The following is a 144179-nucleotide window of genomic DNA, read 5'->3' as shown; positions in this document are numbered from 1 at the left end:
AGCTACACCACCTCCCTTACCTTCCTGTCTGTCCTTCCGAATAGTCTGGTACCCTTGGATATTTAAGTCCCAGTCGTGACCATCCTGTAACCTTGTCTCCGTAATGGCTACCAAATCATATTCATTCGCAATGATTTGTGCCGTTAACTTATCAACCTTGTTACGAATGCTACGAGCATTCAGGTAAAGTGCCTTTATGCCAGCTTTCTTACCCTCATGATTTCCAACATCTCTAATAATATCTCCTGAGTTATCCTTCCTTTTTGCTTCTTTCATAGTCTGCCTTGAACTTAAACCCTCCTGCACACATGCTAACCTGCTGCTTACCTTTTTATTTACCATCATACTCCCTGTCGTTTTTCCTTTCCCTTCCCTCCAACTCACTAGTTTGAAGTCCTAGTGACCACCCTATTTATCCTGTTCGCTAGAACACGGGTTCCAGATCGGTTCAGGTGGAGACCGTCCCATCAGTACAGATCCCTCCGTTTCAAAACTGATGCCAATGCCCCATGAAATGGAACCCCTCTTTCCCACACCACTCCCTTAGCCACGTGTTTACTTCCCTAATTTTCTTATCCCTAAGCCAATTTGCACGTGGCTCGGGCAGTAATCCGGAGATTATGACCCTCGAGGACCTGTTCCTTAATTTTGTTCCTAGTGCTTGATAATCCCCAAACAGGTCCTCCATCCTAGCCTTGCCTATGTTGTTAGTCCCAACGTGGACCACAACAACTGGATCCTCCCCCTCCCGCTCCAATATCCTTTCAAGCCGGTCAGAGATGTCCTGCACCCTGGCACCCGGCAGGCAACACACCATGCGGGACTCCTTGCAAAGGATACTATCTAAGCCCCTAATGATAGAATCCCCTATAACTACCACTTGTCTTTTTGCTCCCCCCTCTTGAATGGCCTTCTGCACCATGGTGCCGTGGTGAGCTGGCTCATCCTCCCTGCAGCCCTTTTCCTCATCCACACAGGGAGCAAGTATCTCGTACCTGTTGGATAAGGTCAAAAGCTGAGGCTCCTCCACTCCTGAACTCAGGATCCCCCTACCTGCCTCACTTGCAGTCACACCCTGTTGTCCCTGATCACTAACTGAATTTGAATTACTTAATCTACCAGGTGTGACTGCCTCCTGAAACAAAGCATCCAGGTAACTCTCCCCCTCCCGGATGTGCCGCAGTCTTTGAAGCTCAGATTCCAGATCTTCAACTCTGAGCCGGAGGTCTTCCAGCAACCAACACTTGCTGCAGATGTGGTCGCTGCCATTCACAATGGGATCAGCCAGCTCCCACATCATACAGCTACAGACGCTGCCCAAATATATTCCCAGCAGCCCCCTGGTCCTCGCTGTCACCTCTCTGTCTGCTGCTGAAAAATGAAGGCCGCTGACGCTCGAGGTAAGCCCTTTAAGAGGGAAAACTTACCTTCCCGGCAGCCCCCTGGTCCTCGCTGTCGCCTCCCCCTCTGCTGCTCCAGTTATACTAGACTTGAAACATTAACTCTGTTTCTCTCTCCACAGATTCTGCCACATCTGCTGTGTGTCTTCAGCACTTTCTGCCTTTATAGTAGATTTCCAGCATCTGCAATATTTTGCTCGAATGGTCAAAATCCCTAGTCTAGTATGTAAGGCACTTTGAAAAGCCTCCAAAAAATTCCTCAGATGCTGGTTGTCAGGTAAATCCCAACTTTGGTTTTAAAGGCTCAAGGATCATGTGAAGAAGAACAAAAAGTCTGCAATGTTGCACAATTTGAAGGTGTTTCCGGAGATTAAGTTAGATCAGGGGACCTTATGATGAGCTTGATTCCAGGCAAAATATATGTGTGAAAGGAAGTGTTTTCAAAATGTCATATTTTCAACTTAAGTGAATAATGAATTATGCCTTCGGAAATTACCATTGGTTGAACTAATGTAGTGAATTCACCTACCAGGGATAATTCAAATTAATCACTAGGTGAACAAATGGTTAATTTCTTTATCAATTAATCAGCACACTGGATAACTCGTAACTTATTCTCAAATGGAGCCAAGTCATTTTCAAAATGCTCCTGAACCAGCAGATGGGATCGTGTTTAAACCTGGAGGGCATCCCCAGCAATGTAGATCATTCTCAGCGTTATGTGCAAGTTCAGTCTGGGCTATGAGTTCATGTTTTAGTGTGAGGTCTTAACTTTCTTGTGCCACTAATTAAAGGAAGTTTACAGAGTCATAAACCACAGAAAAACAGGAATTGCTTATCTGGCTAGGAACATTTTCTGTTAGCCATTCCTGAAAACAGCAATAGTATGGAGGAGAATTGTGACACATAGCATCTCGTTTGATCTCATATATTACTCGTTGTTTGAAAGTCACATTTTTTTTGACATGTACAGACAGTGTTATGGTGGGTTACTTGAGGGATGATTTCAAGTTTGCTGTTGGCAACTGATTTGCCATTAACAGTAAAGGATGGGGAAGTGATGTTTCTGATGATGTTTGCTCAAACATAGATCCAATTAAGGGAGATATTCTCAGAGTACACTCCCTGGTCAGAGCAGGTCAGCATAGACTTACATCCAGTAACCAAAACACCATCCACAATGGAAATACCAGGTCCCCTCATTGAACTGAGCAGGTCAGATTCTGAGATAGTAGGAACTGTCGATGCTGGAGAATCTGAGATAACAAGGTGTAGAGCTGGATGAAAACAGCAGGCCAAGCAGCATCAGCGGAGCAGGAAGGCTGGCGTTTCAGGTCTGGACCCTTCTTTAATTCAGATTCTGGGATGGTGAGAGTGAGGACTCCTTTGTTTTGCTTTGTACAACACTGGGCTGTACTGGTTCAAAATCACAAAATTCCTACAGTGCAGAAAGACGCCATTTGGCCCATTGAGTCTGCACTAACCCTCCAAAGGGTGAGGCAGATTCTTTGGGCTTTCTTCTCCGAAGAAAGGTCACGGGACACCAAACGCCAACTTTGTTTACTCTCCATAAATATTGACAAACCTACTTATTTCTCCAGCAGTTTCTGTTTTTGATTCAGACCTCCAGCATCCATTAGACCGAAGAGGAACAGGAATAGGCCATTCGGCCTCTCAAGCCTGATCAGTCATTCAATAAGATCATGGCTGATCTGACATTCCTCACAGCCACTTCCCACCTTTTTCCTGTAACCTTTGATTCTCCTACCAACCAACATTCTAACAAAAGAGAATCTAACTATCACCCCATGACATTTAACCATCACTGATTTCACTCGTTATCATGCTATGGGTTACTATTGACCAGAAACTGGATCAGCAATATAAGTGCTGTGTTCACATGAACTGGTCAAAGTCCACGAATTCTGCAATGAGTAACATACTTTATGTCTCCCCAAAGTCAGTCCCTCATCTACAAGCAAAAAGTCAGGAATGAAATGGGCTACTTTGTACTCTCTGCTTGAGTTCAACTCCAAGATCATTCACCAAGCTTGACATAAACAGAACAAAAGCAGCCCATTGGATTGACATCCCTCCCTTCTGTCTCCCTGCAAAAGTTCCCATTGTCCTACATTTTAGCTTAAACCATCCGATACATTACATGAGAACATAAGACATACTTTACTTGAGGCTGAACCAGTGTTTTCTAAAGGTTTGCAATTTTGTTGTTTTTGTTTCTCTATGCCACTATTTACAAAATTCCTTGTACGTTTGTAACTGCCTGACTTATTTTTAATGATTATATTTATCCTGCAGAATGGAAACATAAAAAAAAAGCCGAAGTAAATGTTGAAAAGTTGGTTCCACTTGTAGGGGAGTCTTAAACCATGGGACAAAGATACAGAATAAGGAAATTGAAAGAAAGAAATTTTATTGCTGTGAGGGTAGTAAATGTTTGAATTCTCTCCCATGGAGAGTTGTGGAGGCTAGATCACTGAAAATACTTAAAAAAAAGTAGGTAGATTTTTGAAATACTGGTGAGAATAATATAGTATAACAATATGAGGAACTGGCATGAATGAGGAGTTGAAACCTGGGGCAGATCAGCTAAGATCTTACTGAATAACAAGCTTGCTAGCAAGTTAGAAAGACTCCCAGTTACTCAACAAAACTCCTACCAAAATGTCAGGTCAATAATTCTTCATCAGAACAGAATCTAATGCTCATGATCATTAGTTCTGATTCTTTCCGCAATGTTGCCTGATTTTGTGGAATTTTCCAGCATTTTTTTGTGTTTATAGTATCTGCAGCATTTTCCTTATTCCTGCTTAAGGTAAGTGGGGTACTTTATTATTAAAGGTATTGGTACAGAGCTGAACACTGTAGAAGGGGAAGTGAACAACTTATTTCTGATGTCAGTGCACAAAACAATGTTACTTATGCAGCAGAAACACCTTCAGTAATCTTCTGCAGTTGTAATATTTTTCTGGTAATTATCAGTGGCAACTTCCTTTTGGTGGTTCATAGCTGGTATTTTAAAGAATGAAAGAGACTATTGATTTCAACTCTTTTGAAGTAGTTTCTCTGGATCAAGGATGGTTTGCTTCCACTCTGATTCAATGGATTCTGAGATGGCTGATTATTTCAATTTGACTCTGTCAAATATGATTCATTAAGGGTTAGGTAGATGGGTTTTTTGGAATGTTTTGCAATCCTTCCAATGTTTTGGCTTCACGTGCAGTTTGTTGATTAAGTCTCTCAATGTGATTGGTGCCTTTCTAAAAGAGCATTTTCCGTTTTGGTCAGTCACAAGCCTTGTGTCTATTGTGGCTCTATTGTGATTAACCAAAATGTTATCAGCTGGCATGAAGGCTTCTTGGAAAATGAACAGGACAAAACCATTCAGCACTTTATGTCTGTTCTATCATTCAATAAGTCATGGCTGGTCAGACACAAACATTTGAATGAGTCTAAAGCTATTTTAGTTGATGGGAGAGAGAATTTTCAGTGGTATATGGTAAACCATTTCCGTCAAAACACACAGTGGAACATTCAGAATAGCATAGAATGTATATAAATAAATGTGTTCAACATTCAATTTTCCATCTGGGGCTAAAATATCTATATTATATTAGATTTACAAATCTATACCTATTAAAGATGAATGAATGGAATTGTGGGATCTGATATTTCACACCTGGATGCAGTGTATCAGCTCAGCTGGGCACACTTTTGCCTCTAGATTCATGTACCAATTCAAGCATCTGATGCCTCAGTGCAATGAATGTTGCTCTGTTAGAGTTCTAGTCTTTTGCATGAGAATGAGGAAACACTTACTCCTTTTTAGACTATAAATTGGAATGGAAATCAGACATTGCTATATAGCTAAGATAACGAGAGAATTTTGCAACTTGAAAAATCAAGTGGTGAATATTTTTAGCTGTAGGAGACAATGTTGCTTTTGGAGCAGTAGGATTGTTACATTATTGGGCCAGTGTGCCTTCAGGAGATTTTGAGTTCAGGACAAAGGCTTTGCTGACAGCCCTTGGATTAGTCAAGCTGCAGTTGAGTACAGACAGAGACATCCAAGTCTGGCAAATTGAAAACATCCCTCTTCCTTTATCTGAGTGAAAAGATAACAAAACCAGGAAATGTAAAAGAAAGAATTCTATTGTGAGAAATGTCCTGGCTCCAACTGATAATTATCAAATCGAAGAATGGTGATCACTCTCCAGGCCACAGCACATTATCATTCCTAAAATCAAAGGAATTGTGAGATATAACTCTTCACATTGTTCTCTAGACTTTTGATATTCAGAATCCTGATTCTTCTGCCATCATGTTTCCATAATATTTGTGTCAAACCATCTGCTTTTGGCTATCTTATGTAGAGATGAATATGTGTGCATTTGGTGTTTTAATTGGTGCAGTTTAAGACTCATAGTGGTAGATTAGAAATTTTATGGTCTAATTTGTTGAGGAATAAGCTGGTTTACAATAAATAGTTTTATTTTCATGTTAATGGTGTGAACTGCTTTTGTCATGAATAGTAGTAAATCCAGCAAAGTGACCATTTTAGCTTTTTAAATTGGCTATTTACACTGTGGTGACACCTGTAGACTAGGAGGGATTGATTATTGACGCATACTTCTCAGTTAATTCATAAAATAAGATGTTAAATTGAGATTCTATATAGCTGGTTCCATGGGTATAAAAGTTCTGCTCACTATTTTGAAGAAGAGCGGGGAATATATCCATGGTGACCTGACAAATGCTTGTTCTTCAATCATCATTACAAACAAAGCATATTATTTGAAACAAAAACAAAAATTGCTGGAAAAGTTCAGCGGGTCTGGCAGCATCTGTGAAGAGAAATCAGAGTTAACGTTTTGGGTCCAGTGACCTTCCTCAGAATGGATTATTTGGTCATTTCATCTAGCTGTTTCATTTATAAAATGTTAGCGAAATACAGATCTAGTTAATGATGCATTTAAACTGAAACAGAACTTTACAATTTAGTTCCATCACCTTATCAGAAACTTAATTTTATGATATTGCAGTTATGCAGGTGGAGATCTGATAGCCCACATAGGGAAAGTGTCTACAGTCATATTGTTAGTCTGCAGTAATATTGAAACAAAACCGAAGTTGCAGGAAAAGCTCAGCAGGTCTGGCAGCAAATGTGAAGAAAAAATCAGAGTTAACATTTCAGGTCTGGTGACCCTTCCTCAGAACTGATTGTGGCTGGGAAAACGTCAGTTTATATGCAGAAAATAGGGAATTGGGTGGGGTAGGGAGTAAACAGTAGGATAGAGCCCAAAGTGAGAGAAGAACAGTTGGACAGACAAAGGAGTTGATAACGTTCAGGCTGGGAGGGTGAATAGTTGTTAATGGGCACTGTTAGTGACTAACATCAGGTTGTGTGGAATGGCAGGCTATGTGGTAACAAGGCCTGGTGTGTGAGATAGGGGACTAGGACATGGGAGAGTTTAGGCCCTAAAATTATTGAACTCAATATTGAGTCCTGAGGGGTGCAGGGTCTCCAAGTGGAAAATGAGGTGTTGTTCTTCCAGCTTGCGTTCAGCTTCAATGGAATACTGCAGCAAGCCAGAGACAGAGATGTTGACCAGGGAACAGTGTTTAAGTGGCAGGCAGCAGGTAGCTCAGGGTCTTTTTTGCGAGCAGAACATAGATGTTCTGTGAAGCGGTCACCCAGTCAATGCTTCGTTTCCCCAATGCAGAGGAGACCACATTGTGAGCAGCGAATTCAGTAGACTAGATTCTGGGAAGTGCAGGTGAAGTGTTGCTTCAGCTGGAAGGTATATTTGGGACCTTGGATAGTGGGGAGGGAGGAGGTAAGTGGGGAGGGAGGAGGTAAGTGGGCAGGTGTTGCACCTTCGCTGGTTACAGGGGAAGGTGCCATTGGGCTGTGGGGGGGTTGCTGGGGTTGAATGAATTATGGACCAGGGTGTCCTGGAGGGAACAGTCCCTGTGGAATGAGGACAAGGGAGGGGAGGGGAATATGTGTCTGGTGGTGGCATCTCGCTGGAGGTGACGGAAATGGCGTCTGATAATCTTCTGGTTGTGGATGCTGGTGGGATGGAAGATAAGGACAAGGGGAACCCTATCGCTGTTGTGGGAGGGAAGAGAAGGTGTGAGGGTGGAAGTGCGGGAAATGGGTTGGACCTGGTTGAGGGCCCTGTCGACAATGGTGCTGGGGAATCCTCGGTTGAGGAAGCGGATTGACATTTCGGAGGCTCCCTCGTTGAAGTTGGCCTCATCTGAATATATACGACAGAGACGGAGGAACTGAGAGAATGGGATGGAATCTTTACAGGAAGCAGGGTGTGAGGATGTATAGTCCAGGTAACTGTGGGAGTCAGTAGGTTTATAGTGGATATTAGTGGCCGGTTCCCCAGAAATGGAAACAGAGATGTCGAAGAAGGGAAGAGAGGAGTCAAACTTAGACCAGGTGAAAGTGAGAGCAGGGTGGAAATTGGAAGCAAAATCGATGAGCTTTTCCAATTCTGGACGAGAACTGCATTCGCAGTTCTTTTGGTTTTTACTTATGCAATAATATTGAAATTGTGCCAGTGATACAGGTTCAGATATGCATTGATCTCAATGTGACAAAGTAAAGGGTTAGCTCACAATCTGACCCCAAGTGCACTAAAAACAAATATTTGAAAATCACAGCTGAAAGGCATCTCTAACAGCCTACCAAGAAGCAAGGGGAGAAGCCACACTTTTGAATTACAGTGAGAAATTTGGGCTGTTCTCAATGTTATGAGAAAACTGATGCTCCTACCTGATAAATTTGAGAATGAACCACCTGATAGTGAGGGGCCTAAACAAACATCAAAGTTTTTACTGAGAGTCCAATGAGTGTACAAAGGGTCCAATAAGTGTAACTTCATTATGTAGCTGTACACAACCTGGTCTGAGTCTTTGCAGGTTCAATGTAGTCTTATTCATTGGCTTTGGAAGATGTTGGGGCGAGAGGAAGGCATGTAAGAGAAAGAAGAGAATTATATTGAGTAATTTAACTGATACAGTTCAAGCAGGTTTTGTTTTGTAAAGAAGTTTATAGGTTAAAAAATAATAACTGCATTCATGAGAAGAATAGTAATTCATAATCTTGCCAATCTCAGGGAAGCTGCCTTCACCATCTTCAAGAAAGGAGACAAAGTGGACTGTGCGAAATATTGAAAACTTTCCCTACTTTCCATCATTGGGAAGATCATCATCCAAATCGTTGCTAGACACCTTCTCTCACTCTCTGAGGAAATCTTTCTGGAAAGGTAGTGTGGCTTCTGACCAAACTGTGGAACTATGGACATGCGTCAACTCCAAGAGAAACAAGGAACAACACCAACCACTCTACATGACTTTATTGATCTGACCAAGGCTTTTGACTCAGTCAGTTGGGAAGTGCAATGGAAGACTCTGTCAAAGCCAGCAGTCCAATGAAATTCATCAATATCCTCCTCCTTCCTGACAAGACATCAGTGATGACCTTTAGTGATGGTAATATGACACAATCCTGTGAGGTCGATACAGAAGTCAAACAGGGACGTGTCCTTACCCTCACCATTTTTCCATCTTCATTAACACCATTCTTCACATTGTCAAGAACAAGGTTGCTAGTGATGTGGACATTGTCTGTAGGATAGACAGAAAGCTTTTCAACATAAATTAGTTGAAATCCAAGAAGAACATGACACCAACATTGCCTATGGAACTTTAGTACGCAGAGAACAACGTCATCGCTGCTCTCTTGGAACAGAATCTCCAATCCTCACTTAATATCTTTGTGGAATCACACTGAAGAAATGATGTAAGCCTCAAACTCAAAAAGTGTCAAGTCCTTTGTCAAACCATCCCAGGACAAGTCCTGGTTTATTCCTTCATTAAAAACAACAGAGAAATTGTTCTAAATATTGACCATTTTCCTTATCGGGGTATTACCTCTCATCTAAGGCTGACATCAATGAAGAGATTCAACTTCACACACAGTCCACAAGCACCATCTTTGGACACCTAAGAATGAGAGCCATCGATGGCAGTGACATCTAATTCTGATACAAAGCTCCCTACAGATAAGACGGTCATCCTTTCACTTCTTTAACATGGCTCCAAAACTCAGACTAACAATAGTCACCAACTCAATATCATTCAGAACTACCATCAACATTGTTTGGGTTGGATCCTCCACATTAGTTGCGAGGACAGAGGAACTAACATCAGCATCTTTGAAGCAGGTAAAAGCACCAGTATCAAGGCCATGGTCATCTGAAACCAACTCCAGTGGGCCGACAATGTGCTTAGGATGCTTGATGTCTGACTGTCAAGGCAAATCTTCTTTTCCCAGCTGAAGAAAGGTGCCTGAACAAGAGAAGGACAAAGGGAGTGTTTCGAAGACTCCCTGTAGGTTTTCCTCAAGAAATTCAAGATAGATGTCATTATATGGGACACCCTTGTTCAGAAGAAACCAACTTAGAAGATGCTCCTACATCAAGGAACACAGTTCTTTGAGAACGCCTGTTGGCAAGAGGAGGTAAAACCAGAGAAAGGAATCCCAATGATCTCAAGGCCAAGGACGAATTCCACCTCTTGGAAACACCTGCCGAGTTTACTGGAGGAGATGTGAATCCAGGATCGGGCTCATCAGTCACACAAGGACCCACAGAACACATGACCATTGACTCACAATTTCTAAGGTGATAATCATATTGTTGTTGTCAAAGACAATAAATTTGCATCGCTATAACACATGTTTCTAAATCTTGTCTCTCTCTCTCTCTCTGTCTTACACATGCATGCACGCACACACTAGGCGCTGACCTACTGGTATTATCACTGGACTGTTAATCTAGAGACTCAAATAATGTTCTGGGGACGTGGGTTCGAATCCTGCCATAGCAGATGGTGGAATTTGAATTCAATAAGTATCTGGAATTAAGGGTCAAATGATGACCATGAATCCATTGTTGCTTGTTGAAAAAACCCAACTGGTTCACTAATGTCCTTTAGGGAAGGAAACTGCCATCCTTACCTGATCTGGCCTACATGTGATTCCAGACCCATAGCAATGTGGTTGACTCTTAATTGCCCAGAGGGCAGTTAGGGATGGGCAATAAATATTGCCTAGCCAGCGACGCTCTCGTCATGTGAATGCATTAAAAAAATTTTTAAAAATACACACACAATTCAAATTGGAGCAATAAAAGTGGAATTGAAGTCATTCCCAGCAACATTTACAGCCAGCACAACTCCTCTGCAGCACAATAAAATGTAGTTCCCTTTAACCCAGACCTTTCATGTTCTCCAAATGGATTTGTCACCATATCAGTTTTAACAGAACCCACAAAGAGAAAGTCCCACATAACTTCAGTCCTTGCAGCAACTAAAATCCACGGCATTTTGCAGCTTTTGTCAGTTTCAGGCTGAAATAGAAATAGGCAGATTATCTCTTAAACACACAAAAGCCAACATTCTTCCTGCTTCATGTCTGGAGCTGAAAACAGTTTCAGAACATTTGGAAACACTGAAAGATGCAGCTCCTGCTGAAGCTGCTTTTCACTTTGCAAACAGCAGTTCCAGGTGAGATGCTCTGCTCAGAACACTGGTCCATTCACTTGGTACTGACATTGTATGTATTCAATTCCCTCCTTTTATAATATTTCAGCTTTTCTACATAGTGTGGAACTACAGGGAGAGCAAGTGAGATATCACCATGTCTTTTGGACAATTCGATTGAGATCACTGTTCAAAGGCCCACATCACGGTGTTTGGATTAAGCCTCCTGTGGAAAAGTTACATTCCAGCACAGACGATACTTTATATATTGATTGTAAGCTCTAATAACGCTGACAGGATTCAGAATATTTACAATTTTGTTTTAGATCTTCGATAAAAGTGATTCTCTTTTTGCACATGGCTCAAATTGACACCAACAACTTCAGAGAACTGGAAACAAGGATCTCCCAGTAGAGTCTGATTGTGAAGTCCTGATCAGTATGGTTTCATATTAACACAAAAATTCAGAATGGCAGGAGAAACATACTATTGCAGAAAACCAAGAAACAAATTATTGCAAAATTTAGAATTAAATCTGAGAAAAGACTGTTGTATTTAATTGTGCTTTGTACATTAAATCCAACAGGAAAAATATTTCAAGTTTAGCCTTTTCTGAATTGTGTTTTCAAAGTTTCCAATTTCTTTTGGAAGAACTGAACCCAGCTGAAAATGGTGAACTGTATTCTGTCAGGTCACCCATTCATTGGAGAGGTGACTTAACAGTGTCTGCTCAGTGTCTTGAGAGGAGAGTCAGTCTCAATAAACTGTGCATGGATTTATAATGGAACAGACACTGACTGAGTGTGTATATCCTGGTACAAGGAATCACCATGGATGATTTATACCTCCTGTGAAATGAAGAAGCTGACCTGTATTCCTGATGTTACTCTGGGTGGTTTCAGACACTGCGTCACATCACTGGAGATAGAAAATGTTTCCTTTCATCATTCTAATTATAATTATATCTGTGTGGCAAGACTACTGAGTGTCTGCCCTCTATTGGAGAGAAGAGGGCAAGGAACAAGGATACAGATTTCTGGTAAAGCATTTATATTTCAACTAATATGTAGAAAGACATTGATGTTTTAAAGAGTGATGGTACTGAGGAGCATTCATTATGGATACAGCAACATTTGCACCAACAACAAAACCAAACATTGCTGCAAAAGCTCAGCAGGTTGTGCAGCATATGTGGAGAGAAATTAGAGTTAACGTTTCGAATTGGGTGACCCTTCTTCAGAATTTCACTTGCCACAAATTGTTTATGGAGAAATTCATCATTAGCAAGCACACTCAATATCAAACTAGTCTATTTAAAGCATTGCTACCTAGAAAAACATAAAAGCTAATTTAGTATTTGTGTTTATCTCTGAACCTGGTTTGGGATAACTTGTCACTGTAGAGTCAATGGGAAGATATTGGCCATCATGAAATTAATTTTGCATATCATCCATAGCAAAAGGTATTAGCTAGGCTGATATTGGTTCAATTATAACTCCTTTCATTTTTATAAATTATAATAGTTATATACTTGCTTTTCTTATCTACTTGCTAACAACACTTTTCAAAACTTTATCTTTGAATCTCATGTGGTTCCATTTAAACCTCAATATATATAAAGTTATTCCATTATTTCACTATATAGCTAATTATCTGAAATCATCCCTGCAATACATTTTAAAAAGACAGCAAATATGGGAAATAAATAGCAGCTTAGGCAACATCTTTGGGAGAAAATAGTAATGTTTTGGTTCCAACCCTTTACCCAAAATAAAGTCATACAATCAACAAACCATAACAAAATTAGCAAATGTTGTGGTAAATTGTAAGGAATTATCAATCAGTGATTTAAGAAAACAAATATGACAAATTTTCATGTAAAGAGTGCAACTTTAGTCTGAAAGGATCATCTGGAGTATTACAACAAGTTTACAGAGTTGTATACTCCTGTTCTTGATACAGAAAGATCGATTCAGTAAGGAATAATAAAAAAAGAAGTGCAGAAATTTATTCAGTGACATATGCAGGTGAAAATCTCAGAACTCAGGATAGGTTTGTTGATTGCATTCATTGTTGTTCAAGAATTTCGATAATTGCTTGGAACAATTATGTCTTTTGAGGGATTGTACCTTCTCATGTACTGTTTGCATTATATGTCATTTTCTGTTGGTTGTTCATTGACACTCTAAGCGAAAATGTTATCTTATTGGTTGCATTGTCCACATCAGTAACACATAAAAGCAACTTAACAGTGATATTCTAACTTACAACAAATTCCCTTCAGCCAAAAACCCGCTGACTAATACTGGCTCCCAATGCCTTGAATTCACACAGAATATTCTTTATTTCAAATTCTTCAAAGTCCATTAACACTGTGGGATCTTTCGATTTTAAACACTTATTTATCCAGTTTTGATTGCCTCACCACTGGAGGTTGAGTTTTCAATTATCTGGATCTAAGGCCCGGAAATTCCTTCCTAATTCTCTCCACCTCTTCATCCTCCTCTTCTAAAACACATTTAAAGCAGGTCACTGTGATACAGTTATTGATGACCTGTCCTCATTCCTATGTGTCTCAGTGTCAAATGTTGATTCAATGTTGTGGCATGTGAGATACATTGGGAGAAGAACAAAGTCTCACGCACCACTGTCTGAACATTTGTCTGGATTCAGAACTCTGAAGTCAGGCACATTTTTGTATACTTACCTCTGTTGCTTCGGTTCGTGATACCTGACATAATTATTGAGCTACAAACCAGTAAGAGATTAGGATAGCTTCTAAAGACTTTATAACAACTTAAAAATAAAAAAGAAACTGCAGCCACAAGGTTGCCATTGTGGAAGAACACTCCCTGCACAGGACAACTTGTTGCAACAGCTGTGGTCATCTTTCACTTGCGGGCCTGGGACATAATGTATGTTAAAATGAGAGTTTCTAATTCTAGTAAATGTCCCAGAGTTGAGTGTCAAGTCACTTTTCTTTGCAGTTTACACAGATGATTTTCATTCAGATACAGGAAACAATTTTGTAATTGACTGAGCAAGGAGTTATGCAAGAACAAAAAAACCTTAAAGACTCCATTTATGAGCAGGCACTTTGGTTAGCAAATTCTTTATTCAACATCCTTGGAAAACGCTTCTCCAGAACGATTCTGTGATTCTTGTCAAAGCTAATTTGTTGTTTTTTGAGCATGGGTGAATTCATAAAACCCATCCTAACAAAGAATAAATGGAAGAAACAGGGTAAAACTGGAAAAGAGGCATAAGAAGATTTTATGTCATTCTTTTCTACATTGCGCAGCTCCCGAGCTGAAGTTATGATGGACAAGCAAGAGAATCTCATGGACGTCCACCCCATTCTTCTCGAATAGACAGATGGTTCTATTTTCTGGTTCATGCCTAAGTCAGCAACAGAGATATCGAAACTTAAATTATAAGTGTGGTTAGTCCGTCCTGCTCACACTGCCTCTGAATCATCTCAGTGATTCCTCTGTGCACATGAACAAACTGCAGGTAGATGGAGTTAAAATACAGATCAACTGTGATCTAATTGAATGTTAAAATTCATTCAAGATGACGAATGAGGAATTGTTTTTTCAACTCAATGTTGTGCCAACACCAGAATAAATCTTACGTTCTTAGAGAAGTGCTAAAAAAGTGAGTCTACCCATAATAATCATAAAATTAACAAAGGCTGCAAACTACACCCTGAGACCTCAGAGAAGCAGTTGTTGAGCACTAGCTTCCTGTCCATAATTTGCAATAATTTCAAATTAATACGACTAGCAGGGAACCATGGTGATTACTACAACTCACAAAGATAGGCTACCTGTCACTACTTTATTTTCAATTTACTCACAAAGCTTGAGCAAAACTCCAGAAGTTGTGCCTCAATTTGGAAATGTTTCATTTACAGAGTCAAAACTGTGTTTTTCAGGACAAGTGAAGGTAATTTTATTCTCTGTCAAATCATTTGGACTGGCACAATACACAATCCTCCCCATTGTACTGTAGTAGTATGAGCACTGAAGATAAATCACACACATACAAAAACAGATGTGTTGTTGGACTTTCGGGAAGCAAATCTGTATTAGTAGAGAAGTGGTGTTGTGGAAATTGATGGGATTCAAAGCCTATACATCCCTACAGCCTGATAATCTCCATCCCAGAATGCTTAAAAAGTTAGCCCTAGAAATAGTGAATGCATTGGTGGTCATCTTCAAAGTTACTTTAGATACTGGAACAGTTCCTACTGATTAGGGTGTAGTTAATGCTACTCCACTATTTAATAAGGGATATAGAATCAGACCCAGTCTGTATGGACTTAAAAAGGGAAATTATGCTTGACAAATCTACTGGAATTCCTTGAGGTTGTGCTGATAGTGTTGATTGAGGGAAACCAGTGGGTGTAGTTTTTTTTTGGACTTTCATAAGCTTTCGACAAAGTCCCACATAAGAGATTAATGCATAGAAATAAAGTGCATGGGATTAGAGGTAGTGAATTGAGATGAACATAAACATTTTTAGCAGACAGGAAACAAAGTCTAGGAATAAATGGATCTTTTTCTGAATGGCAGACAGTGATTGGTGGATACCGCAGGGATCCCAGCAAATCACAATATATGTTACTGATTTAGATGACGGAACGAAATGTAATGTCTCAAAATTTCCAAATGACACAAAACTGGGTGGAAAAGTGAGCTGTGACGAAGATGCAGAGATGTTGCAGTGTGACTTGGACAGGGTGAATGAGTGGACAAATGCATGGCAGACGCAGTATAATATGGATGTAAGTGAAGTTATCTAGCTTGGTAGCAAAAAAAGGAAGGCAGATTATTATTTGAATGGCTGTACATTGAGAGAGGGGATCATGTAATGAGACTTGGGTATCCTTATGCATTACCTTTTGAAATTAAGTGCACAGGTGCAGCAGGTAGTAAAGAAGGTAAACCTATGTTGGCATTCATAGCATGAGGATTCACGTACAGGAAAAAGGAAGCCTTGCTAAAAATATAACAGGGCATTGTCCAGGCTGCACCTAAAATAATGTGTGCAGTTTTGTTACCTGACGAAGGATGTTCTTGCAATAGACGGAGGACAGCAAAGTGATGCCTGGGATGACAAGACTGACGTATGTAGATAGATTGAGTTGGCTAGGATTGTACTCACTGGAATTTAGAAGAATGAGGAGGATCTCATAGATACCTATAAAACTCTAACAGGCCAAGACAGGTTAGATGCAGTAATGATGTTCCTATTGTTTGGGGCAGTCCAGAACCAGGGGTTGTTGTTTAAAGATAAGACATAAACCTCTAAGCGCTGAGATGAGGAGAAATATCTTCACTGATGGACTAGTGAGCCTGTAGAATTCATTGCTACAGCAAGTGGTTGAGACCAAAGCACTGTTTTCAAGATGAAAGCTGTAGTAATTGGAACCAGGTTGACCTCATTAACCAAGAGATCTTTGATTGGTGTTGTTAACTTCAGCCAACCAAGAAAGCCCTGGCTGACCAATGTAACCAGGAGATTAGAATCTCCTCTGTTCAAGTGACAGACTCCGAACTGGCTGGCCACAGCCAGTGTACTGTGTACAAGTAAATAAAGGGTGACTTGGTGATGGGATACTGGTCTCTGTGCAATTATTTCAGAGGTTGAAATAGCTTTTGTGGATAAAGGGATATGGGGGAGGGTAGCAGACCTTAGCAATCAGCCACAATCACATTGAATGGGGATGCAGGCTTGACGGGTCACATGGCTTACCGCTGCTCCTACCTTCATTGTTTCTATGGAAAAAGAAGTGTAGGAACAGACAAACAATGAAATTATAAACTTGGCAATTAAGAATCATCCTGTGAATAAATAAATGAAAATAGTTGGAGAAGGAAGGGAAATTTTAAGGTGGCGGATGTTGTGTTGATCAAATGGGCTGCTTTGTCCTGGATTGTGTCAAGTTTCTGTAAAGAAGACAAAAGGATTTATCATGGCAGGAAAGAGAGAAGGGAGACTGCTGAAAAGCCAGGAGGAACTTGTCATTTCATAAACAAGGCTACCTGTTTGTTTGGTGACTGGCATCATGTAAAAATGTTTCATTGATGTATTGTTATAAAATGAAAGGTGAGTAAATGTACCATGACTAGCCTTAACCAGTTTGCCGTAAATCTTTTTAACTCAGGCATATTACACATTGAGATATACAAAGAGGACAAGAGTCAGAGAGAAGGGCCAATGCAACTTTATGGAACACATTATCAAGGAAAAACGATATTTATCAGTGTCTACTATTGTGTTAAACTATATCACTGTTTTTGCAGGACTCTTCAGTACAAGTCTTCAATCTCTAAGTAACAGTCTCAAAACTACACTCAGGATTTTTGAAAAAATTCTCAACAGTTTGAAAATTGCAGAATCTGGCTAGGTTTAAATTTGGTTTCAATGTTTGAGTTTTTATCTGTGCTCATAAACAAAATCAATATTTCTGTAACAATCCTGACTGTCATGGGTCACCTGATCACAGTATTTCAGTTGTTATAGATAGATAAAGGAGAATTACATTCCCTGCATTGTGGAGTTCTAGTTGTCTGTTAAGTCATATATAATTCATCTTAGTCTGGTTGGTTATTGCAAAAAAATTCTTAAAAGTGCAATTTTCACTGGCAACTCTTTCCATCAATAAAGTGGAAATACGTTTTTTTTCATAAAATTATTAATCAGTATGAGGATTGGAGCAAGTTCATTGCTGTTTGTGTTTCCCTTGACAGACCATCAATGGCACTTTCCACCACTTTACTAATGCCTAAGAGAGGATTGATGGTGCATTAATTGACCATTGTAGATTTGTCTTGATTTTTGTCAGCAGGACATGCTTGGTAACAAGTGCAGAAAAGTTCCTTCAAATTTTGAGAAAGCTATTCATTCATATGTAAATTAATGTACAGTATGATCATCACAGCTGTGTAATTAAATTATATACTTTGTAAAGAAGGCGAAGTTATCTTCTTAAAATGGGCTCACCGTTTCACAAGTTGTCTCCTAAAATCCCATGATTACTCTTGTTGATTCACTGTGGCCAGGCAAAGCAGACAGAATGAGAGATGGCAAGAACTGCAGATGCTGGAGTCAGAGACAACACAGTGCGGAGCTGCAGGAACACAGCAGGCCAGGCAGCATCAAAAGAGTGAGAAAGTTGTCGTTTCAGGTTGGGAACCTTCTTCAGAAATGAGTGAAGAAGGGTCCCGACCTGAAACATCAACTTTAATGCTCCTCTGATGCTGCCTGGCCTGCTGTGTTCCTCCAGCTCCATACAAAGCAGACAGACTGATGTCTTGTGTCAGAATTATTTAGATCAATGAATACTACCAAATAGTGGGAATTGTAAGCTTCTCAGAATAGCACTCTGGAAGGACAACACAAGAAATTCTAGTTTAATTAACCAGTTTCTGTTTCTAATGGAACAATAGTTTGTTCAAAATTCACAAAGCTGCCATTTTGCTTTGGTTGCCATAAAACAGGCTGCAAAATTCCCTTATCACAGAACTTTGAGAAGAATTCTGAGAGATCCTATCAGAGACAGATTACACAACAATGAGATAAAGCAAGGGAAAGAAGTTAAAGAGACAACAAGGTGCAAAGCTGGATGAACACAGCAGGCTAAGCAGCATCATAGGAGCAGAAAGGCTGACGTTTCGGGCCGAGACCCTTCATCAGAAATGGGGGAGGGAAAGGGGGTTCTGAAATAAATAGGGAGAGAAGGGGAGGTGGATAGAAGATGGATAGAGGAGAGGATAGGTGGAGAGGAAACAAACAGGTCGAAGAGGCGGGGATGGAGCCAGTAAAGGTGAGTGTAGGTGGGGAGTAAGGGAGGGGATAGGTCAGTCCAGGGAGGACGGACAGGTCAAGGGGATGGGATGAGATTAGTAGGTAGGAGATGGGGGTATGGCTTGAGGTGGGAGGAGGGGATAGGTGGGAGGAAGAACAGGTTAGGGAGGCGGGGACGAGCTGGACTGGTTTTGGGATGCGGTAGGGGGAGGGGAGATTTTGAAGCTTGTGAAATCCACATTGATACCATTGGGCTGCAGGATTCCCAAGCGGAATATGAGTTGCTGTTCCTGCAACCTTCGGGTGGCATCGTTGTGGCACTGCAGGAGGCCCAGGATGGACATGTCGTCTGAGGAATGGGAGGGGGAGTTGAAACGGTTCGCGACTGGGAGGTGCAATTGTTTATTGCGAACCGAGCGTAGGTGTTCTGCAAAGAGGTCCCCGAGCCTCCGTTTGGTTTCCCCGATGTAGAGGAGGCCACAACGGGTACAGCGGATGCAGTATACCACATTGGCAGATGTGCAGGTGAACATCTGCTTGATGTGGAAAGTCTTCTTGTGGCCTGGGATGAGGGTGAGGGAGGAGGTATGGGGGCAGGTGTAGCACTTCCTGCGGTTGCAGGGAAAAGCGCCGGGTGTGGTGGGGCTGGAGGGGAGTGTGGAGCAGACAAGGGAGTCCCGGAGAGAGTGGTCCCTCCGGAAAGCAGATAATGATGGGGAGGGAAAGATGTCTTTGGTGGTGGGGTCGGATTGCAGATGGCGGAAGTGTCGGAGGATGATGCGTTGGATCCGGAGGTTGGTGGGGTGGTACATGAGGATGAGGGGGATTCTTTTTTGGTTCTTACTGCATGGACGGGGTGTGAGGGATGAGTTGCGGGAAATGTGGGAGACACGGTTGAGGGCGTTCTCGACCACTGAGGGGAGGAAGTTACGGTCCTTGAAAAACGAGGACAACTGAGATGTACGGGAGTGGAATGCCTCATCCTGGGAGCAGATGCGGCGGAGGCGAAGGAATTGGGAATAGGGGATGGCATTTTTGCAGGAAGGTGGGTGGGAGGAGGTGTATTCCAGGTAGCTGTGGGAGTCGGTGGGCTTGAAATGGATATGGGTTTCTTGGTGGTTGCCCAAGATGGAGACAGAGAGGTCCAGGAAGGAGAGAGAGGTATTAGAGATGGTCCAGGTGAACTTAAGGTTGGGGTGGAAGGTGTTGGTGAAGTGGATGAACTGTTCAAGCTCCTCGTGGGAGCCTTCGACCTGTTTGTTTCCTCTCCACCTATCCTCTCCTCTATCCATCTTCTATCCGCCTCCCCCTCTCTCCCTATTTATTTCAGAACTCCCTTCCCCTCCCCCATTTCTGATGAAGGGTCTAGGCCCGAAACGTCAGCCTTTCTGCTCCTATGATGCTGCTTAGCCTGCTGTGTTCATCCAGCTCTGCACCTTGTTGTCTCGGATTCTCCAGCATCTGCAGCTCCTACTATCTCTGAAAGAAGTTAAAGGTCTGAATCAATACAGTGCAGTGGCATGACAAAACGAAACAAAGGAGACCTCACTACTTCCTTCCCAGAATCTGTTCCACTCAGTTATCCCTCTGGAAAAAATCTCCAACTTTTTCAGAGCAGCTGCCGATTTCTGACATCGTTTTCAACCTAAGAATTGTCAAGCAAGTAACAGCATGAAAGCATTACCAGACTTATCATCTTTCACTTTCATGTTTAGAAACACTTTCATGTTACATCTAACTACTTTTCATCTTTGTATCTGTATTTTATACAACAACAATCACCTTCTGGTGATTTAATGAATTTTCAGCAACAGTTGTGTCATAAATTAACATTTGATCATGGTTAAGACTAAAGCTATGATGCAATTTATTCTTGAATTGAGCAACTTGAAAAATTAAAGGCGGCTGAAGGAGTTGTACAAACGCACAATTCATGGACCAGTCTGAGGTGCTGTGGCATGAAACTGAGTACACTTTCAGAATACTAGCACTAAAAATCTCTGGTATTTTGCCATTGTGTTCAATGGTTTGTATATTTTAAAAGTTCACCATTACATTAATGATGATTTCCCGCTTTATCAGGATCCTTGAAATTTCCAATGTGGATGGTGGATTGATTGTTGGACAAAAGTCTGTCCTGACCTGCTCTGTCCAAGGGTTGCAGTCTGAGAACATCTGTGTTACCTGTAATGGAACAAACATGACCACAAATATCACTGTCCCAACTTTGAAAGGAACGGTTAATGGTAAACCTGTTGTTACCAATGAATTTGAAATCATCCCCCAAGTGACAGAACACAAAACTGACTGTTTGTGTCAGATAAATCATGTGACTTTCAAACAACCAGTAACAAAAGAGATCAGACTACAAGTTATGTGTGAGTATTAACCCCAATTCTATTGTTATTTTCAATTGCAATTCCTCTTTGGTTTGTAGTTAATGTTTGTGGAAGCTCCATTTGAAAGAGCAGCACTTTCACCTCCTCACAAGAAAATTGGGATTTTGAACTTCACACCAAGAAATGAATTCTAATCCAGACTGAACTTAAATACAAAGATCAAACTCGATGTTGTGTGAGCATTCTCCTCAACAGTATTGCTATTTTCAGAAATGGATAACATCAATAGTTAAGAAAAATGCTCTCCCCGTAATCCAGACTAAAATTGCTAACAATATTGAGAATGTCTACATTGCTGGAGTTGCCCTCTCTGTTAAAACATAGTCACTCCTGCTGGTTGAAATGCATTTTTCAAGTGATTTTGCTCCATTTGAGTAGAAGCAATTAGTTATCCAGTTTCTGAAGAAGGGTCTCGGCCCAAAACGTCAGCCTTCCTGCTCCTCTGATGCTGCTTGGCCTGCTGTGTTCATCCAGCTCTACACCTTGTTATCTCAGTTATCCAGTCTGCTGACTAACTTTTATCAAAGCAGCAAAAATCATTGATAAAGAAATCAATCACTTCTTCACCAGTGGTTTGTTTAGGTATCTCTGGAATTTACTACACCAGTGCATCCAATGTAATTTTAAAAGCATCATTCAGTTTTCTTTTAAGCTGAAGATATGACATTTTGTAGACATTCTCTTTTGTATATAGATTCCATTTGGAATTAAACCCTATTATGTTGTTTCCTGGTCTAACTCAATCTCTGGAAGAACCTCCACATTGTGCAACATTGCAAAAACCTTTTCATCCTAACATAAACTTTAAGCTTTTTACGTCAAAGTTTGTCCCTACCTTACAATTAGTATTTGAGTAACTTCTTCCAGGCTTTTCAAACTTACTCATATGCAAGATTAGGCACTTTGACCATTTAGTCAAGTTTTGTGTATAAGCAATTGTATTGATGTATAGAATATCATCCTGCAGTAATCTGCCAATACTATATTCATATAAATGTAGTTAATTTTAATTGTTTATTTTCTGTGCAATTAATTTTGTTTACAATCATTCTAACCATACTCATAGTCCCAACTCTATCACCCAAAATCTTTTATTCTGTTTTACTTTTAGATGGTCCCCAGTTTCTCACAATAATGTATTGGTTAAACAGCAGTGCCGTTTACCATCCAGGGACCAGTAGCTCTATCACTGTCCACACAAATTCATTCCTGGAATTGAGATGCTCTGCATATAGTGACCCTGTCGCCTCTGTGATCTGGCTGAAGGACGGGGAAAACTGCACTGAGATGATACAAATAGCAGCTGGATTAAACAGCTTAAAATGAAGTAAAATTAATTTCCAATCTGAAGACGCAGGTGTCTATTGGTGTCTGGCAAACAATAGTTATGATTGGAGAAATGCAAGTGTTTGTTTGATAGCTGTTCAAAAAGGTAAGTCCATGTGTTCCCATGAATGTGTAAAGCTCTCAAAAACTGTAACAGCAGAATTAATTGTGAGCAGGTTTCAGTGAAATGTCTGTTAGATTTTCTAGAATATTTATGAGGAAAAGGAGTCTCTTCTTAAGCAATGAGGGGAAGAAAATGATTGACTGTTTAAAACTTGATGTTTAACATCTTCAACATTAATTGACCATCTGAAGGAAAAAGAACCCACACTTAATTGTCAATGTCATGCACAAGATAGATTGAATGTCTTTTTTTAATTGTTAACCTGGTAAACAGAGTGCAATTATGATGTCAATTACAAAAGAGCGTCTCTTTCAAAAAGTAACTTGATATTTAATGTGCAGTTGGAGCAACCTCATGAAGACGGTGGGAGGTGAAGGATGAGTTTCAACTTTTCTAAAGATAACAAGGGAATAGGGTCTCCAGTCTGTGGATATTTGCAGTTGATATGGAATGTTATGTATGATCGATTCGGTTGGCCAACTTGCACATTAATAATATTGTGTCTTGTTCAAATGCTGTTATTTTTTCAGTTCACGTTGAGTCATTGTCTCCAGAAATTTAAAAGGACCAAGGGAAGAAAATTAAATGTTCCAATCCTCTTAAAAGTTATGAAATGGGTCATGTTGGTTGTATTTTTGCCTACTATGAAATAACTTTGAAAGAATCTTTACCATTCTGATCCGACCAAAGGTACTTATTTTAAAAATGCCACATCGAAATTTCGCAAGTTTCTTTCAGGTGACACATGGTTGTGAATTTTTATTGGGTGATCCATGGTTGTTGCTGCATTCATTTTGATTCTAAACACACTGAGCTGCTTTGTTAATTGCTGAATAACAGGAGATGAGTGAAGCTTCAATCTCCAAGAAGCATTAAATTATGAATGTTTTCATTGAAATCTATAATGGTAAAAGAATATAACTTCAACCTTGGAAGACAAATTGCTTTATTGAGCTTGAGTTCTTTCTTGTTCTTACGCAGATTTTTATTAAATTATATCATTAAAGACATGTGTGTGTAGTTATGTACAATTAGATAGGGGAATAGTGACTATTTAGTTCTTCTGTTTTTATGAAACTGCTCCACAATAAATATTACAACAGCAGAAAAAGGAGGACTACATGAATATTTGAAATTAGACTGTACAACTTCTTTATCTAAAACTTAATAGGATTCAGATTCATCCATTATATTTGGAAAAAGATGTGGAAGCAATTCCAGTCAAAGGAGAAAAAAATGAAATAATGTAAGAAGCGACAATATTTTTGAATGACATAATTGTATCATTAATTAAAATTTGCGATTGAGATTTGCGTAATTTTTCAACCCGGGAAATCATCACAATCTGCTACCATTTAAAAATAGTGGAGGCTCTGGTCGGTATGTTTCCCAGGCTGGGAAATGTTCATCAAAAAGCACAAAATGTTGTAAAATGAGTCAGAATCAAAACTGCCTTTTGCTTTCATGCCATTTTTCTGTCTTTGAATTCCCATACACAGATAGTTTAGACTTTAAATGCCTGTTAGCTACTCGAAGTGCTTTGAATGCTGCAAGACAGTTACACAAATTAATTATATTGCACGATATCAGAATTGGACTCTTTCTCAAATGCAGAACAGACAGGAGAAATGTTTAGAGTTTATGGTTTACCAGATTAACATTGTCTTTAATTTTCGAACCAACAGTTTGAAAAAAGTCAGCAATTGAAGTGATTTGGATTATTTAATTATAGCGTGGTTACGAAAAGTATGTTTGAACAAAAAAGAGTGCAGCTGTTATATTTACTGATAAAGATCCTGAAGGTATCAGCAACATCGACAAGAAGTGCCTAAATTACCAAAGGAATTGAAACAAGTTATCATTGTCAAGGAGATTCCAATACCATTGTCTGAACAAGGAATTGGATGCTTCATTGGATACTTGTAACTTCACGTGTATTTGATTGGCACAATAGAAACTTATCAATTTAATATCCTGCTCAACTTGTGGGTGACAAGGTGAATAAAAATCATTGCCTACTTGATTTACTGCACAAGTGAAGTAGTTTGATCAGTCACTAGCAGGTAATTTGAGCAGGGAGTTTGACTGCTCTCTGAGTGATTGTGTGTATAATTTGTTGAAAAGTGTTTTTGATGAATGGTGTATTGCTAATGAGTATATTGATAATGGATGTATTGTTAATAGTTGTATTGAAACGCATATGTTAGAAACATAGGAACGTAGGAATAGGAGCAGGCCATTCAACCCCTCATGCTTGTTCCACCATTCTGTGAGATCATGGCTGGTCTGTGGCATGTGCCTGCCCTTGGCCCATATCCCTTAATACCTTTGCTGAACAAAAAAATTATCTACCTCAAATTTAAAATGACCAAATGAACAGGTATCCACTGCCATTTGCAGAAGTGAGTTCGAAACATCTACCACCATTTGTGTCTAGTGCTTCTTAGCATCTTTCCTGAAAAGCCTTGGTCCAATTCTCAGACTATTCCCCCGAGTGCCTAAATCCTCAACAATAGAAATGGTTCATATTTATCTACTCTATCTTCTCCTCTTAATATCTTGAAGAGTTGAAAGACTATTGTAATGAATTGATTGTATTGTTCACACCAAGTAAAGATGATGGTGTTTAATTTGAACTTTGAGTGTTCCCCCATTACTCCTATTAATTCTCAGATCTGAATATTAGAGTGACATATCAAGAGTGAAAGGATATGTTTTACAATCTAATTGTATTGTCAGACTATGACAAAAACTTGGGTGCAAAACTCCCACGAACTAAACATCAACATAAATTTTTTTTGTTAATAATACTTGTGCATGATGTTCTCAAGTTCAAAGAATTGAGGTAGCCATGTTCAATATCTTTCACATCTCTGTCGACATTCATTGTAGCATTTATGGTAAGATTCCTGTTATACAAAACATAGCTCAGTATATGGCACATAGCCTCTCTTAACCAGATGAGATGGGACAATTTTGTTCCCCTCTTTTGAATCCCCTTATTCAATTGTAACAAAATGTTTTTATTTATTTTTAGAATGTTGCTCTCAGGCTGTAACTTAAACATTATTCCCTGGAAAATGAAAAAAGCCAATCACCAGTATTTTCTTGAGTAAAATGAAGAGGAATTTTTTGAACTACTAACACCAAGAAAAAATGTGAAAAAATTTCAATATCAAACATGCACTCACAGACCTAAAGGTAATAATTTGAAAAAACAGACCGCCTGCTAGAGACAGGTCGGAATACAAGTTATTTGGGTTAAAAGTCCTAAGAAATTCAGAATTCTTACTCACTAAAGAGGATAGGTTTAAGGTGAGAGGGGAAAGATTTAAAAGGGATCTGAGGGACAACTTTTTCATGCAGAGGGTGGAATTTGTCTGCAACTAACTGCCAGAGGAGGTTGTGTCGGAGGGTACAATTACAACATTTAAAAGGCATCTGGATGGGTACACGAATAGGAAAGGTTTAGAGGGATATAGGCCAAATGCTGGCAAGTGGGACTAGATTAATTTGGGATATCTGGTCAGCATGGACAAGTTGGACTGAAGGGTCTATATCTGTGTTTACAATATATGACTCTATGACTCACACATACTCGTGTTTACTCATTAAGGCAATGTAGATGTTTACACAACAAAATCCAAAGAGAAACTGGAGATAAGATCATAAGAACATAAGAACTAGGAGCAGGAGTAAGCCATCTGGCCCCTCGAGCCTGCCCCGCCATTTAATAAGATCATGGCTGATCTTTTTGAGACTCAGCTCCACTTACCCACCCACTCACCATATCCCTTAATTCCTTCACTGTTCAAAAATTTATCTAGCCTTGCCTTAAAAACATTCAGCGAGGTAGCTTCAACGACTTCACTGGGCAGGGAATTCCACAGATTCACAACCCTTTGGGTGAAGAAGTTCCTCCTGACCTCAGTCCTACATCTGCTTCCCTTTATTTTGAGGCGATGCCCTCTAGTCCTAGTTTCACCTGCTAGCGGAAACAACCTCCCTGCCTCCACCTTATCTATTCCCTTCATAATCTTATATGTTTCTATAAGATCTCCCCTCATTCTTCTGAATTCCAACGAGTATAATCCCAGTCTACTCAGTCTCTCCTCATAATCCAACCCTCTCAACTCTGGAATCAACCGAGTGAATCTCCTCTGCACCCCCTCCAGTGCTAGTATATCTCTTCTCAGGTAAGGAGACCAAAACTGCGCACAGTACTCCAGGTGTGGCCTCACCAGGACCCTATACAGCTGCAGCATAGCCTCCCTGTTTTCAAACTCCATCCTTCTCGCAATGGCAGACAAAATTCCATTTGCCTTTTTAATTAGATGAACAGTTCATAAAACTAAACTGGATGATAGATCCTGCACAGATTGACCTGTGATAGTGAACGTAAGTGGGAAGTTGTGGCAATATGTACGTATCATTTCAATTGTGTTACGGTAAGCTAATCAACCTCTGATGCTGGATAAAACAAACCTCCTGACCATTCAGGCTCTGAGAATATAATCTGCATATAAGAGTCAGGATGGATTAGACCTATCTCTCCCCTGTGCTAAGTCCTGTCCTTAAGAGTTGTTGTTATGTCTTTTACGTTGAAATTCTCATTGAAACAGGCATTTGCGTGGAATTGTTTTGACAGTATTTGGTAGTTTGCATCAAAGCATTAACAGAATTCAGGTAGACATGACCTTAAAGGGAAAGTGATGGAATGAAGTGTGAGGTGGGGCAAAAATCCCCATCAGTTTATGGACATACCCTGGATTAAAACCGTCTGAAGACAGAAGTTTGTGGAAATTACATTGGTTTCAAATTCACTGAACTTTTGGACTCAAGAAATCATCAGCTGCAATTTAACCAGGAAAAGGCTGGTTGGGACAGATTGGGTAATATACAGCCCAGGGGCAGATGTCTGGAGCAGGGTTTAACATGTAGAAACTAAAGGAAGACCCCCATTCATGCCCCAGTTTAAAACAATGGAAGTCAGACTGCAGGAAACAAGCAACTTCAACAACTTCAGACCCTTTGGAGCCTACAGAGGTACAAAACCATTCAATTTCCAACCAGTGCTCCAGCACAGAAATACCGAACCTTACACACATTTCAAAACTTAACAAATACCCATCCTAGGGAAATACTGGACATTCCAAACCATCGAAACCATTCACCTTTATCGAAAGGCCATTCACACCTACTCCAATGATCAGGAAGCTCATTCAGCCCTGAGAGGAGAAACAATAGCTTGGCAGCTGAAACCAGATTTGTTGGAAGATAAGGGGGTTGCAGATAGGTACAACTGGGGGCCCCAATCCCAGCAGGGTGGACTGTGAACAGTGGGCACTGCGATACGAGCAATGCACCCCAATTCCAACCAGATGTGTGCTCTGAGGTGGGCTCCACAAGGGGAGTTCGAGAGTCGGAGCAGGAAGCAAGCCCCGCTTGCGAAGGAGTTCTTGAGCCAACCCCGTGAGGAAGGGAAAGGGGATCAGTCAGACTTGCCGACCCAGAGAAAAGTCCCCAGCAAAGACTCTGCGAACACCCCTGACACTGAGAACAGCCCTCGCAACCACTGAACACCATCAACTCACCACCAACCACCACTCGACGTCTAGAGGTGACCGAAAGTATCCAGAGACACAAGACACCAACCCTGGGCCAACACCAGCAACATCCACCACCATCCAAGGCAACAAGCCACTCACAAGGACCACCAAGAAAGGAAAGAAAATCCAAGGTACACATCAGTCATGTCCAATGCATCGAACTGCATCAGCGGACACTACTAGACTGACTGTTACTGGCATTTGTGGCCCTTCGTAGACTCCCAGCTACAGCAAGAGATTACGAACAAGAGTCAGTCAAAATTGCATTTTCACTCCAGGGATGAGCGTAAAGTCATTGAGACTGTCTAACCCAGCTTGGCTAGTCTTAGATAGAGGAAGGTGGGGTTCAGGAGCTAACGTGGCAAGGAACCTCTCGGGAGGGAAGACTTGAAGAGTTTTATATGTTTTAATGGATCACCAATCATTCTTCCAAACATCATACAATATTGATCCATTCTAATCAAAAAATGAATGGCCCACTTTGTGGTAAGGAGGTCAGAACTGCTTGCAAAACCTTCATAAAGGATTCATGAAAGCACAAGACAAATGCTGCATTTTTTTTCTTATTTTATGCTTAAATATCTTTGGATATATTCTATTATTCAATGTGCTATTCTAAAGGCAGATTGTATTTGAAAATTAATTTTCTGTGATACATGTACAAAACTGCTAAATTCTACTGAATACATATTTATTACCTCCATATTTTATAAAATATATTGCTTTTCTATTCTTTCTACCGTGGTGGTTAATTTCATGTCTTGTGTTATATTCTACCTGCCATTTTCTTGTCCAAACATTCATAGTCTAATTTACCTACAAGTTAGAAGATAATCTCATTGGAATATATAAAATTATTCACTGGTTGACACTGACCGGCTTTTTCGCCTGGCTGAAAAGTGTAGAACAGAGAATCAAACTCTTTGTAGTCTCTTTGCCTCCTCCTCAGATCTTAAACCCCCAGCTTTGTGTTGCTAGCAAACCTGGACAGATTACAAACAGTACACAAACTAAGTCAATGATATGCATGGCAAATAGAGGTACTTCACCAGTTTCATGCTACTGACTCCTAACAATGACCCATTCATTCCTACTTTATTTTTCTATCCATTAGCCAAATGACCAATTATGATAATGACAAGCTGAAGAACCCTGATCTAACTTTGGAGTTCTGTAAAATTGCACACAATGCCTATTATTGGTGTTACAGCCAGGTGAAGAGAGTGAATTTCCTCCCTTTCTTTAACTTGGTCTCATTCAGTCACAAAAATTCATTCTAATGCTTTCTAACATGCAGCTATTTCACTTCAATTGAAACAGAATTAACTTGATCAGAAGTAAAGGAGCTGATTTTAAAGTTTTCTTGTGCATAAGAAAGAAGAATTTTGTTACATGCTAACCCCTCCAAAAATAGTCAAAATGTGGCAATAAATAGAGTTGATGAAACTTGTTGTGAATTGTTTTTGGCCTGAATAGAATCAGTCACACAATTTGTTCACCTTGGTGGTTTATATTGGGTGTTTACACTTCTGTGATGGATTGGGGAACAATGGGGCTTGGTTATCGATGCTGTCTTCCCTGTTAACTCACAAGATAAGTGGTTAGACCAAAGCCCTATCTAGCGGTTTCTACCGGTGTATAAAATTCTATGGCATTTTATTGAAGAATAGCAGGGGATATATCCCTAATGTCATTACCAATATTTGTCTTGAAATCATCACAAATTAAACAGATTATCTTGTCATTGACACCTTGCTGTTTCATTAATAAAATGTTGGTGGAATACAGATGTTAGTTACAGATGTAGGTGCCAACTCCACTGAAACAGAACATTACAAGTGAGTCCCGTCACCCTGTCAGAAATCCAACAGAGTGATGTTGCAGTTATGCACAAGGTGGCGCTCTCGATACCAGCACAGGGAAAGTGCCCACAGTGGCATTGTAAGGTGCAGTGATACTGAATTATGCCAGTGATACAGTTTCAGATGTGCATTGACATCAACATGACAGTGTAAATTAATGGTCAACTCATAATCTTACCCCTGAATACACGAAAGGTATCTGTTAGAAAATCTGAGCTAAAATCCACCTCCAATGTTTTGAGTTTGCACAAAAGCCTCAACAACTTCTCTTTTAGCTCCTCTCATTTTCTTCAGGTAAGAGGGGTGGCCATGGGTACCCGCATGGGCCCTAGTTATGCCTGTCTCTTCATGGGGTACGTGGAATATTCCTTGTTCCAGGCCTATTCCGGCCCCCACCACAACTCTTTCTCCATTACATCGATAATATCATCGGTGCTGCATTTGCCTCTCATCTGGAATTGAAAAACTTCATTAATCTCGCCTCCAATTTCCACCCTGCCGTCACTTTCACCTGGTCTATCTCTGACTCCTCGCTTCCCTTCCTTAACATCTCTGTTTCAATTTCTGGGGATAGACTGGCCACTAATATCTACTACAAACCTACTGACTCCCACAGCTACCTGGACTATACATTCTCACACCCCACTTCCTGTAAAGACTCCATCCCATTCTCTCAGTTCCTCCCTCTACGTCGTATATGTTCAGATAAGGCCAACTTCGACAAGGGAGCCTCCAAAATGTCCACCTTCTTCCTCAACCGAGGATTCCCCAGCTCTGTTGTTGACAGGGCCCTCAACCAAGTCCAACCCATCTCCTGCACTTCTGCCCTCACCCCTTCTCTTCCCTCCCACAAAATCAATAGGGTTCCCCTTGTCCTTACCTACCATCCCACCAGCATCCACATCCAGAAACTCATCAGACGGCATTTCTGTCACCTCCAGCGAGGTGCCACTACCAGACAGATATTCCTCTCCCCTCCCTTGTCTGCCATCCGCAGGGACCATTCCCTCTGAGAGACCCCGGTCCACATTTCCTTCACAACCAACACCTCCCCACAGCCCTACGGCACCTTCCCCTGTAACCAGCGAAGGTGCAACACCTGCCCATTTACCTCCTCCTTCCCCAGTATCCAAGGGCCCAAACATACCTTCCAGGTAAAGCAACACTTCACCTGCAATTCCCAGAATCTAGTCTACTGCATTCGCTGCTCACAATGTGGTCTCCTGTACATTGGGAAAATGAAGCATAGATTGGGTGACAGCTTTGCAGAACATCTACATTCTGCTCGCAAAAGAGAGGGACTCTCTTTCACTTCCCACGTAACTTCCTTCCTTACAGTAGCTCAAACCCATGGCACTTCGCAGTTTCTGCCGGTTTCGGGCTGAAATATAAATTATTCCCCCGGCGGAGCATCTGTACTGATGTCTCAAACGCTCCGAGAACAACACTCTTCCTGCTTCAGGTCTGGAACTGAAATAGTTTTTAGAACATTCAGAAACACTGAAAGATGCAGCTCCTGTTGAAGCTGCTTTTCATTTTGCAAACAGCAGTTCAAGGTAAGATGCTCTGCTCAGAACACTGGTACATTCATTCATGCTGGCGTTGTAGGCATTCGATTACCCCTTTTAAGGTTTTTCAGCTTTTCTATATGGTATGGAACTGCAGAGAAAGCAAGTGAGACACAATCATGTCATTTGGACAAATCGAATGAGATCACTGTTCAAAGGCCCACATCACGGTAGTTGGGTTAAGCCTCCTGTGTAAAAGTTACATTCCAGTTCAGACGCTACTTTGTATATTGATTGTGAACCCTAACACTGACAGGATTCAGCATATTTAAAGGTTTTTTTAGATAAATAAAAGTGGGTCTGTCTTTGCACATGGTTCAACTTGATAGCAGCCACTTCAGAGAACTGGAAATAAAAATCTCCAATAGATTCTGATGGTGACATCATGATCAGATGATTTCATAAAAAGAAACAAATTCAGAGCAGGGGAAACAATGTATTTTAGTCCAGAACACCAGGACACAACCTATTGCAGACTTTAAAGTAAATCGGAGAGAAGACAATTATATTTAAATTATAACAAAGTGTGGAGCTGGAGGAACACAGCAGGCCAGGCAGCACCATTTCTGAAGAAGGGTCCCGACCCGTCAACTTTCTTGCTCCTCTGATGCTGCCTGGCCTGTGTGTGCTCCTCCAGCTCCACATTGTTTTGTCTCTGACTCCAGCATCTGCAGTTCTTGCTATCTATATATTCAAATTATTTTTTTTTTCACACATGATCCAATAGGAAGGATTTTTCAACTTTAGCATTGTTTGAAATGAGATTTCAAAGTTTCCTATTTCTTTTGAAAGAATGTGAATGTGAATCCAGCTGAAAATGATGACTTTTATTCTGCCAGGTGACCCATTCATTTGTGAGGTGAGTCAACCACATCTGGTCAGTGATTTCAGAGGAGTGTCAAATTTATGATTTATAATGGAACTGATGCTGACTGGGTCCATGTTAATTGGAAGAGAGATCCACCATCAGGGAATATTATCTCCTATGAGATGAAGAAGCTGACCTGTGTTTCTGATGTTACTTTGGGTGGTTTCAAACATTGTGTACCTCACTGGAAATAGAAAATTTTTTGATCATTCTACTGTGTGGTGAAACTAACAAGTGTCTACCCGCCATTAGACAGAAGAGGACAAGGAACAATGATACAGATTTATGGTAAAGTATTTACATTTCAAGTAATAAGTAGAAAGATGTTGATGTATTAAAGAGTAATAGTACTGAGTTTGCATTCATTCTGGAATTAGTAACATTTGCACCAAATCTTTTATGGAGCAATTCATTTTTAGCAAGCACATTTTCATATAAAACCAGTTTATTTCAAGCATTGCTAATGAGAAGAATATAAACTAATTCTGTGGTTGTGTTAATCTCTGAATAAGGTTTGTGATAACTTGCCACTGTTGAGTCAATAGAGAAGTAAAGGACATGACAGAAATTAATTTTATGTATCATCAACATTCATAGCAAAAGGTGTTCACTAGTCTTATATTGCTTCAAACATAATTCCCATCATATTTTCAAAATGAATACAGATACAGTTATCTACTTACAAAGCTTTTCAAAACATTACCTCCGAAAGTCGCAAAGTTGCATTCAAAATTGTACACATGTAATGTTGTTCCACTATTTCACAATACAACCAATTATATGAAATCGACAATACAATAAGATTTTAAAAAGACAGCAAATGTTGGAAATGAACAGCAGCTTAGTCAGCATCAATGAGAGAATAGAGTAATATTTGATTCAATCCTTCAGCAAATAAAGTTATACAAACAACAAACCGTAATGAAATTAGAAACTATTGTGCTAAGTTCTGAAAGTAAATGTGACAAATTCTCATGTAAAGAGTACAGCATCAGGCTGAAAAGATCATTGGGAGAATCACAACCTGTTTACAGTGTTGCATACTCCTGTTCCTGATACAAGAGGGTTGATTCACTAAGGAATAATAAAACAGCGCAGAAATGTGTTTTATTATGTCACATATGCAGATGAAAATCTCAGACCTCAGAAAAACAATGAATTTACGGATATTTTTGTTGATTTAGTTATTCATGAATCTCTATAACTTTGGGATAATTATTTTGTTCCAAGTTTCATATCTTCAAGTGTACTATTTGCATTACATTTGTTTTCTGTTGATTATTCATTGACATTGTTGTGGGTAAATCACTACAAGTTACCTTTAATTGGGCCACTTATCAAATAAGCTCACCCTCAGTCAAGTACTGAAAAATGATTTAAACTTTATTGCATGTAGCAATCAAAACAAGACCCCTCAAGTCAGCAAGTTAAGCCTCACAACCTAACTTGGCTATTGCCTGTTTAATGGTGGAAATTGGTCAGATTTCTCCAACAGTGTCTGTCTCTGGAAGTGTTTGATCCTTATGCAGTGCTGTTCTTCCAAGTTCTGCTAAAGGGGGATTCTGGTATTTGATTCTCAGGCAGATTCTTGTCCGTCAGTCCATGTGTGATATCATTGATGATGTTTTGAAAGTCCTTTCATCTAAATTACTGCAAGTCTTTGTGCCTTGTTACATTTGGCATTGGCAGCTTTTCTGTGATTAACTCCTTGAATTCTTCTGCAAGGCAATCCTTGTCCTTTGTGGCAATAGACCATCCAGTTTATCAAGCAGGTGTCAAAGTAATTTTGTTCATGTAGTTTCAACTCCCATGCACAGCTGATTACTCTCAATTCCTGTACAATTTTCTCCTTGTCCTTAATAGCTTATTCCAGACACAGCTTTTCTGATGAAGGGTCTAGGCCCGAAACGTCAGCCTCTCTGCTCCTATGATGCTGCTTGGCCTGCTGTGTTCATCCAGCCCTGCACCTTGTTGTCACAGTTATTGCTGCTGTGTTCCATGTGTCACTGTTTTTTGTTGGGTCATTCAATCCATGAACATTTATTAAAGTTCTGAGGTTTACAATATCACAACACTCCGAGCAAAACTGTTGTCCATTGGTTACATTGTCCACATCAAATACACATACAGCATGACTTTTCAGTGCATATCCCAATTCACACCAAATTCCTTCGAGCCATAAACCTGCTGATCAATATTGCTTCCCAGTTCATCAATGCCTTGAAATCAAAAAGCATATTCTGTATTTCTAGTTCTTCAAAGAACTGACACATTACTCTCAATTTTCTCTAGGCCATCAACACTCAAAATCTCTGGGTTGTTTCAATTTTAAGTACTTATTTATCCCTTGTTGATTTGCCTCAACATTGCAGGTTGTGTTTCAATTGCCTAGGATCTTAATTCTGGAAATTTCTTCCTCATCCTCTCCAGCTCTTCATTCTCCTCTTCAAAAACACACTTAAGACAGGCTTGTTTGTTGCTGATATTGATAATTTGTCCTCAGAACTATGTGCCTTAGTGTCAAATGTTGATTCAATGTTGTGGTGTTTGAGGTACCTTGGGAGAACAGCAAAATCTCACATACCACCGTCTGAAAATTTATTTGGATTCAGGACTTTGATGACAGGTACATTTCTTTTTACTTTTCCTCTGTTGTGTCAGTTCTTGATACCTGACATAATTATTGAACCACAGACCAATGAGAGATTAGGATAGCTTCTAAAGATTTTATATCAACTTAAAGATAAAAAGAGACTGTGGTTAATAGGCAGCCATTGTGGAAGAGGAGACCCTAAATAGGACTATTTGCAATAGTTATGGTCATTTTCCACTTGCGGGCCTGGGACATAATGTACTTTAAAATGAGAGTTTCTAATTCTAGTCAGTATCCCAAGGGTGAGTGCCAAGTCACATTTTCATTGCAGCTTACACAGATGATTTTCATTTTGATAAAGGAAACAATTTTCAAATGTACTAAGCAAGGAGGTATGCAAGAACAAAAAACTACAAAGACTCCATTTATGAGCAGGCACTTTGGTTAGCAAATTCTTTATTCAACATCCTTGGAAAATGCATCTCTGAAACAATTCTTTGATTCTTCTCAAAGCTAGTTTGTTGTTTTTTGACCATGGGTGAATTCCTAAAACCCATCCTAACAGAAATTTAATGGAAGAAACAGGGTGAAACTGGAAAAGAGGCATATGAAGATTTTATATCATTCTTTCCTCAATTGCACAGCTCCTGAGCTGAAGTTATGATGGACAAACAAGAGAATTCCCATGGAAATCCACCCCATTCTTCTCGAATAGACAGATGGTTCTATTTTCTGGTTCATGCACAAGTCAGCAACAGAGATATCGAAATTTAAATTACAAGTGTGGTTAGTCCATCCTGCTCACACTGTCTCTGAATCACCACAGTGATTCCTCTGTGCACATGAACAAACTGCGAGTAGACAGAGTTACGATACAGATCAGCTGTGATCCAATTGAATGTTAGAATTAACTCAAGGGGCTGAATAAGGAACTGCTGTTTCACACTCAATATTATGCAACACCAGGATAAATCCTACACCTCAGAGAAGTGCAAAAAAGTGAGTTTACCAATTGGAAGCATTCTTACCACACCTGGAACAATGACGGGAATAGGCTGCCAGGAAAAAATAACCATAAAATTTACAACGGCTGCAAACTACACTCTGAAGACCCAGAGAAGCAAATCCTAAGGGCAAGGTTCCTGTCCATAATTTCCAATCAGGTCAAGTTAAACATGCAGTGACACAATTGGCAGGAAACTGTGGCGGTTACTGCAATTCAAAGATAGCCTACTTGTAGCTGCTTTATTTTCAATTTATTCACAAAGCTCGAGGAAAACTCCAGCAGTTGTGTTTCAGTTTGGATAGATTTGATTTATAGAGTCAAAACTGCTTTTCAGGAATAAGTGAAACTAACTCTGTTCTCCGTCAAATCACTTGGTTTGACATAACCTATTCACCTCCACCCCCAACCCCCCCACTACTGCATTAATGTAATCATGGAAAATAGACCGAGCACTTACAAAAACAGATGTAATCCGAGACTTTGGGGAAGCAAATCTGTATTCGTGGAGAAGTAGTGCTGTGGAAATTAATGGAATTGAAGGTCAATACATCCCTAGATCCAGATAATCTCCATCCCAGAATACGTAAAAAGTTAGCCCTAGAGATAGCGAATGCATTGGTCGTCATCTTCGAAGATTCTATGGACTCTGGATCAATTCCCACAGATTGGAGTGTAGTTAATGTAACCCATCTATTTAAAAAGGAAGGCAGAGAGAAAGCAGGGAATTACAGACCAGTGGGTCTGATGTCAATAGTGGGAAAGATGCTAGAGACCATTATTGAGCATTTTATAGCAGAGCACTTAGAACGCACTGGCAGAATCGGATGCAGCCGGCATGGATTTATAAAAGATAAATTATGCTTGACAAATGTACTGGAATTTTTTGAATGTGCTATTAGCAATGAGATGGCGGGGGTGGGGTTGCTAGTGGGTGTAGCTTTTTTGTACTTTCACAAGGCTTTTAACAAGGTTCCACATCAGAGAGAAATGTGTAAAAACAAAATGCATGGGATTGGGAGCAGTGTATTGAAATGAACATAAAACTAGTTAGTTGACAGGAAACAAAATCTAGGAATAAAAGAGATAGTAGGAACTGCCAACGCTGGAGAATCTGAGATAACAAGGTGTAGAGCTGGATGAACACAGCAGGCCAAGCAGCATCAGAGGAGCAGGAAAGCTGAGGTTTTGGGTGTGGACCCATCTTCAGAAATGGGGAGGGGAAGGGGATTCTGAAATAAATAGGGAGAGAGGGGGAGGCGGATGGAAGATGGATAAAGGAGCAGATAGGTGAAGAGGAGACGGACAGGTCACGGAGGCGGGGATGGAGCCAGTAAAGATGAGTGTAGGTGGGAAGTTAAGATGGGGATTTGTCAGTCCAGGGAAGATGGACAGGTCAAGGAGGCGGGGATGAGGCTGGTAGGTAGGAGGTGGGGGTGAGGGTTGAGGTGGGAGGAGTGGATAGGTGGGAGAAAGAACAGACAGGTTAGGGAGGTGGGGACGAGCTGGGCTGGTTTTGGGATGCGGTCGGGGTGGCATTCCACTTCCGGACATCCCAGATGCCTTGTTTTTCAAGGACCGCAACTTCCCCTCCACAGTGGTCGAAAACGCCCTCGACCGAGTCTCTCACGTTTCCCGTACCTCATCCCTCACACCCCCTCCCCGCAATAACAACCAAAACAGAATCCCTCTTGTCCTCAAGTATCACCCCACCAACCTCCGGATCCAACGCATCATCCTCCGACACTTCCACCATCTGCAATCTGACCCCACTACCAAAGGCACTTTTCCCTCCCCACCCTTATCTGCCTTCCAGAGGGACCACTCTCTCCATGACTCCCTTGTCCGCTCCACACTCCCCTCCAGCCCCACCTCACCCGGCTCGTTTCCCTGCAACCGCAGGAAGTGCTACACCTGGCCCTACACCTCCCCCCTCACTCCCATTCCAGGCCCCAAGAAAACCTTCCACATCAAACAGATGTTCACCTGCACATCTGCTAACGTGGTGTACTGTATCCGTTGTTCCCGGTGTGGCCTCCTCTACATCGGGGAAACCAAGCGGAGGCTTGGAGACCACTTTGTGGAACACCTATGCTCGGTTCGTGACAAACAACTGCACTTCCCAGTCGCGAACCACTTCAACTCCTCTTCCCACTCCTTGGGTGACATGTCCATCTTAGGCCTCCTCTTGTGCCACAACGATGCCACCCAAAGGTTGCAGGAACAGCACCTCATATTTCGCTTGGGAACCCTGCAGCCCAATGGTATCAATGTGGACTTCACAAGCTTCAAAATCTCTCCACCCCCGACCGCATCCCAAAACCAACCCAGCTCGTCCCCACCTCCCTAACCTGTCCGTCCTTTCTCCCACCTATCCACTCCTCCCACCTCAACCCTCACCCCCACCTCCTACCTACCAGCCTCATCCCCGCCTCCTTGATCTGTCTGTCTTCCCTGGACTGACTAACCCCCACCCTAACTCCCCACCTACACTCACCTTTACTGGCTCCATCCCTGCCCCCTTGACCTGTCCGTCTCCTCTCCACCTGTCTGCTCCTTTATAGACCTTCCATCCGCCTCCCCCTCTCTCCCTATTTATTTCAGAATCCACTTCTCCTCCCCCATTTCTGAAGAAGGGTCCAGACCCAAAACGTCAGTCTTCCTGCTCCTCTGATGCTGCTTGGCCTGCTGTGTTCATCCAGCTCTACACCTTGTTATCTAGGATTTAAAAAGTCTTCTTTCTGAATGGCAGGCAGCGACTAGTGAGTTATTTTAGGGATTGGTACTGGGATCCCATCTATTCACAATACATGTTAATGATTTAGATAAGGGAACTAAATGTCATGTTTCAAAATTTGCAGATGACACAAAACAAGGTGGAAGAGTGAGCTGGGAGGAGGAAGCAGAGATGTTGCACTGTGATTTGGACAGGTTGAATGAGTGGTTAAAAGCATCGCCAAAGCTGTATAATGTGGATAGATGTGAGGTTATCCAGTTTGGTAGCAAAAACAACGGAAGGCAGATTATTAGTGGTATGTCTGTAAATTTAGAGAGGGGAATGTTCAATGAGACCTGGGTGTCCTCATGCACCAGCTGCTGAAAGTAAGCTCACAGGTGCAGCAGGCAGTAATGAAGGCAAACTGTACGATGGCCCTCATAGCGAGAGGATTCAAGTATAGGAACAAGGATCCCTCGCTGTAATTATACAATATTGCCACATCTGCAATATTGTGTGCAGTTCTTTTTTACCTGAGGAAAGATGTTCTTGAGACAGATTGGAGGCAGCCTCAGATGACAGGGCTGACATATTAAGATAGATTGAGTCGGTTAGGATTGCATTCCCTGGAAATTAGAAGAATGAGGTGGATCTCATAGAAACCTATAAAACTCTGACAGGATGAGACAGGTTAGATGCAGTCATAATGTTCCTGTTGTTTGGGGGTGTCCAGAGCCAGGAGTCCTTGTAAATGATAAGGGATAGATCGTTCAGGACTCAGATGAGGAGAAATGTCTTCATCCAGAGAGTAGTGGGCCTGTGGAATTCACTACCACAGAAAGTGGTTCAGGCCAAAACACTGTGATTTCAAGAAGTTGGTTGATATACCTCTTGTGGTTAAAGGGATATGGGGGAGGGTGGGATTAGGGTATTGACCTTAGAGATCAACCACAATCACATTGAAATGCATCACAGGCTTGAGGGCTCAAATGTCCTAACCCTACTCCTATCTTCTATGTTTCTGTGTCAATAAAGTTGTGGTAACAAAAAAAAATGACATCATAAACCTGGGCAATTAGGAATCAACAATAAATGTTGGCCCAGATAGCAATGCCCACATTCTGTGAATGAATAAATGAAAATAGTTGGAGAAGGAAAAGAACTTTTACGGTGGTGAATCGTGTATGATCAAGCAGTCTGCTTTGTCCCAGATTGTGTCAAACTTATTCAAAGGAAACAAAAGGACTTTTCATGGCAGGACGAGGAGAAGGGAGACTGCTCAAAAGCCAGGAGGAGCTAGTCATTTCATAATCAGGGCTACCTGTCTGTTTGGTGAGTGATGTCATGTAAACATTTTTCATTGATGTATTGTTGTAAAGTGAAATGTGGGTAAATGTACCTTGACTAACCTTGACAACAAGGTGCAGGGCTGGATGAACACAGCAGGCCAAGCAGTATCATAGGAGCAGAAAGGCTGACGTTTCGGGCCTAGACCCTTCATTAATCTTGGCCAGTTTGTAGTAACCTTTTTAACATTTGAGTTTTTATCCATGCTCGTGAACATTTTCAATATTTCTGTAACAATCTTGGCAGTCATGGGTTACCTGACCACAATATTTCTGTTGTTATGGGCAGATGATGAGGAATTACATTTCCTGTAATGTGGAGTTTTAGTTGTCTGTTAAGTTGTTTGGTTGTTGTCATTAAAAAAAAAGTCTGAAAAGTGAAATCTTCAATGGCAATTCTTTCCATTAATAATGAGGAAATTCATCTATTTTTCAAAAACTTATTAATTTCTGCCATGATTGACCAGAATTGCACTCAGTATTCCAATAGTGGCCTAACCAATGTCCTGTATCGGTGTAACATGACCTCCCAACTCCTGTATTCATGCACTGACCAATAAAGGCAAGCATACCAAATGCCTTCTTCACTATCCTGTCTTCCTGCAATTCCACTTTCAAGGAAACATGAACCTGCACTCCAACAACACTCCCCATGATCTTACCATTAAGTGTATAAGTCCTGCCCTGATTTGCCTTTCCAAAATGCAGCACCTCATGTTTATCTAAATTAAACTCCACCTGCCACTCCTTGGCCTGTTGGACCATCTGATCAAGATCCTGTTGGTACTTTGAGGTAACCTTCTTTGCTGTCCACTGCACTTCCAATTTTGGTGTCATCTGCAACTTACTATCCATAACTCCGATATTCACATCCAAATCATTTATATAAGTGATGAAAAGCAGTGGGCCCAGCAGTGATCCTTGTGGCACACCACTGGTCACAGGCCTCCAGCCTGAAATGCAACCCTCCACAGCCACCCTCTGTCTTCTACCTTCGAGCCAGTTCTGTATCCAAATAGCTAGCTCTCCCTGTATTCCATGTGATCTAACCTTGCTAACCAGTTTACCATGAGGAACCTTGTTGAGCACCTTACTGAACTCCATATAAATGAGATTAAAATTCATCTATTATCGTTGGAAAATATACGGATGCAATTCCAATCAAAACTCAATAAAATGAAATATTGAAAGATGCTATGATATTTTTAACTGAATTAGTTGTATTGTTAATTACAATTTGCAATTGAGATTTGCCCAATTTTTCAACCTGGGGAATCAACCCAATCTGTTATCATTTCAAGGCAGTGGAGGCACTGGTCAGTATGTTTCCCAAACTAGGGAATGTTCATCGAAAAGCACAACATGTCGTAAAATGAGTCAGACTCAAAACTACGTTTTGCTTTCATGCCATTTTCTATCTGAAAAAGCTTCCCATACAAAGACAGCTTCAACACAAATGCCTATTTAGCTACCGTAAGTGCTTTGAATGCTGCAAGACAATCGCACAAATTAGAGATATTGGACAATTTGAGAATCTGGCTCTTTCAAATGCAGAGCAGCCAGGAAGTGTTAGAATTAATGCTTTATAAGATTAATCTTGCCTTTAATTCTCCAACCAACAGTTTGGAAGAAGTCAGCATCTGAAGTGATTTGATGTATTTAATTGTAGCATGGCTATAAAAAGTGTGTTGCTGTTACATTTACTGATCAAGTTCCTGAAGGCATCTGCAATATCGACAAGAAGTGACTAAATTACCAAAGGAATTAAAACAAGTGATCCTTGCCAAGGAGTCTCCAACACCATAGTCTGAACAGGGAATTGGATGCCTCACTGGACAAATATAACTTAAAATGATTTGAATAGCACAATAGAACATTGTCAATGTAATATCCTGCTCAACTTGTGAACAGTTTTACTGTAATTCTCAGACTTTGCTGCCTACTTCTCAAATCCTCAACCAGTGCAAATGGTTTACATTTATCTGTCCTATCTTTTCCACTTCACATCCTGAAGACTTGAAAGTAAGGAGTTGATTGTATTGTTCACACCAAGTAAAGATGATGGTGTTTAATTTGAAGCTGAGTGTTGCCCCATTATTCCTATTAATTCTCATATCTGAATATTAGAGTGGCATATCTAGAGTAAAAGGTTATGTTTTACAATCTAATTCTATTGCTAGAAAATTAGAAAAATTTTGATACAAAATTCCCGTGAGCTAAACATCAACATTTTTTTTCTTGTTATTAATACTTTTGAATGATATGCAAAGTTCAAAGAATTAAGGGAGCACTGTTCAATATCTTTCACATTTCTGTCAATATCCATTGTAGCATTTATGGTCAGATTCCTGTTGGAAAAAATGTCACACAGTATATGGCACATAGCCTCTCCTGACCAGATGCGGTTTGGCAATTTGGCATCTCTCTTTTGAATCCCCTTATTCAACTGCAACAAAATGTTTTTATTTATTTTTAGAAGGTTGCTCTCAGACTCCAATTTAAACATTATTCACTGGAAAATGAAAGAGCCAATCGCGAATATTTTCTTGAATGAAAGAAAGACAAATTTTATGACCTAACTCCAAGAAACAATGTAATAAAGTGCAACAACAAACAAATACTCACAGGCATAAAAGTAATACGATTTAAAGACAAAGTGTCTCTGGAGACAGGGAGGAATAAAAGTAGCATAGTTTAAAAGTCCTGAGGTATTCAAAAATTCTTAGTCACTAAAAGGATGTAGATTTAAGGTGAGAAGTGAAGATTTAAAAGGACCTTATGGGCAACCTTCTCATGCAGAGGCTGATGTATGTCTGCAACTAGCTGCCAGAGGAAGTGGTGTAGGCAGGTACAATGACATAATTTAAAAGGCATCTGGATGGTTAGGAAAGGTTGAGAGGGATATGGGCTAAATGCAGGCAAATGGGATTAGATTAATTTGGGATATCTGGTCAGCATGGACAAGTCAGACTGAGGGTCTGTTTCTGTGCTGTATGTCTCTATGACTCTATAACTCACACACATATTCACAATATTTACTCATTAAGACAATGTGAATATTTATAGCACAAAATTGAAACAGAAACTACAGATGAACAGTTCATAAAACTGGACTGGGTGACAGCACTGCACAGACTGACCTGTAATAGTGAATGTGAGTGAGAAGTTGCGGCAACACCCACACATCATTTTAATTAACATGCTTCAATTGTTTCTGGGTAAGCTCTGATTGATGGTAAAACAAACCTCCTGGCCATTCAGGTTCTAAGACTATAATCTGCAGACATTAGTCAGCATGAATTATATCTATCTCTCCGCTATGCTAAATCCTGTTGTTAAGAGTCGTGGTTCTATCTTGTGCAAGCATTTGTGTGGAGTTGTTTTGACAGTGGTTTACATCAAAGCATAAGCAGAACTCAAGTACACATAACCTTAAAAGGAAAGTGTTGGAATGACAGTGAAGGGGCGTCTCAATGCCTTCAACAATTATTGTCCTCTCTGAAGATTTCATGTTTGGACTTTCCATCACACTACCAATTGAAATCTTTCAATGGACATTGATGACGAGTTGAAGGCCTCATCAAAGTGTTGTTGTTATTAACCCAGCAGCAGACACACTGTTGACTTACAATCTGCTCTGCACTGGCAGCTTGTTATCTCTTGTGGTGAGGCTGGGAGTGGGACAGCACGTCAGTTCAATACTATGACTAAAATTATCAATTCCCAATTGAGTGACTTACCAATGGAAGGTGGCAGGGTGGTAGGCTGAGTCCTTGCCAACCAACACTGTTCTCCCCTTTGGTGCCTACATGCAACAACCCCCCTGGCATTAACCACCTGTCACCTTGGTTGCTCTTCATGTCTCACTCACCTTTGCCTGCAGTAACCATGGCTTCCATAGTGGTGTGGCTGAGCAAAAGAACTTATGATTCTGATTGGCTGGTAGCTTTCAGTGGGTGTCATCTCCACCATGGGCTTCTGGTTCCTGTTAATGGCCTGGTGCTGACCTTATCATCACTCACCAGCCCGCGAACAATACCCCCCCAGTGCCTCACCAAGATCCCACCAACATTTCAGCTCATGACTTTTTGTCAAAACAGAATCTGATGAAAGGTCATAGATCTTAAAAATTAGCTGTTTATCTCCATGAAGATTGCAGGATGTGCAAAGTTGTTATCATTGCTTTTGTTCTTATAAATAATTTACAGCATTCATACGTGATCTCATGGTTAAGAGTGGCCCTATGGCTTACAGAGTTGAAGGCTAACATGCATGGTGGGAAATTATGACACCTTCACATAAACACCATATCAACATGCTGTGAAAGGATTGTGACCAGATTGCTGAACAAGGCAAAAGGCTAACACTAAAGGTCATTTAACCTCTATGGTTACAAAAAAGGATGAAATAAGAGTAACAAGAGGAACCACGGGCACAGATGTCTCCAGTGTACATGACTCTTGGACAATTGAGGGCAGATCCAAGTGTGTCTTGTATAGGGGTGTACATTCTGGAGGACAGGGAGAAGGCATATCCAAGACTGCAAATCGAGACATCTGCTGCAAGAACTTAAGTGACAACTTGAAACTAACCATTGCCAAGGTGAGACCCTGACTTTGGAATACAGAGCAAAATAGATTTGTTAGGGTGAACCTGACCCTGCATGAATAGTATCTAGATTCTGGTCAAAGAGTTCGATAAAGTGTTGATTATGTACTTTATACTAACTACAGAGTTATTAATGAAGAGAAGTTGTATTAGATTCCAATTTGGCTCTTGGTCCTTCGTCTGTTACAAAATTCAAGTGGAAAATGGGTTAACAAATAGTATCAGAGATAATAGGAACTGCAGATGCTGGACAATCCGAGACAACAAAGTGCAGGGTTGGATGAACACAACAGGCCAAGCAGCATCATAGCGGGCTTGGCCTGCTGTGTTCATCCAGCCCTGCACCTTGTTGTAACAAATAGTATTTTGTTTTTGTATTCCTACTACAGGAGGACCTGGCTACTTCATTATTGGAGGGTTTGTGTTTGGAGCTGAATGCTGTAGAATGGAAATTGAACAACCCACATCCTGACTTTATTGTAAAAAAGATTATTGCGGCAGCAGCTAAAGATATTTTTCCTGATCTTGCTGATAATTTTCTGCAGTGGTCTTTTGTACCAATAATATGTCTCTGACAATAACAGAGGCAGATTTGGGTGTTAACTTTAATTGGTATTTTGAAGAAGAATGGAGATGAGGATGACTTTCTCCCACTCTGGTTCAGCAGGTTCTGAGATGGCTGACCAATCTGTCTTGTTTGGAGACTTTGCACTCCCTCTGATGTCTTGGTTTCACTTCTGTATTTTTCCAATTGTGTCTCCCTATGTGGTCGGCACCTTTCTGAAATAGCATTTTCCATTTTGGTCAGTCATAAGTCTTGTGCCTTCTGCCTTAATTGTGACCAACCAAAATGATATTAGCTGGTAGAAAGGCTGCTGTAGAGGCTAACGTAATCAGAGTGTAAGAAGGAGCCAAGAGTTCATTTTGCCGTTAGTGACTGGAAAACTGTGTAGAGAGAAGGTGATGGAGAACACATACATAAGTATGAATTAGGGGCAAGAGTCAGCTATTCAGCACCCCGCTCTGCTATTCAATAGATTGTGGCTGATCAGACACAAACATCTGAACTCATGGGATTCAATAAGTCGAAAGCTACTTGAAGCTGTCCCCTTAGTTGTATTGACAGACACCTTTCAGTGGTCTGTGGTAAATCATTTCCATCAAAAGCACTCACTGGAACAATCAGATTCCCTCACAATACATAAATTAAAAATTCAATTTTCGGCCTTGAGGCTGTTTTATCTACAAATTTGCAAACCTTAACCTATTAAGAATGTGTGAATGGAAGTGTAGGATCTGATAGTTGACTCCTGCCTAAAGGTCCAAAATCAATTGTAAATCACACAATAAGACATATGGCCCTGAAATACATGAGCTTGAAATTAGTTGGTTCTCTCTGTCATGTAGCTCTGTTCCAGTGTTGAGTTTGATGGTGTTAGTCTGGTACTCTGACCTGGTGCTGGTTTCCACCTGCAGTTAAAAAAGAGAGTGTTAAAAACAGAATTTTCTAATGGACTCAATATTTTAACAAATTTATTATCTCTCATAATGAAACAGTGATTTCATTTAAATACTGTTTATTTGCCCTGAATGTAAAAGTTTAAAGCATATGTTTTGGCAATTTGATGACATAAGGCTTATGATTATAATGTGAAGGAATAAAATAAATCTAATCCAGCATTTTCTCCAGATCAACCATGTTCACTGATTCTATGTTTCAGCTCAATCAGTATTTCAAGCAATTGTTGAACCAAACACCTAAACAACCTACTTTGGAGTGAAACAATGCAAGTAAAAAAGTTTATGCTGAATAATACATAGGGAAAAGACATAGTCAAGAGTTGTGGAACTTGAAGAATCAACACAGAAGTTGTTTAATCCCTTCTTATTCAGCCACAAATATTCATTTTAGTGCTTTCTAACATGCAGTTATATCTCTTAAATTGAAACAGAATTAACCTGACCAGAAGTGAAGGAACCAATTTTAAAGTTTTCTCGCGCAAAAGAAAGAAGAATTTTATTAAATGCTGATGTGGTGAAACTTGATGTGAATTGCTTTTGTCCTGAATAGCAAGCAGTCATGTAATTTGTTTACCTTGGTGGTTTAAATTGGGTGTTTACAATCTTGCGATTGGTTGGGGAACAATGGGCTTAATTATTGATGTTCTCCTCCCTGTTAAGTCATAACATAAGTTATTAGACCAAAATGCCATCCAGCGGTTTCCATTGATGTAAAAGATTCAATTATATTTTATTGAGGAATAGCTGGGGATATATATATCCCTTTGTCATGATCAATGCTTGTTTTTAAATCATGAGAAACTAAACAGATTATCTTGTCATTAGCATCTTGCTGTTACATTTATAAAATCTTGGTGGAATACAAATGTTAGTTACCGAAATAGATGCCAACACCACTGAATCAGAATATTAGGTGTGAGCCCCATCACTCTATCAGAAATCTTAACAGTGTGATGTTGCAGTTATGCACAAGGTGGAGCTCTCGTTAACAAAATGGGGAAAGTGCCCACAGTCACTTTGTAAGATGCAGTAATTTGAATTTTTGCCAGCGATACAGTTTCAGATGTGTATGGACGTTAACATGACAGTGTAAGTAAAGGGTCAACTCAAAATCGGACCCCTGAGTGCACCAAAGGCATGTGTTTGAAAATCCAAGCTAGAAGCCACCTCCAATGCTTTGAGTTCACACAAAAGCATGTCTTTGTGAAATTTGTTTTAGGATCAGGAGAAAACCCACACTTTAAGATTCAACATAGACCCATGGAGAGTGAGGGTTCTAAACAAGCATGAGAGTAATTTTTACTACAAGCTCAAGGGATGCATAAAGGCTGGTACAACTCAGTTCTGGAGCTGAATCTTAGACGATGGGGAAGTGATGGACTTGGGATTTAGTTGCTAGACTCTTAATTTCAAGACCCAGTTAATGATCTGTGGACCCTGGTTCAAATCCTGTCCAGGGAAGATGGTGGAATTTGAATTCAATAAAAAATCTGGAGTTAGGCATTTAATGATGCCTATGAAACTGTTGTTGCATGTCACAGAAACCATTTGTCTTCCTATTGTTCTTAAGGGAAGGAAACTCTGTGGGTCTGGCCTACATGTGACTCTAGACCCACAGCACTATGGTTGACCTTTAACTGCTCTCTGACTTGCAATAAAGCTGACCCAGCCAGTGACACACAAATCTAATGAATGAAATAAAATCTAATGAGTGTTTGAGTCTGGGATGATAGTGGGAGATGTGTTTTTGTAACTTAAACAATAAAATGTTATTATTAAAACATTATTCTGCATAGTTTACAGAATCACAGAATTATTACAGAGTGGAAGAAAGCCATTCAGCGCATTGTGCCTGCACCAGCTTGATTATCTAATGCCAATTCACTGCCTTTTCCCCATATTCTGGTATGCCCTAACCATCAAAAATGACATCCAATGACGTTTTGAATGTCTCAATTGTTCCAGGCAGTACATTCCATACCCTAACTGCTTACTGGGGGGGAAAAAAAGGTTTTCTCACATCACCTTTGCTTCCTGTACACATCACTTTAAATCTATGCACTCTCGTACTCGTAACTTGTATGAGTGGAAATAGCTTCACCATTATCTACTCTATGCAGCCTGCTAATGATTTTGAAAACCTCAATCAGATCTCCCCTCAGCCTGCTTCTCTCCAGGGAAAACAGCCCCAACATCTTCAATCTATCCTCATCGCTGATATTCCTCATTCCTGGAACGATTCTTACAAATTGCTTCTGCACTGTCTCTCTCACACATTCGCATGTTGCCTATGAAGTGGTGTGCGCAACCATACACAATACTCCAGCTGACATCGAAAAAGTGCCTTGTACAAGTTCAACATCACAGCCCTTGCTTATGTACTTTTATGCTTGTTTGAATATAGCCCAGAATACTGGATTGTTTATTTACTGTTCTTTCCATCTGGTCAGCTACCTTCAATGATCTGTGCCCACGTCGCCTCAGATCCTCTGCTCCTGCACTCCCTTTCGAACTGTACCCCCTACTTTGTATTGTCTCGCAATGTTCTTCCAAACCAAAGTTCCAAACCTTACACTTTTCTGCATTGAAGCTCATCTGTCACCTATCGGTCCACTCCACAAACTTATCGATGCAATTTTGGAGCTCCATACTCTCTTCCTCACAGTTTATAATTCTTCCAAATGCAGCGTTACCTGCAAACTGGGATATTCTCCCCTCCTCACCAAGCTCCAGAACATTGATACATATCAGGAAAAACAAGGATCCCCCCCAATACCAACCCCTGTGGAACTGCATTATAAATCTTTCTTTAACCCGAAAACTAGTCATTAACTATGATTATTTTCTGATTTAATTGATGACGTTCAAGCAAGTGAGGGATTTAGTTTGCACAGGCGTGTAGTTAGAAAATAATACCGATAACAAATGGATGAAGAGAGATGTGAATCAATATAAACCACAGTTTTAAATCTTGTCACGTACCCACACTGTTCTAATTGGGGTGTGAAAAGAGGAATTGAAGTCATTCCCAGCAACATTCAGAGCTGGGATCAACTCCTATGCAGCAGGAAGACAAAAGCAGGATTCAGTTCCTACTCCCATTTTCAGCTTTTAATTTTCTCCAAAATATTTCTCGGACGTCGCCGCGTCAGAATTGACAGAACCCAAGTAGAGAGGAAAAACAAACTCTCTTCGCTTCCCACGTAACTTCCTTCCTTACAGTAGCTCAAACCCATGGCACTTCGCAGTTTCTGCCGGTTTCGGGCTGAAATATAAATTATTCCCCCGGCAGAGCGTCTGTACTGATGTCTCAAACGCTCCGAGAACAACACTCTTCCTGCTTCAGGTCTGGAACTGAAATAGTTTTTAGAACATTCGGAAACACTGAAAGATGCAGCTCCTGTTGAAGCTGCTTTTCATTTTGCAAACAGCAGTTCAAGGTAAGATGCTCTGCTCAGAACACTGGTACATTCATTCATGCTGGCGTTGTAGGCATTCGATTACCCCTTTAAAGGTTTTTCAGCTTTTCTATATGGTATGGAACTGCAGAGAAAGCAAGTGAGACACAATCATGTCATTTGGACAATTCGATTGAGATCACTGTTCAAAGGCCCACATCACGGTAGTTGGGTTAAGCCTCCTGTGTAAAAGTTACATTCCAGTTCAGACGATACTTTGTATATTGATTGTGAACCCTAACGCTGATGGGATTCAGAATATTTAAAGGATTTTTTTTAGATTTCAATTACAAGTGGGTCTGTCTTTGCACATGGTTCAACCTGATAGCAGCCACTTTCAGAGAACTGGAAATAAAGATCTCCAATGGATTTTGATGGTAACATCCTATTCATACGGTTTAATAAAAAGAAACAAATTCAAAACACGAAAAAAAATTACTGCAGAAAACCTGGAAACAAACTGTTGCATAGCTTAGAATTAAATCCGAGAGGTATTTTTAATGATGTCTTTGACATGTGATCCAACACAAAGGGCATTTCAAATTCACTGTTGTTTAAATTAAGTTTTCAAAGTTTCCTATTTTTTTAGAAAGAAATTTTAACTGAAGGCCGCTGAAAATGAATTTCTTTATTCCATCAGGTGTTCCGTCCATTGGTGAGGTGACTCAGCCACGTCTGATCACTGCCTTGAGAGGAGAGTTAGTGTCAATTAACTGTACATTTATAATTTACAATGGAATTGATGCTGACTGGGTCCATGCTAATTGGAAGAGGGATCCACCATCGGGGAATATTACCGCCTATGAGATGAAAAAACTGACCTGTGTTCCTAATGTTCCTCTGGGTGGTCTCAAACTTTGTGCCATACCGCTGAAGATTGAAAATGCTTCTTTTCATCATTCTGCTTATAAATATATCTGTGTGGTGAAAGTACCGAATATCTACCCTCCATTAGAGAGAAAAGGACAAGGAACACAGATACAAATTTACGGTAAAGTATTTACATTTTAAGTAATAAGTAGAAAGACATTTGATTGTACTGGGTGAAAGCACTGAGTCTGTATTCATGATGGGTACAGTAACATTAACACCAAACCATTTCTGAAATAATTCATTGTTGGAAAGCACATTCAATATCAGACCAGATTATTCAAACAAACTATTGCTAGCTAGAAGAATGCGGGAAGCAATTCATTGTGTGTCTGTAATATTGTTTCCTGAACCAGGTTTACGATAACTTGCCACTGTGGAACCAATGGGGAGATATAGGCCATCACTTAAATGAATTTTGCATATCTGCCACTTTCATTGTCTATTCTATTCATACCACAAGACATCAGCTCCTTTAATTTTATAGAATTTATTTAAGTATTATACCTGTTTATCTTACATACATGCTCATGTAACTTTTGAAGACTTTATCTGTTGCTTTGCAATTCAATTTAAAATTGAATACACCTAAAGTTGATCCAATATTTCAATATATGACCAATTATATGGAATCAATAATGCAACTTTTTATACAGCCAGAAAATGTTGAAAATGAATAGCTGGTTCTTCGATTTCTGTAAGAAGAGCTAGATTAATGTTTTGTTTCAAACCCTTCATCGAAACCAAATTATATATCAACCGACTACAATTAAATTGGACAAAGTTGTGATAAAGTATAAGGAAATATCAGACAGGGATTTCAGAAAGTAAATGTGAGAATTTCTATGTAAAGAATGCAGCTTCAAGCTAAAAGAGTCACTGCAGGAATCACACCCTGTTTTCAGTACTTAATGGTATTGTGTAAGACTGATCCAGACATAGGACAACGATCTACTAATGAATAATAATAATAAAGCATGCAGCACTCTGTCTCGTCGTGTCACATATGAGATGAGAAACCCGGTTTGCAGAGAAACAATACATTTGCAGTATAGCTTTGTTGATTCTATTCACAATTATTTAGGAATCTCAAAACTTATTTGGGATTATTATTTTCTTCTGAGTTTCACATCTTGCCGTGCACTATTTGTGTTATTTGTCACTTTTCTGTTAGTTGTTAATTGACACTCCAGAAAAAAAGATTTTGCTAATTACATTGTCCACATCTGTTGCACAAAAAAAAATCTCGTATTCCATTAATCTACCAACTATGTGCTCATTGACCAACAGTGCTTCCCAATTCATCAATGTCAAGAATCCTAAACGTTCATTCCTTTTTTCAAATCCTTCATTGACCTGAGTCCTCTCTATCTCTGTGATTTTCTCTATCCCAACAACACTCAGAGATTCTTTCAATTCACTCATTCATCCTGAGTTGCTTTGTCTCACCATTGGCAGCTGTGTTTTCAATTGCCTAAGATCTACATTTTGGAAATTCCTCCCCAAACCTCTCATTTCTCCATTTCTTCTCTATTACAACTCTTTTAATACAATCCCCTTTGCTGAAGCTAACGATCACCTATTCATATAGCTCTGTGCCTCAGTGTCAAATATGTCCATCGTTATTCTGTGAGAAACGTGGGAGGCTTTGCTTCAATGAAGATGCTTTATTCGTGCAATTGGAAAAAATGTAAAAACACCAATTAAAATCAATCAGTGAAAATTGCTAGAAAGGAACCTGCAATATTTGACTCATAATTGTGCAATGTGTACAAAAAAGAACACAAACTCATACACCACTGACTGAATTTTAAGTCAGGACTCCAATGTCACATACGTTTTTGTGTCCTGACCCTCTGTTGCATCGGTGCCTGATACGCGACATGTTTTTTGATCTGCGGACCAATTAGTGGCTAAGATATCTTCTGAAGGCATAGCAACAATTTAAAAATAGAAAGAAATTCCAGCTAACAGACTGTCATTGTGGAGTGAGAACTGCAAAGAGGGGCAGTGGGTGTTTAAAATGAGATGGAAGTGTGGCTCCTTGATCGGCATCAGGATGCTGCCTGAGCTAGTATTCAGTCACAACAGTGACCCAACTACCAACATGGAAATTGTTCGGATTCCTTGCTGTGATTAACACCAAGTCAACGAAACATACTTCCAAAATTGCCGATTGCATATTTCTGTCACTTTTTGTTACATTACTTCAAGGAAATTGTTCTTGATAGAGCAGTTAAGGAGTTTAATTGATTATCTGCAGGCAAGTAGCAGTCATTCCACTGAAACAGCATGTTTTAAAATACTTTTGATGAAACAGAACATGCCAACAAACGAGTATACTTACTATCAAGAGAAACTTTGAGCTTATCAATCTTTGGTTGCACTGCCTTTATGTTTAACGTTTTGGCTCAATTTGTTTCTGAAATTGATCTTGCCATATTTTAACTGTCAGTTACACACTAGTCAATAAATTCTCTCCAGAGGTAACATACAAGATACCAAACAATTCTACTGATAAGTAGTAAACATATTAAATGTATTGGTTAACAAAAATCTTATGAATAGGAAGTGAATGCTACTTAATTTGCAGTCATTTAATCAAAGTTGAATTCTACTAAAGGACAGGATTTTTCAAAACTAAGTGACCTTGACAGGGCCTTACATATAGCATGTAATACAAAGGAAAATTGCAAATTACACATGACTTCTGTCCAATGATATTGAGTGGAAGCCTGCAGCTGTGTTCATGAAGATTTCCAATAAGCTTCGGTTGTCTTCAGCTCTAACTTCTCCAAGTGGCCTTGAACATTCCTGTATGTGTGCCTGTTGTTGATGTCACTAGAGTAGAACTACAGTATATAGCCCCAGGGGAATTGGGCTCAAAATAAAGTGCTCCCAGACAAACATGAAGTAATGTAACAAAAGGTGACAGAAATATACAATCAGCAAATTTGGAAGTAGGTTACATTGACTAGGTGTTAATCACAGCAAGGAATCCGAAAATATAATGATCAACACACACTCATTTAGAACCAGCTTCTGCTGCAATTAATACACCATCAACTTGTCTTACTGTTGCATTACAGTTACCTTGTAAGTAAAGTAGAGGATAGGAGTGTGGTACATGAGTCATTCTAATTAGACAATTTCAATCGAAAAGTTGCAGCAAAAGATCCTGACACAACAGCAAGCTAAAATGACATTAGTGTAATTCGCTAACTTACATTTTGATTTTTGATTCCTTTAATCTAGATGAAAACTTACTTAACTACAGATGTGACACAATTTTACCAAAATGACAAATTGTATTTCTTTTCTTCTCTCTCTCAGAACTGTCTGAAATTTCCATTATGAATGGTAGTTTGGTTGCTGGACAAAAGTCTGTCCTGACCTGCTCTGTCCAGGGATTGTACTCTGAGAACATCTCCTTTATCTGGACCTGTAATGGAACAAACATGATGACAAACATCACTGTATCAACCTTGGAAGGAATTGTTAATGGTAAAACTGTTGTCACCAGCCAATTTCAGATCATCCCTCGAGTGACAGATCATGGAACTGTCTGTATGTGTCAGATAAATCATGTCATTTTCAAACAGCCAGTAACAAAAAAGATCAAACTAGATGTTATGTGTGAGTATGATCTTTAGCACTTTACCCATTGCATAAAATGTAATGATAAAGATATTTACTTTAAATTTGGTCTTTTTCTTATTGTCTCCTCAGTAGTCTCTGCTTACAACCAGGGAGTGTCTGTGCCATGTTCCTGTTTGTGAACTGCCCCTGTGTCCTTTTGTATCTGTCCCTTGATACTGTTTTGCCTTGTACTGAAGTCTTTCTGCCTGAATATACTTTCCATCACCTGACCCATCCAAAATGCCCAATTGACAGCATTGGGCTTATCACCAACTCTCAGTTATGTCTGTCCACTCACATTTTTGGCATATTTTGCCCTTTATCTTGTTCTATCCCTCTTAACTGTCCTGTAAAAGCTCTATGCTCTACCACCTTTAAAGCCTCCACTTATTTCATAGAAACATAGAAAACGGGAACAAGAGTAGACCATGAGTTCGCTCTGTCATTCAAGAATCCCTTCAATAGCTTTTTGCACTGAGCAGCTTCTCATCTTTGATGATTTTGCTCTTTATCTCAGTAACCCATTCTTGACCTTTCTTCTCTAAGTTCACTGCCCGCTTGTTGACTGTTGGCCTCTCAATCTCTATATACTCTGCAATCCATATTCACAGTTGCCAGTCCAACTTTCCCAACTTATGCAACCTCCCAATTTCCTTATTCCAATCACAAACAATGTAATCTCATATTACTTGGTTGTATCCCACACTATGTACATGCTTCTTCCAAGCTCATAACCCAGTCCTTCTGTGCCCACTTATGGAGAAAACATTCACTTTAGTCATTGTAATGGCAGTTCCAAACTCCGCATTGTCCAACCTTTTTTCCTTACATTTCTTATCTACTTATGTAGCCAAAAATCTGATCAGTCATTCCTTCAACTATGCCTTTGATGGTTCTCTTCTTAGTACTCTTTCCCACTTTAGTGGTTTCCCCACCACAGTGAGCACCTTCACGTTTTAAATCCAAAAGGCACAGGTATAAACATTTATGATGCATAATTCATTCAGCTATGCATTGTCAAATCTGATGTCATCACCATTTCTCAAAAATCTAAACATGTCTTCAATTTCCCTTTCTTCTCCAAAGCCTTCCCATAACCATGTCCATCTTTCATATTGCTCTTTATTTGAACTTTTTCAATTGGGTTCCAATGCCACAGCATAGAAATAAGCCAAAGCAAAGTCATTTGTAATTATGACTCAGGTGTACTCCTGCACTTTAACCTTCTCAACCTTTGTGCAGCATGTGACAGCAGTCAACCACACTAGGCTCCTCAAATATCTTTCCTCTATTAGCCAAATAAGTGTAATTGCCCTCATTTACGCTCACTCATATCTGTGCGACACCATTACCTCTGGTATCCTTATGGATCTCTCTTTGACCTTCTCCCACCTCTCACCTACATTGCTGAGATTATCCTGTGAAACAATGCTAATTTCATATGCATGCTAACAATATCCAACTTTGCATTGCCATCGCTCACCTGACTCCTCCATGTCTGTTTTTTGGTAGACGACATATTTGAGCTTGAGTTCTGGAAGACCTACAATGACCTCTAATTAAACATTTGAAAGACTGATGCCATTGCATTTGGCTCCCAACAAAAGCTTCATTGCCCGCTAAATTCCATCCATCTTCCCTGATCATTGCCTCAGGGTGAAACAGACATTTTGCATCATTTTATTCCAGTTTATGCTGAGATCAGCTTCCAGTCTTGTATCTTTTTCATCAGAATAACCTCTTACTGACAAGCTGGCAATATTGTCCGTCTTCGCTATATGTATCCTAACCACACCAAGTTCCACTCTCTTTGATGTCACTGTGTACTGACTTGCATTGGTTTCTAGTCCGCCAATCTCTTGATTTTAAAATTCTCATCCTTGCATTCTGCTGACTCCATAGCCTTGTTCCAGCCCATCTTTGCAATCTCCTACAGCTCTACAACCCTCTAATGTTGACCTCTCCAATCCATAATTGATTCAAAATATGCTAGATCATGGAATGATGCAATGTAGAAGAGGCCCTCTGGCCCATAAAGTCTGCACTAACAAAAAAAATCTATATTTAATCTAAACTAGTCCCACTTTCCAACACTAGATCCATAGCCTTGAATCTTTGAAATTTCAAATGCTCATCCAAGTACTTTTTCAAAGTCCTTTACAAGATTACCCACCTCGACTGCTGTCCCAGGCAGTGCATTCCAGGCTCCCACCACCTTCTGGTGAAAACAAAAATTCTTCAAAACCACTTTAAACTCCTATGTACAGCTTTGAAAGTGTGCCCCCTTGTTACTGAAATTCTAACTGAGGAGAACAGCTGCTTTCTATCTACCCTGTCAATTCTCCTCAGAATCTCATACACCTTATAAATCATGTAGATGTTAAAATACGAAATTCCCTCCATATATATCCCCATCTGTCTCTCTCTCTCCCCCCACTCTCTCTCTTTTAAGACAATCCTGACAGCCTTCTTCTTTGAACAAGATTGTAGCTACTGTTCCTTATACTTTCTTCCTTAGCTCAGTGTTAATGTTTGTCTGACTGGACGTCTGTGAAGCAATTTGAAACGTTTTTCTTTTATAAATGTGTTATGTGTTACGTAGATGTAATTCATAGATGTTATGTATATTAATTGGCCAGCATGTATCTGTGTGTGTGAGAGTTATTGTTTATACAAAAAACTGTTGGCATTTTCTTTATGTGTAGATGGGCCACGAGATCCAACAATAACATACAAGTTGAAAAACAATGACAGTTACCATCTCGGGACCAATAGCATCACTGTCCCCAAAAGTTCATTTGTGGAACTGAGATGCTCTGTGGATAGTAATCCAGTTGCCACGGTAACATGGTTGAAGAATTGGACAAACCACACTTCAACTGGATCAAGCAGTTCAACGTTAACGATGACACACTTCCAATCTCAAGATGCAGGAGTCTACTGGTGTGTAGCAAATAACAGCTATGGCTGGACAAATGGTAGTGTTTCGTTGGTGGCTTTTCAGGGAGGTAAGGATCGATGTACTAATGCATGTGTAAAGCTCTTGATGCTTGTTACAGAAGAATTATTTTAGGAAATAGGAACACAGATTAATTATATTTAGCATCTTCTTTATTTGTTTCAGAATTTGTAAAATTGAAATATTCAACTACTTAAAGCTATAGTAAATAAGCCTATTTCTGATGTTTAATCACTTACAAATTAAGCTGTCCTTCTGCTTTTCTGCAGTGCTTTGTAATGTAGTGCAAAGAAAATAGAAAACTAATGTAGTGCAGTTTTATCTATTAACTGCAGTGTATGTTAGGCACAAAAGTTGTAATGATTTCTGAAGAAAATGATAATATTTTTGTCAAGCAAAAATTTGAAGTTTGCAATCACATAACATTTGCAGAAATATTTCCAAGCATTTCAAATATTATACATTCTATTTACATTTTGCATCTGTTGCCATTCATCATTACTTCAAGATTAATTATTATTTCTTTCACAGATCATTGGTTGCTTTACATTGTATCTTCACTCGTTGGTGTTATTGGATTTATCAGTGTGGTAGCAATATACTTTTGTCTGATCTGGAAGAGACAATTGAAAGGTAAACTTAAAGTAAGTCTTTGGTTATAGGTGTTAACCTTTACATTGAGATCAATAGCGAGCTGTAAAACAATGTGGTTTTCACTAGCCAGTGTGACAATAGTCCTTCATCGTCATGTGTTTGTAAGTGTTCTTACTCCTGAGCTTATTTTGCATGTTCCATTCTTTCACTGCCTTATGTATTCTTTTCAAATCAGGCTAAGCTCTGTGGATCTTTTTACAAACATTTCAGCCAAACGTACATTTGTGGTTCGGGAGAGCCCCAGCTCTGAATCTAACCTTTAAATTGGCTGCCATGCATTTCTGATTTTTGCTTTGGGGACAGGGGCTGGATTGGGAATTAGGCTGCGTGACCCAGGAAGAGTTTAAGAGTTTGCAAGTTCTTGAGTTGGACTGTGCAGAAAGCCTGCACCAGCACTCTACTGTTGTCAACATTTAAAAATTGTGTTTAAAACGTAAAATATCCCTTATGCTTACCACTGCCCACTCCCATCATCCCACACACTCTATACCCCACCCATGCCATCTATTGCAACCTAATGCCTTTTACCAATATTCGATGTCCTCTCTTCCCGTATACCAAGTTCATGTTTACTTCCACCCACCACTTTTTCCCTCTTTTACAATCATATCAACTCATTAAGCATCCTCAGTACCCATGCCCAAAAGAAAAAATATAACACTATTACTTAAAGTTCCATGTCAAAGACTGCACTGTAGTTACAAAAGCACTCACATTAATAAAAACATATTTTAACACTCCTTGACAGGTTAATGCTCATCGAACTCTTAGTGACTTCTTGAAACTTGTTGACATTCCTGGGACTTTTTGACAGATTGACTCTTTTTGACAGGTTGGCACTTCTAAATGCCTGCTGACAGTTCTAGACATTTCTTGACATCTCTTAGCAATTCCGAGTCTTTACGAACCTTTTATGCACACCGTCCTACCCTGTTGATAGTTCCAAAGCACAACTGACAACTCCCCCCATGACCAAAGGATCCCTGACTCCACACCTAAAGTGTCGACAGTCCATAACCATAAGGTGTATTTCAATTCTCCAAAGGGGGATCTTGGCTATCTAAAGGAAATGCACTGAGAACAGACCTACTCTTACATGGTCAGTCTCTATACTTTGGGTCCGACATTTCGCTGACGCTAAAAGCCTATTTCAGTGTAGGCAGCTGGTTATTTAAATGCCCAGCTGCTTCCAGAATCTGCATAAGCGTGATGACTGAACTGAGCCCATTATGCCACCTGGAGAGATGGAAAGTATCAGATTTGGGTTCAGCACTTGTGATGTCAGGCTACTTCTATCATTTTCACCACATCAGAAATGCTCGCCAGTGTGCCGAAAACCTAGTCCTCTGAATTTCATCGCTTGTGTTATGGCTTTTGAAACCTGAGTGATCATTTGCTAAACCAGAAAATTAGGTAATAAATAAAACCAGAAATACCACATGATTTTTTGCAAATACTACATAAGCAACATTTTCTATTACTTACCAATTGTTTTGCAGTTATGGTTGGACTCTGGTGCAAGAGGTGAATCTGACCATACTCCAATTTCCTTTTATTTCAGTAACTTTCAAAATTGATTCATGGGATAAGAGCGTTGCTGGCTGGGTCAGCATTTATTACCTTGCCCTAGCTGCCCTTGAGAAAATGATAGCAACTGCCTTCTTGTACCACTGCAGTTCATTCGATGTAGGTAGATCCACAATGCCGTTTTGGAGGGAGTTCCAGGATTTTGACCCAGCAACACAGCAATATATTTCTAAGTGAATTGGATTGAATTGAATTAGCTTTATCGTCACATGTGTTCAAATGAGTACAGTGAAAAGTTTACAGTCGTTGCATTACAGCACAAGCCCAGGGACAAAGTTACCTAGTACAAATACTTAAGATCAAATTCTTAGGAAACAAAACAAAACAAACAAAAAGAAATCCAGCATTATAAGTCATAGGAATAAAGTAGAAAAATAAAGAAGTAAGGATTGTGAGTGGCTTGAAGGGGAATCTGCAGGTGCTGGTTGTTTTCCCCTGTATTTGCTGCCCTTGTATTTCTATATGGTAGTGGCCTTGAGTCTAGAAGATGGTGAATTCTGCTATTCATATTGAGGTAGATGGTACACAGTGCTGCTACTGAGCATCATGGTGAAGGAGGTGGATGTTTCTATGTGGTACTGATCAAGAGGGCTGCTTTGTCCTGGATCACATCAAGCTTCTTGTGTGAGAGAGCTGCACTCATTCCAGGCAAGTACCCCATCATACTCCTGACTTGTGCTTTGTAAATAGTGTACAGGCTTTAGGGAGTCAGGAGGTGATTTACTCGCTGCAGGATTCCTAGCCTCTGACCTGCTCTTGTATCCGCAGTACTTACGTGGTTAATCCAGTTCAGTTCCAGAACAATGGTAACCACCAGGATGTTGATATTTTATATTCTCTAATATTCAACCAGAAGTGTTACTACATGGAAACTGAACATGAAAGAAACATAGGGACACAACGGCTCACATGTCAGTATGCAGAGGGAATCTGCAAAAGTTGCATTAAAGGCTTTGACAATATTGTAAAGACATCGATCAAGACAATTGTGTAGGATGACTGGAAGGTGAAAAAAATCCATGCCCTTTGTGAATGTGAAATTAAAGCTGTAATTAATATTACACATATTTCAGTTGTTGATAAATAACTAGAAGCAAAACATGGGATCAAATTACACGCAGGAGTTAACCAGGGCCCGTTGACACAGATTTCTAAAGGATGGTCAAATAAAAACAAAATATTTCATATGCTGGAATATTGAGATAAACAACATCTGAACAGGTCTAGCAGCATCTGCAGAGAGAAAAACAGAGTTAATGTTTCGATTTCAAAGACTTTTCTTTGGAATCTTAAGAAGTGTCTTCGGATGTGAAACATTAACTCTTTCTCCACAAATGCTTCCAGACTTGCTGAGTATCAAAGCAATTTCTGCTCTTATACCTAAAGGACAGTGCATTGCAGTGCAATTAAAGTTGAAATTACTGTCGTGCAGCTGGAATCTTTTATTGTTGTACATCAGAAATTATTTAACTTCACATTTTGTGTGATTATTCTTTTTTATTTGTTATCAATTTTCCTGTCTTGTTCAAGACCCCAATACACTGTCCTACATACACTTCCTGTTCTCAGTATTGATAGTGTATCAAAATCAGAACTTACCACTTCAAAACCTCAGAAGTGTGGAATGTCTTACCTCCCTCTGCACTTCTTTTCTCCTACAATTTACAGACTTTTGTAACCAAAGTGTGATGTCATCTGACCACCATTTCTTGATATTTCTCATTCTCTTTTCAGACCTTTGCAAAATTTAAGTCATGACTTTCTGAAAATAAAATATGTCCAAAATGACACTGTTGCACCTATGAAACCTCAACTTAATTGGTAGTTAAACAGTTAGCACATTTGTACAGTATTCCTTCATGAACCACTTTAATGAGCACATTAACCTTTTGTACATCAAATGGTATAATGCCAACATGAAAGCAGAAGACAGAAATGTCAGACTAATGCATTGAGCATTGGTCTGCAAACATCAGTATCTCGACTAAGTGATTGACAGATGGAAAGCATTGCCACTAATAGGGGGACAAAAGACTATGTTAATTATGTGATAAAAAGGTTATTAAATATATTCTATTATGTTTTTGGAATTTGGATTTTAAAATGGAGGCAAGTTGATTGTCTTTCTTATAAAGGTCAGAAAGTCGAATTGGAGCTGTGATATAAATACATCAGTTCCAAGAAAGAACGTGATTGCATTGGAGTTATAATCCCTATAGTTGTTAATGGATAATTTCTTACATTGCTGGATTTATAACTTGTAAAGTAAGAACATTAAGACAATTAGTTTAGTTTTGTCTTCAGAACTGAAGGTTGCAAGTTTAGTTCAGAAGAACTTAGAATTCAGTTTAGAAGAGAACAGTTTTTTTTTCCTAGAAGGAGAACAGCTTTTCAGTTCATTTGAAGAAAACCAGTTACCTCAGCAGAAGTGGTTCTTAGTCTATGGAACTTTGAAGTTGTGGAAGTTGGATAGAGATCTGCTACGTGTTAGAAATGAAATAGTGAGAAGTTTATGTGAGGAGATTTGGAAAGGAATCATTAAAAGAAAGGACTTACCAGTTCAAGAGAAAGAAATTAAAAAGAATCAGCTGTTTAAAATGTAAAATGTTAAGGAAAGAGTGATATTTATCTGGTATTAAGGCTCTGTTACAAATGTCATTGTAAACAGGTTGAAACTTTGTTGTTTGTGTTATGATCTTTCTCTCAGAGAGTCATAGAGATGTACAGCATGGAAACAGACCCTTCAATCCAACTCATCCATGCTGACCAGGTGTTCTAAATTAATCTAGTCTCACTTGCCAGCATTTGGCCCATATCCTTCCAAACCCTTACTATTCATATATCCATTCAGATGCCTTTTACACGTTGCAATTGTACCATGTCCTCGATTGCTCATTCTACACATGCACCACCCCCTGCATGAAAAAAACTGTCCCTTCAGTCCCTTTTAAATCTTTCCCCCTCTCATCTTAAATCTATACCCTCTAGTTTTGGACTCCCACAGCCTTGGGAAAAGACCTTGGCTATTCACCATATCCATGCCCCTCATAATTTCATAAACTTCTATAAGGTCACCCCTCAGTCTTTGATGCTCCAGGGAAAATGGAGGCAGTCTATTCTGCCTCTCCCTATAGCTCAAACCCTCCAACCCTAGCAACATCCTTGTCAATCTTTTCTGAACCCTTTCAAGTTTCACAACATCTTTCCTATGAGAGGGATACCAGAATTGAATGCAGTATTCCAAAAGTGGCCTAACCAATGTCCTGTAACACCTGCAACCTGACCTCTCAACTCCTATACTCTGTGCACTGACCAGTGAAAGCAAGCATACCAAACATCTTCTTCACTACCCTGTCTGCCTGTGACTCCACTTTCAAGGAACTATGAACCTGCATCCCAAGGTCTCTTTGTTCAGCAACACTCCCCAGAACCTTACCATTAAGTGCCATGATTTGCCTTACCAAAATGTAGCATTTCACATTTATCTAAATAAAACTCCATCTGCCACTCGTTGGCTCATTTGCCCATCTCTTCAAGGTCCTGTTGTACTTCTTCACTATCCACTACACCACCAATTTTAGTGCCATCTCAAACTTACTTATCATTCCTCCTAAATTCACATCCAAATCATTTATATAAATGACAGTAGGCAGTATACCCAGCACTAATCCTTGCTACACACTGCTGGTCACAGGCTTCTAGTCCAAAAAGCAACATTTCACCGCCGCCCTTTGTCTCCTACCTTCGAGCCAATTTTGCATCTAAGAAGCTAGTTCTCCTTGTATTTCATGTTTTCTAACCTTGCTAACCAGTCTACGATATGGAACCTTGTCGAACGCCTTTCTAAAGTCTATATAGACAACATCCACCACTCTGCCTTCATCATTCTTCTTCTTTACTTCTTCAAAAGACTCAATCAGGTTAATGAATTCCCATGCACAAAGCCATGTTGCCTATCCCTAATCGGTCCTTGCCTTTCCAAATACATGGGCAAATCAATGGCAGATGCAGTATGATTTGGATAAATGTGAGGTTATTCACTTTGGAAGCAAAAATAAGAAGGAAGATTACTACCTGAATGGCTGTAAATTTGGAGAGGGAGTGTGCAGCGAGACCTGGGAGTCCTTGTGCACCAGTCACTGAAAGTCAGGCAGGTGCAGCAGGTGGTAAAGAAGGCAAATGGTATGTTGGCTTTCATCGCGAGAAGTTTCGAGTACAGGAGCAGGGATGTGTTGTTGCAGCTATACAGGGCCTTGGTGAGGCTACATCTAGAGTATTGTGTGCAGTTTTGGTCTCCTTCATTGAGGAAGGATGCTCTTGCTCTAAAGGGAGTGCAGCGAAGGTTTACCAGGCTGATTCCGAAGATGGCGGGTCTGACGTATGAGGAGAGATTGACTAGGTTAGGACTGTTTTCGCTGGAATTCAGATGAATGAGTGGGGATCACAGATACTTATAAATTCTAACAGGGCTAGACAGGGTAGATGCAGACAGGATGTTCCCGATGGTGGGTGTGTCTAGAACCAGGGGTCACAGTCTGAGGATTCGAGATAGACCATTCAGAAGAGAGATGAGGAGATATTTCTTCATGCAATGAGTGGTGAGCCTGTGGGCTTCATTACCACAGGAAGTAATTGATGCCAAAACATTTAATGCATTCAAGAGGCAGCTAGATATAGTACTTGGGGCAAATGGGATCAAAGGTTATGGGGAGAAAGCAGATTAGGTTATTGAGTTGGACATTCAGCCATGATCATGATGAATGGCAGAGCAGGCTCGAAGAGCCTAATGGCCTCCTCCTACTCCTATCTTCTATGTTTCTATGTAAATCCTGTCCCTCAGAGTTCCCTCCAACAACTTACCCACCACTGACATCAGGCTCATCAGTCTATGGTTTCCTGGCTTTTCCTTACCACCTTTCTTCAATAATAGCACCACTTTAGCCAACCTCCAATCTTCCAGCACCACACCTGTGGCTATCAAGATCCAAATTTCTCAGCATGAGTCCCAGTAATGACTTTCTTAGCTGCCCGCAAAGTTCTCGGGGAAAACCTGATCAGGTCCTGGGGATTTATTCACCTCTATGCATTTTCAGATGTTCAGCACCTCCTCTTCTGTAATATGGACACTTTTCAAGATATCACTATTTATTTCCCCAAGTTCTCTAGCTTCCGTATCCTTCTACACTGTAAACACTGAGTCTTCGATATATATATGCATAACTTTTATTTTCCTCATTTTGTTTTGCTTAGTAAAGTTATGTTCTGTTGTTAAAGTATGTCAGCAACCTTGTCTGTATATGTTTTAGTGTATAATCAACATGTTCACAAACTACAAAAATCAAATAAATGAGCTGCAGACCCAGGTTTTATTCTGGAGTCTGATTTGTCAAATATTAAGATCAGCTGAGATTAGAACAATACGAATAAAATTATTTCAACTTGACAAAAAAGCCCCTGCATTCATTTCTATCCTTTTTACTAGCTTTACATAACTAAATGTCAGCTTAATGTATATTCAACAGAATGTTAAAACGATATTATTCACTGGTGAACGTATTAAATGATTTGTGACTCACATTTACTGAAATTATCTAAGTGTTGGTCAGAGTTAGAGAAAATATTGAAACATTTGTTGCTTAAAATCTTTGGATGTGACTCAAATTGAAACACCAATGAAAATTATGTGGCATTAACTATTACTGGTAGATGTTATGTACTGGTACTTTTCATATGGCTGCATCTAGCTCCTCTAGAATTACATGCGTTCAGTACTTTAATAGTTAACTGAGGATTGGAGTAGCTACTGAGGGATATGGAGCATTGCAGGCAGAAATATGATTTTTCTAACAAAGCCAAGAATATTTAATGGCACAGGCCAGTAGGTTGTTGTAGATATCACAGAGCTGAAAATATCTAATAGCTTAGAACTGGGTGTTTCTGATAAGCATAGAGTTTGAAATGACTTAGGGAATATGTTGTGCGTTGTTGTGAATGTCAGAGAGCTGGCATTCTCTAAAGACACAGATTTTACTGTCTAATAGTGCAGGTAAGAGATACTGTGTGAATCTAAATTCCATTTTATAGGTATTCTATTTCCCATTATGCAATAGTGCATGCATGCCACAGCTTTAATATCTGCACACCTAAAGTATGTTGCTGTTGAACATATGGATCCCACCAAAGCTCATTCAACTCCAGTCCTCCTTGCATCCTTGAATATCAGATTTGAATTCTAGAGGTTTTATGAGTGCAGCTGTCCTTGACATTGAGACACCATTTGTTTGTCTGTGGTAACAAGGGAGCCCCTGTCAAAGTGAAGTCAATGGGATTGACTGCAATGCTACCTGACACAAAGCAAGCTGGTTGTGATTGGAGGCCAGGCATCTTAACCTCAGGACATCACCACATAGTCTCTCAGGCCAGAATCCTAAATTCAACAATCTTCAGATGCTTCATAAGTGACCTTGCCTCCAACATAAGGTCAGATATAAACTGTTCACTCATGGTGAAAGATTTTCATTCAGAATTCTTCAGGTAATAAGTACATTCTTTATTTCATGCCTACATGGATCAAGGCATGGACAACATTCAACTTTGTGCTGAAAAGAGGCAAACAACATTCATGCCACAAGTGCCAAATAATAACCATCTTCATAAAGAAACAGTTTAATGGCATTACCTTGACAATCAAGCTCTTGACTGAGTCTCCCCACCAACAATATTCTGGGAAGTCACTATACTGATCTGAAGCACAATTAGACCCTCATAAACTCCATCTCTTCTAGAAGAAGATACTTCTTACTGAGTGACCCAGAGATAGTGGGCTGCTTGATCAAGACTCTGCCAACCTCAAATGTATATGTCCTCTATTGCCAACATGTGATGGTTGCATCCTACAACTCGCAGCTTGCACTACAGGTCAAACCATATTCCAAACCTGCATTTTTTAGTTCGCAAATATCAAATGTGGTGATCTATCTATAAGCTAATAAATTAGGATAAAACTCATAATTAATTGTTATTGATTGCCTTTTATGTTCCGTAAGCAATTAATGTGAAAAGTGCCATTAGACTACTCTTAATATTAAATACTTTGAAATGGTATTATGTTTCTCTTGATAATGTGGTCGTTTCGTGAAACAGGAAAAAAAAATCCTTTCTGATCTATTATCTCAACTCCAAAATGGATTTCTGAAATTTTGAAATACGGAATACTGAAACAGATCTCTCCCTAAAAAATATTCATTGATTGCCCGCCTCCTGGTTATGATTTCTCTGTTGTTATTTCTTCTTGAATGAGATACTGTACCCCCACCAAACCAGTGCTATAATCAAGGGGCTTCTAGCTGCCCTAATTTCCTATTAATGTGTTTTTGAGTGCTCCTTCCATCAGCTTCCAGGTCTGTTGTGTTGTCCATTTAAACCTCTCATTTTATTGGTGTCAACAGCAGGGTTTGAATCACCTATTTATCTTATAGACACTTTTTAAAATGTAAGTTTTTTCTTTAAGAGTATGAGTTAGATTAAAAAGACTATTGACCAGTTGTGACAAACCAAGGTTATTGCATCTCTCAACCATATACTAAAAGCTGGAATGAATAACTGGCACTGGGCAATGCTACACTACAAACCAAGATGAATTTCTATTCGGTGATACTAAAACCCATAAAAAATGCATTATAAAATGTAAATGGGAATTAGAGCTCCAAACATAACAATCTAGTGTTAACACAGTGTGGAACTGGAGGAGCACAGCAGGCCAGGCAGCATCAGAGGAGCAGGAAAGTAGACGTTTCAGGTCGGGGCACTTCTTCACAAAACAAAGCTCCACACTGTGTTATCTCTGACTCCAGCATCAGCAGTCCTTACTATCTCTGATAACAATGTAATGTTCTGGGTCTATATCTGCTACCTGAGGGACTTAAATAATAGTTTTAAAAAGTGAATCATGTAATTTTTTTGGAATTTGAAAGGGCTATTTTTAAAAAAAAAATACATATTAATTTATTGATTAATGACAAAAGCATCCCGTAGCAATGGAACTAATGATATAAACTTTAAGTCCACCCAAAGCCAATTTATTGCTACTTAGGCAAATAAGATACAATTTAATAGCATATTAAATTCCAAATACTTCCCAAATACAATACTTTTTCATCCAAAAGTTGTTTTTAAATGATAACATGAGGCTGTATGTGCAAAATTTTAGTATTACACATAAGAAAGTGTCCTTCGTTTCCGAAGGATAGTGACAAAGGATGTCACACACTAAAGTACTGTCAACTATACATTCAGTTACTTATCTGCTTCTTTGAAATGTACGGTTAGACAAAACCACTAACTCTGCAAAGGTGGAAAGGTCAGTAGTTTTGCTTTTGCATTTCTTGCTTGTTGTGCTTAGAGCAATACATTTTATAATTTTAAAATGTGGTGCACTGCAGCCTTTGTAATTGAGAATCAAAGTGGAGTACGAAGTTAGATTTACCTGCAGAACAGTCCTGGGGATCAGAGCAGAAATCCGCAGACCTCAATCAGTGATCTATCAGACTTTACGTCTTTATATTTCATACAAAGTATAAACCTTTCATTCTTTTGAAATGCTCGGTGTTGTTATGTGTATGATGATATTACATGAAGGAAATAGTTAGAGTGGGATCTGTGATTAGGGCAAGTGACACAGTAAATCCATTGACACAGGGTGTGCTGATAATTTTTTAGAATCAGATATATTAACACGTGTAACATGTCAGTTGAATGAGTTTCTTTCTGAATAATTAAGAGTAGGCAGACCTCTGTAATGTCAATATTTTGTTGCTTCATCATGGGTTTCTGTTTTCATAGAAATTTCTTGAAATGTTCCATGACTAAAATTGTTTGCAAGTTACCAACCAATGATTACAAAGAAAGCCTCACATCAGAAGTGAGAAATGAAAAGAAAACAACTTAGGAGGTTCAAAGATAATGCTTAATGAAGTGTTGTCATTGATGTAGGCATCACAGCAGCCTATTTGCCCAAAATTAAATTCCCACAAGCAGCAACATGAAATCACCATAGTTCCTTATGGCTGCTCTCTCATTAGATAGAGAGATAATTGGTAGTGAGTTTAACCTGAGAGTCACTGCACCACAGGCGAAGGATGAGTTTGGAAGGATTGGACCTTCATAGTTACCATAACCAGTACAGGAAATGAGCCTAAGCTGTTGGTGTCACTCTGCATCACATCCAGCCAACCGATGCCTTCCACAAACAGCATTATATTAATGATAACACAGTGTAGAGCTAGAGGAACACAGCATGCCAGGCAGCATCAGAGGAGCAGGAAAGTTGACGTTTTGGGTTGGGGCCCTTCTTCAGAAATGATGACATTTTGTGATGTTGATTGGGGGTTAAATATTGATGACAATCCTTAGATTACTCCCTTGTTGTGTGGAACCTTTTACTTTGACCTGACAAGGAAACAGAGTCTTGGCCTACTATCTCTTACACAAAAAAATGACACTTCCAACAGTACAGCATTCCCTCAGTACAGCAGTGAATGTCAGCCTAAATTGCTGTGCTGAAGTCTCAGCAGAGGGCTTGAATTCACAACTTTCTGATTCAAAAGTGAGAGTTCTACCAATTAAGACACAGCTGACACTGTGAGGGTAAACAGAAATCTGTGGAATCTTTTCCTCAGTAAAGCTTAAAAGGCCCATACAAACACATGTAATTCTTTAAAAAATGAACATAAGTTGGATTCAGATAAACAAAAGTTAATTATTACAATATCTTTGAACCTTTGAAATATAGTTTGTTAATTGTTGCTAATTTTGAATAGCTGCAAAAGTACAATATAAAGATCATTATAAGCATCCTTTTTAAGCTTCCAATAATCAGATGCCAAAGCATATCTGTATTGCCTACATCATGACTACACTGCATTAAGAATTATCTTCCTATTTCCCATGTTGTATCCATACTGTGTAGAAAAGGGATTTTCATGCGATACTAGTTGACCGGCAAGAAAAGTGACTGATTATAATAGACCTGGAATAATATTCCATTCACATTTCTCAAGTAACTAAATGTTTGAGAAGTTTAACTGATGCAAAGTTTGTGAATACCAAGACATAAGGTTTTCTGTTCTTTTCTCGATGCACATTTAATTTATTCAATTTTCACTAACTAAGCCGAGAATTAAACTATTACAATGTCATAATGTGAACAGATTTTTTTGCAGATGCGCTGTTGATTAACAGACATGGCTCAGATAGAGTTGAGAGAAACTCCCTCAAAAGGCAAAGGGAGGGAAAATAAATGTAGACCTTACTAGATTAAAAGAAAAGTATATAGAGAGATTAAGATAAAGATGGAAAAGATGTGCTTACATCAGGTGTCCGGTAGAAAATACAATGAATACCAAGCTGAAGACATAAGGTTCAGAGGGGAGGAAAAAAATTAAAGAGTAGCATAGAGAGATTGTAAAGAAAGACTGGCAGCTAACATAAAGGGGAATCCCAAAGTCTTCTATAGTCTCAATAATAATATCAGGATGGCAAAAGGTTGAGAAGAGTCAATTAGGGACCAGAATTTACACATGAAGGAAGGGGCATGGCAAAGTTGTTAAATGAATATTTACATTTGTATTAGTAAGGAAGAACATGTCTCCCAGAGCATGGATACAGAGAAGGCAACTCAGTCGCTAGAAGAGTTTAGAATTGATAAACAGGAGATATTGGATTGGCAATCTCTGCTCAAAGTTAATAGGGCATTGGGAGGGTGAAGTTCATCCAAAGATATTGAAGGAAGTGAGAATAGGAATTGCAGAGACACAGGCAATAATCTTTCAGTACTTCTTAGCCTTAGGAGTGGTATCAGAAGATTGGAGAATTGTGTCCATAAAAGTTGTAAGAATAAGTCCAGCAATTACAGACCTGCCAGTTTAACTACAGTGGTGGGAAAATTTCTTGCAATAATTATGTTGGTAGAATTAATAGTCACAGGAAAAAAATGGGATAACTACGTATATTCCAGCACATATTTCTTAAGAGAAAATTGTGTACAATTTACTTGCGGAATTTTTTTGAAGACGTAGCAGAGAGAGCTGATGATGATAATGCTGTTGATGTAGTGTACATGGACCTCCAAAATGTGTTCAAGAGAATTGTGAAAAAAAGTTATATCTTGTGGAATAAGAATGACAATAGCAACATGGATAGAATATTGGATGAGTGACAAGAAACAAAGAGTGATAGTGGAAACTTTTGGGGCTGGACAAAATTTTATAGTGGAGTTCCTAGGGTATCAGTTTTGGGACCCTTGCTTATCCTGATATATATTAATATGTTGCATAATATTGCATATTCATGAAGATAATTATATATTAATCATATAGATCCTGGTGTGCAGGGGATAATTTCCAAGTTTGCAGATGACGCAAAGCTTGGAAGCATCATAAACTGTGAGAAGAAGTATGTAAGACTACAAGAACATAGACCAGTTTTTCACACAGGTTGGTGTGTGGGCAGATAGGTGGCAGATGAAGTTCAATGCAGAGGAGTGTGAGTAATACATTTTGGTAGAAAGAACATGAAGATACAGTGTAAAATACAGAGCATTATCCTAAAGGCTGTGCAGGGGCAGAGAGGCCTGGGAATATGAATCACTAGAGGTGGCAGAGCAGATACAGTAGATCAGAAAATGAATCATACAGTATCCTAAGGTTTATTAACACAGCCAAGGAGTACAGGAACAAAGAAGTGATGTTGGACTTGTATAAGTCACTAGTTAGACCTCAGTTTGAATATGGTGTACAGTTTTGGGTGCCAAGTTATGGAAGGCTACGGAAGAACAGCATGGTGGCTCAGTGGTTAGCACTGCTGCTTCACATCAGACTCAGCCTCACAGCACTATGGACCCAGGTTCAGTTCCATCCTTGGGAAACTGTCTCTGTGGAGTTTGCACGTTCTCCCTGTGACTGCGTGGGTTTCCTCTGGGTGTTCTGGAATCCTCCCACAATGCAAAGATGTGCAGGTTAGGTGGATTGGCCACGCTCAATTACCAATAGTGTCCAAGAATGTGTAGGTTAGATGTGTTAGCCATAGGAAATGAAGGGTTAGGGAGGTGGGTCTGGCTGGGATTCTGTTGGGAGTGTTAATGTGGACTTGTTGGGCTCAATGTACTGGTTCCATGCTGTATGGATTCTATTCATTGGATATAATTGCATTAGACATAGTGAAAGAGAGGTTTATTAGCATGGCTTCAGGAATGATGAACTTCAATTAAGAACATAAATTGGCAAAGTTGGGATTGCTTTCCTTGTAGGGAGGAAGATTAAGAAATTTGATAGAAGGTTCAAAATCATGAAAGAGTTCAACGGAACAGATAGGAAAATTTTTTTCTGTCTCATAAAAGCACTCAGAATGAGTAGGCACACATCAAAGGTATTTTGCAAAAGAAGCAAATGCATTGTAAGAAAAATCTTTTTTCACATAGCAAGTAGTTAGGAGCTTGAACACACTGCCAGGAATTGAGGTGGAGGCAGGTTCAACTGAGGCATTCAAGAAGGCATTAGATGATTATTTAAAAAAAAATGTTCATGATATGGGGAAGGAATATTGATCTCTGTCTGCAACTTCTTGACAGCTGTAACATTGTATCCTGCATTCTGTTCCGTTACCTTGATACACTTGTATAGTATGGTTTGCCTGTAAAGCAGGCAAGACAACACTTTTCATTGCACCTTGGTGCACATAACAGTAATAAATCAATTCAAATCAAGGCTCGGTGGAATGACCCTAAGTCATATTGCTAATTCAGAGAGTTGGTGCAGACATAACAGGACAAATGGAATCTTTCTGCACTGTAACAATTTTGTGACAGTGTTGGAGATTACTGTGTTCAACAGTTAAATTGATATTCAAGACATTTGTATGTGAATGTAAGTATTACTGGTTAACTAGATAAAGTGTGTTTTATTTCATTCATACAAAATTTTGTCGATCTCAAGATAAGATTGTTCAAAGACTGTGATACTACTTAGAAATACTTGAGCTGTATGTGGTTGATTGAATCTAGTTCTGCTTCAGATTCTTTGTGCAATTCTGCATAACCTTCTCATGGATACTGTTTAACATGGTGTTGACAATCAGATATTTCTGTATTTTCTGAGAGAGATCTGCTCCAATCAATTTCAGGATCAGAATTCTGAGAAATTCTCCCTCAAATCATGTCTGCTGCACAAAAATATTTTTTAAAAATAGTGATTTACTTAATATTTTCTAATAAAATAAAGTACGTATTCTACCTCTTCAAACTTTATTTTGGTTCAGCTACATTCCTGTCAACAATTAGGATGAGAATGAGATTCTGATCGTGCCATGTTGATACTTTCAAATACTTAGATACACCTGTTTTTTCCATTCAACTGAACTTTGAACGGAGAATGTCAAAGAAACCAAATTGACATATGGCCCCTCCCTTGCCCTTCCTGCATTGTTACTGACTAATGATTTCAGATAAATCATGACCACTGTTGTGCCTGCCTTCCTGTGCACAGTTAATTTGAATGTTAATAAGTCCACTTCTTTAATAGATAGTGACTCCATGCAAATTGGCCCTGACTCATAGCTAAAAAGCAGTAAAATTCACAAAAGTAAAGTAACTAGCAGAAGCCGTTAAACTCCATGGATGTATTACTTGTGAACTAATCACTAGCACAAGCCTGTGTTTGGTTTGAACAAAATAAAGTTTGGCAACATGAACAGATATTCTAGTCTGTTGCTATCTTCAGCTTTCTTCGACAACTAACAATTTACAATGGATTGACCAGTCTGCTAATGAGGCATATCCAATGACATGTAAGTTCCAACAAAATTAAAAGTGATCATTGTTATCAGTAACCAGTTGATGAAATGTTTCAAGAAGAACCAGTGGTGGTTATTTCAGGGGTTTGCAGGAATGGATGGGGTGGAGGCTTGTGGCAATGCAGATTTTAGAACCATTGCTTCCTTCTTTCAAGGAAGTAGGAGAATTAGCTTAATTCGAAGCTGTGTTTCGCAATATTATTGACAAACTATTGAATGTATTTATCAAATTCTTCCCTGCCAGATCAGCAGGCAACTTAATATACCTACAATAAGCAGGTTATTATTGAAGCAGAGACAAGTTTATTCCTAATGCATTAAGCACTTCTTGTCATTTATTCGCAGCATGTGCACATTATTTTCAACCCACATTTATTGTAGATATTGACCAACTTAGACAACATCAAAATCAGGTAATTAATGTAGACTAGAGCATTGCATTGGTAGAAGTAATAGGTTCTGTGCCCTGGAGTTCATCAGTAAAATAGTTAGATTATTAAGACACTAAAGTAGAAGATACCAAGAGACAATCTTCTTGTTGGCGTACAACTAATAATTTCATTGATTGCATTCATTTCCACAATTTAGCTGGACTTACTCTCTTTTGTTTTGGGTTGCTACTCCAGTCTTATATTGCTGTACAATTTTCCATCCTGTAGAATGGCATCAGCAATATCTATTTTTCCAGCTTTCATTGGCATTATAAAGGTGACAATAACCTTGTAAACCTAGTCCAAGTATTCATCTTTCTGGTGTAAAGTGTGTGTATTTACAAATTATGCAGCTAAAGTAGAGCGACAGGACAACAGTAATGACACTTTTAAAAAATACCTTATTAATCACTAATCCAATAATATAGCATTAATTCTATCGTTCTCTCATACACACACAAGAGCTCTTTCAACCAGGAGTTACTGCACAGCAATTAAGGTAGAAATTTGACAAAACCAATTGTAGAATCTCAAGTGCTATGTCATGTGAGATCAGCTACAATGAATTAAGAAAAACTAATCTCTCTGAAAGCAGCACCATAAAGCTTGCTGCATTCTCCCAACAAGCCTTAGGAGTGTTGCTATCTTTATTGCTATTGAACAATTTTCAACTGTGGATATATAGAAACAGATAGAATCAACAAGAAAGATCTCAGTTCAGAAATAAATCAATAGCGCAGAGTAGGAATGATCAACTGTTGGTAAAATATGACTGAACTATTATTTTTGATGAAAAATCTTGCAACACATCACAAATGCAGCTGTTGGATGGCTTGATTTTTGCAAGCTATGGTATGTATTCCATTTTTTGAGATGTGGCTTTTACAGAAGAAACAGGTTTTGCACTTTTAAAGACAATGTAATTCGTTCTTGTAAGGGCTGAAGGTGTACATGAAGTGTAGCATTCAGGGTGCATGTAGTGATTATGTTGCAGATTTAGATATTGCAGTCATTGAGTGCTGACTGCACTTTATTTTTTACCCTAGTTGTGTGCTGTTTTTGTGAACCTCTCACTTGTTCCTTTTTCTATGACCTCTACATTATTGAAATATCTATGAATCGATTCTGTTCCATTGCTTCTGCTCATTTCTACATATCCTCATGTCTGATGAGCATTTGATTTGAGATGTGCAAATCACTTAGTCTTTTCATTTTGACTCCCTCATATTTCAGCCTTCCTCCTTCTTTAGCCTTCGTGGACCTCACCAACTGTTAAAACAAAATAGATCAAATTTACTTCTTTCAGTGCAATTAATGGATGAAAACACAATGAAAAAGGCACTTAAAAATTAGTACCTTATTAATCACTCATCATTAATCCAGCATTTATCCTATCCTTCTCTTAAACACACGCAAGGCACTTTCAACCAATGGTTACCGCACAGCAATTAAGGCACATCAATTTAATTAATAATGTTTCTGTAGTGTCTCAAACACATGCAAGGATATGCTGGTAATATTAGGCAAAACCTTACTGCCTTAATTTGTATACGGACTGTGACATTTTGCACAATCTTCTTGGAGGTGGCTAATTAATAGGCCACCTCCATTACCCCATCTAATTCGGGATGGTAGGCAAGCTGTGTAGGTGGGAAGAGTACTCGAGGTTGTGGGTGACCGCTTAGCACCACTAGGGGAGGTGGGTGTTGGCTGGCGTAGGACGAAAACCATGAGCTGCAGGTTCCTTCTATTGGTTTCAAATAGTAGATCACAGAAGAGTGACTAAAGCTGTGAGGCCATCAGAATGGTGTGTGAACACCCCCACAGCCTGTGGCCCTGTGATGTGGGAGATTAAAGGAGTGCTCATTACATTCAGCCCTGCCTCCATAAAACCACCTCAAATTACATCAGGCCCGGGCCTCAACTGGAAGCCACTGGGAAGGCACTGGCAGCAGCACCAGTTGACTCCCTAAGTGTCCTTGTAGAATCCCTACAGTGCAGACAGAGGCCGTTCAGCTCATCAAGTCTGCAGTGACCCTCCAAAGAGCCATCCCATCCGGACCAGCACTTGCCCGCAATCCCCATACCCTGCATTTCCCATGGCTAATCCACCTAACCTGCACATCCCTGAACACGACAGCGCAGTTTAGCATAGCCAATCCACCTAAACTGCCCATCTCTGGACTGTGGAGGAATCCAGAGCACCCGATAGCAAACATATGCATACACAGGGAGAACATGCAAAGTCCACGCAGTCACCCAAGGCTGGAATTGAACCTGGATCCCTGGCTCTGCAAGGCAGCAGTGCTAATCACAGAGTCACCGTGCTGCCATTAACACACTTAATAGCTGTTTATTACAGTCTCACTGTTTCTGGGCAGTTATCTGATATCATTATTACTGGCCTTCACAAGATTGCTTGGAGGGAGGATTGAGGGCATTTCAAAATACCAGCACTGCTCCCTCACACACTACCTCCATGTGGCTGATCTGTGTCTGGCCATTGTGTTTTCATGAAAACACGCAATATAGTTAATTCTAAATTGAGCAAATATATTTCAACTCCATTTTTATCCAAAGTCAATTTGTTAGAAGTCACAAAAACTATCTTTGAAAGGTATGGCTTTTTTAAAGTTGCGACCTGACCTTTCAGAGGGTTATTCTTTTGTTCTCATCATGTGAAAGCTGGCAAGAGTGCTTTAGATTTTGCATTGCTAGATAAGCTTTTGTGGTAAATTTATACCAGCAATGATTTGTACTACAGTGTTTGTTCACTCCAGAGGACATAAAGGACGAGCATTTTGTAGGTTAGATTCATATCTTAGCCAGGCTACATTGAGCTGACAGATTCGCTTCGTTGAAAGGAATCAGAAAAACAAATTGTTTAGCTTTGATAGTTTAATCTTTTTCATGCTCTTCTGCAAATGATCACATTTGAATGCAATGTCTCTGGTTGTTATGACCAGATGGTTGAAGGCTGGCACAGTGGGTCAGTGGTGCTGCCTCACAGCACCAGTGACCCTGGTTTGATTCCAGCATTGTATGACTGCCTGTGTGGAGTTTGCATGTTGGGCAGTCCCATGTCTGAGTGGGCTTTTGCCTGGTGGTCTGATTTCGGCCCACAGTCCAAAAATGTGCAGGTTAGGTGGATTGGCCAAGTCACCCTTTATTTACATGTGGACAGTCCTTGACTCTGATCCAGCTGCCACAGAGCCCATTTTCAGAGTGAACAGAACCTCTGACGTTTCCATTCTTACCTGTCAACCAGGATTCCCTGATTGGACCAGAATAACAGCCCCAATCAGGGAACTCATATTCTATGGGTCCACCTGGCTGATTACAATCACTACAGCCAAGCAAAATTGTACATAGTGTATAGGGATGTGCAGGCTAGGTGGATTAGCCATGGTTAACACTGAGTTACAAGAAAAGTGCGGCATGCTGTTTGGAGAGTGGGTGCAGACTCGATGGGCCAAATGGCCTCTATCTGCACTGTAGGGATTCTATGATTCTAGGTGAGGTGGTACAATTGGCTCCCTTTTTTAAATCCCTCTCAGTCAGTGGCAACAAATATTTGAATCTTCAACACCTAACTATCACATTTTAAATAAAACATTAAGAAGGAGATCAAGATGAAATTACATGAATATCTTGAGTGTGAGGAAGAGGAATTTTATTACTGACTATCTCCTGAAAAGTAATTAAAGCACAACATTGAACACACACACACACACACACACACACACACACACACACACACACACACACACACACACACACACACACACACACACACACACACACACACACACAAAAAAAAGAGAAAGTGCCTGACATGGAAATTAAGAATAAACTACTCAGTTTTTACAAAAGGATTCCTTGAGTCTTTGAGGTGTCAGATTTCAAATCTGCAGTCAGATGTTTAATTAGTGACTTGTTCTCTGCAATTGTTGTAGAGTTTGTAGATCATGAGTTCTTGGTGAATAGTTATAGAGTCATAGAGTCGTCCAGCATAAAAACAGACCCTTCGGTCCAACCAGTCTATGCAAGCTATGTTCCCAACCTAAACTAATCCCACCTGCTGCACTTGGCTGATATCCCTCCAAACTTTTCCTATTCATGTACTTATCCAAATAATCTTATAAACATTGTAACTGTACCTGCATCCACCACTTTCTCCGGCAGTTCATTCCACACACGAACTACTATATGTGTAAGGAATCAGTAAAACAAATTGTTTAGCTTTGATGGTTTAATCTTTTTCATGCTCTTGCAAATGATCACATTTGAATGCGATGTCTCTGGTTGTTAAGACCAGTACTTAAACTATGACATGTCCTATTTAAATCTTTCTCCACTCATCTTAAAAACATGCCCCTAGCTTTGAACTTCCCCATCCTAGGATAAAGACTCTTATCTTTCCCCTTATCTCTGTCCCCCTTATTTTATAAGCATTATCAGGTTACCCCTTAATCTCATATTTTCCAATGAAACAATTCCCAGTCTGTTTTTATGTCTCAAACCCTCCATTCCTGGCAACATCCTGGTAAATCTTTTCTGAACTGTCTCCAGTTGTTGTCTCACGTTAGTTTTAGACTGGGCACAACTTTGAGCTTGATAGAAATAGGGAGAGAAAGACTTGCAGCTCTTTGATTTTTTCAACTCAAATTTCCTTCTCTTTCAGCCTTGCTGCTCAAAGGAGCTATTGGTATAGGTTCATTTGTAAACTCCTGAATCGTCTCCTTTGCAAACGCCGCAAAAAAAATTTCATTCCCCAATGTCTGAATTTATCATTATAGTGTGAATTAAACAGGAAATACAAATTTCTTGATACTTGACTCATTTGGTTGGCTTCATTTGGCAACTTCAATGTAGGCAACTTTATTTCTTCCATACGGGTTCCTTGAACTGCATCAATCTGAGACCAGATGATCACAGCAGCCATTTTAGGACAATATTTGTCCTTTAAAAATCATCTTTCATCAATGAAATGTCTTAGGTATGACAACTACTTGATGGAAATTGAATAGTTCTGGTTGACTTTTGCCCTGATTATAACTAAAGGGACAGAGAAAAATCAAATATAAGAAGGTACACGGGGAGAACGTGCAAACTTCACACAGACAGTCGCCTGAGGCTGCAATCAAACCTGGGTTCCTGGTGCTGTGAGGCAGTAGCTCTGACCACTGAGCAGCTGTACCACCCTAAATGAATGTAAAACCTTTGAAACAGTGTGTGGATTCAATTAATGCAGTCAGAAGCCAGTGCATATACAGTGAAAACTCATAGTGCTGGCTTCAAGATATGCATTATTTAAAAATATTCTAATTAGTACATCTTTTTTATTTGGTGTTCCAAATATTTTCAATGTAGTTATTGTGCAGATACAGCCCATTTAGCTGACAAATGCCAGTAATTATGGTCCACACAAATCTTTTCCCCTTCTCGGATTAATGACATCAACACATTTTTTTTCTCTATTCCCTTCTACCTCATGTGCTAAAGCTTCTGCTGAAATGTGTCCGTGTTATTCAAATTTTAAGCGTTTTTTTGTAAGGACATTCCTCTTGAATTTCCTGTTGAATTTATGAGTGACTGTCTTTTATTTATGGCTGGTAGTTCTGGTCTCATTCTCATGTGGAAACATCCCCACATCTGTTCTATTAAATTCTTTCATATTCTTAGCAGCCCCTCGTTCAGGTTACCTCTTTGTCTTATCCCTTCTTGAGTAAAGAGCTTTAGCTTATTACTCTTTAACTGTTAGTTCTGGTCTTATACTGGTAAATACATCTTGTGTCTTCCTCAATGCACCCATATAGTTTTACTTTAAATAGATGTCAGAACTGTTCACGATACTCTTTAACCAAGCTTTTGCAAGGTTTAATGGAACATATTGCTTTTCAATTCTATCATTTGAGTGACTTTTATCAAACCTGGTGTTATGTTTGTGCTGAATTATTGCATCATCGCTGAAGCACTGTCACTGATGGTTCTATATCTTTAACTATGAATTTATTCCATCTCACCATCATCTCAGCACAAGCTTCCCCAGTTATTTTGTCACAACTAACTGTTTTAGAAAATTCAGTGAGATACTGAAAATGATAACCAGTCACTGAAATGATATTTTAGAATTTTTTGTATCTGTTTGCTTAAGGATAATTTCAGTGTGAATGTTGCTATAATTAGCTTTCTTTACTTGGTCAAGTTGTAATGTAAAATTAGAGAGTCCCAATTTCTTTAAAAGCTTAGGGCTCACAAAAGTAAGTATTTTTTTCCCCTGATACATCATGATGTACTTTACAGCAACAACCTCTCTGAGACATAAGGTTCAGCCAATTAAAATTTTGCTATAAACTTTTCTATTAAAAATAAAACCTTCAGCAAATTAAATGAATGGGTGCATTTTATCTGATGACGTTCATCTGTTTATATTTGTCTAAATCATTAATCAAGTCAACAGCTTTGGTATACATAAGTTATTGCATCTTTGAGAAAGTGAATTTTTATACATGTTTAATGTCTTTTTTTAAACTTTTTAATTACGTTTTCATGCTGTATGACTGTATGACTTTATGTTTTATTTTAAATGTTAAACAACATGATTAAAATCATGAGCTCTGTGCAAGAGGGAACAATGAAGAAGAATACCTTATGTAAACACTGTTTGGTGTCTTTAGTGTCACTTTTTCCAAAGGATCAAGAAGTAATCATGCGATGAATTAACAGTAAGGAGTGGAATTATCGTCTTTGTATAAATTAGGGTACTGCTGTCACATTCTTCTAGGGCTTAAACTTCTAAATTTGCTCATTAAAATATTTCCTAGTATCTAAATAAATAATAAGTCAATATTTTTAACAGAACTAATAAGGTAACAACATGGAAGCCAACTCTAGAAAGAAAAATTATCAATTAATATACTGCTTTATGACATTTCTCAGAAATTTCTCTTGCTTTTAGGATGCATTACCAAATACTGTATAAATAGATATAGAAGGTAAATAAACAGCTTAGCAACAAAGAAAATCAAATACAATCTGCTAAAAGTTTTCTGAAAGTCAATACAATTCTTGTGAAAGAAAAGCTGATTAACATTTCTAAAACTTATTTTTTCATCTCCACTAAACAATTGTTGAAGGATATCAAATGAAACGTTAACCGTGAGAGTACTATTTATTCTTGCCGTGTTTTAAGGTGACCACATCATTTGTATTCTCTGCAAATTGCACAGGACTTGTCTGCAATGGTCTTGTGACTCTTGGTGTTTAAACCATTACAAATTTGTAAGATCATAGCATTCACACAATATATTTATGTTTACATTTATACTACTCTGGCCATAAGACCACGATTGAACATTGCCCAACCCTTTTCATGCTGTTGCTCAGCCAGAGTTTACCTATTTCAGTGTTAGGTCAAGATTTTGTCTGCAGTCAAGAGCAATGGACACAATCAGTTCCTTTTCTGAAACTATAAGGTTATCATTTTCCCTTAACTTTATGCTTAATATTTGATTGATCTTCACCCATAATTAGCTTTCTAAACACTACACAGGTATAGTTACTGTTGATGCAGTCTCTTTAGAACAAATGATCGGCAACAAAGAAAAAACAGCCCATTACTTTCTACACTTACGGCAAGCAGTCTTGCTTCTAAGCTCAATAGTTCTTGCACAAAAACCACTAAAAATGAAAATGATGGTCTCTCAATAAATTGCTAATGAAGTCATTGTCCTGATTTTATAAACTATCAAATTGGGAACGTTCTACAACAAATCACCAGGGAAAACTCAAAACAACAAAGCAACACATCAAAACCTCCCTAACAATATTTGGAACAACTGATCAAATTAATGTGTCCTAACAGCTGCATCTATTTTACTTACATCGCATGCAGGGAGGCAATCGCATTGTTGCTGGACTGCTGGGCTAAAGATCGAGGTAATGCTCTGGGGACCTGGGTTCAAATCCTGCCACAGCAGATGAAGAAATTTGAATTTTAAAAAAATTAAGTGATCTTTCAACACTATTAATTGATTGTATCTGTTTTCACCTCTGTAACCTGACTGACCTGACTGTAACACAATTAGTTGTTACCACCAGAGTAGTATAAATGTAAACATAAATATTTTGTGAATGCTATGATTTTATAAATTTATAACAGTTTAAACACCAAGAGCCACAAGAACATCGCAGACAAGTCCTGTGCAATCTGTAGAGAATACAAATGATGTGGTCGCCTTAAAACACGGCAAGAATAAATAGTACTCTCATGGTTAACGTTTCATTTGATATCCTTCAACAATTATTTAGTGGAGATTAAAAAAAAATTAACATTTTAGAAATGTTAATCAGCTTTTCTTTAACAAGGATTGTATTGACTTTCAGAAAACTTTTAGCAGATTGTATTTGATTTTCTTAATTTGCTAAGCTGTTTATTTACCTTCTATATCTATTTATACAGTGTTTGGTAATGCATCCTAAAATCAAAAGAAATTTCTGAGAAATGCCATAAAGCAATATATTAATTGATATTTTTCTTTCTGGAGTTGGGTTCCGTGTTGTTACTTTATTAGAACTGTTAAAAATATTGACTTATTATTTATTTAGATATTAGGAAGTATTTTAATGAGCAAATTTAGAAGTTTAAGCCCTAGAAGCATGTGACAGCATTACCCTGATTCATCAATTTTAAGGTTCACCAATTGTATTTTGTTGAAATTTCTGTTGCATTTTTGTGCAAAAAGGAACATTCCCCTTAAACTGAAAATACGGTCAATCTGCCACAAGAACTTAACCTTGCAGAAAGCAGCATGCAAAACTGTAACAGCAAATCCATTTTGCTTGCCAACTGTGTAGTTGCCTTGTTAAATCTGTGAGAGAAGATGTCTGAGCCAGATATATCTGAGCAAGATTTACTTTGGGAAAATAAACTTAGTTGATGTAGAACTTTATCGTATCTTCAGAATATTCTGCAGGACCTTATAATCAGTTGATATCATGTAAGTTGCTACCACCATTGTTCTCTGCACAAACATAGTAGATAGTACACGCATGCCAAATTGCTCCAAACAGCAAAGAAACAATCGCGTAATCTGATTTTTACTGGCACTTATTGACTGAGGAAATTTGCTCAGAACGATGGAAAATCTCTCTGCATTTATTCAAATAATACAATGACATCACTTGTATCCACCCAAGTATTTTGGGGCATTGCTGGCTAGCCAGCATTTATTGTCCGTCCCTAGTTGCCCTTGAGAAGGTGCTGGTGAGCTGCCTTCTTGAACTGCTGCAGTCCGCAATCCTGTCCAGGAGCGAATTCCAGGAGTTTGACCCAGCAACAGTGAAGGACCGATGAAATATTTCCAAATCAGGATGTGAGTAGCTTTGAGGGGAATTTGCAAGTGGTGGTATTCCCATGGTATCTGCTGCCCTTGTCCTTCTATTTGGAAGTGATCATGGGTTTGGAAGGTGCTGTGTGAGGATCTTTGGTGAATTTCTGCAGTGCATCTTGCAGATAGTACGCACTGCTGCTACTGAGTGTCAGATTATACCTTTACCACTACGCTAAGTGTCAGCCTCAATAAGGGGCACAGCCTACAGGAGGACTTTGCTTCACAATCTTTCAGAAGTTAAGTGCTACCAGATGCACCCACTTAACACCCAACTGATTATTCAGTATAGTACTGAGAGCAAAATGTTGCTAAAGGAAATGTTAAATCAAGCCTCCATCTATCTGTTGCAGTAATTGAGTCATTTTTCACCATTCATGGGACTGTCTTGGCACAAAATGGCTGCTGCTCTTCAAACAGTTCATTGTGAGAAGTACTTTGAACCATTTCATCATTGCAACAGAAAAATACAGTATGTTTTGATGTTAATGGAGAGGCATGTCATTTTGAAAATACAGGCTGAGCTCTAAATTAGGATGTTGCTGTTTGCGCTTTCAACAATGTTTTTGTTTAACATTTCAGACCTTCTGCATTTATTATCTTTTGTTCCTCAATTGCTATCATATTCGAGACTCTTTCTCAAAATTGTGTCCCTATCTTATTTATTTGCTCTTCCTTTGTTTTTTTAATGCCTCACTGAGATGATATATTGCACCATTGGACTTTGTTTTTATATTAATTTGTTGCAGATAGCACTAAAATCTATATCTTTGGGGTGATTGATTGTTACTCGCGATCTGTCAGGCGATGAATGGCTACAGAAGATCAACTTATCATTTGTCTTTCTTGGTGCTGATTGCCGTACTGTTTAATTCCAACAAATTTTGGTTTTGTTTTGAAAGTGGTGATTCTTTTTAATAAGCATGGTTATTATTACCTATTATTGTGACATATTTGTACAACACTGCTGTAAATCAGCATGCAATGTAATAGTGTGAATAGAATATGAAATAGAACAAGCCTTTGTAATTGGTGATGAATATTGAAGGTAGAAGAATACTGCATAGCAGTGTATATATTGAATTTTCACGTTGGACAAATTGAAGCAGCAGTTAGAGGAATGTAACATTACTATTTATCTGTCAAACATATAAGAATATTAGTGACTAACTTGTAATTTGCCACCTTCCACATTTACTTTCTGTAGTCTGTTGCAAAGTGTATGAGCTATCATTTTTCCATCTCTTTCATGCTATGGATCCTGCTTGCTAATGCACAAAATTGTGCCTATATTGGCTTTTTAAAAATTCATTTCAGCCAAACATAGGTGACAACCAGAACTTATATGGAAAGAGATTTGGAGTGATGTAAAGTAATTGACAATAATGCCCGTTTATTAGGAAAGATTTCAGGACATCTCAAAATGCTATACAATTAGAGTCATAGAATCGTAGAGATATACAGCATGGAAACAGACCCTTCAATCTAACTCGTCCATGCCAACCATATATCCCAGATAAATCTAGTCCCATTTGCCAGCATTTGGCCCATATCCCGCTAAACCCTTCCCATTCAAAGACCCATCCAGATGCCTTTTAAATGTTGTAATTGTACCAATCTCCAACACTTCCTCTGGAAGTTAATTCCATACACGCACCCTCTGTGAAAAAGTTGCCCCTTAAGTCCCTTTTAAATCTTTCCCTTCTCACCTTAAACCTATGCCCTCTAGTTTTGTACTCCCCCACCCTGGGGAAAAGACCTGATTTTATAAACCTCTATAAGTTCACCCCTCAGCTTCTGATGTTCCAGAGAAAAGAGCCCCATTCTATACAGCCTCTCCCTATAGATTAAACCCTCCAACCCAGGCAAAATACTTGTAAATCTTTTCTGAACCCTTTCAAGTTTCACAACATCCTTCTTTTAGCAGGGAGACCAGAATTACACTCAGTATTCCAGTAATGGCCGAACCAATGTCTTGTGAATGATTAGTAGTCATCACTATAAGAAACATTCAGCTAATTTGTAGATAGTAAAGTTTCTCAAAGAGCAATATGATAATCACCAGATTAGATGTTGAACAAGAGACAAATACTGATCAAGAACTCCCCTTTAAAACAGTGACTTCTCATTTCCACTCACCGAACAGGTCCAAATGACATTTTGGCCTAAGCTCTATTTGAAAAATAACACATTCAATAGTCCAGCACTTCCTGAACACTGTATACTACTAGAATATCTGCATAGATCTTGTTCAAGTCCCTGTTATGTGCCAGGAACCCACAACCCTCTGACTCAGAGGTGAGAATGCTGCACTTAACACAGACATTGTAATGATGAGTTCTATCACTTCTCCAATTTCCAATTTCCAAATCGGTGGAACAGGTGATGAATACCACATTTACTGTAAGCAATCTCTTACATGTTGGTAAAATCAATTACTTATTGAAATGGTGACGTACCCCTTCATTTCTTTTGTGATAATCATTAAATGCACACATTCTTCTTAGTGTGCTGAGAGAGGCACAGTTCTCATAAAACACCATTTCATGGCACAATGAGTAAATTACATTCATTATTACCTATTTCCCATATGAGGTTCTCTATATTTAAAGTAATCTGTATAAGACAAAAATGTAGAATTGTTTCTGTAATTTGCTTCAAAATTTATTTAAGAACTATTTTTTCATGTCCCAATATTGGGCCAGACAATCTGATTTCAGAATTGATCACAACTTGAGTTATAGTATGTCAGTTTAACAACTTTGTTGCACTGCATTTACTTTACCATATTTCCAGAAAAGATCTGGAAAGTAGCAAGAGAAAGCCCTGAGAAATCTGGCCCAAAAGTAATGAACCAACTTGGCAATACTAACTATGTGCCTCTCCACTATCTCACATCCTTTGCTGTGAACATTTGTTGCTTATCTCAGTCCTTGACCCACTAAGATATATACTGACCATGGGTTGTAGGAGTCAAGAGATTTCCATGCTTAGCTTGGGTGAAAATGCCCAGGAAAACTGGATTTTCACACTGGGTAGGTGCTAACTAGAGTTGAGCTCACCAACCCCAGTGTCAGCCGCAGGAGCTGCAGGGAGGTGGAGGCAGGATTTGTGAAAGGCAAGCCTTGGTGCTTTGAGACTTCATCCAAGTTGCAATAAAAGAACTAAAAGAGAAACAGATCTCATCTTTCAATTTCACTCCCCAAGGACCCTTTATACCAATCTATGCCTCTTCATCCATCCCCATGCACCCAATATTCTCCATGTAAATCTGCTATTCCGCACAAGACACTTGTCGAATTCCTAATTAAAGCATGACTGCTATAAGCAAGATGTAGATGGTGAGTTGAGTGAAACAGTGGAAAATGGAATTCAATCTGCACAGGCATGAGGTAAAATGCACTTTGAAAGGTACAAAAAAGTAAAAATGCCGTAAACAAAATCGGAAATTGCAGGAAAAACTCAGCAAGTCAGGTAGCATCTGTGAAGAGAAAGCAGAGTCAACATTTTGGGTCCAGGTATCCTTCTTCAGGACCTTCATATCGTGAATCCAATTTTGTTTCTGATTTCCAGCATCCACAGTTCTTTGTTTTTTTTTGTTTAAAAATGCCATAGTCCTACCAGACCATAGCACTGCTCTTTCATTAGAGGGAGAGACAACTGGTGGTTGCTAAATCTCAGGTGAGCATCAAGGTTGAGAAGCAGAAGAGGAAGATGGGAAACAATGAATAGGAAGATACTGAGTAAAGTGGAGGAACAAATGCACCATAAGGTGTATGTCCACAGATCCTGATCAGGACAAGTTGATAGGGAGCTAAAGAAGGAATTCGCCGTATTCCTTTATTAGCTAAGGGATAAAACATAAGAACAAAATGTTGATGCTAAAACTGCATACAATATTTGTTAGACCACAGCAAGAATGCTGCAGATAGATATGGACACTGCAGTACTTCACAGATGTGACGCATTAGAGAGTGTGTAGCCTAGATCTGCTGCCTGCTTAAGCACTGAAATGTAACCTGTACCCACAAACATCTGCTCAGTGGCAGCAGAAGTTCTACCAACTGAGATAAGTTGACATGAAGGCTGCAGAGTGCAGGGCTGTAGCAGTACCGTCAGTTCTAATATATTTTACTGATATGTTTATCTTGTTTCCTTGAAATATTAGGTTACTTAACATTGTTTTAGGGACTGAGATAAACTCTCAGACTTCTAGATCTAATAGGACCAATTAAAAAGCTAAAGCATATTGCCAGCTTTTGTTATTGATATTTAGGTGCAATGCTTACATATACAGTATGTATGCAGATTGCTTCAGGACTCACTGCCACCATTCTGGCAGAATGTTAGTGTCCATCACATCATTTTTATCAATTGATTTGTCGTGCTTTTTAAGTAACTCTGTTTTTGAAGATGGCTGCGAATGGGAGTATCACATACACACATTCCTTTGCTGTTAGAAAAGGAAGAGCTAAAGATTGCACTTGATGGCCTGAACAAAGCTTAAGGCTGATATGCCAGTGTAGTAGTGAGTGAGTGCTTCACTAATGGAGGGCCATTGTCTGACATGATCTGCCAGATATGCTGCATATGTGTTAATGTTTTGATGCCTGTGGTATTGGTATTATCTTTGCCTGATGAAAGAAAATTTGGTAAAATAATTTGCCATTAATATATAGTTTTGACTTTGAACTTGAAATAGCAATCTGGCAACTTGCTTAATAGGAAATGTCATGCAGGATAAGTGCTGAAATTTATGAAGCTGACATGCCTCAGATGGTAGTATCAACCAGACTTCTGTTGATGCCAGATTGATAGAAAGATTTCTGTACCAGGCTGAAGAATTAACTTTTCTCAAACTTTCATTTCGTGGAGCAATGAAGAGTTGTTTTTCTCTTGTTCAACTGTCTGTTGGTCAATGAAATGACATCTCATCCTTTCTTTAAATAATTGAAACTTTGCTGCAAGATTCATGTTGAGAATTTTGTTCTCCATTGTAGCTTAAATGCTTTTTGTACCTTTACTGTATTTGTAGAACTTTCTGCTGAATTGCTCATGGGCTGTCCGTAGCTGACATGAACTGTACCATTTTACAGTTCTACCTGCTGCTTCCTTCTCATTGGATTGGAAGAAAAACAGCTGATGCTGGACACAGTGCAGAAAATCCATGGTTTCTGCTGATTACAATCTTACTGACTGTAAAAGGACTCAAGGTGGTCATCATTCACGTCACAAATATGAAATAAAATGTAATCCTTGTGTCTTGAAACTCCAGGTCAGAGTATCATTGAGACAATTTGACAACTGCAAAATTTAATTACTCTATCCCCAGTGGAAGGAATTTTGAAAACCATTATTGACTTTCTAGATTAAGTGGAATCTTTGAAGAAATAGTTGGATACTATGATGGATGTTTGTAAATTGGGCTGTGTTCAGTTAACTAATTTATCTGATGAAATAGACTCTGAAGGCTGCTGATCACCTGTTGAGTGAACTGTCCTCATTGCCATATCTGAGAAGGCTCGGGCAGAAACTGGGAGGTTACCAAGAAACATAAGATTCTAAATTTTTATTTTCTTTTCCAGATCCAGTTAATGTATCCATTGAACCAAGGTAAGACCCATGCTTAAATTTAGTCATTATTCTTTTTAACAGGTACTTTTGTGCTAAATAACACTTCTAAAATAACATGAAGCTGTGTTGGAAAATTACATTTTAATTAATGTGCGTATAAGACCATAGTATAGATATATATTGAATTGGACACATTCAGTTTCTATTCTGTAAAACCATGCCCAGTTGAATTCATATAATTTCAAATGTCTGACATCATCCAACTCTTAAATCTTAAGATTCTCTCACTTAGCTCTCACCACCAAATGTTTCAATTATTGTGACACTGAATTTCTTAAAGGAGTAGAACACGCAAGTTACAGCAATCTTTGTCTCGGTGAGCCACACATGCATTTCCTGGCAAACTGACAAGTGTATCCCAGAATAGACAAGGTTGTGTACAATAATTGGAAATCAAAGTAACCAGCACGGACTTGAAGAAAGCACCAAATTTAGATCATAATCCTTCCTGTATGCCAAAAAGTTAAATGTTTGAACCCAGCAAACAATCACTCATGCATATGTTATCCACAATATTAAGTTGAGCTCACATCCATAGCTATGTATAAGGTACCTCTCCATTTTGCACAAAAAAATGACTGGAGTACTTTCTTTAGTGTTGTGCACAGCAGAGCAATATAATTAAATGAGCAGCATAATTTGTTCAGAATGGAGCTTTAAATACAAGTGCTCATAGGAATATGAAGACTTATGTTATTTAATGTTCAAATTCTAGGTATATTTCAGTCTTAACAAAAAACTAAATGGATATTTCTGATATTGAAGTTGATGTCACTGGAGCAGAGAAGTTTAAGATGTACTTACATGGGGGTATTAAATTTTTAAAGACTATTCTTACAGGAAAGATTGTATAAATAAAGACTATTTCCTCTGAGTAAATTAGGTGCAAAGGGTCATTGATTTAGGCAATTACTATAAAGTATAATAGTTTCTATATTCTTGGGGTTGTTGGAACTTGAAAGATAGTGGAGGTAGAGTCAATTATATTTATGAAGTGAAAAGAGGATTGCAGAAATGAAGATATAGAATGATGGAGAGAGTTCAGACCAATGTGATTCATGTAGGTTTGCTCTAGCAAAGAGCTGGTTCAGATACAATAGATTTTTAAAAATGTTTTCATTCATTCATGGATGCCACAGGCTGGCCAGCATTTATTGTCCATCCCAGTTGCCCTTGAGAAAGTGGTGCTGAGCTGCCTCTTGAACAGCTGCCATCCATTTGATGTAGGTGCCCCTACATGGTTGTTACAGACAGAGTCCCAGGCCTTTGATCCAACAACACTGAGGAAATGGTGATATATTCGAAATCAGGCAGGTGAGTCATTTGGAGGGCATCTTGCAGATCATGGCATTCCTATGTATCTGCTGCCCTTGTAGTAGTGGGTATGGGTTTGGAAGAGCCTTGGTGAATTTCTGCACTGCACCTTGTAGATCATATATGCTGCTGGAACTGAATGTCGGTGGGAGAGGGAGTGAATGCTCGCAGATGTGGTGCCAATTAAATAGGTTGCTTTGTCCTAGATGGTGACAAGTTTCTTGTGGGATGTTAGATCTGCACTTATCTTGAAAGTATGCTGGAGCTAGATTCACTTCTGGCTTTAAGAAAAGGTTGGACAATTTTCTGAAGAGGAAGTAATTGCAAGACTACACAGAAAAAGCATGGAAGTATAATTATCATCAGCAGTCCCTTGTAGATGAGGATGACTGTCTTCCACTCTCAGGGTGAATCCGTAGGTGGCTGTACAGATTGATATGGCTACCGCAGGCTCTTTTACACTTGGGGGCAGGTGGTGGTCATGGTAAGGGGTGGGTGGGGCATTGGTGTGGCAGTGCTGCTTTCACCGTTTTCACCTGGCTTCCATTTTTTCCCGATGGCAATTCTTGAGGTGCTCAATGCATTCCCAGATGCTCCTCCTCCACTTTGGACAGTCTTGGGCCAGTGATTCCCAGGTGTCTGTGGGAATGCTACATTTCAGCAGTGAAGCCTTGAAGGTATCACTGAAGCACTTTGTCTGTCTACCTGGAGCTCGCCTGCCGTTTCGAAGCTAGGAGTAGAACACCTGCTTGGGGAGTCTCGTGTCAGTCATGCAGACGACATGGCCAGTCCATTACAACTGATCAAGGGTGGTCAGTACCTCGATGCTGGGAATGTTGGTCTGGTTGAGGACGCTGGTGTTGGTGCGTCTTTCTTCCCAGCGGATTTGCAGGATCTTGCGCAGGCAGCGTTGGTGGTACTGTTCCAGTGCCTTGAGGTGTCTGCTATATAATATGCTGAGTAGCTGTTACAAAAGTGCGAGCAATGGGCTGAATGGTTTGCTTCTGTACTCTGAGTCTGTGATGTGACACAGCATTAGTTCAGAGTTGCTGTGTACATTTCTTATGGTGAAAATTAAAATGCAAATTGAAAATTATACAGAAGCCTCAAACTCAAAATTAACAGCTTCCAAAAGTGAACTGGACTCTTGCTAGATATTTGACTCTGATGCAAGATGTTGCACTGGTCTCATATAGTTAAATGTTTCAGAGTAGAGTGGTATTAGGTGTTAATCCCATGACATTTCACAGCCTCATTTGACATAACTATTGATAAAACCACAAGTAATGAATGGCTGCCCATATTTGCTAATTGTAAGTAAAGTGATATGGTCCTGCAGGTAACAATAGTTGGTACTTTACTAACCACGATAGCAAGTGTGCTTGCAAGCAACAGTGGGTTGCACAAAAATGCAGATCTCTGCTTGGTGATAACAAAATGGTTATTCACCGCCACAGTTAATTTTGGGGCTTATGTAATTTTTGGTTTGACTATCGTTGCTTTGCCTTTCCTCTTCACTATGTACTAGTCTTGAAAAATGCTATGTAGAGTTGAAACTTGCCCCTCCAGTGAAAATTGGACATGTCACATGCAGGGATACGTCATCCAATTTCTCAGAATTTTTGGTATTTTCATCATTGTGGTGAAAGACTGAGTCAAGTACTCTTTAACAGGTTGATGTTTTTACTTTTCTGTGTTTCCTGTTAGCTGGTAGCCTGTCCGTCTCCATTTTGTCCTTTAAGCATTCTATAAGCTGTACAGACAATGTGTGAGAGTGGTGTGCTGAACAGATGTCTGATTATTTAACCTTTGGGCTAAATATAGAGCTTGGCCTTGCACATATCAAGTGCTATTATTTACTCGTCAAATTTTGAAGAAACTGTGGTCTGAAACCTGACATCTCCAAGGGATCATTGAACCTGTATCCTCTGCTGTGTCCTGTTTAGTTGCTCTTTTCCCATTGCAGACCATATGGTTTGCGCCATGACACTTGACTAGAGTACATTGCATTATATCACAACTTCCATATGGCAAGAGATAGTAGGAACTGCAGATGCTAGAGAATCCGAGACAACAAGGTGCAGAGCTGGATGAACACAGCAGGCCAAGCAGCATCATAGGAGCAGAAAGGCTGACATTTCGGGCCTAGACCCTTCATCAGAGTTCATCCAGCTCTGCACCTTGTTGTCTCTTCCATATGGCAAGCAGTTTCTTTGGTTCATTCACTGATCAAAAAAGCATATGGACACTATCTCTCTTTACTCATTCATGTGAAGTGAGAGTCAATCAGTAAGGCCAGCATTTGTTCCTCATCCCGAATTTCCTTTGGAACAAGAATTGGACTATAAACTGACACATCAGGAACTTTGATGGTATACATAAGAAATCATAGGTACGAACTGTGCCTGAGCATGCAATTATTTATTATTAGACTAACTATCTACTCCATTATTATCTGGTTGGGTCGACCTGCATTTTTTCAGTCGTTGTTTCTATTTTAGTGGTGCTGACATGTTAGAAATATTTCACACACCACCTTAACAAATAGAGGAACCATTCTTGTGTGGCAAGGCTACAAGATGGGAGTTTATTTTCAAATGCATTTGGTACAGAAGCCCTCGTGAAACCAGAAATGTAATGACACAGCACTGATGAAATGTTCCATATTTAAATACATATTTCAAAAGGGATAATCGTGTTTTGATCTATTCTAAATGGAAAAGAAGTGTGGATAAAGATGAACTAGAAAGAGTTGTTCCTATTATTTGGAACTCAGTCTGCCCAACCATATGATCACAACATAAGTGAGGTAACAGAAGTCAATCTGATTTACAATAGACCTGAAAGCTGTGATGCACCATTTTGTAAGTCATACTAAAATATTAAAAAATTGTTGACAGTTAAGTCTAGATCTTATACCCAACATGACTGAATCTAGAAGAAGTAAAATTAAGCTCATGCATCTACTCCTGTGTCTTCAATAACACTAATTTTGCTTTATTTCCATCTATTCAAGCCCAAAAACCATGATCAGGAATGAAAATTGCAACACTGAATCAGGTATGTGCATTATATCTATTAAGTATTGTATTTATGTATCTATGCAATCAAATAAAATAACGCTACCTATCCCCTGAACTTTGGAATTATCGTTTGGAGTTCTGCAATGTCTATTTATTCGATCAAATAGTTATCTTTCAAAGAAAATATTGAAACAAGAACTTCGCTCAATTTGTAATTATTGATACATTCCAGATATTAAGCAGATATTGCAATAAATGTCATCCCATGGACAAAATATCTTTAAAATCTAAGACTTCATAAAGCATAGTAGGTTTGCACTAAAAAGCAACCTATTTAAGCTTGTCTAGAACAGGAGAACCAGAGGCAATGACCTGTACTTGAAAGGGGAAAATTCAAAATTAGTATGGAGTAACAGTGCTTGGAATTTTCTGGGCCCTGTGGCAAGAGGTTGTGAAGCTCCCAAATGCCAGGGAAGTGCTTGACATCTTCTTGCTATGTACCACATTGCCAGCAGTGGGAAAGTTTGTCACTTGATCCTCTAATGAGCCAATTATGTGGAACCTTTGCAGCTCTGCAGGTATTTTGTCCACTTTGGCAGGCCCAACACTATAGCAGTGCCACCCAGTAGGTTACAGCAGGCTGTTCTTTAATGAAACTTCAAGGCCAGATCAGGGTTGGTATTCCATGATTAAGCACCCCACTCCCCCACCCATCCCTACCCCCAAACCTCCCAGCCCACGTGCCAATAACCAGGCTCTGACTACGTAGCCCTGGCCTGCCCTAATTTACCTAAACTGTCCTTAAAGGCCACTGGGCTGTAAGGTGGCTGCTACTTGCACTAAGGTGGTCTAACCCATGACCACCACCAGAGCTACTGGAACTCTGATTGGGCTGCCAGCAGAATGCCTTCACTTGCTGAAGAATAATGAAAAATTTTAGCCACTGTTACTCCGTCTTAATTTGGAATTTACCCCTTTCAAGTACAGGTTATTTTCTTTGGTTCTGTTCTTCTAGCCAAGGTTAAATACCTTGCTTTTTTAGTGCAACCCTACTGTGCTCTTTGAAACCTTAGATTTTAAAGAACTTTCAGCAATGGGATGAGTTTTATTGCAATGCCTACTTAATATCTGGAATGTACCAACATTTACAAATTGAGCTAAGCTCTTGTTTCAATATTTCCTTCAAAAGGTAACCTGCTTTGGGCCTTAGTAATGTGACTTCTGCCGTCTCAAATAAAGTCAGTTCAGTGTTTCAATCAGCACTGCCAAACGTGTGGTACACATGCTATTGAGAAGATGGTGGAAGCCATTCATACTGTTCATTCAAGTGCAAATAAAATAGAATTCTTTCAGAAACTAACCTGTTTAATTCAGGACATAAACAATTGGACCAGGTAGTAAGTGTTGTTAACTTCAGAAGAAAGAGGTGACTTTGAACCGATTATTCCTGAATCTCTTCGCCTTTTTCTGTTCTGAAACAAGTTCAGAATTTGATTACTGTGCTTAATGAACAGCTGCATTATCAACACATAAGGAAAAAAGTTGAATGTTAGAAAACAAAACCAGTTGGATCTTTGAGACAGTAAGAACTGCAGATGCTGGAGTCAGAGACAACACAGTGTGCAGCTGGAAGAACACAGCAGGCCAGGCAGCATCAGAGGAGCAGGAAAGTTGACATTTCAGGTTGGGACCCTTCTTCAGAAATGGGGAGGGGGAAGGGAGTCAGAAATAAATTGAGAGAGGAGGGGTGGGGATGGGGAAGGTATGTGGGATGGTGATAGGTGAGTGCAGGTAGGGATTAGTCATTGGGATGGGAGGGGTGGATAGGTGGGAGACAAGATGGACAGGTTGTGTCAGGTCAAGGATGAGGCTGGGCATAGGATGAGGTCAGGGGTGGGGAGATTTTAAAACTGGTGAATTTCATGTTTGAGCTGTTGGGCTGTAGGCCCCTGAGGTGGAATATGAGATGCTGCTCCTTCGGTTTGCGGGTGGTATCATTGTGACACTGGAGGAGGCCCAGGATGGACATGTCACCCAGGGAGTGGGAGGGAAAGTTAAAATGGTTGGCAACCGGAAGGTGTTGTCGTTTGGCACATATAGAGTGCAGATGCTCTACAAAATGGTCTCCAAATCTACACTTGGTCTCAACAATGTAGAGGAGGCCACATCGGGAGCAGCGGATACAGTAGACCAAGTTGACGGATGTGCAGGCGAACCCCTGTCAGATATGGAAGGTTTGATTTGTGCTTTGAGTGGAGGTGAGAGGAGAGGTGTAGGGGCAGGTGTAACACTTCCTGCAGTTGCAGGGAAAGGTGCTGGGGGTGGTGGGGCAAGTGGGGAATGTGGAGCGGACGAGGGAGTCGCGGAGAGAGCGGTCCCTACGAAAGACAGATAGGGGTGGGGAGGGAAATATCTCTTTGGTTGTGGGATCGGATTGTAGGTGGCAGAAGTGACAGAAAATGATATGTTGGATGCGGAGGTTAGTGGAGTGATATGTGAGGACAGGGGGGATTCTGTCTTTATTTTTGCTGGGGGAAGGAGTTGTGAGGGCAGAAGTGCAGGAAATGCAAGAGGTGTGGTTGAGGACATTTTTGATCACAGGACGGGGGATGTTATGATCCTTGGAATAGGAGAACATCTGGGATGTGCGGGAGTCGAATGTCCCATCTTATGAGCAGACACGGTGGAGGCGGATGAATTGGGAGCAGGGGATCGCATTCTTGCAGGAGGGTGGGTGAGATATTCATCTCATAATTTGTGCAGTCGTGTGTTGGGGCTGAATGGTAATTCATTACAATAATTGAAACATTGCTGCAGAGTCTGTCAGAAAATGCAACTCGACCTAACCAGCCATGTTGTATCTTCCATTCCAAAGTTGCCATTTCACTTCAAAGAGTGTGTTTTAAGATTGTGTTCGCACAGGGATTTTTATCCCACTGGACATTAACAAAGAGCAGAATCGAGGCTGCTACTGCCCATGTATAAAATAAATGAATTAGAATTGGAATTTCACTTGTGTGTCTCTTTAAATATTCATTTATCCCCATTGGCTAGAGACTAACCAGCAGACTGTCTGCCTGTTTCTGAAGAAGGTTCCCGACCTGAAACGTTAACTTTCTTGCTCCTCTGATGCTGCCTGGCCTGCTGTGTTCCTTCAGCTCCACACTGTGTTGTCTCTTGCTACCCCTGTCTGTTAGTATCCTACCTGACCATCGCCATCAAGCACTGAGTGCTAAAAAAGGAGAGTAACTTTCCTGAAATAATGATGAACATGTCATGCCACTATGATGTTTCCCAAGTCTGCTTCTTGGCCTCACTTATGAACAAATTTTACCTTTAAGGATAATACAAATTTAGGGCTGATCTGATACATTGGGATTAATTCCAGCATCATATTCTCCTTGGCATTGTCATACGTAACAGGACTGCATTAGCCGATAGTCTTCAACTTGTCACCATTCTTCATGTGTCTTTCGTGTGAAGGCAACATATTAACCTTGTCATAACTTATTACTGCCTTATAAGTTGAGACTTCTTCCAGATTCCAGTACAGATCATTGTGGAATTCGATCCTGGTCTGTATTTGACTAAATGTTCTTTGCATCAGCTGCAGGTTTTCAGGCTGCCCAACTCCCTTTGTACTTAAAAATTTAACAAACTTTTCAAGATGCTTTCACATGCATCTTTCATGTCATGATCAACAAAACCTGGTTCTAATTTTTGTTGCATCATTATAGCAAAGGTTTGCACTTTCTATACTTGACTGAACAAAATATTTGAGTGTTATGCTAGTTGAAAGTCAATAACCTTTGTCAAGCATGGAGGTATCATTAAATTATGCATCATTATGTGTGATTTTATTATAATCCCACAAACTTGATATGTTTTCCAAGAAATGATTGCCAGAACAATTGCAACTAAGCATTTTTAATCTCTAACCATTACACCAATGAAACTAGGCCATTGATGTTTTACACAGAAAATCAGGAAATTAAACTGCCAAGTCTTTTGACAAATTGCACCATTACTCAGATATAGCAGATATAAATGCATCATTGATAACTGGATTCAGAGCTACATTCATTCCTCTGAATCATTTGTGGTTAATGTGTGATAGTATTCTGACAGTAAAGGAGTTACACTAAAGCATGCAAGCTTCCATCATAAAGGGATATGTCCCTGAGTTACCAATCATTTAGTTTCTATTTTTTGACTGTGATCAGTACTTTAAAGCTTGTTTGCAACAGCTTTCACTGGTGTTGGGACAAGAAAGTCCCAGGTTTGATGAAATATCTATTCTCAGCTGAGCTGCACTGTGGAAACCTCAGTTTAGATGAGTTTTACTATCATGATCTACTTCAAAGTAAGTTTGCCAGTATACCTTAACAAGGGATGTTCGTGATATCTTCACTGTATCATAACATGTGACTCGTGCAAATAAAGGTCTCAGGCTCCATCATAACTAGGGCCACTTAAAGCTTGACGCACTGGGAGAAGAACACTACTCTTTGTAACCAAATAGTTTAATATTAGCCCCACATAAGGATGTGCTTATGAATGTATGAGTTGTATATATTATTAATCAGTAATAAACATCTGTAGGTTCTTTAAATATCATGTTACCCATGCCCTAGTTTCATATGTTATGGGGGATAACATAAGCATTGCACATTGAATAAAGATACCCTCCTGGAGGAAACACACACACAAGTAAAGAGAGAAACTAAATCACCAAGGGTGTATATTATCCATTGACCGCTGCTAGAAATGTGTGCTCTGATCTTATAATCCTAACAACTGGACAATTTATCCTTGACTCAACGTTCAAACGCAACTAAGAAAAGTTTACCTAAAAATCTATTTTAAGAAATTATCGGAATCTGTAAGAATTGGGATGGAGTTTTAAATTGACCACAAAGGGAATTACTATATCTGGAGCATGATTACTTTTTCTTCCTCTTCGAAAGAATCTTAGTGAGGTACTCACAACTGTGTGTATTCTGCACATGACCCATTTACTTATGTATAAGTCCTCCAGAAGCTTGGTGCAAGCAAAAGAGTAAAGTGTAAAGGAATAAGTGAGAAGTGTAAAGGAATAAGTGAAAAAGTGTAAAGGAATAAATTCCAAACCTGGCACATAAGAACACAGACAATAGGAGGAGGAGTTGGCCATTCATCCCTTAGAGCCTGTTCCGCCATTCAATATGATCCTGGCTGATCCTCTATCACAACACTATATTCCTACTTTCTGTCCATACTCCTTTCTTTCATTTATTCATGTGTGGGATGGGGCCATCGCTGGCTGGCCAGCATTTATTAGCCATCCCTAGTTGCCCTTGAGAAGGGGGTGGTGACCTTCCTTCTTGAACTGCTGCAGTCTACTTGCTGTGGGTTTACACACAGTGCCCTTTGGGAGAAAATTCCAGAATTTTGACCCAGCGACAGTGAAGGAATGGCGATATGTTTCCAAGTCAGGATGGTGAATAACTTGGAGAGGGACTTGTAGGTGGTAGTGTTCCCATATATCTGCTGCCCTTGTCCTTCTAGATGGAAGCGGTCATGGGTTTGGAAGGGCTGTCTAAGGATCTTTGATGAATTTCTGCAGTGCATCTTGTAGGTAGTACACACTGCTGCTACTGAGCATCGGTGGTGGAGGGAGCAATAACAGACAAATGAGAATGGTTACCCTTATTTTTTGACATCTGAGAAATGATCTATGAAGCAGATGAATTTTAAAAAGGGGCAGTAAAAATAAGTAGGAATTGGAGAAAGTACGTTTTATGTAGTATTTACAGAACAGAAACAGGTCAGCATTTCTGCCCAACATGAGTTTCCTCACAGCCCTCTTCATCTCAACCTATCTCTCTATCTGTTTTGGAATTTGTTCGCTTTAATATTTGCATATTCTGCTTTAATTTGCAGATATAATATATGCATTTGTCAAGAGAAATAATCTACCAAGCAATCCAAAACATGCAACAGGTAGGTTCAACTTCATGGACTTCAAATTCTTTCCTTAATATTAATATCCTAGTATTACAATAATTGCATATATATACACACATATTTATTTGAATCACCAAAAGCAGATCATGTCAATGAATACAGCGATATAGAACAGGAGGAAGAAGTGTCCTATGCAGATATTGTCATTCATCATCCAAGGCAACAATGCTGCGACCAACAGCCCGAGGTATGATTATTTCAGTACCACTTTCCTTGTTCATTTATTCTCTTTGCCTGACTGTAGATTTAAGGAAAGGGACCAGTCATAAGTTAATGCTGTTAGGAAGAATTAAATCTGGGAAGAATTGTGAATTGATTCATTGACTGGCAGGATCTCCCTACAGATGAAGCGAGGCTCAGTAGCGTAATGAACAAGGGATTCTGATATTATAGGAAATTGTCTTCATGTAGTACTAGAGAGAATACTCAGAGTTAACAAGGACCTGCCATAGACTGGGAATTGTTCTCGTATTATCTACTACCTTACTTTCGTGTAAGGAAGAATATTGCTGTAAAATACAACACTGGTCTTTATCAGGGCTTTAATTCCGTGTATATAGTGAGATACTTTGTGCCCATTTGGTGCCTCTTTGCAGTCATAGTTTAGGAAATGAAAGTGAACATAAATCCATGGGTAGGGTGAATTGAATCTGTGACAAATCAGTTAGCTTTTACATTTAGTGCTCACAGTGCCTGAGCTGGAGCCAGTTTTCTTGCGAACCACATAACTAGGGAAATAGAAAGTGTTTTAAACTAATTAGCAGGAGCAAGTACATTAAAGAGTAGAGACAATGTACGAGAGGAAGGTAGTATTATGGAAAATGAAGATTAGGGAATGGTAGGAAGGGGCACAGGGCAAAAACCTAGGAATAGACCAAAAATCAAGACTAGATGTTGCAAGGTAACAATAATAAAAAAAAAATTAAAGGCTCCCTATCAGAATGTTCATAGCATTCGTAACAAATCTAATGATTGATAGTGCATAATGAAGTAAATAAATACGATCTGATAAATGTTATGGGGACATGGCTTCAGGATGACAAGAATTGGTTCCTGAATATTGAGGGATTTATGATGTTCAAGAAAAATAAGAAGCTAGATAATGGAGCACTGTTGTCCAGGATAACATTTGTACGGTTGTTAGAGATGACCTTGGTCATGGAGATCAGCATATAGAATTGGTTTGCATCCAGATGAAGAATAGTGGGGAAAGAAGTCATTATCAAGGGTGTTCAACAGGCCTCCAAACAATAACTATAATATAGAACAAATTATAAACAAAAAAATATTGGATGTTTATGATAAAGGGATGGCACTAATCATGGGTGACTTTAATCTATATGTAAACTGGAAAAATCAGACAGGTAATAGTTGCCTGGATGAAGGTTCATAGAATGTTTTCAGGATAATTTATTAGAGCAACACGTTTTGGAACCATGCGGAGAGTAAGTTATACCAGATTTGGTATTGGGTAATGTGATAGGATTAGTTAGTGAGGCATCCCAGATAGCAGTGACCACAATGTGACTGAATTTTATACCCAATTTGAAAGAGAGATTGGTTTAGGACTAGTATTTTAAATAAGGCCAACTATGCGTCATGAAAGCTGAGCTAGCTGAAGTGAACAGGTCTACGAGATCTAGGAATAGATCATTAGCCACACAGTGGCAGACATTTAGCAGATATATAATAATACTCCAAATAAATATTTTCCTACTGTAAAGAAATATTCTATAGGGAGGCCCCACCATTTGTGGCTAACTAAACAAGTTAGAGATTTAAGGAAAAAAACATGTAACCGCAGAAAGTTGAGCGGCAGTTAAAATGGTTGGTCAGAATATAAAGAAAAACAATAGAGACTTTATATTTGTAAAGTTAATCAGGATGAAGAAATTAGGATGTGGCAGGAAGCTAGTTAAAAACACAAAGATGGAGATATTACAGTTATTTCAAAAAGAAACAAGTAAAAGTAAGTGTTGGTCCTCTAGAGAGGGAGAATGGGGAGTTAACAGCAGATTTTAAGGAAATGGCTGAACAAATGAGCAACTTATCATGTTTCTGTTTTCACTATAGAGGGCACTGAATCAAAGATCATTGAGGTCATAGTTATCAATCAGGAGGTGGAATGGAGAGGGGAATTTACAAAGTTTCCATCATGAGGGAAGTGGCACGAATCAAACTGATGGAGCTGTGAACTGACAAGTTTCAGTGTCTGGATGAAGTAAAAGAGGCTGCTAATGAAACAGTAGATAGATTGATGTGAAATTTCCAAACGTCTAGGAAACGTTCCATCAGATTGGAAAGTAACAAATGTAACACTTCTAGTCAAGAACAGAGGAAAACAGAAAGCAGGAAACAAAAGGTCTGTTGTGAGGTAACCGTTAGAACCAATCATTCTAACAAATTATAGATATGCATACAAAAAGAACTCAAGATAATCAGGAAGAATCAGCATCATTTTATGAAAGGGAAATCATTTAACCAATTTATTTGAATTATTTGAAGGAGTAAACATTGTCTACATGAATTTTAGAAGGCTTTTGACAAGATTCCGCATGTTAGACTGGTTAGTAAAGTTAGATTGCATGGGGTCCAGACAGAGCTTGCAATTGCTTGACGGTAGGTGACAGTGGAGGGTTGTTTTTCAGACTGGAGGCCTGCGACCCATTCCACAAGAGTGCAGAGTTCACTGTTGTTTGTAATTTATATAAACAGTTTGGATGAGAATATAGGAAGCATGGTTAGTAAGTTTGCGGATGACACCAAAATTGATGGTATAGTGGACAGTGAAGAAGGTGCACAATGGGATCTTGATCAACTGGGCCATTGGGCCAAGGAGTGGCTGATGGAGTTTAATTTAGATAATTGTGAGGTTTTACATTTTGGTAAGACTAACCAGGGCAAGTCTTACACAGTTAATGGTAGGGCCCTGGGGAGTGTTGTCAAACAGAGAGACCTAGGGGTGCAGGTACAAAGTTCCTTGAAAGTGACATCACAGGTAGACAGTGTGGTGAAGAAGGCATTTGGCAGGCTTGCCTTCATTGCTCAGACCATTGAGTATAGGTGTTGGGATGTCATGTTGCGGTTGTACACGGCATTACTGAGGCCACATTTAGAGTACTGTGTACAGTTCTGGCTGGCCTGCTATAGGAATGATATTATTAAACTGGAAAGGGTGCAGAAAAGATTTACAAGGATGTTACTGGGACTGGAGGGTTTGAGTTATAAGGAGAGGCTGGATAGCTGGGACCCGTTTCCTTGGAGCTTAGGAGGTTGAGGAGTGACCTTACAGAAATTTGTAAAATCGTCATCGACAAGGTGAATAGCCAAGGTCTTTGCCCTAGAGTAGGGGAGTTCAAAACTAGAGGGCATATTTTTAAGGTGAGAGGGGAAACATTTAAAAGGGATCTGAGAGGCAACTTTTTCACACAGAGGGTGGTTCATATGTGGAATGAACTGCCAGAGGAAGTGATCGACGCAGGCACAGTTACAACATTTAAAAGACAGGTACATGAACAGGAAAGGTTTAGAGGGATATGGGCCAAGCGCGGGCAAATGGGACTAGTTTAGTTTGGGAAATATGATAATTATGGACAAGTTGAACCAAAGGTCTGTTTCCATGCTGTATGACTCTATGACTCTGTGAGTAAAATATGGTCTGGATACAGGGAGCCTGTAAATGTAATATGCTTGGATTTCCAGAAAGCATTAGATAAAGCACTAAATCAAAGGCCATTGTGGGCAAATAAAGCTTGGAGCATACAGGGTAATATATTAGTATGGATAGAAGATTGTCTGGCAGAAAACGGGGAGTATGCATAAATAAGTCTTTGTTTGATTGGCAGAATGCGATCTGTAAAGTTCTGTAGGGTTCTGTGTTAATGTCTCAACTTGTTCCAGTTTATATCAGCAACTTAAGTGAGGAAGTGAAAGCATGGTAGTTAAATTCATAAACAATGCCACGATTGTTGAAAAATATGCTTTGAAGAAGACATAAGGAACAGTAATAGATAGGCAAGTGAACGGGGAAAAGAATGTTGCAGACGATGTGTATTGTGAGAAAATGAGAAGTTGTTCATTTCCATAGGACGAGTACAAAAGCAGAGTATTGGTGAGATTACTTCTCAACGTCTCACATTAAATTTAATGTGTGGTTTAGGTGTCTTTATTTAAGAAGGCAGTTCAGAGGAGGTTTACTGGATTGATACCTGGAATGAGCAGAGAACTACGAGCAGGAGTAATTAATTCAGCCCATCAAATTTAGTACCCTATTTAATGAGATTGTGGCTGATTTGAGAACTCTCAATTCCACTTTCTTTCCCCTTCCCCATAATACTTGATTCCTTTACTGATTAAAAATCTGTCTCTCTCAGCCTTGAATATGCTTGATCACCCAGCTTCTACAGCCCTCAGAGGTAAAAAAAATTCCACAGATTAACTCCCACTGAGAGAAGAAATTCTTCCCTATCTCTGTTTTAAAAGGGTGATGCTAGTGCTGAGATGGTGCTGTCTGATCCTAGACTCTCCCATAAGGAGAAACAACAGTTAAGCTTGTACTCTGTTACGTCCCCTAAGAATGTTATATGTTTAGTAAGTTTGCCTCTCATTCTTCTAAACTATAGTGAATATCAGTCAAACCTACTGAACCTCTGCAAAAAAGAAAATCCCTCAATGCCTGGGCTCAAACTAATGAACTTTCTCCGGACTACCTCCAATTTATATCTTTCCTTACATAAGAATTTCAAACTGTTCACAATATTTTAAGTATGGCATGTTTAGTTCGCAGTCCCGACCATCTCTCAGTAATGGCTTCTGTATCATAATCTTAATTTAATCATTATGCTTTATTCATTCACATATAGGACTCTTACTTTGGCTATACACTGTAACCTGTCCCTCAGCAATGATGCTTTATTCACCTGTTTATTATTTCTTTCTTCTGATTTAATCAATATACTTATTATAGTTTTATAGTACATTGTAATATGGCCATTACCTGCCATACCTAAAGCACGATTCCTGACTTTCTGTTTACCCTCTGTCCTGTCACTTGATTTTGAAACTATATTTCCCTTAAGATCCCCCACCCACCCACCCATAGCACCTCACCACCCATTTACTAGTTTAAAGTCTTTGTGATCACCGTATTTAGCCTTTCCTGGTACATTGGTCCCAGTTTTGTTCAGGCGCTGACAATGCCAACGGTACGTTTCCTCCTATCCAATATGATGCCTATATTCTGTGAAATGGAACCCTTCTTTCCAGCACCATTCTTTTAGCCACATGTTTACTTCCATAATTTTATTATCTCTGTGGCAATTTGCACTTGCTTTGGGTAATAATCCAGAGGTTTTAACTGCTGAGGTCCTATTCTTTAATTTTGATCCTAATTCCAGATATTCCCCAAATAAGACTTCTTGGCTACCCTGGCCTATATTGTTGGTCCCAACTTGGACCACAACAAATGGATCCTCCCCTCCCACCCCAACATTCTTTCCAGCTAGTTCAAGATGTCCCTTATCTTTGCAGGTAAGCAGCATGTCATGCAGGAGCTTACAAAGGATGCTGCCTCTACCTCCAATTATAGAATCTCCTTTTCTGTCACTTTTCTTTTTGTTCCCCCCTTTTGAATGGCCTCCTGTACTATGATGAAGTGAGCGGTTTGCCAATCCTCCCTGTAAGCCTTTTCCTCATCCAAACAGGGGGCAAGTACCTCACACTTGTTGAATAAGGTCAAGAGCTGAGGCAAATCCAATTCTAAATTCAGGATCCCTCTACCTGCCACATTGTAGTTACACCCTCCTGTTTCTGACTACTTGCCAAATTTGACGTACTTAACCTAAAGGGTGCGACTGCCTCCTGTGACACAGCATCCAGGTAACTCGCTCCCTTCCTGATGTGTCGCAGTGTTTGAAGCTAAGACTCCAGCTAATCAAATCTGAGCCGGTGTTCCTCAGGCAATCAATGCTTGCTACAGATATAGTTACTATAAACCACAATGGGGTCGACCAGCTCCCACATCATGCAGGTGTAACACATTGCCTGGCCCTGCATCTCTATATTATTTAATTAGTTTTTAATTTGTATTCTTTAATTTTTTTTACTGGTGTTTAGTTTTTAATCTGTAAAATGTTTCTCTAATTTACCTTTAAACTGGCAGCAACTCAGAATATGCATTCAAATTGTAGGAAACTGTCCTCAATACATTCAATGAATTTTTCCTCATGGCTACCCCTACCAATCTGCATGAAGTTTAAATTCACTAATGTTTTACCTTTTTATATGCACTTGTTATCTCCTAAAGAATTCTCTGTCATACAATATGACAATTATTAGGGATCCTGTCGACTTCTCCCACCACTGTCTTTTCCCCCATGTTATTTCTTACCTCTGACCCATACAGATGGTACATCTTCTGATCCAAACTCATTGCTTACTACTGTACTTATTCCATTTGGTACTAACAAAGCTGTCTCACCATCCTCTCCTTCCTGCCTGTCCTTTTGAAAAGTCACATACCCCTGAATATTTAGTTCCGGCTTTGATCTCCTGGTAACCATGTGTCTGTAATAGTTATAAGGTCGTACCCATTAACCTCCTTTTGTGCCATTAATTCATTTATTTTGTTCCAAGTGCTATGCGCATTTAAGTAAAGAGACATTAATTTTAACATTTTACAATTTTTCCCAATTTGTTCCTATTTTCTTTTTTTAAAAATCTTGGACATTTTGTCCTTTCTTGTCTCACAGTGAATGTCATCACCTAAACAGCTGCCCAGCAATGCCACTATATCCTTTTGCTTTATAAACCTGCATGCCCACTCTTCAGAATCCCTCTGTATAATTTAAAGTCCCCTGTACAGCCCTAGCTATTCAATTTGCTAGGACGTTGACTCCAGCACAGTTCATATGAAGCCCATCCCACTGGAACAGCTCCCTTCAAGCCCACTACTGGTGCCAGTGCCCCATAAACTGAAACGTATCCTACCTACACTAATCTTTGAGCCACACATTTAAATCTTTGATTTTATTTACCCCATGTCAATTTGCCAGTGGCTCAAGTAGTAAATCCTCAGATTGTTACCTTAGAAGTTCTGCTTTTCAATTTATGTAGGACAGACTGGGTTGTTTAGAAGAGTGAGGGGTGACTTGATTGAAATGCTTTATTCTATATTTGTCAGATGCTTCGTAAAAATAGTTGTGAATGGGTTTTGTTCATATATTTTTTCCATTTGTTGCAGCAAATCAGTGATGTAACAGGGAAAAATAACAGGGGAGACTTCAAATACTTGCATGGTTCATCTCCTCACAAATATGTTGATGACAACTCTGAATATTCGGTCGTGCGAGTTTCACACCAGGGCTTGAGAACTGTTTGACTGTGCAGCAGAGATAAGCTGTCCGATATATTGTCACATTGCTAACCAACCATTTGGCAGTATTCACAGGAAAGACTTGCTAAAGTGAAGAGATTTGTTCATGGAACATCTGCAAACTGAAGGATTGTGACTGAGCGGACAGGAACGCAATCAAGTTGGTTCGCAAAGTTTCCTGTGATTGTGTCAGGACTTTTCCATTCACTTTTTTTTAAGTTATTGGAAAACCATCGAGGGCCCAGCATTTTCGAACATCTCCAGGCCCCAGCTGCATAATCCAAATTTGTCTTTCCTACTCCTGCAACATAAAGAAGCATGGCAGCTGTTAGTACCCACAGTTCTCTGTGTACCTGACCCTTCCTCATGTATGGAATAAGCTTTAAGTTTATATTTAATTTTGAAAGCCCCAAATTCAACTTTTCCGAAGTTTGGAGATGCATCTGCACAAAGCATCAGAGCCAACTGGAATCTGATCTCAATCATCGTCCATGGATTTTTATGGCTGGAGACACAGACAACAGTGAGAAGCCAGAATCTCAGTTGTCTTTACTGCCCTGTTCATGGTGTCCTAGGGACAAGAAAACAAATGCAGTGCTAAGTTTACTGAGTTTAGCTAGCTCGGCATACACCAAGGGTCAAAACCTAAACAGTTCATCTGCTTCAGAATCAGAATGCACAGTCTACTTGTCATTAGGCCAACAATATACTAATGAGAAAACTTAACCTATCTAAACAGCAGTATCATTGTACGTACGTAGGCAAAACAAAAATCTACATTGCACTGTTTGAAAGTACAAAGCTGCAGGTTAGCAAAACTGTAAATAAATTCAATTCATAAATGAAACAATGTATTTTTCATGGAAATGTTCGTTCAAAATGTTATACGTGACTTTCAGCAACCATGAATACATCATATGAAATGTACAATTTACATTTGTTTCTCTTATTTTTACTAATGCAGAGTAGATTCTGTTATGTTACCACAATCTGACACTTTAAAGCCATTGTTCCTGTAAATACAAGTGTTGTGTCAGAGTAGCTGTTTTGCATATTTGCAAAAGCTAAGGAACAGATAATATCATCCAAATGTGACATATTTCAAAAAAACAAATAATTGCACTGAAGATATTGTAAATAGTTAAGAATGCTTAAGTTGGGTAGAATTAATTTAGCTGATACCACACAGGGTTGTTCACTGCAACTTGAAAATATTTATAAAATTTTCAGAGAAGTTTTTGAAAGTGTGGGCCTTTCTATTAATGAACGTGAACTTATGGAATCTAATCTTAATGTTTACCTCAACCATTGACAGCTTGTAATAAACTGGAGAGATTTTTTGGCATCTTGAGAGATTACAGGATCTGAGAATATTGGAGGATTTTAGAGCAGAGTCCTGGGTTTCAGGAGTACTGCCAAAAGTTTTTGTCACATGAAAGAGTGGGTAGACTTTCCACAAGCTTGTGGGCATTGAGTTAGGTCCTGCAACTTGGGGAAAGCCTATTTGTAAAGGTATGTTTGGAAGCATTGAAGTGACAATTATGGAGGAATGGATCTGAAGAGTTTGAGATCTAAACTGTATTGGGTTGCTTTTGAACAATAAGGTAATCTTGATATGTTTGTGCCTGTTCATTCTCTAACCTATCTGTGACTGATCTTGGATTGTCAGGTAACCCCTCTCATAACTTTTCACATAATTGACCAACTCCTACCTTCAAGCAGTAAGTGCATTCTAAGTGCTTTTACTATAACCTTTTTACTAAATATAGCTCTCCTAAAATATTGAAAAGTTAATCTCTTAGAGGGAATGTTTTAACTAAAATTAGAGCTAAAATAATGAGGGCAAGGAGGATATGGGCAGCTGCCAAACAGGGAGTTTGCAATAAATCGCTCATCTCCCAGTAAGGTACAAATGACAAAGAAAAACCATTGAAAATCTTCTAACTTGATAAAATTTCAACAAAATAAATCATGAGTGTGATTAATCTAAATGTATAAAGATAAAAATTGCAAAATTCCAGGCAAATTCAGCTTCAGGTTTTTTTTAAGTAAGTTCGTAAATTCTACAAGTTCTGAAAGGCCTGCTTTTGTATACATTTTAAGGTATCTATGAAAAACCATGGAAAATTGTAAATTGTCCACAGTGTGCACAGTAACATTGTTCAGCTGTTCTGGAAGAAGTAATGCAGTCACAGTTTAAATCTTTGAGACTGGTATTGATTTAGAAAACTTTAACAAAGATATTAAAATATGGAAGGTAGCTGATTTGATAAATGCAGTCATGTTATAATGAAGTATTACATGTTTTTATTTTTTGTTTTGTTTGAAACCTTATTTTGGAACTTTGGTCACAACAAAAAATATTTCAAGTTATTTGATTGTATTTACTGTTTCAGTTCTTTTGTTTAAAAAGGAAGATTTGCATTTAATATAACTAATGGATAAATTATTCTGACTGGTTATTCAGTACTGGCTATTAATTTGATGCTTTTAATATAGTTAATCAAGGGAGTGTGACATTGGAAGTGTAGCAGTGAAAGTGTGATGGTGAAAACGAGATGGTGAAAGTGTGATGGAGAAAATGTGAATGCATCAAAAAATGTGGTTTCTTACAGGAAGTAAGGGCTGAATGGTAGGAAATACAACAGATATAAGATTTTGTGATCAAATCATTGGCATCATGAAATGGTAGAGCACTGGGGGAGACCGTCATTAATCCATCATTGAAACTACTATCTACTTAGACCCATCTCCCTACACCTTACCTATTGTCCTGCAACTTGTAAGGTTAAAGGAATTGCAATTATTTCCCTCTCTTACGTTTAATGTCTGCTTAGTTAATAAGTTTGCTTCAAGATGATAAAAGTCTGTGAACTACTTTAAAATCTAATATCACCGATAAATTGTAGTCAGCTGATAACAATAATTTAAACATGAAAAACTTTAATAAAGACAATGAAAGTTACGAAAGATCATGGAATTGATAAAATTGCTTGTATCATGGTTTAATACATCATATCTTCTTAGGATCTTTTATATTTTGTTTAAACCCTTTTCGTCATAGAAGTTGTACTTACTATAGAAAAATATCAGAAAATGCTTCTTGAAACATATCAGATTGTTCAAACAGAATAACAAATTTATATTGGAAAAAACAGCAATACAGATAAAAAATGTGGAAGTGGTAAAGATATATCAATAGAAACACAAGTGATGCAAATAGGAGGTATATGCAGATGCAAGATATCTATTATATCTTGGAGGTTATATTGTCAAGGATATATTACTATCCTGTCACAAAGTGTTTATACACATTTTCTTTTACTTTTAATTTTATGCTCAGGGGCAAATGCATGCATAATATGGCCATGAAAACCTCAGGATCACTGCTTTGTACATAATTGTCTGATTTCTGATGGTGTCGCAGTAGTCCAGTAGTCTCAGTGCCCCTGAGAGCAGTGAAAGAAAATCTATTAAACCACTATCCAACTGCATTTGGTATGTGGGGAATCACCTCAGCAAGAAAACCCTGCAGCCCAATGGTATCAATGTGGATTTCACAAGTTTCAAAATCTCCCCTCCCCCTACCGCATCCCAAAACCAGTCCAGCTCGTCCCTGCCTCCCTAACCTGTTCTTCCTCCCACCTATCCCCTCCTCCCACCTCAAGCCGCACCTCCATCTCCTACCGACCAACCTCATCCCGCCCCCTTGACCTGTCCGTCCTCCCTGGACTGACCTATCCCCTTCCTAACTCCCTACCTACACTCACCTTTACTGGCTCCATCCCCGCCTCTTTGACCTGTTTGTTTCCTCTCCACCTATCCTCTCCTCTATCCCTCTTCTATCCGCCTCCCACTCTCTCCGTATTTATTTCAGAACCCCCTTCCCCTCCCCCTTTTCTGATGAAGGGTCTAGGCCCGAAACGTCAGCCTCTCTGCTCCTATGATGCTGCTTGGCCTGCTGTGTTCATCCAGCCCTGCACCTTGTTGTCTCGGATTCTCCAGCATCTGCCGTTCCTGCTATCTCCACCTCAGCAAGAATGATTGTTTTGATCAATCAATATGTCATTACTCACAATCTCAAATCGCTTTGCAAAATGGCATTTGGGTTTTTTGTGCTGGGATGGTAGTGTCCCTACCTCTAAGCCAGGAGGCCTGGCTTCATGTCTTACCTGCTCCAGAGGTGTATCATAACATCCCTGGGCAGGTTGATTAGAAAATATCTGAAATTATCTGCTGATGTTTGTGTTACTTGTATGTCACTGTCAGTTGATGCCTACAGGAGACAGAAACTGGGCAAAGTTGAAGGAAAAAGTGGTAAACCTCAACCAAATTAAACAAGGCTGTGAAGTTCTGGAAAAAGAATACTATCTCATCTTAAAAGAAGCGAGAATAGGCCAAGTTTAAACAGAAAAAAAGAATTGCTTTGAAATTCTTCGGACGGATTTAGTTGCATAATTCAATCGTAAAACTTTTTATTTGCTTACCAACTGCCAAGAACTGCATCTGTTTCATTTAAATATAGCTCACTGCAGATGCTCTGATGAAGTGATATACCAGGCACTTTAACAAACTTAAAAGATGCTTGCAGTTCCTGTTGTAAAATTATCATAACAGAAAAATATAGTTTCAAAGAGCTCACTTATTTCTATCTTCAGATACATTTTCCTGCTAGTTTGAACATTTTTCAGGCCTAAAAATAATTGGTCTATATTGTGAAACCCACTGTCTGTTTTGTCACATTTGGGTAGATTTTAAGTTGCAACTAGTCTGTTGTAGAGTATGCTACCTTATTATTGCCTTCAGGAAAATGTGAACTTTGCAAATGTTTTTGTTCATTCTACATAGAAATCTGTTAAACACGTATCAGGTGAAACTGCAGAATTAGCTTAAACTCACTAATAGAGTCACATGCTGGCATAGATGTGGTGGAGTTTATATGTGACTGGCCGAGCATAGGATAGCCTGAGACATGTCACTGACAAGAAAAAGAAAAGGTACTCACTTGTGACACAGAGTAGCTAGCATAACGACCTCTCATCACAGCCAACTGGGCTGCCAAAGGACAAATGAGTTTAAACGTGAGAACATTATTTAAACTGGCAACAACACACTGCAGCACCACAGAGCTACACCAAGAAGAAGAAGAAGAATACCTCTTCCAAGTATCAAAGACAATGGATACCTGAAAAACTGGGTCAGAAGATGCCTATCACATGCACCACAACAGGAAGATACTACACGCCCTGACACACTTACCACGCTACCTTACATCAGGAACATGTCTGAACTAATCACAAGACTCCTACGACCACTGGGCATCAGAGTAGCACACAAGCCCACATCAACCCTACACCAACTGCTCACCCGGACCAAAGACCCACTACCTACTATGGACAGGACCAGTGTCATATACAAGATTATCTGCAAAGACTGCGACAAACACTACATCGGACAAATAGGAAGGAAATTAACCACAACCGTACACAAACATCAATTGGCAAAAAATGACATGACCAATACTCACTCATCTCCATCTATATGGATAAGGAGAACCACAATTTGATTGGGACAACACCAGGATCCTGGGACAGGCAAAGAAGAGACAAGCACAGGAATTCCTAGAAGCCTGGTACTCCACTAAGAAAGCAACCAATAAATACATAGAGCTAGACCCCATACACACTCCATTGCAGAGGAAACCCGGAAGTGAGGTAATCGAGCTCAACTGACACCAGAGTTTAAATAACAGGCGGGAAAACACAACAGCGCTTCATTGGAGGCTGCACTGATGATGTTACCCAGCAGGGTAATGAAATGTCTGCGAAACAATGAACCAGCTCGGCGAGCCAACCAACCACAGTGGCCCTCAATATGATAGGGTATGGAAGAATGGAAATGACTGGCATTGAACCTTGATGCTGACCAAACAAGGAAAGAGCACCACATCATTAAGGATACGTGATCCAAATCAGACACTGGTTCAGGGATAGTAAGAACTGTCGATGCTGGAGTCAGAGATAACACAGTGTGGAGCTGGAAGAACACAGCATATATATTTAGACATATTTATCATCATGTTGATTCTCACTATAAAATACCTTTAGTACCAAGACAACATGAAGGAGAAAAATGTGCTTTGCTGACCATAATAGCACCCATGAATGTCGGGGATGAAAACTATGGTTAAATTGGATTCCCAATCAACATTGCATGAATCCTTTTATTCTTTGAGATCTCTGCCCAAAGGCAGGTCTGACCCACAGCTCCATCATCGGTAGGGCAAGGAAGTAGCTGCCCCAGCTGGAGTGTGGCTTGAAGTCCATGGTATTGGCACCAAACTGATCTGTTCCAGCCATCTAACCAAATGGAACCACCAGTCCTCCACGATTTGCATATTGCTGTGGCCACATATGTGTCTACCAGCATGTTGTAATTTGGAGCAATGGATAATGATAGAAGGAGCTTCAATTCTTTCCATTACGTGATCAACCAGAAATCTCTCCCTGTCTTATCTCCCACACTGGCCTATGTTGGAAGGGTTTACGGTTTGATAGTTGACATGTTTGATCACTTTATCAATGCACCTTCTGTGGCCATCAAGTCCTGGAGTGGGATTCAAACCCATTGTTCCTGGCTCAGAGGTAGGGCCATGACACACTGTGCCACAAAACTGCTCCCTGCATAAATAAAGGAGAACATATTGTACAACAGTATAGTTACACAATACCACATTTGTACCAGGTTCTTGTGTTCCAATAAGATGCATCATTGTTATATTGATGAAAGTGATATTTACGTGAAATTAAAGTGAAGTACCAGTTGCCTGTTAATTCATGTTTAATATGCATTGAATTTGATTGGGTTTAAAGTGAAAGTGACAACAAGTGAAATGTTGTTGCTAATTTCTTCCTCAGGTTCATCGTAAATTTAATTACTTTAGTTTATGGTTTACCCACTCGGATTAGAATATGCAGGGGTCAAGCACTGAAGGGAGAGTTGTTTTAATGAATGATTTGAAAGAGTCAGTCAAACTAAGCCACTTTAGGTGCCTGTACACAGCCTAAAACCACAAGGAGAACAGAAAGTAAGGTCAAAAAAGTTCAATCCCCGCAGATTGTGTTTGTGCAATGATTGAGGCTGAGACTGATGTCCTAGCAGAGATGAGATTAACAATATTTGACTTCACACCTTGTAGAGGAACCTCATGTGTCAAACTGATCTGAAATTCTGGTTCCCCACTTTAAATAATTGAGGTTCCCATGAGGTGCAACACTACTCCCAAGCAAACCAACACAGGGTGCGAATTACTTAATCTTCGTTATTATTAGGCAAAATGTTTCACAGTGGGAGTTCTTTCTAGTAGGTGTCAGTTATCTCCTTTTCATTGATAGTGTCTAATCTCATGGGTGTATTTTGTGCACCCCCTTCAATTATAAGACTAGAACGATGCCAATAAATTCTTTGATTTATTATTGGCATTTAATTCCTTGCTGACTCCTTACTGGAAGAATGACTAAGATCAGCAGAGACCAGAAACTAAGCCAATGGTCCATAAGTCTTAGTACTGTAATAAGCAACTGGTCAATCAAAGAATACAAACATGGAGAATGCTAGAGAAACACTGCAGGTCTGGCAGCATCTTTGGAGACATTAACAGAACTGGTTCTGAAAAAAAAAGTCACACTAAACACAAAGTGTTAACTCCTGCTCTCTCCACAGATGCTGCCAGACCTGTTGAGTTCCTCCATGATTTTCTCTGTTTGCTTCAGATTTTCAGCATGCACAGTATTTTGCCTTTATTTGAAGAATACCACAGGATACAGTAAAAAGTGACTTAATTTAGTCAACACACAAATCTTAAAATGATAATTTTCCATTATTGTTCTAGTGCAGTGAATGATGCTTCTAATTCCAGCATGTGGAAGCAGGCACCTGGTCAAGGTACTATTCACAATGCAATAATGTGTGTTTCAAGCTAACCACCACTTCCTGCCTCTGCACCATTATACCACGTGCTGTGTTCTGGCTAGCAGCTGCTGATATGCCTTACCACAGCATGCTTAGTTATAGCTGGTGCAGGAAACTGAGGAATTGAAGCTTTTTCTGATGAAGGGTCTAGGCCCGAAACGTCAGCCTCTCTGCTCCTATGATGCTGCTTGGCCTGCTGTGTTCATCCAGCCCTGCACCTTGTTGTCTCTTTTATCATTGTGCTGTTTTTAAATTTCAAATTGAAAGGTAGCTTAGATTATCATGGTGGCTTACTTTGACTTACAAGCCTATTGTAAAGTAAATTATTTCTAAATTCAGTTTAGGTATATGAGTGCAGGAACAGGCCATGGAGTCTCTTTTGATACTCAATTAGATATGACTGCTCAGCAACTTAACTTCATTTGATGACCTTTGCTCCATATTCTATCATACCCTTGTGTAAAAAACGTCTTAAGAATTTCAGTGTTGAAAATTTCAATTTATTTAACAACTACTGCATATTGGGCAGAGAAAATTCCAGCTTCCCCCAATTATTTGTTTGAAAAAAAAGTACTTTTTTGACAAGACAGTTTTGCAGCAATTAATTATTGCTCAGAAGAGAGATTATTCACAGTCAGAGAGATACATCAAGGTACAAATGTTTCCTATAACCTACATTTATAACCCCAATCAAATGATTGCAGTAAAGGATAACATTTTGAATAACTACCTTCACAGATTCGGCAGTTTAAAGATAAATGAACAGTTTAATAAGATAATGTCATAGAACAGTCCCTAGAGGTTAAAAGCTCTAGCAGCTGTGTTAATTTGTTATCTTAAGGTTAACATTAAGAAATGATTTCTAAAAAGAAATCATGCGTAGCATAAGCACAGATAAGGATCTAGACAGTGGGCTACAAGTGATCTGCAAAAGTTAACAAATACAGCAGAAAAGATGAGACTGAAATGTGGAGAGATTAAGTTGCTGTTAACTGGGTCGCATGTGAATCTCAGTGGCAGAACTTTGTTTCTGTGGTGTTGTGCAGACGTTTTTATACACCTTGAGGAAGGCAGTTCCACAGGATGCTACCTACATGTCCCACATACCATGTTTAACATATTAATGATCACTCTGTGAGCCACAAGGCAGATATTGCTGTTCACCCTGATGAAAGGAGGTAAACGCATATAGCACTGCATTGGAACTAATGTTTCACTTCCTCAGAACAAAAAATGAGTTGCTCACTTCTTGATCAATAAAATTTACACATGGAATGACCTCAATCTTTCATTACAATCATACTGTTTTTGCATCAATTATATAAATTTACTTTCCTTTAGAATGCTGAGAATAAAGAGAATAGCCATTTTATACTGAAAATAGCTGTAACATGTTAAACTTCAGCAAATATAAATGCATGAAACAAAATACAGGCCCTTGAAGAGCTATTTTACTACTCCCTTTAATGTCCACAGCCAAAACAGCGAGGTTAAAAATAAGGCAAACTACTGCAGATGCTGTAAATCTGAAACAAGCACAGGTCTCGCAGTATCTGTGGAGAGAGAAACAGCTAATAAGAACAGTCGTACCAAACTCAAAACATTAACTTTGTTTCTCTGTGTTTGTTTCAGTAGGTTAAAAACAGTGACATAATTAATGTAATTATTTTAAGTTCTGAAATAATTTTCTTGATCCATCAAATGTTTGTACTCTTAAAATGTTACCTAGTTGAAAAAAAAACTGATGCTTGCATGGGTTGTTAAAAATTTCCATTTATAACACAAAGGTCAACCAGTGAACATGAAATTATACCAGAAAAAAATTCATCTCAATATGACTCGATAAGAATCACCGAGTCAAGGAATCTTACAGCAGAGAAAGAGATCATTTGGTCCTTTGTGATTTTGCCACATCATTGAATGGATTATTTCCAAATGCCTGCTTGTTGTCCACAACCCTGCCAATTTCTTTCTTCTACAAGTATTCTCATTGTAAAGATATTCTGCTCCCACCGCCCTTCTCCCAAAGTGGATTTCAGACCGTGACAACTTGCTGTGCTGAAAAAAAAACTCCCACCAGCCCTCTACTTCAGAAATGGGTTTTGTTAACCAGCCCAACTGGAGGCTAATTGAATGCAGACGGGAAAGTGTGGTTGAGTCCTCATCAGCCAGAGCAGACTCGGAGGCAGTATGGCATCTTCTTATTCCTAGTCTTTATTCCGCGAACCTCAGTGCATTTTCAGAAGTGTCCAAAAACAACAGCTTGCTCTGCCATTCAATATGATTGTGGCTGAACTAATTTTAACTTCAACTGTACATTTCTCCATATCCCTGATAATCTTTCATCCTCTTGGTAATGAAGAATCTATCTACCTCTGATTTAGAAATATTTAAAGATTTGGCATCAACCACCTTTTCAGGAAGATTTTTCCAAAGACTCATAGTCTTTGAGGGAAAACAGAAACCAAATTTTGAATTTAAATTTTAAATATTTATGAATTAACGTAACAGGATATTTTTGACAACTATTGAGAATTAATTCAGCATAAATGCATATATTGTGAAACACCCAGTTGAGTACTTTTTATGATTTTTTATACATCATTCATTGACATTTGAAGAATAATCCCCTGTATAATGCCAGGACCAACTCAGACTACCAACTAGCCCTCAATGTGATGGAGTGTGGAAGAACGGAAATAACTGGCGTTGAATCTTGATGCTGACCAAATGAGGAAAAAGCACCACATCATTAAGGATACATGATCCAAATCAGATACTGATTCAGAGATAGTAAGAACTGCCGAGTCAGAGATAGCACAGTGTGGAGCTGGAGGAACACAGCAGGCCAGGCAGCATCAGAGGAGTGGGAAAGTATTAAAACTATTGCTTTCACATCACAAGCTGTGAAAAAATATTTACGTTCAGTGCCAAGGTGAAGGTGGAGGTTAATTTTAACCTAATTTGCAGAGCAGGAAGCCCATGAGATCATGTGATATGCGATATATGATTTTATATTCTTCCCTGTTATCGGCCTCCACTGGTTCTGATAGAGCGTAGAATTGGATGGGTGTAAAATTAACATTTTATCCAAACTTGTCACCTTCCTGGTGGACCACTGAGGAATATTTTATGCTAAATGATTGAAATATATTCAGATGTTGCAGTTATTATTGGCCTTATAAGATCTACATACATCATTTTATTTTAATTGCTTCCATTTTCCATTGCATCCTTAATACCTCATTTTGACATTAAATAACCAGTAGATCCTAAAAAATTATTTCATTAATAGTAAATTAAATGCCTAAAAGACAGCATCTTTTTTTGTAAAATGTTTCCTAGTCTGAGATATTTAACAACTGAACAGTTTACAAAATATAAAATAACTTTCTTTCACACAAAAAAATCGCTTATATCGGTATTTCAGAGATAGGTGCAAGAGCATTGGAGAATCTATGGGTGGCGTCATTGAGTTTGAAGAAATCACTATTCTGAACAGTGCTACCAACAGCTGTGATGGTTATAAATGTAAGTACAAGTCAGAAGCAAATAGATCCAATGTAATGGGAAGAGACCAAGAGTGCTGAGCAATAAGAAATCCCTCGAATATACACAAAGACTAATTTGTCATTGTGGTCCACAGATGAACAAATTTCCATCCAGGTACATTAAGTGGTAGAATCAGGCTGGCATCAGACATGAAGAGCGTTGTAGGGGCAGAGTAGATAGTTAATGAGGCAAGCCTGGGGAAAAATGCAAAAAAAAATTGCTCGGGATAACTGAGAGAAATCCTTCATGAAACTTAATGAAAATGATATTTTGCCAATGAAAAGTAAGATTCGACCCCTGGAATCAGAATGGGGCCTAGAAATATATTCAACTGAAATATTCTATTTCTGCTCAGTGTCATGAAGAGAGATGCAGAACTGTGTATGCATTTGGCCAGTGCTTGACATTACGTTTATTGCTTAGAAACGCCAGTTATAAGCCTGGATCTGGAGTGTGAGGCCTGGCCAAGACCAAAGTTGAGTTAAATGGTTTATTTTTGGAATTTTCATTCAAAAACTGGCTGCTGCTTAATTTAAAACCATATGGGTGCAGCATGGTGCCCCAGCTCTCACCCCTCATATGTGAATAAGAAACAATTGTCCAGCAATCAGGGATGATGATTTCCAATTGGTTATAGTGAATGCTACAGATCCCTAACTGATGGAGAAGCCTACTGATGTCAACCAGTACAAACCATTGTAGGTAACAGGTTGGAACTTTTTCAAACACTCCAGTTAAGCTATTTTTTCCCCTTCTCAGCAAAATTTGATCATGTGGTTGACAATGAAGAAGGAAGTGAAAGACTTCAGGAAAATATCAATTGAATACTGGATATGTGAAACAGCAGCCGATTAAGTTTAATCGGATGACATGTGAGGTAATGAATTTGAGGAAAGCTAACAAGACAATAAACAATAAATACTGAGAATTGTATAAGAACAAAAGCACTTTGAAATGCATGTCCATCAGTTCTTGAAGGTGGCTAGACAAGAAGATAAAGCAGTCTTTAATAGATAAACCATAGAATATAAGAGCTGGGAGTTTATGCTGACACTGTGTAAAGAACGATTTAAACTACAGTTGGAGTATTGTGAGTTATTCTGGTCATCACTGTGTGGAAAGGTTAAACATTAACCAGACAGTGCAGAGGAAATGTATAAGGATGTCTGCCTGCACTGTAAAATTTTAATTATGAGGAAAAGTTGGATAAGTGAGGAATGTGTATTGTAGCACACGGGAGACTATGGGGAATATAAAATTATAAGGGGTCTAGAGCAGGTTATAAGCAATGTCCTAGCCCCCTTTGTTGACAGGTTCAAAAAACAGGAAAAAGCAAACGGGTTGAAGATTTAGAATAGTTTCAAGGGAAATCTTTCTCACTCAGACAGTTATGGGGATCTGGAGCTCGTGCAATATCTGAGCTGCTGGCTAATTGAACATTAGATTCAGTGATGGAGATTCTTCAATATCTTCTTCTGTTTCTACCACTGACAAAGGAGGATCCAGTTCTTGAGATTTTACAAACAAAATACAGAGAGAAGTGCTGTTTGAGCTGACAAGAGAGGGAAAAGTAAGAAATGTGTGCTCACACCTTCAAAAATTGGTGGATGAGGGATGAGTGGAGTGGGACAGCAAGGATTACATACACAGATACTTTGTTTCAGTGCTGCCAATGCCTCTGATTTCCGTGATGCCCCTTCTCATGATGGCCAGCAGTGATTCCAAGTTAAATGTTAAAAATTTCAGAGATATTGCCCTCCAGTTTATTTACCATCTGCCTTCAGTTATGAACCTCTTTATATTGCAACACAGTGAGATGTGCATCAGTGAGTATCATGGTATATGTTTGGATGATGTGGCTGTCATTACTGAATAGCTGCCAGTGTGTTTGACCTATCAATTATGGACATGAGGCTTGCAGCAGTGTGGAGTATGTGAGGATGAGGTGATGCATAAGAATCATTAATAAGATTATTGGCTGAGTGAAGGACCTTTAATGAATTGAGCAGTGCATGAGATTGTTGTTGCAGTTTACAGGATGTACCATTTGACAATGAACTCAGTTGCCTTGACAAATCATATGAGATCATTAAACATTTTCCTGCATGAGGTTCATGCACAAGGACCGATACTCCTCCCATTGACATTCACTGCAATTTCTTATCATGACTTCTGAGAGATGTTTCTGGAAGGTTTCTGGGCCCCCTAAGGATATGTAGCATTTTACCACAAAACAAAGCCTCCAGTGTATGACCAAAAGACCTTGGTCCACTCTTAGTTATGTTTAGCTTTTTGCCATTCAGCATAGATTCAGTTTACAAAGGACTTCCACCAAATACATCAGCTACAAAATACCTCCTTTTTAATAGATGAAGGCTGAAGTTGTGTATCACTAACCACTCTTAATGTTGGGCTTGTTGGTGTGTGTTGCTAATTAGCGCTGGTACAACTACTTACACATAGCAAACATTAAGCAACAACATAAAAATGCTGCCTGCTTCATGGCAAAAGGACATGGTTATTCCCCAGCTGCAAGTTCAAAATTTATCATTAGTGGTTAGCCGCATTAACCAATTTCCATTTTGCTATCCCGCCTTCCCCCTCCACCTTAATCATCTGTTTGCTATTGTGAGCTGCTTCATATGTTTTTCTATTTTTTTTACCTTTTCTTTTGTCTGTGGCACCAATTCTTGCTGATTATTGTGGAATGTGCTGCAAGATGCAAACTTTGCAATGTTCTGTGAGGCAGGAGGATATCCGAATATGTTAGCTCTGTCAGATTGCTCACATTTACTTCTCTGTTTTAACTTTAACTGGACAAGAGCTATATTTCTACTGAATTTTGGAAGAATAAAAAACTATTTTTGCTTGCTGTGCATGAAGTATTTTACTTGCAAAATACCTATTGCATCCAGTGTGGCTATTTAAAATGTTATTTGGCATTTATGCCCAGGAAACCAAAATAAGACTTTGGTGGTTTTGATCTTTCAAACAGCAAAGCCAATTTTATTTTATGAGTGTGTTTACTGTAAATTGGAGCTCTATTCAGCAGGTGGAAGTCATTGGGCAATGCATGTTCTCACTCAATACCGCTGTTAGTAATCAGATACCATAATGGCATAATCTTGAAGTTTAACATTTCACAGTTCATACATAAAAGTTCCACAAGTACAGGTGAGAAATGTTATAACTAAACCACATAGCATTTCAGTACACAAGTAAATGTCCTTGACACTTTCCCCAACTGTAGTTCAGTAAGAAATTGATTTTGCAGATATCGCTCATGGATCGTTATTGACATGCACTGGCAGCTGAACAAGAGACCTTAGATACAACATATTCATACCCGATAAAATTTTGGATGGTAAAGTGTAGGATTTACCAAATCCCTTTTCCTTTAAAAATGCCTCAATACAGTTGGCACTCTCTCCTTTAATTGCACACAACTTTCTGTAATTGTTTTGTTGAGATATGTCTGTCAATTAGGCTTGTTTTCTCTAGAATTTAGTAGGAGGCGGGGTGATCTAATAAAAGTCTTTGAGATATTAACAGGAAAAGACAGGGTGCATAAAGATAAACTATTTCCATTCGTTGGGGATTCTAGAACTCGGAACCATTGTCTGAAAATTAGGGCTGGATTATTCCAGAGAGACGTTAGTTAGCACTTCTGTACACAAATGATGGTAAAGGTTTATAACTCTGTTCCACAAATGGCAATTGATGCTAGGTCAATTGTTATTTTTAAATCTGAGATAGATACATTTTTGTTAAGCAAAGGTGTTAAAGGATATAGGCCAAAGCAAGGTATATGGTGTTAGGCCAGCAGTCCATGTGGTGAGCGTACTTTTACAGTACAGTTGGGGAGGGGTCGCCAGGATTTTGACACAAGAACAATGAAGCAACAATGGTTTAGTCAAATAAGGATACTGTTTGACTTGAAAGGAAACTTGAAGGTAGCATTGTTTCAATACATCTTCTGATCTTGGTTTCCTGGGCAATAGAGGTCATAGGTTTGGAGGTGCTTTCAAAGAAATCATATAATTTACACTTCATCCTAAAGCAATATGATTTCAAGTTTTCCATCTTCCAATTCATTTTCTGGATATCTTTTTATCAATGTTAATACAATTCTAGCTTTGTTCATGAACCAAATAGGCACTGGTACACCTTAAGTTGAAACTTGAAATTCAAAATTCATGCTTAAATCCCACTATGGTCTCATCTGTTACTATTTGTGTACACTTTCAAGCCCACGACCATCATCCCAATTCCCTAAAACTTCTAAAGTTTCAGCTTTGTTTTCTCTCCATGCTTTAGCTGTCTTTGGCAGTCTTCAACAATGGAAATAACCTCCAGAGATTCCTTTACCTCTCCATCTTTACAGGCCATCTGAAAATCCATCTCTTTAATGAAGCAAATAAGTGCCCGTTGAAACATTTATTTCTTTGTTCTGGCATGCTTTATCTCTGTTGAATAGTGATGCACATCAGCGTGCATTTTTGATGTTAGAAATGCTATCTAAATACAAATTGTTGTTATTGTATTCTAATCTCTGAACTCAAAGGTCAAGAGAATAATATGGTCCTCTCTGTGGTTTAAGCATGTACTCTAAACTGAGATGGTTGTGATGTTTGAAGCGATATCATTTGGATGATGTATTAACCCAAGGTCTTAACTATTCAAACAGATTTAATAGATCCTATGCCATTATTTGAGGATTAGTAGGGTGGGTCCCCTGCAATCTTGACCAACATTTGTCTCTGAAACAAAATCACCATAAAAGGGTTAACTGGTCATTTTTTTTTAATGCTGTTTATTGGACTTTGTCATATACCATTGGCTTTCCGTGTTTCTAAATAATAATGCTGCCTACGCTGCAGTAATTATTCATTGAACTCCATCCAGGAGTTGGAAAACTCCTATAGGGGGCAATTTCCACCATAGCCATTTCTGGGAGACTTGGTGGAACTAAGTAATATTCAGACAGTCTCTAGGAGGTGTCAGAAGAGAAGTGAGTGTGTAGAACCCCTACTGTGTTGAAGCAGGCTATTCAGCCCATCGATTCCACACCAACCCTCTGAAGAGCATCAGATCCAGACCCAAACCCTACCCTATCTCCTCAACCCCCCCCCCTCCCCCACCCCCCACCCCGCCACTTCCCTATGGCTAATCCACCTACCTGAACGTCCCTGGTCACTTAGCATCATCAATCCACCTTACCTGCACATCTTTGGACTGTGGGAGGAAACAGGGCACCCGGAAGAAATCCACACAGACACGGGGAGAATGTGCAAACTTCACACAGACAACTACCCAAGGCTGGAATCAAACCCAAGTCCCTGGTGCTGCGTGGCAGCAGTGCTAACCACTGAGCCATCATGCCACCCACAGTGGTCTTGCCTTAGCCAGTCAAGCGGAGTCCCAATGAGGGGTGCTTGTTGCTGCACCAAATCCTAGGATAGCAGAGATACTGCAATGATAGAAGTTTCTCTTTACATTTCATCACCCATCCCTCTATCCCCTGTTTCCATAAACAAAGAAGGAAGTGAAAGATGGTATGATATCAGATGATACAAGAAGTTGGTGAAGAAGAAGTGAAGATTTCAGCTAACTGTAGTGTTGAAGAGATCAGTGTATTAGGCTGGAGAAAATTACCCCACTTGAACGTAAGATAAAATCTAAATGCAGGATGCACAATAAAATTGTTTTGAGGCAAGTTGTTGTGATTGTCTTAGATGTTAAATTCTCTATGGCTGTTCAGTTACAGAAACATTGTGTCCCAATAAGGAAAGCTACTTAGGGGAGACAAAAATAAAGTCAAAGTCCATTATTTACAGCCAGTCAAGGATAGTTAGATAGAGTGTCATAATCTGTAGTTGGAAGCACTGACATACAAATTATATATAGGAGCAAATCATAATTATGAACTTGCATGTGTTACATTAATTGCAATTGTAGCAGATAGCCTGTGGGATGCAAAATCTGTTTAATTTCTGCATATATCTCTGTCATTATGACAGGTATTGACATGGTTTGCTCCATTGACTGTGCAGATTAAATGGACTTTAAGCCTGACTAGGCATTGGGTAGGTGTGCTGTACTCTTGATACTAATTTATCTTGCTCGACTATCCTTACACGGGGTCTGTTAACTCTCTGTGTAACCTTATCTAATTGCAACTCTCTCTGGGTCTCAGTAAATCTCGCAAACTCTTTATTAGCTGTTATATATGGTGTACTTTTAACAATTTCTTCCATTTCTGTCTTCTCAGACTCAAGCTAATATTGGCCTGACTGATGTCAAGTTACATCAATATACAATCACCATGATTAGTCAATGCATCTTGATTTTACACCACTCTTATTACAATAGTGTACTGCTAAGTAGAAAATCTGGCAAGCCTCCTAGAAGCATGACTTCAAACCCCCGCAAAGCTCACTGCTCAGTTCTACCTCGGTTCTGATCCACAATGTTTTCATTTTCAATCAGTCACGTCATGAGCAGAAGAAAAAATCTCCTATCCAGACCATATTGACTATGGACATGTTCTTGTGCCTCCCATGTGGTACCATGCATTTGAACTCCCTTGGTTAACTGTATGTTTTCTGATTTTATCTGTCATTGCTGCATGCGTCAATTTGTGCTGGTGCTATTTCTAAGTTTTATTAAAAACCTATTTGAAACAATGGTTTAACTTCAAACGTTTTGAGAAAACCATTTATAAATTGTTAAAACCTCTAAAAAAATTTTTGTAAAACTTTAAAATAAAAGGAAATAAAAGAAATTATAAACATACCACCACTGATGAATTTTTTTCACCAACATGTATCATATTGGTGCAGTATAATTCCAATCTCTTCCTTTAAGTGGCTATAATTGCATTATAAAATGAAAAGGGATGCTTTTTTTGGTGCAGTGGTAATGTTTTCACCTCTGAACCAGGAGACCCAAGTTCAAGTCCCACCAGTTCCAGAGGTCTGTAATAACATCTCTGAACAGGCTGATTGGAAAATATCTGTGAATTAACATGGGGGCCTCCTGCAGCACAATTCAACAGAAGTTTCAATTACTCTGTCACATGTTGCGCAATAATGTATTTTTGAGAAGGTCAACAGTTCCAATCAAGACATGAACAACAGGTGTATCCCAAATAATCATCGCACCTATAAGGTACGTTCATATTGCAATCTTTAAAATGTGTCTTATAGCATGGCGGTAGTGTCCCTACCTCTGGTCCAGAAGGCCCAGATTCAAGTCCCAAATGCTCCAGTCATGCTCATAACACATCGAAACAGACAGGTTGATTAAAAAGATCTATAAAATGCAAAAGTCAATTCAAACCCATTTATTAAACATGAAATCCAACACTGGTTCACTTATTCATTTGACTCAGTTGCCAGTACATAAGCTTTTGCAAGTTATGCGTTTGATCCTGACTTTAGTTGCTGGCATCATTATCTGGGGGACAATGATATTTTTGGAACTTTCTGAGTTATTTTACTCGCTGGCATTTCCTTGCAATACAGAAACCAAGCATGTCTTTGATTTCTGTGTCGTATGATATCCGAATATATAATTTTATAGACACATTATACAGATACACAAAGTGGGGCCGAATTTTCCCAGAGGATTTGGGGCCCCAATCTCACAATCTTCTCAGAGACATTTTCATAAGTTGTCTGCTTGTAGTCCTTAGTCCTGATGTGCTGGCCCAATAATAGAGTCTTGGTTTTGAAGCTTCAGAAGTCCCACGGTGGGAGTTGGATGTTTCTGAGGCAGGTCAACAAGGAGGTATACAAAAACAGAAGCTGCTGGAAAAGCTCAGCAGGTCTGGCAGCATCTGTGGAGAGAAATCAAAGTTTGTGTTTCAGGTTGCGTGACCCTTCCTCAGAACATATGGAAGTATGCTTGAAGATATTCAGGTAACTAAAAGATTATCTGGTTTTAAAGCTTTTTGGTCCCTCAGAGAACAATTCCTTTTGTTCCTTCAATTGGGCCATGGGTGCGATCTTTAACGTCCATGTGACATTGGAAGATGGTGCTCGGACTCCAAAGGCCTTTGGTCTGCTGCAGGGTCGGGGGAGGGTTGGGAATCACCTTCACTGAGATTTCCCACATTGTGGAAGGCTGCGCCTCTGTCCCTGCCCCTACCCTTACCCTCAAGGTTAAATGCCAACAAGGTTGCAAAGTTTCCCAAATTGAGGCCATAATTATGTAAATTAACTGCATATTTTCTGGCAGCAAGCTGCTGATCAGCTCCCATGCTGCCCCTGCAAAAGATTCCCACTTTTGGCAATATGTCACTGAGCTTTCCTGGTACAGCTTCCCCGTTTTTGATCGTAAGCCAGCCACCACCACTGATCCTGACTCTACGTAGCCAAGGAACATAATCCCCAGTGTGTACTTTCCATTTCACCTTCAATAACATTATTCACTACTCCCACATGTGGAAAACGTAATGTCATCTATTTCCAGGGCTTTAAGGTGACTATTCAGCATTAATGATGAGGAACTTTTAAAAGAAAAAAAAATTCTCAAGATATGGAAACAAAAGCAAAAATTGCTTATCTATACATCTTCACTTTTTTAGATGTCATTATTTAGATGTAATATTAAGTTGGAACCCTGTTTGCCTTTTCGGGAGCAAATTGGCTTCACCAATCATTGGCATTGTTTTTAGTATAGAAAGGAATTCTTCTGGTGCCATTGCCTGGTGTTTTTTTTTCAACTAATCACCACAGAACCATAGAAAGTAGGAGCTGGAATAGGCCATTCAGCCCTTCAAATCTGCTCATCATTCATTATGATCAAGAGTGATCATTCAAATCAGTATCTTATTCCCACTTTCTGCCAAATCCCTTTGATCTCTTAAGCCCTAAAAACTATACTTAACTCTTATTTCTAACACCTACCTCCTTGACCTAAAAGGGGCCTAACTAGTCATTTTTTCCAATAGATGGATCTCACTATTTTCCTTATGAATCTCATTTTTGCCCAGCTAGAATGTTCACTCTGTGTTCTTCGTTGGGTGAGAAACACTTTCAGATCTTTGAAAGGTATATCGCACAGAATTATTTTCCAGTCATGAAATAGGCTGTTTGGAAGTTTTAGAAAAGCGAAAGGAAGAAAATGAAGAGAATTATCTTGGGAGAGCATTTTAGGTAACAAATTTGCCTACCGAAATCTAGCAGAATAAGATCATCTCAACTGCCATTGGAAGTGAACACAGGCATACTTGATACATTTGATTTGTGCATTCCTCCTTGATGTCCTGTTCCCATTAACCCCATTTCCCATGAGAGTCAGAATGGACGTAACAGGCATTTTGGAATTTAATGAGGGTATCAGTGGATCTATTACTGTATATTTCTGAATATAATATAATACACATAGTTATTTTTTGTTTCAAAAATTATCTAGGCATTAGGGTGAATGTTTCATTTATGATAACCAGTATGTTGTTAAAAATGGATTTTTTATCCTTTCATGACTAAATATTACTAAGAGAGGTTAAATGCCGTGTTATTGGTGTCCTGGTGCAGAGCAGAAATAATGTAAATGGGTGGTGGGGAGGTAAGCGTTTTATATTTTAAGTATTAAATTTGTATAAAATCTAGGATTGCGTGCCTGTACTTTATCATTGTACCATTTCAATTAAAGTGTATCTTGGACATGTAGAGGCTGGGCTAATCATGCAAATCAAAGTTACTGCTACAGAGCACATGAAATCAGCTTAACTAAAGAGCTTAACTGGTCTTTGTAACTGCCTGTTAGGAGACTGGGGGTGGCAGGGGTGAGGGCCTGGAGAAATGGGGAGAGGGGAAGTGGAGATGAGTGGGTGAGGAAGATTGGAGGGGAAGGAAAATGAAGAAGACAAAAGGAAATGGAGGGAGGGAGAACAGGAGAGAAGAGCTATTTTGCCATTTCTTTCTTTAGCTCCAGCATCAAGTCGGCCAGGAATTGGAAAGCATGCAACAGAGAGACATTGAAGAGTGATATCACAGAGAAAATATAAACTCATTAAGTGGGACTGGTATCCATTGTGGGCTGAGTGTTAACCTTGGTGAGTAAGACCAGGTGAGTATTTCTACTATCCTGTCTTCAAAATAAAATCTGGTCTTTGGTTCAGATTAAATTTGCTTAAAATATAAGGAATGAAATAAGGTCCATTGTTTGTATTTAATATACTTCAAACTGGAGGAAGTAAATGGAACGAGAGCACTTTAAGGGCAAATTATGGTAGAGCAGCTCAGTCTGGTGGAATGCTCCTCTTCTGTGGTATGGGAAGTCAGGGACTGGAGTTGCAGCTACTGGAAATCTAGGTTTTGGATCTAGAGCAGTGGCTGGAGTCACTGTGGATATATACAAGGTTAAGATCTTCATAAACAGCACATACAGCAAGCTGGCCACACTGCAGGTATAAAGTTCACGGACAGAAAGAGAATGGGTGACCACCAGACAGAATGAAAACACCAGACAGATAATGCAGGGATTTGCTAAAGCCATATCCCTCTCTAACAGATTTTCTGTTTTTGATAGCACTGGGAGAGATGGTTTCTGAAGTGAATAAAACAACAGCCAAGACTGTGATAGCAGTAATAGATCAGCTACATGATGGGAGTGGGGCAGGGTGGGATGGGCTGAAATAAAGAGGGGAGGGAACAATAGCGATAGGAGATTCTGCTATAAGGTGAATATACAGACTATTATTCAGCACAAATGTGACATCAGGATGGTATGATGGCACTTTGGGATTAGGGTCAAGGATGTTATTGAGTAACTGAATAAAATTCTGAATGGGTCAAAGAAAGCCACAGTTTGTGGTGTATGTTGTTACTAATGACATAGATAAAAGAGAGATGGGGTCAATGGAGAAATGAGAAGCACTATATACAAAGCTAGGAAATAAGTTTTTAAGAATTGGGACTTCAAAGGTAGTAATCTCAGAAATATTCCCAGTGCCACGTACTAGAGATATTTGGATTTGAAGAGACCAATTTAATGCACGGTTGGAGGAATTTAGATTCTTGAGGCAGTGGACCAATTCTGCAGAAGATGTACCTGTAGAAGCTGGATGGGATGCACACCAACAACAATGGGACCAACAAACTGGCCACTAATTTCCACTATAAACCCACTGACTCCCACAGCTACCTGGACTATACATCCTCACACCCTGCTTCCTGTTCCATTCTCCTAGTTCCTCTGTCTCCATCGCATTTATTCCAACGAGGTCACCTTCGACGAGGGAACCTCCGAAATGTCCGCTTTCTTCCTCAACCAAGAATTCCCCAGCGCCGTTGTCGGCAGGTCTCTCAACCGGGTCCGATCCATCTCCCACACTTCTATTCTCTCCCTCTCTCTTCCCTCCCACAACAGTGATAAGGTTCTCTTTGTCCTTACCTACCATCCCACCAGCATCCACATCCAAAAGATCATCAGCCACCATTTTCGCCACTACTAGTGAGATACCACCACCAGACACGTATTCCTTTCCCCTCCCTTGTCCACCTTCCGCAGGGACCATTCCTTCTGGGACACCATGGTCCAGTTTTGCTTCACTCCCAAAAACCCCAATAACCCCATGGCACCTTCCCTGCAAGTGTCGAGGGTGTAACACCTGCCCATTTATCTCCTCCATTCTCAGTATCCAGGGGTCCAAACATAACTTCCAGGGGAATCAGTACTTTACCTGCACTTCTCATTATCTAGTTTACTACATTCACTGCTCACAATGTGGTCTGCTCTACATTGGGGAAAAGAAACGTAGACTGGGTGACCTCTTGACAGAACATCTACTTTCTGCCTGCAAAAAAGACCCTGAACTACCTGTTGCCTGCCACTTTAACAAACCACCCCGTTCCCTGGCTAACATCTCTGTCTCAGGCTTCCTGCAGTGTTCCAGCGAAGCTCAGCGCAAGCTGAAAGAACAACACCTCATTTTCCGCTTACGGATCCTACAGCTCTCCGGATTCGATATCGAGTTCAATAATTTTAGGACCTGAACTCTCCCATGTCCTAGTCCCCTACCCCACACACCAGGCCTTGTTATTACGTAGTCTATCATTACACACTATCTATTGTTAGCCACTAACAGTCTGCATTAACAGCTATGCACCCTCCTAGCCAGATCATTATGCACTCAATTGTCTGTCTAACTGTTCTTCTCTCTCTTTGGGCTCTATCCCCACATATTGTTTACTCCTTATCCTCTCCCCCCACCCTATCATCTACATATAAACCGACATTTTCCTAGCTACTATCAGTTCTGAGGAAAGATCACTGGACCAGAAACGTTAATTCTGATTTCTCTTCACACATACTACCAGACCTGCTGAGCTTTTCCAGCAGTTTCTGTTTTAAAAACCAAAAAGTGTGTTTGTTAGTACTCTGGGAGAGAATTTAAATCAGAGTAGCAAGGGATAGGAACATGAGTACGATTGCACACATAAGACAAACAAAGATGGAAATGAAAGAAAGTGGAAAGCAAACATAGAAGGTCGAGGAGATAAGAGCTAGCAGCAAATATGGCCAGAGTATAAATGGTAAAATTGTCAAAAAGACATGCCATAGGTATTATATCTGAGTATGTAAAAAAATTTGCAACCAGGTGGTCAAATTAACAGCACAAATGCTTAGAAACTAGTACACTATGATTATGATTACAGACACATGACTACAAGGTGACTAAGGTTGGGAACTTGAAAATTCAAGGGCATCTGATCTTTGGGAAAGAAAGGCAAAAAGTAAAAAAATGGAGGTGGGTTGGCATTGTTAGTGAAAGATGAAATTAGTGTCTCGGTGGAATTAAGAAGCAACTGGAGGAGGAAACATGGGTGGAAATTGCCTATAGATCTCCAACAGTAGTGGTGAGGGTGGGGATAACATTGAAAAGGTGTTAGAGGTGGTGATATAGTAACCAAGGATGACTTACATCTGCATTCAGGTGGTACAAACCGTATTGGCAATAATATTGTACCAATGAATTCTTGGATTGTGTAAAACATTTTTTTAGATTTGCACTTTGCAGAACTGATTAGGGAACAGACAACCTTAGATTTGGTATTGTACATTGAGAAGGGTTAATAAACAATCTTACTGTGAGAGATCCTTTAAGAAAACAGTGACAATAGAACTACATACTTCTCCTTTGGGATAGAAAGTGAAACAATCCAAATTGAAACTAGGTCCAAAATCTAAACAAAGAAATCTATGAAGGTATGAGAGTGGCTCCAATAGACTTGGTAACTTCATTAAAAGCGATGATGATAGGCTAATAGCTAATATTTAAAGAACAATCTGGAACAAATTTAAAGAACAATGCTGGAAAAGTTAATAGGACTAAAGTTAATAAATCCCAAGGGGCAGCTAATCTACATTCTAGGGAGATGGCCACACACTTAGTGGATGTGTTGATTAAGCCCTTCCAAAATTCTGTAGATTTTGAAACAGTAATAGCAGATTGGGGGATGGACAAATTAATGTCAATATTTTAAAAAAGGGAGTGAAGGAGAAAACCAGGAATAACAGATTGGTGAGTGCATCATCAATAGTAAGGAAAATGCTGGAATCTATTATAAAGGATGTGATAACAGAACGCTGAGAAAATACTAACAAGGTTACACAAAATCAACAAGAGGTTACAAAAGGAAAATCATGTTTAACAAACCAACCAATTTTCTGAGAATGTGAGAAGTTTTTTTTCAGAATGGAAACCACTCTGGGCGGGGTACTGCAGTGTCAGTGCTTGGGTCCTAGCTCCAATATAGATCAATGATTTCGAGAAATCAAGTGTCATATTTTCAAGTTTGCTGACAACACACAACTAGATGGAATTATGAGTGGTGAAAAGGATGTAAAGAAACTTCAAAGTGATTTAGATTAGTTGAAGAAGTGGGTAAATTAAGGAAAATGCAGTATAATGTGAATAATTTTGATGTTGTCCACCGTAGTAGGAATAACAGAAAGCCAGAATAGTGTGTAAGTAGTGATAGAATGGAAAATGTTTAACTATTAAGGGACTGGTGTCCATGTATCTTAGTCACTGAAGGCAAACGTGCAAATGCATCAAGCAGTTTGAAGTCAAATGATATAATGGCCTTCATTGTAAGTAGGTCTTAGTATGGGAGCAGGGAAGACTTGCTGCTGCTACTCAGGGCTTCAGTGAGATAATACATGGAAAATTGTGTGCAGTTTTAATCTCCTTACTAAGAAAAGATATTCTTGCCTAGAAGGAGTTTAGCAAAGTTTCACCAACTTATTCCTGGGATGGGAAGCTTGTCATATGAGGAGAGATTGGCTGACTGTGCCTTTATTCACTGGAGGTTAGAAAAATGACAGGGAATCTCATTGAAACTTCCAAACTTCTGATGGTGCTGGTCAGGCCGAATGTTTCCCCTAACTAGGGTGTCCAGAATAAGAAGTCATAGTCTCAGGACATGGGCTAGTCCAGTTGAGGAGAAATTTCTTCATTCAGAAGAGGTTGAACATGTGTAATTCTCTACCGCAGAAAATTGGGAGGACAAAGTCATTGAACATTTTTACCAAAGAAGTAGACAGCATCCAAAGAGACTAAAGGTGTCAAGGGATGTGGGGAGGGTGCTGATGTATGGCAATGAAATAAAATATCTGCTGTGGTCACGTTGAATTGTGGAGTAGACTGGATGGGCCAAATGGCCTACCCTTCTCTCATTTTCTATATTTCTAACATTGTTTCCAGGCAGATTGTGAATGGTGAGATAAGACAGTGTAGAGCTGGATGAACACAGCAGGCCAAGCAGCATCAAAGGAGCAGGAAAGCTGACGTTTCGGGTCGAGATCCTTCTTCAGAAAAAACGTGAATGGTAATGGGTACCAATAGAAATGTTGTGTTTCATTGGTATTTATTTAACTTTTCTTCTGTTTCTAAACCATAAATGAGAATTGTTCCATGTATTTCATTAGCTTTTGCATCCGTAAACTGGCTTTGTGAAATGACATATTGCATTTGACAACTGATAAAGGATGTTGATTAATTTGGTCTGCTTGAATATCACACTTTTTTACACAGAAATAAAATGTGGCTGCTCAGCAAAATTAAATGGAAACGTAGCTTTTAAGATGATGATGTACTCTCACTATTTTTGTTAATAAATGTTTGCTTAGGCCAAAGTATTGCAAATATTTCTATGGTATATTTTCTAATGATGTGGCATATTTGACTTTTTGATTGATGAAATTCAGAGTGCACATTATACTTTGGTCTTTACTTTATGCAAAAAATTATGGTGTATCAGAACAGACTGTTTTGGGGCAGTTTTAATTTGGATATGCTTGTTTCGCTTCTCACTGGTTTTTGATTGCAAGAGTTCCTACAAAAATAGCCATGACTGCTAGTTTCCATTTCACCCATAAATGTTTTGTAATGAAAATATGTAAAATATTGCAAAATGACTCAGGTTAACAATGACTGTTAGGCGTTGGAAGTCAACAGTTACCACTACCTTTTTGATATAGAAATTTGGTACTTGACATATGCAAATTATCAAGGTTTATAGCACAGAGTGAAGTTGGAAAATGACAACCATCAGAAAGTGTTTCACTGACTCACAGTTTTCACATTCTTGAAGGCGTTCTTAATGCAAAGATTGCAAAATGTGTACCAAAGATCTTTGATGTCTGATGAACATGTAGAGGATTTAAGAAAGGTTGTAGATTCATCAAGATAAGATATATAATCCCTCATTTCCAGCACTTAGTTCAAACTAAAAGAGCTGACTTAGATGGAAAAAAGGAGACAAATGTCTTGCAACGATCTGGGTGCACAGTTCATAACTCATACATATTCTGATAACTGATACTTAAAGTATTTTTCCACGAACAGTTCTTTTCATTCAGTAAGCAATTGTTTACAAAAAAGCTAAGAGGGTTAAATTAAATAAGAGCCAAAAGTTAAATTAAATAAGGCTGGTTACCAGGCACAGGGCTCACAATTTGTTATTAACATATGTCTGTATGCACAGAGCTTGGTGCCCATTTATTATAATGTGAGAGATGGCCAACTCCATAAGGGCATTTATAGCTCTAATCAGCTCATGGTCAATCCCTCAGTTTCTGTTGCAGAACATACAGAAGCCATACAACACCTTCATGTTGTGGCTGTGAAATTTCAGCTCGCAAATGTAGCTTGTTGTCACGTGGACTCACATTGTTGCCATGATGGCTGGAATTACCAATGCTTTCCAAGTCTCACAGTGAAGCAGCATTCTAGCCAGGAGAACCAATACTTCAGGCATTATATTGGTTTGCCATGTTTTCATTAGCATGGCAACATGACTCTCAATGTACACATGCTGTCATGTATGGTTAGGTTATGGAGAAGGGTCATGAGCCAGGTTTTAAGCCGATAGTCTTTTTGTGCATAGTTATCATCTGGTTTGAATTGGAAGCTGAAGGAATACTGAGGGAATAGTATTCTCATGTGTCACGAAAGTATTGTGACTGGATATTCACCAATATGATGTGCTGATCACAGCCACGTTCCAACTGCATAACTAATGACTTATCGTGGCGGTTATAGCTCAGCACATGTATACAGATGATGGTACCCTGTCTCATGGATAAGTCATGAGCACGCTTTCCTAGCTCCTGTCTAGTCAGAGAGAATGCTACATTCTCCCTCCTGCCCGAAAGAACATCTTTTACATCTCTAATATAGTGATAGATGAAGAATGTTGTGAAACTTGAAAAAGATTTACAATGATGTTGCCAGGGTTGGAGGGTTTGAGCTATAGCAAGAGGCTGAATTGGTTGGGGATATTTTCCCTGGAGTATCGGAGGCTGAGGGATGACCTTATAGAAGTTTATAAAATAATGAAGGACATGCGTAAGGTGAATAGTTAAGGTCTTTTCCCCAGGGTAGAGGACTAGATTTACTGGAGGGCATAGATTTAAGTTCAGAGGGGAAAAATTTAAAAGGGACCTAACGGCAACTTTTTCACACAGAGGATAGTGTGTGTATGGAATGAACTGCAAAGTAAATAGTGGAGGCTGGTACAATTACGATACTTAAAAGGCATGAATAGGAAGGGTGTGGAGGGATATGGGCCAAATGCTGGCAAATGGGACTATATTAATTTAGGTTATCTGGTCATCATGGATAAGTTGGACTGAAGAATATGTTCCCGTGCTGTACATCCCTCTGACTCTAACTAGGAATGATCAAAGATGTTGCATTCTCCAGTTTGGAATTTCATCAACATGGAAAAATTCACAGCAACAGTCACTTTCACAGTCACTGATGGTGCCACCTGTTCTTGCCCTGTTTGCAAAGGGTGATAGAGTTTTGTGAACAAAAAGTTCTGAAAAAGCTCTGGCAGCATCTGTGGAGAGAAGAACAAAGTTAACGTTTTGAGTTGAATATGACTTTTTTTTCGAAGGAGAGTCATGTAGTACTTAAAATATTCACTTTTTCTTCAGATCTGCTGAATTTTTCCTTCACTTTCTGTCTTTTTTTAAGTTTGTAGCATTTGCAATATTTTGCTTTCACGAGAGAGTTTGGTGAACACTTGTAAAGCACATGCAGCTACTAACTTAGGAGGTAAGAAAAATGTTCTGTGAAAACCTGTGGTGTATAAGACCATTAGTGACAACCACCCCCACTGACACCCACCCCACCCACACACCTTTGCAAGCATCTTCTCTTATTTACTTCTTCATTCTGCAGTTCAAGGTGGCATATTGGAAACAGTTCTAAGAAAGTTCTTTGGACTGAGTGTGGGATGAAGAGGAAAGATTGAGTAATTTGGACCGATAGTCATTGGAGTTTAAAAGAACGAAAGGTAATCTTATCAAAACATGTAAAGCTTTGAGAGGGTTTCTCACATTAAATTTAGAGAGGCTTTGTTAGGGAAATCTAGAACTGGTGTGTAAAGACAAAATTTAAAAATAACTGGAAGTAGATGGCCTATGAAAACATTTGAAGCCATAACTAACCACTTCTTCACTAACAGCACCAGATTTCCTGTTAACATTACCAATTTTGAAATGAATCAGTGACCTGCCAGCAATTTGTTGACAGTCCCTTTAAATTGCCATGGTGAGGTTATCTTCCTGCTGCTGCTAAACACAACATCAGTTGTACTTGTTGAAGAGAGAACATTTTCTGGTATGGCAAGATCAACAGTTACAACACTGGCACCAAATCAGCATTACACAGTAAATAACATGAAAATCAGTCCCCCTGTATACTTCCTACAGATGGTCCTCCCCAAGATAATGTCCATAGGAGACTGTTCTGGAAGTGTACACAAATGGTACAGATGGCACTTTGTTTACAAAACAGTAATATGAGCGCCAAATGTACAGCAGCTACAGAATCTGATTTGATCAATAAAAATTGTAAGAAATTTAAAGCAAATTGGCTAAATATTCTCCAATCCATTTTTTCCAACTGACTCTCTGACTTTGCAACAGAAAACATCGTTTTTATGATGGTGATTATGATTTAAAAAGGGAACTCCATCCAAATCCTTTCAGACAATTCAGCTCTTACTTAGCTGTTTGATCATGTATAAATCGAACCTATCAGGTCTGCCTGATTTTCCGTCCACTCATTTGATTCCACTCTTTTCCTTTATCAGTCTGGAGACTTTTAATATCCAGATTGCCTTTCACAGTGAGGAATTTTTCCAGGAGATTTTTCATCTACCATAAGCTATCTAAAGTCAGCCTGTAATTCCTCACTAATTGGTCTTTCCATTTGAACATGAGGGACCACCCACATGCCTGCACATTAAACCATAGAGACTTTTGGTCTCTCACTGCTTACTCTCTTTCTCCTGTACCCTGTCAGGCAAACATAGTCTGCGGGCTTTCAGGGATATATTATATCCTAACATGTTCAAAAACCATTTTTATGGCAAAGTGAATCATATGGGCCTTGTATCCAGGTAGAAATACAAATCATATATCCTTGAAATCCCAACTCTATTTGTCTTGCAATTAAATGGACCGCTTAAAAGACAACTGTTTAGAAAGTGAGATTTCAACACTCCTGGGGATTTAGGAGACTATCAGACTTACCAGACTATCCGCTAACAGCACACAACGTATTGTCGTAATCTCTGTATTGCATACAGTTTTGGTGACCACACTACCAGAAGGATGACGATGCTTTGAAGAGGGTACTGAAAAGGTTTACCAAAATGTTGCCTGGACTGGGGGTTTTTAAGCAATGAAATAAGGTTGGATAGATTGCATTTCTTCTTCACTGGAAAGCAGGAGGTTGAAAGGAGACCTGATTGAAGTTTATAAGACTGTGAATGGCATGGATAGGTTGGAAAAATGAGGCTTTTTCTGAGGATGGAGGGGTCAATTATACGGGGCACAGGTTCAAGTGTAAATATCTTGTACCTTCTTGCTAGTCAAACAAGATGGGCCAACTTTATTCTCCAAAAGTCAAAGAACCGAGGCTTACAGCCAGGCAGACTTCAGACAGACTATATTACCTTTTACAGTTTATTTGAATTAAAGATTATTCAAATACGTAACAGTCTTATAAACTTCATAATTTTAACAGACATTTATAGTTCCGAGCAAGCTGCCATTCACAAAGTCATAGAGTTTAACAGCAAGGAAAAGGTCCCTTTAGCTCATTGCGTCTATGCTAGTCATCAAGCAACCAACTACTCTATTCCAATTTCCAGCATTTGGCTCATAACCTTGCATGCTATAGTACTTTACTTAAATCTTTCTTAAATATTGAGATGGTTCCTGTTTCTAGCACGCTTTCAGGATTCTTTATGTATTTAATTCCAAATATCCACTGACAATGACAACATTTTTTATACTGCCTTCAATATAGAGCTACATCCCAGGAAGAATTATATCATTGTACAATGGTTTACTGTAACTATAAAGGCTTGATGCTATGCAGCACCATGTCCAAAAGATATACTGAGTTCAAAATGACAGTAAAATTAGAGTGTATACAGTGGAGATATAGGTGAATAAGGATTCACGTAGAAATGGGTGCAGTTAAGCAATCTAATACCTACACATTTATTTTCAGTTGCCCTTTCATGAACTCACCAGTTCTTTGAAATCGAGTATGTGGATGGTATGAATGGGTGTCTGAATCGAAGCAACTGTGTGGGTAAGGTTTTGTGGGTTATTGCAATCGCATATTTATCTTTTGCAATTGTTTTAACACAGTGTGACATCTAAAATAATACACTAATAAAAATATTAACATTTTTGGGGAATAATGCCTATTGCACCAAAATTATAAAAATCACATTATCTTAAACCACTGTAAAATAAAGCTATGTGTGTTGTCTAGAAGCTATGATTCTTAAGCTGACTTAAATGTCACTGAAACAGATCAATAATAGGTATTTTACATGTGATGAATTAAAACTGCTATGAATATACATTCTACTAAAGAGTAAGTTAATTCACTGTCAATATCAAATCAGGAGCACCTTAGCAGGTTAATGACCATCAAATGAGTTATGTCACAGAGGAGGCCATGATATAGCAAAGTAATATACAAAAGAGGATCTGTGATAGGCCATTAGGCCCTTCAAACTCAGTTTAATACTGACTTATTTTAAACTTCAACTCTACCTTACTGTACTACCTTTATTTTTAGTAATCCTGATATATTGACCAGAAAATTGCAAATCAAAAAAAAAATTACTGATATGGCAAAATGGCTACTACATTTGAAGATTAGGAATCTACTTCTATAATCCAGATTCATAAATTACGTATGGGAAGAAAATAACAAGGTAGTTGAATGCCATTTTGATATAACGAATTATTTTGCAAGAGGTTAGAAATTTACTATCAAAACAATTTATTAAGTGTCTACAAGAAAACTTTCCTATTCAATATTGTGTACAGTTCTGGTCACCACCCTACTAGAAGGATGAGGTTGCTTTGGAGAGGGTACAGAAAAGGCTTACCAAAATGTTGCCTGATCTGGGGGATTTTAGCTATGAAGTAAGGTTGGATAGACTGTGTTTCTTCTTCACTGGAAAGCAGGACATTGAGAGGAGACCTGATTGATGTTTATAAGAATGTGAATGGCATGGATACAGTGGAAAGAATGAGGCTTTTTCTCAGGGTGGAGGGGTCAATTACTAGGGGACACAAGCTCAAGGTGCAGAGGGGATGTTTAAAAGAGATGTGTGAGGCACGTTTTTCAAATAAGAGGTGGTGAGTGCCTGGAACGTGCTCCCAGAGGAGGTGGTGGAAGCAGACACAAAAGCAGCATTCAGGAAACACCTGGACGAATACATGAATAGGAAGGGAATAGACGGATATGGATCCTGTAAAACAACTGTTTTAGCATGGAAGGGCAAAATGTATCGGTACAGGCTTAGAGGGCCAAAGAACCTGCTCCTGTGATGTATTGTTCTGTTGTTCTACAGTTGTATGTGGATGCACCTATGAGAGAATGAGCAATACTTGACCTTCTCTTGGGAAATAAGGCAGAGCAAGTGACTGAGGAGTCAGTGGGGAGCATTTTGGGGTAAATGATCATAATTCTACTAGTCTTAAAATAGTTATGGAAAAGGATAGAACTGATCAAAAAGTTAAAGTTCCAAATTGGAGTAAGGCAAATTTTGACTGTATTAGACAGAAACTTTCAAAAGTTGATTGGGGGATGCTTTTTGCAGGTAAAGGGACAGTTGGTCTTTAAAAATGAGGTAATGAGAGTTCAGAGACAGTATGTTCCTGTTAGTGTAAAGGGCAAGACTGGTACGTGTAGGGAATGCTGGAAGAGGAATTGAGGCTCTGGTCAAGAAAAGAAGGAGGTAGATTTCAGGTAAAAACAACTGGGATTGAGTGAAACCCTGGAGGAGTGTCAAGGCAGTAAGAGTACACTTCAGAGGGAAATCAGGATGGCAAAAAGGGAACTCGAGATAGCTTTGGCAAATAGAGTTAAGGAGAATCCAAACAGATTCTGTAAGTACATTAAGAACAAAAGAGTAACTAGAGAGTGAATATGGCCCTTTAAAGATCAACATGGCCATCTACTTGTGGAACCATAGGACATGGCTGAGCTAATAAACAAATATTTTGTATCAGTATTTACTGTGGAAAAGGACATGGAAGCTAGTGAATGTGGGGAAAAAAAATAGTGATGTCTTTAACACAATTCATATTACAGAAGAGGAGGTGCTGGAGGTCTTAAAATGCATAAAGATAGAAAAATCCCCAGGACCTGATCAGGTGTTTCTCATAACTTTGTGTGAAGCCAGGAACAAGATTGCTGGAACCCTTTCGGAGATATTTGTACCATCAACAGCCATGGATGAGGTGCTGAAGACTGGAGGTTGGTTAATGTGGTGCCATTACTTAAGAAAGGCTGTGAGAAAAACCCAGGGAGCTATAGACCAGTATAACTTGCCAGTGATAGGTAAATTGTTGGAGAGGATTCTGAGGCACAGAATTTGCATGCATGTGGAAAGGCAAGGACTGATTACAGATAGCCAACATAGCTTTGTGCTTGGGAAATCATGCATCACTGACTTGACTGAGTTTTTTGAAGAGGTGTCAAAGACGATTGATGAAGGCAGAGCGGTAGACGTTGTCTATATGGACTTCAGTTAAGCTTTTGACAAGGTTTCACATGGTAGACTGTTTAGTAAGGTTAGATTGCATGGGATCCCAGGGGATCTTGCCGATTGGAGACAAAATTGGCTTGAAGGTAGGAAACGTGGGGTGGTGGTGGAGGATTTCTTCTCAGACAGGATGCTTGTGACCAGCGGTGTGCCACAATGATCAGTGCTGGGTCCACTGCTTTTCATCATTTATATAAATGATTTGTAAGTGAATATAGGAGGCATGGTCAGAAAGCTTGCAGATGATACCAAAGTAGGTGGTGTAGTAGACAATGAAGAAGAGAGTCTCAGAGTATAATAGACCTTGATCAGATGGGCCAATGTGCCGAGGAGTGGCAGACGGAGTTTAATTTAAATAAATGTGAGATATTGCATTTTGGTAAGGTAAAACAGGGTAGGACTTATGCCGTTAAAAGGAAGGTCCTGGGGATTGTTGTTGAACGAAAAGACCTTGGCGTGCAGGTTCATAGTTCCTTGAAAGTGAGTCATAGGTAGATAAGGTGGTGAAGAAGGCATTTGGCGTGCTTGCCTTCATTAGTCAGTGCATTGAGTTGGGGCTTCATGTTGCAGCTGCACAGATATTGGTGAAGCCAACTCTGGTACCTCCGCTGTAGGAAAGATGTTGTTAAACTTGAAAGGATGCAGAAAAGACTTACAAGGTTGTTGCCGGGACTGAAGGGTTTAAGTTGAAGGGAGAGGCAAAATAGGCTGGGGCTTTTCTCCCTGGAGCGTCGGAGGCTGAGAGGTGACCTGACAGAGGTTTACAAAATCATGAGGGTCATTGACAGGGTGAATAGCCAAGGTCTTTTTCCTAGAGTGGAGGAGTCCAAAACTAGAGAGCATAGGTTTAAGGTGCAAGGTGAAAAGGACCTGAGGAGTAACTTTTTAGTGCAGAGGATGATGTGTCTATGGAATGAACTGCCAGAGGAAGTGGTGGAGGCTGGTACAATCGCAACATTTAAAAGACATCTGAATGGGTATATGAATAGGAAGTGTTTAGAGGGTATAGACCAAATCATGGCAAATAGGACTAGGTCAGATTGGGATGTCTAGTTAGCATGGACAAATTGGACCAAAGGATCTGTTTCTGTCCTGTATGACCATGTGACTCTAATCAATGTTTTTCACAGACTTGTGTAAATGATGGGATTAAGCAGGTTGATTTGGAGAACATAACTTGCATTCAATGAGTTTCTTGCATTTTTACAGAGTTTAATGTATATATACAATATTCATGAAATGTTAGTTAATCAACAATTTTGCTTAGAATTAAGTCATCTCCAAAGATTAGAAGTGAATTGACATGGATCCTGGAAATCTGAAACAATGGCGCAAGGTACCAGAGAAACTTTGTGGGTCTGGCATTTTCCGTTAGGAGAAAAGCTGACTTAACATTTTGATTTAATTGCTAAATGTTAGCTCTGTTTCTCTTTCCACAGATACTGCCAAACCTGCTGAGTTTCTTCAACATTTTCTGTCTTTATTTCCAAAGATTATTTGTTTTTGTATCCAAAATCACAGAGTAGTTCACAGCGCTGTGTTTCTCCTCCCAGCTTACAAGCAGAAGCTGAAATGGGAGAATCCTTCATGAAAAGAAGTACAATGCTAGTCTGAGGTAGCGGAAGACCATCTCTGGGACTGCTTGGAATCAGTGGACCGGACCATGTTCCGCGGAAAACCTAGACGTGTAAACCACCACCGTCACAGACTTCATAACCAAATGCGTGGAGGACTGTGGTCCGAAGAAGTCAATCCGTGTTCCCCATCTGTAAACCTTGGATGAACCAGGAAATCCACTCCCTACTAAAGACCAGACGTGCAACATTCAAGTCGGTGACCCAGACCTTTATAGAATATCCAGATATCACATCCGCAAAGCCATCAGGAAGGCCAAGAGGCAGTACTGGACCAAGTTAGAGGCCCAGCCTACCAAACAGACTCCTGCTATCTATGGCAAGGCCTAAACAACATTACGAGATAAAAAATGAAACAGTGTAAAATAATGGAGAAAGACACATCCCTCCCTGACACATTCAATGCCTTCTATGCTTGGTTTGAGCAGAATACCACCAGAGTGATGACACCTGCCCTGACAGCCCAGACACAACTATTCCTTCTGTCACTGCTTCAGAAATCAGATCAGTCTTCCTGGGAGTCAACCCAAGGAAAGCGATGGGCCCAGACAGTGTCCCCAGCTGGGCACTCAGATCCTGTGCGGACCAACTGGTGGAGGACATCTTCAACCTCTCCCTCCTACGAGCCAAAGTCCCCACCTGCTTCAAGAAGACCACTATCATCTCCGTACCCAAGAAAACACATGCAGCGTGCCTTAATGACTACCACTCAGTGGCTCTGACCTCAATAATCATGAAATGCTTCAGGAGGCTGGTCATGGCCCACATTACCTCCAGTCTCCCAGCCTGCCTCGCTCCCCTATAGTTTGCCTACTAAACAGATCCACAGAGGATGCCATATCCCTAGCCCTGCATTCAGCCTTGGAACATCTGGACAACAAAGACACCTACATCAGACTCCTGTTTGTTGACCACAGCTCTGCCTTCAACACCATAATCCCCTCCAGACTGATCTCAAAACTGCATGACCTTGGTCTCAGCTCTGCCCTCTGCAACTGGGTCCTCAGCTTCCTGACCCATAGGCCACAATCAGTGAGGATAGGTAACTGCACCTCCTCCACAATAACACTCACACTGGAGCCCCGCCCATGGATGCGTCCTCAACTCCGTAATGCACTCCCTGTACACCCACGATCTGTGTTGCCAAATTCTGAATGAATCCTATCTGCAAGGTCACTGTCGACACCACCATAGTGGGACAAATATCTAACAATGATAAGTCAAACTACAGAAGGGAGATAGAGAGCTTGGTGGCGTGCTGCAATGAAAACAATCTGTCTCTCAACATCAGCAAAACTAAATAATTGGCCATTGACTTTAGAAAGAAGGGAGGAGAACACACCCCCATCTACATCAATGAAACTGAGCTTGAGACAGTGAATAGCATCAACTTCCTCGGAGTGACAATAACTGATAACCAGTTCTAGACTTTTCATGTAAATGCGACAGTCAAGAAGACACAGCAATGCCTCTTCTTCCTCAGGGGGGTCAGGAAATTTGGCATGTCCATAACATCCCTCACCAACTTCTACAGATGCACCATTGAAAGCATACTGCCCAGATGCATAACAACCTCGTATGGCAACTGCTCTGCCCAGGACGGTAAGAAATTACAGAAGGTGGTGTGCACGGCCCAGAACATCACGGAAGCCAACCTTCTATCCATGGACTCCTTTCCATGGCTGCGAGCCATGTAAATGGTGGCGAACATCATCAACGACCCACTGCACCCTGGTAATGACCTCCTACAACTTCTCCCGTCAGGCAGAAGATATAGAAGCCTGAACACACATACAAGCAGGTTCAGGAACAGCTTCTTTCCGGCCGTTATCAGACTGTTGAATGGACTCAATCCTCAAATAATGTAACCTGTATGCCTCTAAGTCTT

The 144179-nt window shown here is 39.4% G+C and overlaps 1 protein-coding gene across 1 annotated transcript; it reads left to right on the top strand.

The window, feature by feature from the left end:
• Positions 1–49550: 49550 nt before the first annotated feature.
• Positions 49551–109485, top strand: LOC109915509 (myelin-associated glycoprotein-like). Its single transcript, XM_020515141.2, has 10 exons — positions 49551–49777; positions 50436–50786; positions 53999–54301; positions 57010–57312; positions 57795–57896; positions 88758–88785; positions 93137–93180; positions 99066–99125; positions 99230–99336; positions 106390–109485. The coding sequence occupies exons 1-10, from the start codon at positions 49729–49731 to the stop codon at positions 106525–106527; spliced, it is 1485 nt and encodes a 494-aa protein (XP_020370730.2). The 5' UTR covers positions 49551–49728; the 3' UTR covers positions 106528–109485.
• Positions 109486–144179: the final 34694 nt, after the last annotated feature.

The sequence above is a fragment of the Rhincodon typus genome, chromosome 32 (assembly GCF_021869965.1).
Source record: "Rhincodon typus isolate 14 chromosome 32, sRhiTyp1.1, whole genome shotgun sequence".
Lineage (NCBI taxonomy): Eukaryota > Metazoa > Chordata > Chondrichthyes > Orectolobiformes > Rhincodontidae > Rhincodon > Rhincodon typus.
The sequence above is the reverse complement of the archived record's forward strand: the minus strand, read 5'-3'. Positions and strand labels throughout refer to the sequence as shown.

Excerpts from the sequence above, each read along its gene's own strand:
- LOC109915509 (XM_020515141.2), top strand. The coding sequence starts at position 49,729 with ATGCAGCTCCTGTTGAAGCTGCTTTTCATTTTGCAAACAGCAGTTCAA. Across the intron at positions 50,787-53,998 it reads AACACAGATACAAATTTACG|AACTGTCTGAAATTTCCATT; the intron begins GTAAAGTATTTA and ends TCTCTCTCTCAG. Across the intron at positions 99,337-106,389 it reads GCTGCGACCAACAGCCCGAG|CAAATCAGTGATGTAACAGG; the intron begins GTATGATTATTT and ends CATTTGTTGCAG.